The sequence below is a fragment of the Larus michahellis genome, assembly GCF_964199755.1.
Source record: "Larus michahellis chromosome W unlocalized genomic scaffold, bLarMic1.1 SUPER_W_unloc_1, whole genome shotgun sequence".
Taxonomy (NCBI): Eukaryota; Metazoa; Chordata; class Aves; order Charadriiformes; family Laridae; genus Larus; species Larus michahellis.
In genome coordinates, this window is record NW_027435888.1 from 2071256 (window position 1) to 2211391 (window position 140136).

General features: G+C 50.3%; 9 protein-coding genes across 9 annotated transcripts; 5 read left to right on the top strand and 4 right to left on the bottom strand.

The window, feature by feature from the left end:
- The first annotated feature begins 16332 nt into the window (after nucleotides 1-16332).
- On the top strand, nucleotides 16333-85148 carry LOC141736708 (scavenger receptor cysteine-rich type 1 protein M130-like). Its single transcript, XM_074571265.1, has 17 exons — nucleotides 16333-16368; nucleotides 21337-21706; nucleotides 22909-23217; nucleotides 77563-77886; nucleotides 79089-79397; nucleotides 79751-80065; nucleotides 80293-80619; nucleotides 80706-81020; nucleotides 81378-81692; nucleotides 82160-82222; nucleotides 82307-82621; nucleotides 83043-83078; nucleotides 83362-83499; nucleotides 83661-83756; nucleotides 84191-84274; nucleotides 84490-84642; nucleotides 84892-85148. The coding sequence occupies exons 1-17, from the start codon at nucleotides 16333-16335 to the stop codon at nucleotides 85146-85148; spliced, it is 3762 nt and encodes a 1253-aa protein (XP_074427366.1).
- On the top strand, nucleotides 23566-25259 carry LOC141736650 (scavenger receptor cysteine-rich type 1 protein M130-like; the record flags this gene model as incomplete). Its single annotated transcript, XM_074571201.1, has 4 exons — nucleotides 23566-23884; nucleotides 24346-24438; nucleotides 24525-24839; nucleotides 25198-25259. Coding segments are annotated over 4 exons (789 nt in total), but the record flags the coding sequence as incomplete, so codon positions are not given.
- LOC141736660 (microtubule-actin cross-linking factor 1, isoforms 6/7-like) lies at nucleotides 25787-38016 on the bottom strand. The gene is made up of 6 exons (XM_074571212.1): nucleotides 37927-38016; nucleotides 31088-31319; nucleotides 30510-30736; nucleotides 29683-29805; nucleotides 28827-28928; nucleotides 25787-26699 (listed from the first exon to the last, which is right to left on the bottom strand). Exons 1-6 carry the CDS (start codon nucleotides 38014-38016, stop codon nucleotides 26556-26558), a joined length of 918 nt encoding a protein of 305 aa, XP_074427313.1. The 3' UTR covers nucleotides 25787-26555.
- On the top strand, nucleotides 38065-42314 carry LOC141736670 (E3 ubiquitin-protein ligase RBBP6-like). The gene is made up of 3 exons (XM_074571223.1): nucleotides 38065-38230; nucleotides 39564-39663; nucleotides 42212-42314. Exons 1-3 carry the CDS (start codon nucleotides 38065-38067, stop codon nucleotides 42312-42314), a joined length of 369 nt encoding a protein of 122 aa, XP_074427324.1.
- LOC141736663 (olfactory receptor 14A16-like) lies at nucleotides 71229-72167 on the top strand. Its single transcript, XM_074571216.1, has one exon. The coding sequence runs from the start codon at nucleotides 71229-71231 to the stop codon at nucleotides 72165-72167; it is 939 nt and encodes a 312-aa protein (XP_074427317.1).
- Nucleotides 85149-88611: 3463 nt separating the features above from the next.
- On the bottom strand, nucleotides 88612-89589 carry LOC141736709 (olfactory receptor 14J1-like). The gene has a single exon (XM_074571266.1). The coding sequence runs from the start codon at nucleotides 89587-89589 to the stop codon at nucleotides 88612-88614; it is 978 nt and encodes a 325-aa protein (XP_074427367.1).
- Nucleotides 89590-104077: 14488 nt separating this feature from the next.
- On the bottom strand, nucleotides 104078-105040 carry LOC141736710 (olfactory receptor 14A16-like). The gene has a single exon (XM_074571267.1). The coding sequence runs from the start codon at nucleotides 105014-105016 to the stop codon at nucleotides 104078-104080; it is 939 nt and encodes a 312-aa protein (XP_074427368.1). The 5' UTR covers nucleotides 105017-105040.
- Nucleotides 105041-111872: 6832 nt separating this feature from the next.
- LOC141736711 (microtubule-actin cross-linking factor 1, isoforms 6/7-like) lies at nucleotides 111873-114262 on the bottom strand. The gene is made up of 3 exons (XM_074571268.1): nucleotides 114149-114262; nucleotides 113680-113842; nucleotides 111873-112209 (listed from the first exon to the last, which is right to left on the bottom strand). Exons 1-3 carry the CDS (start codon nucleotides 114260-114262, stop codon nucleotides 111992-111994), a joined length of 495 nt encoding a protein of 164 aa, XP_074427369.1. The 3' UTR covers nucleotides 111873-111991.
- Nucleotides 114263-131926: 17664 nt separating this feature from the next.
- On the top strand, nucleotides 131927-137379 carry LOC141736712 (E3 ubiquitin-protein ligase RBBP6-like). The gene is made up of 3 exons (XM_074571269.1): nucleotides 131927-132090; nucleotides 134631-134732; nucleotides 137277-137379. The coding sequence occupies exons 1-3, from the start codon at nucleotides 131927-131929 to the stop codon at nucleotides 137377-137379; spliced, it is 369 nt and encodes a 122-aa protein (XP_074427370.1).
- The last annotated feature ends 2757 nt before the right edge of the window (nucleotides 137380-140136 follow it).

A 140136-nucleotide genomic window follows, 5' to 3' on the forward strand; every position in this document is an offset into this window, starting at 1 on the left:
AGATCAGATTTAATTTACTTATTAATTACTTGCTAAACTTTGTGTCAATTAAGAAGTAGCGCTGTTGTGAAGACAGAGGGGTCTTGTGGCCAGAGAGGAGACTGCTAAACTAGGTTGATAGTCTCTCCTAATCGGTCTTCCTTGTCCTTTTCTCCTTTTCACTGGTTCCTTTGACTCTTCCTGGTGCTACTTCCCTCTTCGTAAAGCAAGGATCATTTGAATTCATATTCTTGCAATGCCAGTACCTCTTTCTGTGATGTTCTTCAATGGAAGGGTTTGAGGCAAGTGACAAATACCACCATGAAAAGTATATATGCAGTGGTGTTATGCACATGTCTGGAATATTGCTGCCATTTCTGTCGTTATAGGTACTAGATATGGGGAGTGTCTGTTGCCAAGATCATATGCATAGTTAGCATCTTATATTTTGCCTGTAATCAATCATCTGTCCTACAAGGGTATTGCATGGACCTTTCCAGTGCGTCTCTAATTGTGGTGTTTAAAGCCTGGGTAGCTCTCTGTTGGAATGGGAGCCATCACTGGCAGAGCAATCACTACCTTTGTTTGATAGTATTTGCACTTGACATTAGGATGAAGGGTGTTTGGCATTTCTCGCCAGCTGGATGTGTTGGAAGTGTGGACAGCTGTAATGTGGTGGTGCAAGCATAAGAAACTGATAAGTCGTTTTGTTTGTTATAGCAACTGCGTGAGCTGATGGCTGAGCACAAGCCTCATATAGGTAAGATGGACAAACCTGGGCCTCAGTTGCTGGAGCTGAGCCCAGGGGAAGGTTTTTCTATCCAAGAAGAATATGTGGCAGCACTACGTATCAAAGGCACCCCATAACCTATGGAGCCAGAATGAGAGGTTGTAATGACTTGCATTTTCTTCCTTTTAAGTTCTAAAACACCTCGTCTCATTCATTGAAGTACGAGTACAAGGAAGCCCACTGAATGTACCAACAATTTTAAAATTTAATATATATATCTCCTAAAATTAGACCTGAATAGTGCCAATTTAATTCCCGTCTTTACCACTTTTGTAAGGTTTTGTTGCTGCAATCAGTTTTCCAGAAGTCCGGAAGGTGGGAAGGCTACTTATCTTCCATAACACATTTTGCTGGCTCGTATGATATTCGCACTTCTAACAAAAACACTGAGTCCATAACGTTGGTCACAGTGTCTGATTTGAAGTGGGTTGTGTGGTGGGAAAAAGTCATTACATTCGCATTGCCTGTATTCCTTTGCATAGAAAGGATGTAGCTATTTGTTCCCATCAGGCAATCTTGTTTTGCTGTGCTCTTTCTGGCACGTTTCCCAAGTGTAGTCAAGAGTGCTTTTTGTAGATCCCGGAGGGATCGTTAAATGCACCCAAGGTTTACTAATTTCTGTAAATGGAAAGGAGCACGGTGGTGAGGTGTTTTTAGGAGTCTCTAGGGATCCAAAAGCATGTAGTAAAGGCTATCTTTGGACCTATACCAAAGGGTGAACCATGTTACAGAGCTGTAATTGAGTTTCTGGACACCTCCCTGGGCTCAGTCAACTGTGGGTCAACATAACACGCGCTGTTGTGTGCTTTTAGTTGCAGAAAGTAACGTTCCTTTACTGCAGTAACAAGCATCACCTGGGCACTAACAGAAGTCTTTTTGAATGACCAGACATATCAAATCTTAACCAGTGGTTATATGCCAATGTATTGGTCCTGATATGAAAAAGTATGTATTTACTACTCAGGTAAACAGCTTGCTAAAATGATGAAATGGCTCATGAAAGAGCCAACGAGTCATGGCTCTCCAAAATAAGGTACAACCTACTGTATGAATGACACAGGAGTAAAGGCAAGTAGATTCTGCTCTATGTATAGTATCTTCAGATGGAACGTCTCAGGACTGAAACCGGATTTCACAGTAAAATTCCTCAATCTGAGAGGAAGAACCATTTTGCAAGGTCATTTTTGTAATGTAGATATTGAAAGAGGGGAAGAACCACGAAGGGCAGTATTGCAAGTAGCACATACCTCTGTTGGCTAGAGATGTTAAATATGTTAATTTTAAAGTACCTTTTTCCAAGAGAATTTCAAATGCCATTTTTCAGTTGGTTTTTTTTCCTAATTTCTCTGCCACTTCTTTCTGTCCTTCACCACCCTACCAGTTTCATGACAAGACAGATTCAACTCTTGAGAGTCTGAAAGGCACAGTTGAACGTCTGAGGCAGCCACCTTCAATCTCAGCAGAGGTTGAGAAGATTAAAGAGCAAATCAGTGAAGATAAGAACGTGTCAGTGGATCTGGAAAGACTTCAGCTAGCGTATGAGACGCTTAAACAGAGAGGGAAGGAAATGATTGCTCGCTCAGAAGGAGCCGATAAGGATATATCTGCTAAAGGTAATAGAGGGAGGAAAGTTTCATGTAGTGGCAATGCAGCAAGCTGCAGCATATAAAAATCTTCATTTCTGATGACCACTGCTCTGGGGATTGTGTTCTCCTGGAGAAGCTGGAGAAGATGTATAAAAGCAAAGTATTTGTTTAAAATAATTCATCGTGGATATGACCTTTGTTTTATTTTTTAAGGTTGTGGTGGTTGTTTCCACTTAAGGTTATGAGTCGTCCTGTCAAGAAACAATTTTACAGTCTAAATTTTAAAAGATACCCATATGTTTCTGCTGTAGAACTGTAGAGAGATTTTTGGCCAAGAATCGTTTGCCAAGGTAGTAATCTAGTTCCTCTGTTGTTTAGCTGTTCAAGATAAACTAGACCAAATGGTCCTCATTTGGGAAGACATCCAGACCTTGACTGAGGAGAGGGAGGCCAAATTGTTTGATGTAATGAAACTAGCCGCAAAGTTGTGGTGTAGTCACGTGGCTCTTGCAGCTACTATTAAAGATACTCAGGAGCTCATTGGAGAACTGGAGGGACCTGGAGTTGACCCATCTCTAGTCAAGCAACAGCAAGAAGATGCTGAGGTCAGTAGAAAGTATTTTGTTGACTTAAAGTATGTTATTTACAGTATGCAGAGAAAAGACAGAATTACTATGAAATACCACAGGAGGCTATTTTTTTAGAGACCAAGAGGGATAATTGTGTAGGAATTTACTATAGTGATATCTCGAGAGTCTGTGGTAAATAACATGTACCAGTTCTGAATTGCAATGAGCATGCAACAGGTGCCTGTCCTTATATTTGCATATCTGCTTATAAACACGTATATAATAAGCACGTCACTGAGACTTTTGAAAGTGATACGTACTTGAGATTCCCTGAGTAATAGGTAACATCTAAATGAAAGGTGTACGCATGTATCGTGCTCTATGTATTATGCTCTAAGCCTGTAATTATTCATGCTGATAGTTAAAGATTTGAGGGTTGACTGACAACCTCTGAAAAAGAAAACGCTCTGATTAAAGAAATCTAATTGAAAACTTCCTGTTTATTTTTTTTTCATCTCATGCAAAGTGACATCATAAGCCATTGTTCTAATTTAGACTGGTGTCAGTTGATTTCACTCTGACCCTGCAAAGGGATGCTTGTGTTTTAAGCGTCAGATTGTAAGTCCAAGGGACTTTAAAGAAACCACAGGCCGAATCCTGCCATGTCCTCTCTTGAAAACAAGCTGTACATAGATTATTAAAGTTAGTGTGAGCGGCATTGAATTTTTTTTCTCTTTGTAGGCTGCTAAAGACGAAATTGATGGACTGCAAGAGGAACTAGCAACAGTTCTGAGCCTTGGCTCTGACCTTGGAGCTGCTTGTGGAGAGCCTGACAAACCTATTGTCCACAAGAGCATAGATGAGGTATGGGAAATGCAGGTGCTTGAATCTGCTACGCCAGGTGCTTGTTCAGCTGAAATTGGTATATCCTCCCTGCCCCCAACAAATTTTGCAAATAAACATTTTGCGGCAAATGTAAGATACCCCTGAAGCTTTTATGATAACGTAAGGTTTGCTTTTCAAGTAAATGGATCTTGGCTCGTATTAGTTTAGAATGTATAAACAATTTTATTGTATTGATTTATGGGTTAAAAGTTCTGTAAAAGACAGAAAGGTTTTTTGTGGAAATAGTCACTGATGAATGCAATAGATGGCTACTTTTTGCAATAGGAATGCTGGAATAAATTTGAAACGTATCTGGTTTATGCCAAGTGCAGCATCTTGACTGAGACAATGCTGCTTGGATGACTACAGAGTACTGACAATTTCTCCAGTGTTCAGCAGTGTGTTTCTTTTTAAGCTCCTTTTTGATAAGGATGCAGTTCCAAATGATTTAATGATACTATTTCCCATATTGACTGTAATCCGTAGGTTAATGAAACTATTCAATAATCAGTATTGAATTTTACAGCCTTTGCCATCCAGAACGTCGAGTGTATTCTGAAGGAAAGTAACTATGCAGTGATAAGGAGAACAAGAGTTTTAACATGGAATTAATGTGAACTATTCATGCTTAGTTTATTGGTGTTATTGATGAGTGAATAATGAGTGAACGCACATTATACAGCAGTAACATTCTTTTGTCCATTGGAGTAAATTTCACCTATTTGCAGCTGAATTCTGCCTGGGATGCCTTAGGCAAAACAAGGAAAGACCGGGCAGATAAGCTTGTTGAAGCTCTGCAGGCAGCTGTTCCATAGCAAGAAGGACTGCAGGTAAGATGGTGTGATACACCTAACCCAATCTTGAGTCAATAGGACTTAATGTGGTTGTAGTAAAAAATGTTACGAGATAGGGAAGGTGACATGTGTCACTGATTCTAGCGACTGTTTTCTTCAGTAGGCAGATATTTTTTCTCGGGGTTGGTTGGGTTGGAGGTTTTTCTTCCATTGAAGACTAAGTCTGTTTGGGTTGTTTTCTGCATGTAGTTGTTCATATACTCCTCTATGTATAGATTCAAAATTGATGTCCCCTTTATTGGTAAGACACAAGTTTATAGTAATCCTGCTCACATTTCCTGGTGGCAGTCAGTACGTAACATAATAGGCGAGTTGAAGGTGTGACACGTTTACATGATCGGAAAGGAACAGAATACAGGTCCGTATACTCACCTGCAGCTGTTTTCTTTGAGTGGAGGACAGTGAAAGAACTTCAATTTTATTCCACCTTTTTTATAAGTGAAATATTTCAGTTTGACTATTTTAAGCCCAAAATATTAACATAATGTTACTGGACCATTCCAGGAATTCTTAGCGTAATTATACTAAGAATATAGACATACTGGACCATCATTCTTAGCGTAATTTATCCAATCACAATACTTTGGAAGATGATTCACTTTTAAAATCAGTAGGTAAACTTTCCAGCAGTTTTTTAAGATATCTTTTCTCTATATGTGCTGTATTTTATTTCATTTCATTGTTTTGCCTATTCTTTGCAAGTTTTGGCTGAGTGGCAGGCCTCATGTCTTTTGTCAGTGAATGGCTGGAAGATGGAAACAGTAGAAGGGTTTTCATGGTCAGATTTTGCAAAGCTGTCTTTTTGCCCAGTGGAATTACTGTCCTTCTTGGTTCATTGGATCTTTAAAAACAGAGTTTCACATGACACTGAGGGCAGTTGCTTGTGTGTTCGGTGCAGACCGAGCAGCAGAACACATCTTAATAATAATGCAACACCTTGTTTTCCATGTTTTTTTCTCCAAGGTCTCTTATTTTCATACTGCCCAGAGGTTGACTTGTAGGGTTACATTAGGAACATTGCCGTTGCTTTAAGAGCTTTGTATTTCCTGGGGCTGCACGTTGTACCTCCTACAAGCTTGGTACTTTGTAAAAGAACTGTATTTAACTGCCGCCTTACGCTCATTTCAATAGACAATATTAAAAGTATTGTGGGCAGATTGTTAGCTACAGGTGCCTCACCCTGTTGAGCGTGTTGGGGGGGTTAGTTCTCCTTTTGCCAAGGAGTTGTGTAGCAGTGGGCAGCTCTGAGAAGCCGTCCTAAGCCCTTCTCCGTAATGAATCACAGATAACAGGCAGGAGGAAAAAGGGCCTGGCAGAGGTATTTTTTCCTCTATGTAATTAATTGCCCAGAGTGCTATAGGTGTTCTTAATCTTTAACTGGAGTGTTCTTGAGGTTGTTCTGCATTATATCAGGAGTAAGGGAAGTACCCACAAAGCCTCAGATCTGGGGAGACTTCATTTGTTTTTTGAAGTTCCAACTGCCTTATCCCGAGGATAAGTCAAGCTCAGGTATTGGCCATCACTGTCTAATCTGTAATGAATGGGTCGTGTTCCATCTTCCTGATACAGATACCGTTATCCTTCAACAGAAGTTCTTGTGTCATCATCATTTAAAGTGTGTTATCATTCAGCTACCACCTTCCATCTTTGCTCCGAAGGAGTGCGGAACAGAGTTTGTCTTGTATTTACCTTTCAGGGTATTCATAAAAATTGCTGATTTTACTCCAGAAGTAGAGTACTTGTCCGCATGAATAGTACTGGCAGGATATTGCTGCTAATAGGGGTTCAGTCTTGCAGCATGTACATTCTCGTAACCATTACGTGGAATACTTTAGTTAATACTGGATCCCTTGTATTGCAAAAACCCCTAGGTTCCGCTGGAGAACGCTATTTGGTTTTGGTTTGCTTTGTTTTGTTTTCAAAGCGCACAGCAATCTTGTTCTCTGCAGTAAAAAATTCTGGTATTTTACTTAATGCGACTTTGAAATCTGACACTATTTCTCTGCTCATGCTTCAATTTCATACTGTGATTGTCAGGCAATGTTTGACTGGGTGGACATTGCTGGCAGCGGGTTGGCATCTATGTCCCCAGTTGGAACAGGTCTGGAGACAGTGAAGCAGCAAACTGAGGAACTTAAGGTATGAACAGTGGTAGTGGTGGGAAGCGATTCCGCTGTCATGGGGAATCTTTGGCCAGATTATCTCCAGGACCTCCATTTTCTCTTTATGGAGTCAGAGCTTGGGCTTTCTCCTCCTCTTGTTATCTTGGACTTTGCTGGGAAACCCTCTCAGTATTGCTGCAGTCTCCACAGAGTGCCCTTCCTGGAGAGCGAACAGCCGAGCCTGAACTGGGGGCCATCTAGAGCCCTAACGCCCACCTGGGAGAAGGAGTTAACATTAAGGGGAACAGGCCATTCACCACGAACCACAATAAGGTCACCTGCCTAGTGGATGAAGGGAAGGTGGTGGATGTAGTTTTGCTGGATTTTAGTAAAGCTTTTGACAGTGTCCCTCAAAGTATCCTTCTGGACAAGTTGCCCAACTTGGAGATGAGCAGGTGGAGGGTGCGGTGGGTGAAGAACTGGCTGAACGGTAGGGCTCGACCCATGCGTAGAGCTGCAGAGTAAGAAATCAAGGGCTGTGTGAGCCTCACAGGAGGGCAGGAGATGCTCTCTTCTGGAAGGGTCATTTGTGCCATTGGCGATAGAGCCACGCAAGGCTGCCTTGGTCAGACACACTCATCCGTTGTTCGTGTCACGTGAAACTGTGCAAACATAGACATCTGCAGTGCAGTGACAGGACACAGGCCTTCTAACCTTCCCATGAACCTCCGACCTGAGCTTTCTCTCTGCACCCCCTTTGGAGGTGAACCTGAGCACAGAGCATGAGCCATTGGACTTTGACCACTCAAGACCGTCTCCACCTTGGAGCTAATATGGGGCACAGCCAAGGTGGAGGCCCAGGGAGGAGGTGTTGCGGAGCAGCCTTTTCTGTTGCTGCAAACTAAGCTTGGTAGCTATCTGCTGCACCCTCTCCAGCAGTTCCCTCTCCTTCTTGATCTGGGAAGGCCAGAACTGGACACAGTGCTCCAGGTGTGGCCTCACCAAGGCAGGGTAGAGGGGGAGGATGACCTCCCTCCACCTGCTGGCCACAGTCTTCTTGATGCACCCCAGGATGCCATTGGCCTTCTTGGCCACAGGGTCCCATTGCTGGCTCATGGTCATCCTGTTGTCCCCCAGGACCCCCAGGTCTCTTTCCACAGAGCTGCTCTCCAGCAGGTCAGCCCCCAACCTGTCCTGGTGCACGGGGTTATTCCTCCCCAGGTGCAGCACCCGACACTTGCCCTGGTTGAATTTCATAAGGTTCCTCTCTGCCCAACTCTCCAGCCTGTCCAGGTCTCTCTGGATGGTGGCACAGCCTTCTGGTGTGTCAGCCACCCCTCCCAGGTTTGTGTCATCAGTGAACTTGCTGAGGGTGCACTTTGTCCCCTCATCGAGGTCGTTGATGAAGATATTGAAGAGGACTGGAGCCAGCACTGACCCCTGGGGAACACCACTGCTCACTGACCTCCAACTAGACTCTGTGCCGCTAATCACGACCCTGAGCTCTGTCTTTCAACCAGTTATCTATCCACCTTGCTGTCCATTCATCAAGCCCGCTCTTCCTAAGCTTCCCTATGAGGATGCTGTGGGAGACGGTGTCGAAAGCCTCGCTGAAGTCAAGGTAGACACCATCCACTGCCCTCCCCTCATCTATCCATCCAGTCACGCCATCATAGAAGGCTATTGGGTTAGTCACACAGGATTTCCCCTTGGCGAATCCATGTTGAGTACTTCTGATAGATTTCTTTTCCTCCACATGCCTTGAGATGATGCCCAGAACAAGCTGTTCCATCATCTTGCCAGGGATGGAGGTGAGGCTGACTGGCCTGTAGTTCCCCGGCTCTTCCCTCTTGCCTTTTTTGAAGACTGGAGGGACATTGGCTTTCCTCCAGGCCTCAGGCACCTCGCCCGTTCTCCAGGACCTTTCAAAGATGGTGGAACGTGGCCCAGCAATGACTTCTGCCAGCTCCCTCAGCACTCTCGGGTGCATCCCATCGGGGCCCATGGACTTGTGAATATCTGATTGATCTAATTGATCCCTCACTCAGTCCTCCTCAACCCAAGGGAAGTCTTCTTCTTTCCCCGTTACTTCCCCCAATGCCTGGGACTCCTGAGGGCTGGGCCGAGCAGTAAAGACCGAAGCAAAGAAGGCATTCAGTAACTCCGCCTTCTCCGCATCCTCTGTCCCCATGGCTCCTGTCTCATTCAACAGTGGACCCACAACTTCTCTGCTCTTCCTTTTGCTTCCAATATACTTGTAGAAGTCCTTCCTGTTGAGCTTGACATCCCTGGCCAGGTTTAATTCCAAGGCGGCCTTGGCTTTCCTTGTTTCATCCCTGCACGCTCTGGCAGCATTCCTGTAATCCTCCCAAGGGGTCAGTCCCTTCTTCCACGTATTGTAGACTTCCTTCTTCCACTTGAGCTTTTTCAGAAGCTCCCTGCTCAACCATGCAGGTCTCCTGTGTCCTTTGGCTGATTTCTTTCTCTTTGGGATGCACCGATCCTGCGCTTGGAGGAAGTGGTCTTTGAATACCAACCAGCTCTCTTGAGCCCCTTTGCCTTCCAGAGCCCCAGCCCACGGGATCTCTCCAAGCAGTTTGGGTAGCCATGATCCTGAACTCTATCATTTCATGATCACTACAACCTAGGGTGCCCCCAACCTTAATGTCCCCCACCAGTCCCTCTGTGTTTGTCAGTACCAGGTCCAGGAGTGCTCCTCTCCTTGTTGGCTCCTGCACCACCTGTGTCAAGAAGTTGTCATCAATGCACTGGAGGAGCCTCCTGGACTGTGCGTGCCTGGCTGCGTGGTCTGCCCAGCAGATATCGGGGTGATCGAAGTCCCCCATGAGAACCAAGGCCTGCGATTGCGAGGCTACCTTCAGCTGTCTCTAGAAAGCCTCATCAGCTTCCCCATCCTGATCAGGTGGCCTGTGATAAACACCCACAACAGTGTCCCTCATGTTGGCCTGCCCCTTAATCCTCACCCATAAGCTCTCGACCCTCTCGTCATCCGCCCCTAGTGAGAGCCCGATGCATTCCAAATGCTCTCTCCCATGGAGTGCAACTCCACCACCACGCCTCGCTGGCCTGTCTTTCCGGGAAAGGACGTAGCCACCCATGACAGCATTCCAGTCACGCGAGCTGTCCCACCACGTGTCAGTGACTGCAATGAGATCGTGGCCCTGCGACCGCGCACAGATCTCCAGCTCTTCCTGATTATTCCCCACGCCGCGTGCACTGGTGTATCAGCATTTCAGAGAGGGAGTCGTGTGTGTAGTTGTGACCCTTGAGATGTGCTGTGCGTTCTGGCTACCAGAAATACTGGCACACTGGCCCACGAGCGCTGAGCAACTGCGCCCTGGCAGCTCCCCAGCAAGCCCAGGACCGTCCCCAACCCCCTCCAAATCCAGTTCAAAGCCTCTCACTGAGCGCTGAGAACTCAGGGAGTTACCAGGGATTCGGGGAGTCATACTGGGAGCACTGGGACCGCACTGGGAGCAATGGGGAGAAGCAGCGAGTCATGCTGGGAGCACTGGGGCCATACTGGGAGCACTGGGGAGAGTCAGGGAGTCACACTGGGAGCACTGGAACTGTACTGGGAGCACGGGGGAGTCACAGAGTCATACGGGGAACAGTGGGACTGCACTGGGAGCACTGGGGGGAGTCAGGGGTTCATACTTGGAGCACTGGGACCGCACTGGGAGCAGTAGGAGGAGTCACGTGGTCATACTGGGAGCACTGGGACCGCACTGGGAGCACTGGGAGGAGTCAGGGAATCATACTGGGAGCACTGGGAGTGCACTTGGAGCACTGGGGGGAGTCAGGGGTTCACACTGGGAGCACTGGGACAGCACTGGGAGAACTGGGGAGAGTCAGGGAGTCATACTGGGAGCATTGGGACTACACTGGGAGCACTGGGGTCAACCACAGAGCCATACTTAGAGAACTCGGACCTCACTGGGAGCACTGGGGGGAATCAGGGAGTCATACTGGGAGCACTGGGAAAGCACTGGGAGCGCTGGGGGGAGTGAGGGGGCCATACTGTGAGCAATGGGACCGCACTGGGAGCACTGGGGTGAGTCAGGGGGTCATACTGGGAGCACTGGGACCGCACTGGGAGCACAGGGGGGAGTCAGGGGGTCATACTGGGAGCACTGGGACCGCACTGGGAGCAGTGGGGGGAGTCAGGGGGTCATACTGGGAGCACTGGGACATCACTGGGAGTACCGGGGGGAGTCAGGGAGTCATAATGGGAGCAATGGGACTGCACTGGGAGCACTGGGGTCAACCAGAGAGTCATACTGGGAGCACTGGGACCTCACTGGGATCACTGGGGGGATTAAGGAAGTCATACTGCGAGCACTGGGAGTGTAGTGAGATCACTGGGGGGAGTCAGGGGGCCATACTGAGAGCACTGGGACCGCACTGGGAGCACTGGGAGGAGTCACGTGGTCATACTGGGGGCACAGGGACCGCACTGGGAGCCCTGGGGGGAGTCAGGGAGTCATAATGGGAGCACTGGGACTGCACTGGGAGCACTGGGGGGAGTCAGGGGGTCATACTGGGAGCACTGGGACTGCACTGGGAGCACTGGGGGGAGTCAGGGAATCATACTGGGAGCACTGGGAGTGCACTGCGAGCACTGGGGGGAGTCACGGAGTCATACTGGGAACAATGGGACAGAACTGGGAGCACCGGGGGGAGTCAGGGAGTCCTACTGGGAGCACTGGGACTGTATTGTCAGCACTGGGGAAGTCAGGAAGTCATACTGGGAGCACAGGGACAGCACTGGGAGCACAGGCGGGAGTCAGGGAGTCACACTGGGAACACTGGTACCGCACTGGGAGCACTGGGGGGAGTCAGGGGCTCATATTGGGAGCACTGGGACTGTACTGGGAGCACTGGGAGGAGTGAGGGGTCATGCTGGGAGCACTGGGACAGCACTGGGAGTACCGTGGGGAGTCAGGGAGTCCTACTGGGAGCAATGGAACCGCACTGGGAGCACTGCGGTCAACCAGAGAGCCATACTGGGAGCACTGGGACCTCACTGGGATCACAGGGGGAAGTCAGGGGGCCATACTGGGAGCACTGGGACCGCACTGGGAGCACTGGGAGGAGTCACGTGGTCATATTGGGAGGACTGGGAAAGCACTGGGAGCACTGGGGGGAGTCAGGGCGTCTTACTGGGAGCACTGGGAGTGCACTTGGAGCACTGGGGCGAGTCAGGGGGTCTTACTGGGAGCACTGGGACCGCACCGGGAGTACTGGGGGGAGTCAGAGAGTTATACTGGGCGCACTGGGACTGCACTGGGAGCACTGGGGGGGAATCAGGGGCTCTTACTGGGAGGTCTGGGACCTCACTGGGAGCACTGGGAGGAGTCAGGGAGTTACACTGGGAGCACTGGGACTGCACTGGGAGCACTGGGGTCAACCAGAGAGTCATACTGGGAGAACTGGGACCTCACTGGGATCACTGGGGAGAGTCAGGGAGTCATATTGGGAGCACTGGGAGTGCACTTGGAGCACTGGGGGGAGTCAGGGGGTCATACTGGGAGCACTGGGACCGCACCGGGAGCAGTGGGGGGAGTCAGGAAGTCATACTGGGAGCACTGGGAGTGCAGTGAGATCACTGAGGGGAGTCAGGGAGTCATACTGGGAGCACTAAGACAACACTGGGAGCACTGGGGAGAAGCAGCAAGTCATGCTGGGAGCACTGGGGCCATACTGGGAGCACTGGGGAGAGTCAGGGAGTCACACTGGGAGCACTGGAACTGTACTGGGAGCACGGGGGAGTCACAGAGTCATACGGGGAACAGTGGGACTGCACTGGGAGCACTGGGGGGAGTCAGGGGTTCATACTTGGAGCACTGGGACCGCACTGGGAGCAGTAGGAGGAGTCACGTGGTCATAATGGGAGCACTGGGACAGCACTGGGAGCACTGGGAGGAGTCAGGGAATCATACTGGGAGCACTGGGAGTGCACTTGGAGCACTGGGGGGAGTCAGGGGTTCACACTGGGAGCACTGGGACAGCACTGGGAGAACTGGGGAGAGTCAGGGAGTCATACTGGGAGCATTGGGACTACACTGGGAGCACTGGGGTCAACCACAGAGCCATACTTAGAGAACTCGGACCTCACTGGGAGCACTGGGGGGAGTCAGGGGCTCATACTGGGAGCACTGGGAAAGCACTGGGAGCGCTGGGAGGAGTGAGGGGGCCATACTGTGAGCAATGGGACCGCACTGGGAGCACTGGGGTGAGTCAGGGGGTCATACTGGGAGCACTGGGACCGCACTGGGAGCACAGGGGGGAGTCAGGGGGTCATACTGGGAGCACTGGGACCGCACTGGGAGCAGTGGGGGGAGTCAGGGGGTCATACTGGGAGCACTGGGACATCACTGGGAGTACCGGGGGGAGTCAGGGAGTCATAATGGGAGCAATGGGACTGCACTGGGAGCACTGGGGTCAACCAGAGAGTCATACTGGGAGCACTGGGACCTCACTGGGATCACTGGGGGGATTAAGGAAGTCATACTGCGAGCACTGGGAGTGTAGTGAGATCACTGGGGGGAGTCAGGGGGCCATACTGAGAGCACTGGGACCGCACTGGGAGCACTGGGAGGAGTCACGTGGTCATACTGGGGGCACAGGGACCGCACTGGGAGCCCTGGGGGGAGTCAGGGAGTCATAATGGGAGCACTGGGACTGCACTGGGAGCACTGGGGGGAGTCAGGGGGTCATACTGGGAGCACTGGGAAAGCACTGGGAGCACTGGGGGGAGTCAGGGAATCATACTGGGAGCACTGGGAGTGCACTGCGAGCACTGGGGGGAGTCACGGAGTCATACTGGGAACAATGGGACAGAACTGGGAGCACCGGGGGGAGTCAGGGAGTCCTACTGGGAGCACTGGGACTGTATTGTCAGCACTGGGGAAGTCAGGAAGTCATACTGGGAGCACAGGGACAGCACTGGGAGCACAGGCGGGAGTCAGGGAGTCACACTGGGAACACTGGTACCGCACTGGGAGCACTGGGGGGAGTCAGGGGCTCATATTGGGAGCACTGGGACTGTACTGGGAGCACTGGGAGGAGTGAGGGGTCATGCTGGGAGCACTGGGACAGCACTGGGAGTACCGTGGGGAGTCAGGGAGTCCTACTGGGAGCAATGGAACCGCACTGGGAGCACTGCGGTCAACCAGAGAGCCATACTGGGAGCACTGGGACCTCACTGGGATCACAGGGGGGAGTCAGGGGGCCATACTGGGAGCACTGGGACCGCACTGGGAGCACTGGGAGGAGTCACGTGGTCATATTGGGAGGACTGGGAAAGCACTGGGAGCACTGGGGGGAGTCAGGGCGTCTTACTGGGAGCACTGGGAGTGCACTTGGAGCACTGGGGCGAGTCAGGGGGTCTTACTGGGAGCACTGGGACCGCACCGGGAGTACTGGGGGGAGTCAGAGAGTTATACTGGGCGCACTGGGACTGCACTGGGAGCACTGGGGGGGAATCAGGGGCTCTTACTGGGAGGTCTGGGACCTCACTGGGAGCACTGGGAGGAGTCAGGGAGTTACACTGGGAGCACTGGGACTGCACTGGGAGCACTGGGGTCAACCAGAGAGTCATACTGGGAGAACTGGGACCTCACTGGGATCACTGGGGAGAGTCAGGGAGTCATATTGGGAGCACTGGGAGTGCACTTGGAGCACTGGGGGGAGTCAGGGGGTCATACTGGGAGCACTGGGACCGCACCGGGAGCAGTGGGGGGAGTCAGGAAGTCATACTGGGAGCACTGGGAGTGCAGTGAGATCACTGAGGGGAGTCAGGGAGTCATACTGGGAGCACTAAGACAACACTGGGAGCACTGGGGAGAAGCAGCAAGTCATGCTGGGAGCACTGGGGCCATACTGGGAGCACTGGGGAGAGTCAGGGAGTCACACTGGGAGCACTGGAACTGTACTGGGAGCACGGGGGAGTCACAGAGTCATACGGGGAACAGTGGGACTGCACTGGGAGCACTGGGGGGAGTCAGGGGTTCATACTTGGAGCACTGGGACCGCACTGGGAGCAGTAGGAGGAGTCACGTGGTCATAATGGGAGCACTGGGACAGCACTGGGAGCACTGGGAGGAGTCAGGGAATCATACTGGGAGCACTGGGAGTGCACTTGGAGCACTGGGGGGAGTCAGGGGTTCACACTGGGAGCACTGGGACAGCACTGGGAGAACTGGGGAGAGTCAGGGAGTCATACTGGGAGCATTGGGACTACACTGGGAGCACTGGGGTCAACCACAGAGCCATACTTAGAGAACTCGGACCTCACTGGGAGCACTGGGGGGAGTCAGGGGCTCATACTGGGAGCACTGGGAAAGCACTGGGAGCGCTGGGAGGAGTGAGGGGGCCATACTGTGAGCAATGGGACCGCACTGGGAGCACTGGGGTGAGTCAGGGGGTCATACTGGGAGCACTGGGACCGCACTGGGAGCACAGGGGGGAGTCAGGGGGTCATACTGGGAGCACTGGGACCGCACTGGGAGTACCGGGGGGAGTCAGGGAGTCATAATGGGAGCAATGGGACTGCACTGGGAGCACTGGGGTCAACCAGAGAGTCATACTGGGAGCACTGGGACCTCACTGGGATCACTGGGGGGATTAAGGAAGTCATACTGCGAGCACTGGGAGTGTAGTGAGATCACTGGGGGGAGTCAGGGGGCCATACTGGCAACACTGGGACTGTACTGGCAGCACTGGGGGGAGTCAGGAAGTCATACTGGGAGCACTAGGACAGCACTGCGAGCACAGAGGGGAGTCAGGGAGTCATACTGGGAACACTGGGACTGCACTGGGAGCATTGGGGGGAGTCACGGAGTCATAATGGGAGCACTGCGACTGTTCTGGGAGCACTGGGGGGAGTCAGGGAGTCCTACTGGGAGTGGTGGGACCGCACTGGGTGTACCGGGGGGAGTCAGGGAGGCATACTGGGAGCACTGGGACTGTACTGGAAGCACTGGGGTCAACCAGACAGTCATACTGGGAGAACTGGGACCTCACTGGGATCACTTGGGGGATTAAGGAAGTCATACTGCGAGCACTGGGAGTGTAGTGAGATCACTGGGGGGAGTCAGGGGGTCATACTGGGATCACTGGGACAGCTCTGGCAGCACTGGGGGGAGTCAGGGGGTCATACTGGGAGCCCTGGAACCTCACTGGGAGCATTGGGGGGAACCAGGGAATCATACTGGTAGCACTGGGACTGTACTGGGAGCACTGGGGGGAGTCAGGGAGTCATACTGGGAGCACTGGGACTGCACTGGGAGCACTGGGGGGAGTCACGGAGTCATACTGGGAACACTGGGACAGAACTGGGAGCCCTGGGGGAAGTCAGGGAGTCATAATGGGAGCACTGGGACCACACTGGGAACAGGCTATGCTCGTCCATACTGGGGTCACTGGCCCGTACTGGGATGGCTGGTGCGCACTGGCCCGTACTCCATCTCCCATCATCCCCTGCGCCAGAAGTGGGTCCGGTTTCCTGCTTGAGTGGTCGTTGCCCCACCGCCCGCTGGCATCATGGCGGAGCTGGGGTTGCCGGGGGAGGAGGCGCAGGTCGGGTGGGACGGGGACACCCTGGGGACACACCTTAAAGCCCTGGTCCTCGTCCTGTCACTGCAGGCCTTGGTACACAGTCTCTCCTCGACTGTCCCATGAGCCTCCTTTTTATGTTGGATCCCTGCAATAAGGTCTCCCTGGAGCCTTCCCTCCTCTGTGCTGAACAACCCCAACTCTCTCAGCTTTTCTCCATGAGAGGGGTGAGAAATGATTTAATCGCAAACAGGATTCCAATTAGAATTTATAATTTATTAAAGGAACAAAGGCAAGCAAACAGCGCTGGGTGTGCCGGGGGTCTCTACCCAACCAAGACACACACCTTACAGACCCCATTTTTGGTTTATATCTCCTATACTAATACATATTCATAACTGCCTCTAAAATGGTTGGCCCTTGCCAAAAATGGGTGTATCCCCCCTCTTACAGGTCACTATACAGATAACAACAGGACCGGTTTAAGTTGGTATTCTAGAATGTTCGCCAGGTGGCTCCTGCAAAACACAGACACGACAGACACACCGTCTCGTCTGCGATAGACCCACCGTCTCGTCTGCGGCCATACAGACAAAACAGTCAAAGGTCACACTTCACCCTGTGGCCCTAACACTGTTCCACACTCACACGAATCAGTTCAGCACATTTCACAAGAGGTGTTCCAGCTTTCACAGCATGTTTGTGGCCCTACTCTACACGCACGCTAACAGATCCGTATCTGTCTTGTGCTTGGCACCCCTGAGCTGGACGCTGTTCTCCAGCTGGGGTCTCACCACAGCAGCGTAGAGGAGGAGAATCCCCTCCCTCCACCTGCTGGCCACGCTTCTTCTCATGCAGCCCAGGATGCGCTTGGCTTTCTGGGCTGCCAGCGCACGTGTCCAGCTCATGTTCAGTTACTCCAGCCCCAGCATCCTCACGCCCTTCTCTGCAGGGCTGCTCTCAATCCCTTCGTCAACACACTCCATGAGTCTCCTGCACTGCTCACAGCTTCATGGGATGCTCTTCCAGCAGCTGCCAGGGTGACTGGAGTCCCCCAGTAGATCTCAGCCTCTGAGTGTGGTGCTTCCTGGAGGTGAAGTAAGAACGCTTCGTCAAAAGGCTCCTCTTGCTCGGGTGGCCTGTAGCAAACCCCAGCCGTGAGGATTCCAGCTGCACAAGGGTGCTCAGCTCCTCCTCTTTGTTCCCCAGGCTGCGTGCGTTGGTACAGAGGCACTTCAGCTGGGCCACTGACCATGGCAACTTCTTTAGAGGAACACAGCCCCTGGGATTGGCTGCCTGCCTCCTTTGGCCCAGAAGTGCTTGGATATAAAACTATAAGATTGGTAGGCAATATATACACCTAGAGGAATATATCTATGAAAGGAAGTGTATAATTCTATTAATAAATTTATTTATTCATTTATAAATAGATACACTACTTATATATATATCTATATATGTATATACATTTTGATCTAGGTCAACATTCATACAGCTATAGAAATTAAATTAATAATTCTGAATTGAAAATTTTGAATGTTTCTAAATTTGAATTGTCGTTTTTAATTGGATAAATCCTTCTTCAATAAGATTTAGTGTAGTGAAGAATTAGAGTTTAAATGTGAACGGAAGCAGAAGGCAAAGGCCGGGTGGGGGTCCCCCACTTTACCAGGCTGCAGAACAAGCCCTGACAGGGTGGGCTGGGGGGAATTCAAGAGGGCGGAGGGGTGCCCGAAAGGTGGTGGGGCACGGACACGCTGGAACATGCCCAGGGGCTACGGCCCCCTTCTAGGAGGGGTGAGCAACTGATGGAGAGGGGGGTCAGTACTGGCTTGGGTCCCCCCAGAAGACGAGCACGCAGCAAATAGGTTGGTATGTGCTTGTGAGGAGCTGCTGCCTGAGTAGCCAACAGGCCAAGAGGAGGCTTCTGGTCTGTGCAGGAGCTTGTGAGGAGTCGTATCTCAGAGGTGAGCAGACAGCAAGCAGGGGGAGATGTGGGGGTCAGGTCTCTGGTGCCTGAGTAGCTGATAGAGCAGGAGCAAGGCCAGGGCTCCTGTAGGGGCTGGTGAGGTCCCTGGTGCTGGTGTAGCTGATAGGAGACACGTGGCTCGGGTTTGTCCTTGTGATGTCACTCTTGGCTGAGCAGCTGATAAGGCAGGCCCAGGTGCACAGCTCGTGTAGGTGCCTGGAGGTCACTGGTGCCTGCGCAGACGAGAGGCCAGGAGCTGTCACCTGGCTTGTGGATGTCTCTGCGATGTCACTGGTGCCTGAGGAGCCCAGGAGAAACATGTCTTGTGTTGGGTGTTTTGAGGTCCCAGGTGCCTGAGAAGCTGGTAGGCCAGGACTAAGCCCCCATCTTGTGTAGGTGTTTGCAAGGTCACCTGTGACCGCTCAGCTGACAGGCCAGGAAGAGACCCATGGGTTGCGTAGGAGCTGGTGAAGTCACTGCTGCCCGCGTACCTGGTAGGGCAGGAGCAGGAACATGGGTGGTGTAGGGTGTTGTGGTGTCACGGGTGCCCGAGTAGATGACAGGCTGGGAGCCAAGCACTAGTTTATGTAGGTGTTTGTGAGGTCATTTGTGTCTGAATACCTGATAGGCCAGGAGAAGGAACGTGGCTTGTGAATGTCGCTCTTGTGATTTCACCGCTGCCTGTGTAGCTTTTGGGCAAGGAGCAGGCATATGGCTTGTGTGGCCGCTTCTGATGCCATTACAATAATACTTGGACCCCACCCCAATATGGCTTTTTGGAAGAACCATTGTCATCAGAAGCCTGTACACAACACACACACACATGTGACAGCAGGACTCCTGAGCACGCAGCAGCAGCAGCAGGAGGGTGCGAGGTCATGGTCACTGTAACCCCTGAGCACACGGTGGTGGCAGCAGGAGGGACGTGAGGTCACTGTCAGTACCACTCATGAGCACACGGCAGCAGAAGTAGGAGAGTGTGAGGTCACCGTCAGTATAACCCACGAACACACAGCTTTGGCAGTAGGAAGGATGTGAGGTCACGCCACCGATGTCACCCCGTGCCCATGGGGCTCGGTGCAGAGCGGCCGTGTGCATGACAGGGGCATGACGGGGGCTGGGAGCTGCCCGTCCCCGTGTCTGCGAGGCCGAAGGAGCAGCCCCTGCGGCCCTGGCTGGAGCAGTCGGGGTGGGGGTGGCTCGGGGGCACCCCAGGGATGTGCCTGGGCACGGCGCCAGGAGGAAACCACAGACTTCCTGCCCGGGCGCTGCGGGGGGAGCGGGGGGAGCGCAGCGAGGCCACGTGGGCTGTGGTTTGTGCACCTGCAGGCTCCAGCTCCTGCTCCGCCCGTGGGGAATAATGGCCCCTGGGTGACACACTGAGAGTCAGGGACACGTCTGAGCCTCTGGGCTTCCCGTCTGCTGCCAGGGCAGGGACATGATCCAGCTGCAGCTCCTGCGAGGGACTCACTGTGGGGGTCTGCAGGGAGGGACGGACAAGCCAACCCTCCTGGGATGGAGCCCTTGCCCTGGATGAAGACCTCTCCCAGCTGCTGCTCCCAGCACAGTGAGGTCCGTAGCAGGGGCAGGGGCTGTCTCCTCCCCATCCTGACACAGACCCTGGTGCAGTCCCCGCTCCATGGTCACCGCAGCTTGGGGGCAGCTGGACACTTGCCTCATGGCTTCTTGGATGAGCCCGGTGCAGGAGATGCTCAGTGCTTCCAGGCCCACAGCAGGGTGCAAGGGGTGACTAACCAAATTCCCCTGCACACCCAGCTTGTCCCATGATGATCCGCCACCACATCGACCATGACACCAGCAGCGGGACATATATGTCCCTCATATATGGTCATGAACGGCGCTGGAGAAGTTCATTGGCGGGCTGGGCTGTGTCGGAGGGGAGATAGCTCCCCATAACGTCTAAAAAGGTGCTGCTGCTTCGATTGGCTCCTTCTGCATCTGGGTCGGCATCTGCAGAGATATATCACCCTCCCATCATCGACGTCCCCCTGAGTCCCCAGGAGCTGTGACAGGGAGTGGGGAAGAGCAGGGCTGTGCCAGCAGGGCAGGAGGCTCAGGATGGGAATGGAGGGACTCCTGTCCCCTCGGGTGCTGTGGCTGCTCCTCTGGGTGCAGCTCTGCAGAGGTAAGTGCCGGCTCCCTTTTCCCACAGCCCAGGGCCATCGGGTACCAGTGGGGTCATCAAGAGCCCTTTGGGAAGAGGGTTTCTTTCCAAGTGCCGCTGAGATGAGGGTCAGGAGGAGCTCAAGTCCATGGACCCTGTGCCTTTGCCGGTGTCCATTTGGCTGGGAGAGGGTGTCTCCACTTCCAGAGCTCCAGTATTTCGGGCAGCCTGTGCCTGGCTGCATTTAAAGACAACCCATCCTGGGGTACCCTTTTGGGATGACTTATTCCCCAGTACTGTGCCCCTGAGGCTGGCTGTGGCTCCAGGGTCCAGGGGAGCCCTGACACCAGGAAGGCAGTTTGTGCCCCACAGAGAGAGCGGGACTGGACTGTCTGCACCCACAGGTGGTAGAGAAGTTCCCTTCTCAGAGGCTCCCACCAAGCACAGGGGCTGGGCTGCCACCAGGGGCCAGGAGGGGACATGAGTTGGGGGGATCCTTGGGATCATGTTGGTGTTCATGAGGACACAGAAAGGCCTGGGGGGGTGTGAGCTTGGGTGGTGCCAGGGCAGGTGGTCAGCAGGGGAAGGTGTGGGGCTGGGGGCATGGGGCTGTTATGGGGTGTTGGGCTGGGGAGGAGCGGGTTCCCTGTGCAGGGCCTGGGGGCACAATGAGTGGGTGGTCATGGGAGGGGGCCACTGGAGTGGGAGGAGGTTCCCAGGGCTGTGTTATGGTGAATAGCCCATCCCAGAAGGGCTGGAGTACTGCACCCCTAGCCTTCACAGGCTGTGGGGAGAGCAGGGACCCCCACACTGGCCAAGGGACAGCTCGGAAAGGTGAGGACTCCCACCCTCCCACCGTGGTGCTTCTGACTCAGCCTGGGCAGGGGGGGCCTTCTAGACCTGCACTCTGGGGCTCGGTGCTCTCCTGAGCGGTCCCATGTCGATGTTCGAAGGGGCTGCAGAGGTGAAGCTGGAGGATGGCGGCGGACGCTGTGCTGGGAGAGTGGAGGTGAAACACCAGGGCCAGTGGGGGACTGTGTGTGGCTACAACTGGGACATGGACGATGCTGCAGCTGTTTGTAAGCAGTTGGGCTGTGGGTCTGCTCTTGAAGCTCCTCAGTACGGACATTTTGGGCCAGGATCTGGCCCCATTTGGATGGCTGATGTTGCGTGTCATGGCACCGAGTCAGCCCTGTCTGATTGCACAGACACAGAAGAGATTCGACAATACTGTGATCACAGTCTGGATGCTGGAGTGACGTGTTCAGGTACGGTGCCAGCCTGTTCCCCACCTTTGTGACCAGGACGGGGGAAGGGACCTGGCTGTGCCCTCAAGGAAACAAGGGGTTACTGGAGAAGGGCCTGGTGTGGCTGGTCACGCTGCTGATCTGGGACTGTCATTGCTGGTTTCCCCGGTCCCTGAGGAAAAGCCAGTGGGAACCCGCCACTGCCTGACCCCTGATGTGTCTCAGCCCACCCTCCGTCAGTGCCTGGGGCTGGGAGATGGTGCCCTCATGCAAGAGGACTTAGAGCAGCTCACATGGCCACCCACAACCCTGGGCCCAAGGAGGTCAGGGACTTTTGGGTTGTGTCCCCTGGCAGACATGAGTCCCCGAAAGCAGAGGGGCTGCTCAGAGGGCAGGGGCCCTGGGCTTGGGCAGAAGAGCTGGGTGGCTCATGGCCACCTCATTCCCCTTCCAGAGCCACCCCATGAGAGCGAGCCCACAGGGAAACACCCCTGTGCAGGCAGCGCTGACCTGCTGCCCAGCCTCTCCTGCCTACCCCAGCCCCTGCCTGCCCTGTGCCAAGGGCACTTGCCAGCACTTTCTGGCTCTCCTTGCCCTGGGAGCTTGTGTCAGCCCAGGGCTGCTCCGCTGCCCCCTCTCCTGCCCTGTACCCAGCTGGGGGCCAGGGATGTGCACCCCTGGCAGTGTTCTCTGGCCCTGGCTGAGGACCCTCCCCAGGCAGGTGCTGGAGCTGGGGGCTGGTGGAGACAGCGACTGGAGGTACAGCTGCACCATATCTGCTCCCTCTGACATGTCCCATCTAATAGCAGTGCCTCAATGGGCTCCATTTCTGGTGGCTCCAAGGGGTTCCTCAGCCTGGCTCTCAGCTTGGTGGGGCAGAGCAGGCTGCAGCAGCCAGCAGAACCTCAGCCCATCTCCTTGGGCTCAAGCGCTGCAGTGTCTGGGGCCAGTGCCAGGTAGCCCAGGGTCTCCAGGAGGGCAGCAGTTTTTCTAAGCGCTTCCTGTGGCTGTGGGTTTGGGAGAAAAGCCAACCCACGAGTGCTGTGATGATGTTGGGGGAGCAGCAGGGGGTCCCTGGTGTGCTTGTGCCATCAACACCCACTGGGAGCTGCTGGGAAGCTCGTGGGTCTCTTTGCCTGTAGCCACCTTGCAGGCCAGGTGGGACATGGGTATGTAACTGCCAGAGGGCTGTGGGAACTCACAGGGTTCTTTGGTTACTCCAGGATTTGTCTGGCTGGTTGGAGGGGACAACCCCTGCTCAGGACGAGTGGAGATCCATGATAGGAATGAGTGGAAAACTGTCTGTGACTCCGACTTTGGTCCCAAAGCTGCCGACGTGGTCTGCAGAGAGTTGCAGTGTGGCACAGCCCGGTCTGTCCCGGGGGCAGCTCACTTTGGAGAAGGGGCTGGTCCCATGTGGGACAGAGAGCTGCAGTGTGTGGGGAATGAATCCCTTCTCAGCCCCTGCCCCACGGGGTCCCCCAGGGACCAACCCTGCACCCACGCGAATGCTGCCGGTGTCACCTGCACACGTAAGGACTCAGGGCAGGGTGTTACCACCGGGGGTGTGCCGATGATGGGGGAGCAGGGACGGGACTGTGTTGTGCTGGGTGTGAGGACAGAAGGGGTGATCACAGAACCATAGAATGGTTTGGGTTGGAAGGGACCTTTCAATGTCATCTAGTCCAACTTGCCTGCAACCAGCAGGGACCTCTTCAACTAGATCAGGTTGCTCAGAGCCCCGTTAAACCTGACCTTGAATGTTTGTCTGCAGCCCTAAAATGGTGCAGAAGGAGGAGAAAGGCAGGGTGTCCATTTGCCCTCTACTCGACCACCAAAGGGAGAAAAGCACAAGTCTGCCCTGTCTCATCCTTCTCTGTCCCGAGTTCACAGGGTTCAGGCTGGTGAACGGCAGCACGGCGTGTGAGGGGAGGGTGGAGGTCCATGTGCAGGGGACCTGGGGCACCCTCTGTGCCTCCCGCTGGGACCTCTTGGACGCCCACGTTCTCTGCCGTCACCTCAACTGCGGGTTTGCTGAGTCCATTCCTAAAGGAGGGCGTTTTGGGAGAGGAAGCGGCCCTGTCTGGAGAGACTCCTTCCACTGTGACGGGACTGAAGCCCACCTGGGAGAGTGCCCAGTGACTGCCCTGGGGGACTCGCCGTGCTCCCATGAGAACGACGCTGCTGTCATATGCTCAGGTGAGTGCAGGAAAACACTCAGTTACTCTGTTTTCCTCTTAAATGCTCCCAAAGCAGGGGACCCTGTGGCAGTGCAAGGCTCTGGCTCAGAAGGTCCCCACAGAGGGCTGGCAGCAGGCAGGCGAGCTCCAGGGCCCTCCTGCAAGGGTGCCAGAGCCTGGAGACGTGCTGCAGGCTGCCGGGCTCCCCGATGCCACCAAGGGCTGGGGCATGGCTGCTCTCCCCAGGCCCAGCTCGCTTCGCATCCCTGCGGCTGGTGGGTGGAGGAAGCCCGTGCGACGGGCGAGTGGAGATCTTCCAGCACGGGACGTGGGGCAGAGTCCTGGATGAGCAGTGGGACGTGCAGGAGGCCAGCGTGGTGTGCCGGCAGCTGCAGTGCGGAGAGGCAGAGGCAGCCTACAACCCCCCGAAGGCTCAGAGAGGGACGGGTCCCGTGGGGCTGCGTGGGGTGCGGTGTGCAGGGCACGAGGCCAACCTGACCCTCTGCAACACCTCCCTGCCTGAGAGTGCGCTGGAAGCAGGGATTGCCGAGGACGTGGGGGTCGTTTGCTGGGGTGAGTGGCGCTGCACGGCCCCCCCAGGTTCTGGGCTGGGTGGGCAGCCGGCCCTTGACGGCAGCCGGGGTTTCCTCCTGCTACAGGGAGCCGTCAGGTGCGGCTGGTGAACGGGCCTGGGCGCTGCGCTGGGAGAGTGGAGATCTACTACAAGGGCAGCTGGGGGAGCGTCTGCGATGACGGCTGGGACCTGTCTGATGCTGCCGTCGTTTGCCGCCAGCTGGGCTGCGGAGGGGCGCTGGAGGCGGTTGGCTCCGCTCGCTTCGGGGAAGGCTCCGCTCAGATCTGGCTGGAGAGCGTGAACTGCTCCGGGGCCGAAGCTGCTCTCTGGGACTGCCCGGCAGGGTCCTGGGGGCAGCACGACTGCGGGCACAAAGAGGACGCAGGAGTCGTCTGCTCAGGTGTGTGCCGGGAGCTGTGGTGGGAGCCCAGTGCCCAGGCAGGCCGGGACGAGGGGAGAGACGGCAACGGCCGAGGCTGTTCCTGGCCAGCTCTGAGCCCCTGACAAAGGGCACCGTGGGGACACCCATGCACAGGTGCCCTCAGTCCCACCGGGGGGTCCCTGGGGAGCTCTACTGTCCCTGACGGTCAGCAGGGAGGGCAGGGGTGTCTGTCCATCAGGGACATTTCTCTGTCCGTGGGTGCAGGGGGGACTTGCTGGACGTGCCTTTGCCTGTCTGAGGGCCTGGCGGGTGCAGGGGTGTCCCTGCTCCCCCAGCCCCAGCCCAGCCTGTTCCCCCTCGCTGCCTTTCCTCCCAGAGTTCATGGCCCTGAGGCTGGAGAACGGCACTCTGCTCTCTCCTGCCACCCCTGCTGCCTGACAGGGCCAGCACAGCACCAGCCCGGGCTGCACAAGGCAGCGGAGAGCAAGAGCGACTCATCTGACTGCCACCTCCCTCACGCACCAAGGCCCCCGCGGGACAGACCCAGGAGCCGGGCAGCTGGGCAGGGACAGCTGCTCTCCAGAAAGTGATTTCTTATTTAACTAATAAAAAGCCCTTTATATTATTTTGTGTTGGTTTTATTTTCCTTTTGTTTTGGGCCATGAACGGCGGTCACAGGGACAGAGGGGGCATCCCCTTGACAAATCACAGCCCCCAGTTCCGCTCTCCCCCCTCAGAGCCCAGTGGGAAATACAGCAGGCAGTGGGCTTGTGGGCTCCTGTCGCCTCTGCACGGGAGTTCTGCTCTGGGCTTCCCTGGGATGGTGACGCAGCTTTCTGCCGTTGGGAGCCACGATGCAGATTTCAAGCACTGTAATGGAACGGCGCTGGCTGCAGTGCTGCGCCTGCCAAGTGAGCGCCTCCGACGCACAGGAACACCAGGAGCGACACAACACACTCCCTTTTACATGGCACAGTGATTTATGATCAAAGCGCAACAAATTGCTGCTCCTGAGCACTGCAGCACAGTTTGTACGTGCAAACCTAGAGGTGCCCAGGCAGCTCATCGTGCTGGCCCTGTTCTTGCTCCAGATGCACCAGGAAGGGACGCCTCAGCCCTAACAAGAGGCAGCAGCCACCAGCTGTGCATTCCCTGTTGGCAACGTTGAGAGAGCCACCCCCACTCTTGTAGAAGCTGACACACGCACCGCTGGCATCTTACAGACGCGCAGTTAGTCCAGAGTGCTTCCAGGGTGTCTGGGGACAGCAGTTCAGTGTTCAGCTCCATCAGAGCACAGCGGGAAGAAAAGCAGAGCCAAGTATCATCTGCTCATTCCCAGGAAGACCTGGGTCGCTACACACTCCTGGGTAAATTCCTGTGCGAGACACTGAAGCTCGTACAGAAGCTCTGCAGTCACAGCCAAAATTGTCACTTTTCTGACTTAGACTGAAAGATCCATTTCTTTCTAGACTATATAGCCAGAAAGCAGGGTAAAGAGGAGGTGAGGTGTTGATTCCGAAGGTGTGCAAAAGCATTTCTTTGTCAGCGATGGAATAAAAGGACACGGACTTCTTTTGTAGCTCCAGCAAAACTCCAACCTTCAACGGTTTATCCTTGCAGAATAATGTTTCTTGATCTCTGTGCCACGCTGACAGCTGCTCTTTGGGACCTAGCCATTCTCCGCACCAGGAATGCTCCGCTCTTCCTAATTTGTCCCTTTTTCCAAGAAGTTCATCAGCAACTCCAACAGCCCACCCATCGCTGGCCTGGGGAATTACTTCCCAGTAGCAGCACCCCGCAGAGAAGCTCTGGGAACACGTCACTTGGCTGATGCAGAATCTCTTGAGCGATGGCTTTAATAACAGTGGATGTGCATCCCTACTCAAAACAGAAAGAAAACCAAGAGCCACATGATAAAATTTCACCAAAGTTCAATCCTGCAAATCAGCAGAAATCCTCAACCCAAAATCACAGTATGAAACTGAAGCATGAGCAGAGAAATAGTGTCAGATTTCAAAGTCGCATTAAGTATTATTCCAGAGAACAAGATTGCTGTGCGCTTTGAAAACAAAGCAAACCAAACCAAAACCAAACAGCTTTCTCCAGCGGAACCTAGGGGTTTTTGCAATACAAGGGATCCAGTATTAACTAAAGTATTCCACGTAATGGTTACGAGAATGTACATGCTGCAAGATTGAACCCTTATTAGCAGCAATATCCTGCCAGTACTATTCATGCAGACTAGTACTCTACTTCTGGAGTAAAATCAGCAATTTTTATGAATACTCTGAAAGGTAAATACAAGACAAACTCTGTTCCGCACTCCTTCAGAGCAAAGATGGAAGGTGGTAGCTGAATGATAACACACTTTAAATGATGATGACACAAGAACTTCTGTTGAAGGATAACGGTATCTGTATCAGGAAGATGGAACACGACCCGTTCAGTACAGATTAGACAGTGATGGCCAATACCTGAGCTTGACTGAATCTCCTCAGGATAAGGCAGCTGGAACTTCAAAAAACAAACGAAGTCTCCCCAGTTCTGAGGCTTTGTGGGTACTTCCCTTACTCCCGATATAATGCAGAACAACCTCAAGAACACTCCAGTTAAAGACTAAGAACACCTATAGCACTCTGGGCAATTAATTACACAGAGGAAAAAATACCTCTGCCAGGCCCTTTTTCCTCCTGCCTGTTATCTGTGATTCATTACGGAGAAGGGCTTAGGACGGCTTCTCAGAGCTGCCCACTGCTACACAACTCCTTGGCAAAAGGAGAACTAACCCCCCCAACACGCTCAACAGGGTGAGGCAGCTGTAGCTAACAATCTGCCCACAATACTTTTAATATTGTCTATTGAAATGAGCGTAAGGCGGCAGTTAAATACAGTTCTTGTACAAAGTACCAAGCTTGTAGGATGCACAACGTGCAGCCCCAGGAAATACAAAGCTCTTAAAGCAACGGCAATGTTCCTAATGTAACCCTACAAGTCAACCTCTGGGCAGTATGAAAATAAGAGACCTTGGAGAAAAAAACATGGAAAACAAGATGTTGCATTATTATTAAGATGTGTTCTGCTGCTTGGTCTGCACCGAACACACACGCAACTGCCCTCAGTGTCAGGTGAAACTCTGTTTTTAAAGATCTAATGAACCAAGACAGACAGTAATTCCACTGGGCAAAAAGACAGCTTTGCAAAATCTGACCATGAAAACCCTTCTACTGTTTCCATCTTCCAGCCATTCACTGACAAAAGACATGAGGCCTGCCACTCAGCCAAAACTTGCAAAGAATAGGCAAAAAAATGAAATAAAATACAGCGCCTATAGAGAAAAGATATCTTAAAAAACCACTGGAAAGTTTACCTACCGATTTTAAAAGTGAATCATCTTCCAAAGTATTGTGATTGGATAAATTACGCTAAGAATGATGGTCCAGTATGTCTATATTCTTAGTATAATTACGCTAAGAATTCCTGGAATGGTCCAGTAACATTATGTTAATATTTTGGGCTTAAAATAGTCAAACTGAAATATTTCACTTATAAAAAAGGTGGAATAAAATTGAAGTTCTTTCACTGTCCTCCACTCAAAGAAAACAGCTGCAGGTGAGTATACGGACCTGTATTCTGTTCCTTTCCGATCATGTAAACGTGTCACACCTTCAGCTCGCCTATTATGTTACGTACTGACTGCCACCAGGAAATGTGAGCAGGATTACTCTAAACTTGTGTCTTACCAATAAAGGGGACATCAATTTCGAATCTATACATAGAGGAGTATGTGAACAACTACATGCAGAAAACAACCCAAACAGACTTAGTCTTCAATGGAAGAAAAACCTCCAACCCAACCAACCCCGAGAAAAAATATCTGCCTACTGAAGAAAACAGTCGCTAGAATCAGTGACACATGTCACCTTCCCAATCACGTAACATTTTTTACTACAACCACGTTAAATCCTATTGACTCAAGATTGGGTTAGGTGTATCACACCATCTTACCTGCAGTCCTTCTTGGTATGGAACAGCTGCCTGCAGAGCTTCAACAAGCTTATCTGCCCGGTCTTTCCTTGTTTTGCTTAAGGCATCCCAGGCAGAATTCAGCTGCAAGTAGGTGAAATTTACTCCAATGGACAAAAGAATGTTACTGCTGCTGTATAATGTGCGTTCACTCATTATTCACTCATCAATAACACCAATAAACTAAGCATGAATAGTTCACATTAATTCCATGTTAAAACTCTTGTTCTCCTTATCACTGCATAGTTACTTTCCTTCAGAATGCACTCGACGTTCTGGATGGCAAAAGCTGTAAAATTCAATACTGATTATTGAATAGTTTTATTAACCTATGGATTACAGTCAATATGGGAAAAAGTATCATTAAATCATTCGGAATTGCATCCTTATCAAAAAGGTAGCTTAAAAGAAACATACACTGCTGAACACTGGAGAAATTGTCAGTACTCTGTAGTCATCCAAGCAGCATTGTCTCAGTCAAGATGCTGCACTTGGCATAAACCAGATACGTTTCAAATTTATTCCAGCATTCCTATTGCAAAAAGTAGCCATCTATTGCATTCATCAGTGACTATTTGCACAAAAAACCTTTCTGTCTTTTACAGAACTTTTAACCCATAAATAAATACAATAAAATCGTCTATACATTCTAAACTAATACGAGCCAAGATCCATTTACTTGAAAAGCAAACCTTACGTTATCATAAAAGCTTCAGGGGTATCTTACATTTGCCGCAAAATGTTTATTTGCAAAATTTGTTGGGGGCAGGGAGGATATACCAATTTCAGCTGAACAAGCACCTGGCGTAGCAGATTCAAGCACCTGCATTTCCCATACCTCATCTATGCTCTTGTGGACAATCGGTTTGTCAGGCTCTCCACAAGCAGCTCCAAGGTCAGAGCCAAGGCTCAGAACTGTTGCTAGTTCCTCTTGCAGTCCATCAATTTCATCTTTAGCAGCCTACAAAGAGAAAAAAAATTCAATGCCGCTCACACTAACTTTAATAATCTATGTACAGCTTGTTTTCAAGAGAGGACATGGCAGGATTCGGCCTGTGGTTTCTTTAAAGTCCCTTGGACTTACAATCTGACGCTTAAAACACAAGCATCCCTTTGCAGGGTCAGAGTGAAATCAACTGACACCAGTCTAAATTAGAACAATGGCTTATGATGTCACTTTGCATGAGATGAAAAAAAATAAACAGGAAGTTTTCAATTAGATTTCTTTAATCAGAGCGTTTTCTTTTTCAGAGGTTGTCAGTCAACCCTCAAATCTTTAACTATCAGCATGAATAATTACAGGCTTAGAGCATAATACATAGAGCACGATACATGCGTACACCTTTCATTTAGATGTTGCCTATTACTCAGGGAATCTCAAGTACGTATCACTTTCAAAAGTCTCAGTGACGTGCTTATTATATACGTGTTTATAAGCAGATATGCAAATATAAGGACAGGCACCTGTTGCATGCTCATTGCAATTCAGAACTGGTACATGTTATTTACCACAGACTCTCGAGATATCACTATAGTAAATTCCTACACAATTATCCCTCTTGGTCTCTAAAAAAATAGCCTCCTGTGGTATTTCATAGTAATTCTGTCTTTTCTCTGCATACTGTAAATAACATACTTTAAGTCAACAAAATACTTTCTACTGACCTCAGCATCTTCTTGCTGTTGCTTGACTAGAGATGGGTCAACTCCAGGTCCCTCCAGTTCTCCAATGAGCTCCTGAGTATCTTTAATAGTAGCTGCAAGAGCCACGTGACTACACCACAACTTTGCGGCTAGTTTCATTACATCCAACAATTTGGCCTCCCTCTCCTCAGTCAAGGTCTGGATGTCTTCCCAAATGAGGACCATTTGGTCTAGTTTATCTTGAACAGCTAAACAACAGAGGAACTAGATTACTACCTTGGCAAACGATTCTTGGCCAAAAATCTCTCTACAGTTCTACAGCAGAAACATATGGGTATCTTTTAAAATTTAGACTGTAAAATTGTTTCTTTACAGGACGACTCATAACCTTAAGTGGAAACAACCACCATAGCCTTAAAAAATAAAACAAAGGTCATATCCACGATGAATTATTTTAAACAAATACTTTGCTTTTATACATCTTCTCCAGCTTCTCCAGGAGAACACAATCCCCAGAGCAGTGGTCATCAGAAATGAACATTTTTATATGCTGCAGCTTGCTGCATTTCCACTACATGAAACTTTCCTCCATCTATTACCTTTAGCAGATATATCCTTATCGGCTCCTTCTGAGCGAGCAATCATTTCCTTCCCTCTCTGTTTAAGCGTCTCATACACCGGCTGAAGTCTTTCCAGATCCACTGACACGTTCTTATTTTCACTGATTTGCTCTTTAATCTTCTCAACCTCTGCTGAGGTTGAAGGTGGCTGCCTCAGACGTTCAACTGTGCCTTTCAGACTCTCAAGAGTCAAATCTATCTTGTCATGAAACTGGTAGGGTGGTAAAGGACAGAAAGAAGTGGCAGAGAAATTAGGAAAAAAAAAACAACTGAAAAATGGCATTTGAAATTCTCTTGGAAAAAGGTACTTTAAAATTAACATATTTAACATCTCTAGCCAACAGACGTATGTGCCACTTGCAATACTGCCCTTCGTGGTTCTTCCCCTCTCTCAATATCTACATTACAAAAATGACCTTGCAAAATGGTACTTCCTCTCAGATTGAAGAATTTTACTGTGAAATCCGGTTTCAGTCCTGAGACGTTCCATCTGAAGATACTATACATAGAGCAGAATCTTCTTGCCTTTACTCCTGTGTCATTCATACAGTAGGTTGTACCTTATTTTGGAGAGCCATGACTCGTTGGCTCTTTCATGAGCCATTCCATCATTTTAGCAAGCTGTTTACCTGAGTAGTAAATACATACTTTTTCATATCAGGACCAATATACTGGCATATAACCACTGGTTAAGATGCGATATGTCTGGTCATTCAAAAAGACGTCTCTTAGTGCCCAGGTGATGCTTGTTACTGCAGTAAAGGAACGTTACTTTCTGCAACTAAAAGCACACAACAGCGCGTGTTATGTTGACCCACAGTTGACTGAGCCCAGGGAGGTGTCCAGAAACTCAATTACAGCTCTGTAACATGGTTCACCCTTTGGTATAGGTCCAAAGATAGCCTTTACTACATGCTTTTGGATCCCTAGAGACTCCTAAAAACACCTCACCACCGTGCTCCTTTCCATTTACAGAAATAAGTAAACCTTGGGTGCATTTAACGATCCCTCCGGGATCTACAAAAAGCACTCTTGACTACACTTGGGAAAGGTGCCAGAAAGAGCACAGCAAAACAAGATTGCCTGATGGGAACAAATAGCTACATCCTTTCTATGCAAAGGAATACAGGCAATGCGAATGTAATGACTTTTTCCCACCACACAACCCACTTCAAATCAGACACTGTGACCAACGTTATGGACTCAGTGTTTTTGTTAGAAGTGCGAATATCATACAAGCCAGCAAAATGTGTTATGGAAGATAAGTAGCCTTCCCACCTTCCGGACTTCTGGAAAACTGATTGCAGCAACAAAACCTTACAAAAGTGGTAAAGATGGAAATTAAATTGGCACTATTCAGGTCTAATTTTAGCAGATATATATATTAAATTTTAAAATTGTTGGTACATTCAGTGGGCTTCCTTGTACTCGTACTTCAATGAATGAGACGAGGTGTTTTAGAACTTAAAAGGAAGAAAATGCAAGTCATTACAACCTCTCATTCTGGCTCCATAGGTTATGGGGTGCCTTTGATACGTAGTGCTGCCACATATTCTTCTTGGATAGAAAAACCTTCCCCTGGGCTCAGCTCCAGCAACTGAGGCCCAGGTTTGTCCATCTTACCTATATGAGGCTTGTGCTCAGCCATCAGCTCACGCAGTTGCTATAACAAACAAAACAACTTATCAGTTTCTTATGCTTGCACCACCACATTACAGCTGTCCACAGTTCTAACACATCCAGCTGGCGAGAAATGCCAGACAAATACCCTTCATCCTAATGTCAAGCACAAATACTATCAAACAAAGGTAGTGATTGCTCTGCCAGTGATGGCTCCCATTCCAACAGAGAGCTACCCAGGCTTTAAACACCACAATTAGAGACGCACTGGAAAGGTCCATGCAATACCCTTGTAGGACAGATGATTGATTACAGGCAAAATATCAGATGCTAACTATGCATATGATCTTGGCAACAGACACTCCCCATATCTAGTACCTATAACGACAGAAATGGCAGCAATATTCCAGGCATGTGCATAACACCACTGCATATATACTTTTCATGGTGGTATTTGTCACTTGCCTCAAACCCTTCCATTGAAGAACATCACAGAAAGAGGTACTGGCATTGCAAGAATATGAATTCAAATGATCCTTGCTTTAAGAAGAGGGAAGTAGCACCAGGAAGAGTCAAAGGAACCAGTGAAAAGGAGAAAAGGACAAGGAAGACCGATTAGGAGAGACTATCAACCTAGTTTAGCAGTCTCCTCTCTGGCCACAAGACCCCTCTGTCTTCACAACAGCGCTACTTCTTAATTGACACAAAGTTTAGCAAGTAATTAATAAGTAAATTAAATCTGATCTCAGCTGTCTACTCCCTCTCATCATCCACCCCCTAAGGAAGTCAAAACTGTGCATAAAACTTGTGGAAGTGAAAGGTCACAAGGTGCCTTCCAACTTGCCGAAGGATTTGGGTTTTGTTGACTTGCACCCGTAGATCTGACAAAAGGGAAAGGTTTCTTGTGGGAGTAGCCCGATCCTTCCCTCCACTTTTATTTATTTTCTCAGCTCATTCCTCCCTTTTCAGGAAAATCCCACTCTCTTGTGAGGCACTGTCCCTCCCGGTGCTGTGAACTCCACGCGTTTCTACCCTATGGACCCTTTGCAGGAACATGAGAGGCACATGCTCTGTTCCGCTCAGCTCAGACTTTGTTTAAGTTAATGAAGGCACAGAAAAGGGCCCGTGTCAGTCTCAGTGTAAATACATCCTCTTGTCTGCAACTAAGCTTCTTCCCTTAAAAAGGCATCCTGATACTGGCTCGCTTACTTGCTCCTCCCCAGAAGAGGAGAGGTTGAGAAGATTGAAAAGACGGTGACCATGACTCTCAGCAGCCCTCTGAGGGCAAAACAGCAATGAAAACACAAATCCCCCTGACTCTAGCTCTTACCCAGAATGTAACTCCTTGTACACCCTGTAGCAAGAAAAATAATGTTGATTAGTGGAGAAGAGGCAAAGGTGAAACTAAGAGCAGCCTGAAATTTTTTAGAAAATAATTTTGTGTGTTTTATTTCTGTGCACAAACAGATGATTTGACACAAGGCCCACAAGAGTGCACATTTCTGGGTCCAAACCTTACGCTAGTGCTCTGCCCACGGCTTAGTTCAAACCAAACTGACTGCGTGCTACTCACACAGAACCGACTCTATGAATTCCATGACTGGGAATAAAGACAGGCATCAGTAAATACATCAGAACAGAAAGGTAAGTGAATACAGAAAACGGTTTTCCATTCACATTCAGAACCTTTTTTTTTTTTTTTGAGTAGAACAATAAATGACTTGATCTTCTCTACGATCTACTATTGGGTAAACAACTCCAGTAAACAAGTATTCCAGATTAGATTACATGTTAAAATTGCCTGACATTAATGTTCTCCTCTACAAACAGATCCCAGCTAATGGCATAGCCCAGGGAAAATGCAAAAATAGAAGCTCATCTGAAGGGCCTCTCATACAGGCAGAATGATTGGGGGGACAATCCTGTAAGTAAAGCAAGCATGATTTGGCTCACAGTGACTAGTCAAGCGAGTTTGTAAAGCTCATGTTATATAGCTAGTCTTAATAGAGCCTGTTTGTTCATTGTGGACATAACAGGAAGACAAATGAGTGAACCCACTGTTTACCAGTACATAATAGTGGCATATTTTCATTAACTGGTCCCAGAGTAAAAAAAAAAAAAAAACAGAGTAAAACTTTGAAGCCAGGGTTCATCCTATCTAACTGGAGTCGCTTAATTGAGGCAGCTAAAAAACGCCCAAACCTAGTTACTCTGTGCTCAGCAGGGAGAGAGAGGTCTGTCCAGTAGCCATATGGGTTTGACCTCACTGCACAGTGCGAGCTGCACACTCAGCCTGGGGCCTCTGTGCAGAAGAGAGAGAGAGAGAAACCAAGAGGCCCAGGGAGCAGGAAAGAAGGGCGACGGGGAAAGTAGAGGGAGAGGAAGGATGACAGAGAGAGAGAGGGACTTGGAGAAAAGAGAAAGGGCAACAGGGAGCCGAGCACAGCAGGAGAGAGGAAGGGAGGTACAGGGAGGCGAAAAACAGGACCCAGAGGGAAAGGGGAAGGGCAGGGAGGAACAGGGAGACAGAAGAGGGCTGACAGGAGCCCGAGGGCCCAGGACTCACCGCAGCTCCCGGCTCTGCAGATCTGTCGTGTCGGCCTGTGCCAGCCACCCCTCAGCCGACACAAGATGGCCGCCGGGAGCCTCCTGCCGGGTCCACAACTCCCAGCGTGCCCCGGGGCGCCCCCTCCTGCCCCCTGACCCCGCGGGAACCATGGCCGCCTCCCCAGGGCTGCCCTGGCCCAGGGCCAGGCCCTGGAGCACGGCTGGGGCCGGGAGGAGGAGGTCAGGGAGGGAGAGAAGGTTGGGAGAGGGCGGCGGGGTGGGGGGAGAGGGGCGGGAAGGGCCAGAGGGCCAGGGAGAGCAGGGGGGAGCTGGTCAGGGAGCTGTGGGAGGAGAAGTGCTGGTGAGGAGCGGGAAGAGATGGAGGGCAAGAGGTGCTGGTTAAGCTGGCAGAGCAGCACGGAGAGCCGCCTGACAGCAAAGGTGCCCGGTGGCCGCAGAGGAGCCCAGGGGAGCTGACTCTTTTGGAGGCCACCAGGGCAGCCTTCCTCCGCCCCTGGTTTTGGTGAGCGATGGAGCAGTGCAGAGCCGTCCCTCAGGCATGCAGGCCTCAGGAGGGCTTCCCAGTGCCCCAGTGAGAGATCCTGCTCCCAGGAAGCGCCTCCCCATGGAGCAAAGGCCATATCCAGCCGCCCGGCACTGGGTACGGCTGCCCCAAGGGGTGTCTCAAGGAGGACGGGGTCGTCCGTCTGATGGCTCTGACACACAAATGGTGAGCCATCAACACACAAATGGGAGACAGGGAGGACCAAAGCTCCCTGAGCTTTGTTGGGCTGAGCTGGCCTTCGGGATAACTCGGCTCCTTCCTTTGCCACTTGCTCGGCTACTTTTTTCCAACCAGTGATGGTTTACTGCCCACTGCTCCTCAACGGCCATCCTCTTGAAAAGGTAATTACGATTTGAGCTTTAGGAGAGATGGTACAGTAGGTAGATACGGGATCAAAGTATAGGCTGGTCTCTACCTTGGGAAGGGTAGGATGAGCTATTACACCTTGATAGGCTGTCCAGATAGGCGCTATGGGTAGAGTTCCTATTTGCTAATTGTTGTTTCTTTAGCATGTGCTGGCGGCTCAGTGCGGAAAGACAAGAAGCTCACCCTGACTGATGCGGTGGGAAGGGAGACAGCAGAGGAGCACAGCAAAGGCAGCTGTTAAAGCAGCGGCTGAAAGCCGGTCCCTCCTGCATCCAAGGTGGGAAAGTGTGGGCTGGAGAACCAGAGGGCTCTGCTGCTAAAGGCAGCCACAGGGAAGCAGCAGGTCCTCTCCAGTGAAGGTGATGCACAGTGCAGTCTTCCAAAAGGGCCTTGGTAACTGCTGTCAGTGAGAGTCCTGTGACAGGGCCAGCAGGGCCATCAGCCTGCAGCTGTGCAGCGGTTGTAACTACAGCTGAAACGGTTGTAGAGGGGGATGCTGTGCTGTGGGTTTGGCTTGGGGTTCTTTTTTTAACTATTTTGTAGGGGTGCAACTATTTCTTTGCACTCAGGTGAGGGGATTGGCGCTGATCTTCTCTTTCTGGAGCACGTCCTGGCATCCTTTGTCACCCAGAGCTTCCCCCTCTGTTCTGTTCCTGACAAGGAGCCATGGCCGCAATGGGGAACGACTCCTGTGAGTAATGACTTCACCAGCGGGCTTGGGCTTTTGTGAATCCCCAAAGGCAAGGGATGTGGCTGGTGCTCCATCCCTGACTGTTGATTTGCTGACAATCTAGAGGCAATTCTGGGCGTTTCCTGCCAGCAGCGGGACTTACCCAGGTGTTTTCAATTAGACACGGGAAAAGGTTTTTATCCCTCCTGTGCCATTATGTACAGGACCTTGAAAGATGTTGTTTCTCATAGAAAGATCTCGCCTCAGTAGGGTTACCTTTGGGGCTAGATCACTTGAGCTGGTAATGCACTGCAAGACTCTAGCGGGCAAGGAAGGTAGGCCGAGGCACAGAAATCCGAGCGTGGGTTTGTTGGACTGCTGGCAAATTGAGCGGGGGAACAGACTGTTTTCCAAACAGTCAATTTCCATGGCAGTCCTGTACAGAACCCGACTTTTAAAATAGGCTTTCGTGCACCACTAGGGTCTCATCACTTCTCAAATGTCAGTTTAACATGATAGGCCTGCTGGTTAAGGACTCGTCTGCTGCGACATGGCTCAGGACCACACCAGGGCCAGCAGCGCTGCTTTCTGCATCCCGTGGGGGCGCTGGGCAGAGGGACGGGTTGGCAGGTCCCGGCACGAGGTACATGTGTGGGACGTCAGGGTGACTCTCGCCTGGTTTTTCCCAGCAAAGCCCCAGCCGGTGCCAGCCCCGAGCTGCGGGGCTGTGCTCTCCGCACCCAGTTCATGGAATAAATTTGTTGTGTTTCATCAGATACTGGTTTTGTCTGCTGCCAGAGAGGGAGGGGAGGCCGAGCCAGGGCCACGGGGGCCGCTCCCCCTCGCCCACCCTCCGCCTGGGCTGCCGGGAGGAGCCGGGCTGGCCCCGCCGCCACAGCCCAGCGCCATTGCTGACAGCCCCAGGCTGGAGACCTTGTGGGGCTGGGAGGCGGGGCCTTCCTGAGGCCTCCCCCAGCCGAGTCTGCCTGAGGCTGCGGGGCCTGGCCATGGCAGAGCGCCACAGCCTCTGAGCACTGCCGGCCCGCTCGCCCTCAGCCTGCGCTGCTGGCCCCGGCCCCTCAGTGGGCCCTGCCCCACGCCGCCGTGGGCCCTGACGCGGTGTGGAGGCCGTGACGCCATCTGCTGTGGTAGATGCCTTTGCGTAGCAGGCACCGCCTGGCCCCGACCATGTCTGCTGTCCATTATAAGTTCTCCTCTAAGCTGAAGTACGATATAGTCACCTTCGACGGCCTCCACATCTCCCTCCGCGACCTCAAGTGCCGGATCATGGGCCGTGAGAAGCTGAAGGCGGCCAACTGTGACCTGCAGATCAGCAACGCCCAGACCGAGGAAGGTGCGTGGGGGCGCGGGGCCTCAGGGCAGTGAGGAAAAAGCATGTGCTTCACTAGGTTCCCTTAAACGTGGGGTTGCCGAAAGGGGCTTTGCCTAAAGGGCCTAAAGGGGCTTTGCCTAAAGGGCCGAAAGGGGCTAACTTTCCTGCTTCAAAGAGCATCAGTCATGTGTGGCAGTGACACGATCCTCCTCTAGGTAGGTTGTGTTGCACTTTGACCTTTGTAAAATGCGTGTAATCTTTTAAACTTGGTACACTGGTGGCACAGATACTTAGTGAAGGTAAGGGTGTTTTCCATGCAAAAACACCAAAATACCCCAGTGGTTTTCAGAGCACAGCTAGAGAATACGTTTTGGTGTAATATGTATGAATGCCAACTTTTTTGGTTTATATGCATAACTGTTACTTCCAGTTGTTATTCGTCAGATGTAGACGCTTAAACTCACCTTCAGAAAAAAAAGGGAAAAAAAAACCAGACCGGGATTTTCTGTCTTTGGCTGTCTTCGTATGTAGTTTTGTTTGAGTCTCTCTGCTCTGCAAGAAGGGAATTGAAAGAGTTCCCGTCCCTTCACGTTTAATTCAAAGGAGATGATTAGCTTCAGAGGGGAGATACCACTTTAGTTTGAGCCAATTCTGCCCTACTTGTGAAAGCAAGCTCAAAAAAGGCCAAAAGTTCTGTGATGCAAATTCTAGCACTGCCAGTTTGGGTTCCATTCAAATGTAAAGCACTGAGAGGCCGAGAAGTGTGGTTGTTGGTGGAAGATGCTCCAAGAAATAGACAGAGATGGCAGGGTCTCTTCTGCGTTCCGTCAGTCTTGAGCACTGGTGGCATTAGGTGAATCGTTTGAGTTAACAGCTAGGGAAGCAATGGCGTTTTCATGCTTTAGCTCGGTGCCTGTTTTGTTGCAGGGCAAGCTAGACAGACTTTAGACTCTGGTTTATGCAGGTGAGACTTTGCTGTGGGTTGTTCTGCTCCGGAGATCTGTTGGCTTTGTAGCCTAACAGAAGCAAAAGCAACTTGAGTTAGATAGGACAGAACCTCATGCATTAGCAGACTCTCTTTTAGTGACCATTGAGACCGTTTTGCTGTTGGCATTCCAACTTTTTTTAAAAAAGGAGACAAATTTTGCTGTATGTGTTTGGTTCTCAAACCTGAAGATTTCTTGCAATGTACTGTTAGTGTGTTGAGACGATAAAAGCGCGATGTGACATACAAAAGTTTGCTTTTCTATCTGTCAAGGGATTCTCTGAAGTGCTGTGTAATTACGTATTAATCCTTAATCCTTAATCCTTATGAATGGACTAGGGTTTTTTCCTGTGTTTCTCTTGTTTTCAGAATACACAGATGACAATGCCCTGATTCCTAAGAACTCATCGGTGATTGTCAGAAGAATCCCTGTTGGAGGAGTGAAAGCTACCAGCAAAACATCTGTTAGGTAAGTATCCACGAACCATTGTATTCTTTCTAAGGGGTTTTGGTGTGATAGCTTTTTAAATTTATATTAGTTTACAGGGGCTTTCAGCTTGTATCTTTCTTGTTAAAGCTGCTGTTAATTTTTGTTGTCATGGGCTAGATTTTAACGTGTCTGCCCCAAAGCAGGCTGACATTTTTAGTGCTGTTGGGACATGGGGTTCACACTCCACCAATTGTAACTTTTCAGATGCCTCTACTGGGTTTGTTCTTGGGGCTGATTGTTCTGAGACCCATGGTCTCTACATGGATCTCCATACGGAGAAATTCCTTATTATATGTGTTTGCTTTTATTGCTTTTATAGTACAGGCAGATACACATTGTAGTGTCATCTTAGGATTTGTTCCCATCTCAGAAGAGCCTGCGTCTCAGTGTTTGACTATTTCTTGCACTTGGGCTGGAGGGTATTCTTACGGCCCAAATCTGGGTTTTTAGCGTACTAGCTATAGAGGAAAGACCCAGGGTTGCCAGCTGGTGAGCAATGCAAACAAGAAGTTTCATTCATAAAGGATTCCTAGTAGTTTCCTAAAGACAATGTCCGTTTAAGGCCAGAGAAAAAGAATAGTGTCCTAAAGCCTTTTGTGTGAGTACGATGAAGGAATAGTTAATCCTTTCCAAACTTGAAACTCAGTAAGCAGTTGAGCAGGTTACCAAATGTTACTAGTTATCTTTCTAAGTCTGTTTTTACCCTAAGCCGATGTCTGTGCTCCAGGTTTTAATTCTGTATTCCTAAGATTTACGGAGGACAGAGAATCGGGTGTATTGATTAAAATTACAGATGCTCAAATGCACTGGCGACTACAGGATTATTGCTGTCATTTCTGCATTCATACAGACCCGTTCTATGTCAGCTACATTAGCGTTGTTTGAATGGTCATATTTTCCGGCCTTCTTAAAGATATGCCTCTCCCCCACAATTAAAAGATGTTATTAAATTGTGGTTTTGCCATGTCTTTCTAGTGTTGGTTCTCAACAGAGTAGAGTGATGAGTTACAGCGTGTCTCGCACCAACAGTACAGCAGCATCCTGGTACTCATGAAGTGTCTGCAAGCAAAACCCCCTGAATTTACATGGCTCTGCATGTCAGCTTTGGGCATGTTACTGCCGTAGTTGTTGCAGTGCTTTCAGGTACTCCCTAGTAATTCTGGAGGCCACAGAGTTGTGCTTCTAAACACTGGGGGTTAATTAAAATGTGTATGCTTAGTGCTGCGTTGCCAGTGCATCCTCCGTTTCTGATTGGACGGCACCCTCTCCTGGTATTGTAATGCTGCCCCACAATGAGAGGATAGATGCTGCTAGCTTCAAAGATCAGGTAAATACCTGTATGTGGGGATAAGGGAAGAATGGCACTGCTGTTCTAGCATTGACAATTCACCAGGCAGATGAGCTTTCTGCTCCTCCAGCTGGAAACATTGCAGAAGCCACTGGCAGAGTGGCTAAAGTTTGGGAATGATGAACGTACGCTGTAAGGGTGGAGAGGCCTTCAAAAATGTGTTACTCACCTTGTAGTATGTTCTTCGAGGTAAGTGGATGAAGAAACCATTGGGTGGTCATTGACAGTGTTTCCTTGTACTTGCTCCCCTTCGGGAGCTGTGTGGCTGTAATTGTGAGCCTGGTGGTGGTCTAGCAGTGGCAGGAAGCACGAGCCTTTCTCTTTGTACGTGAATTCCACAGCAGCCTTTGAATTGCCTCTGCGATACGGATCAATGAGTATGTGGAGTCTCAGCAAGTTTTCAAACGTAATAAATGGTTCCTAAAATATTGTAGCATTTTCAAGATCATCTTAAAACAAATTCTGGCAATCGAGGCCGCTATTTTCTTTTGTCCCGGGACTCCTCAATTGAACAAAATTCTAGAGACTGCTGTCAGGTGACATTTCTAGTACTATTTTGAATCCACATAGCATATGTAACACGTTTAGTGGCTAAATATGGTAGCCGTCTGAGCACAGTGCTTGGGCTTCCACAAAGAAACGCTCTCGTAAAGACTCTGCTGCTGACATTTTTGTTATGTCTTTGTCGGATGACTGATTTCTGGTTCGCTTAAGGAAAGGTGCACTTTGAAGGGTCTAGACCATCACTGTTCTTGCTTAGAAACTAAAGTACTGTGTATGGCCCTATTTGTGATACTAGGGATATACAGACTGGCTAACGTTACCTTCCTGTTTTGATGGTTGATTATTTAAGAACACAAAATATAGGACAGACATCATGGTTTAGATTCTTAGGTAGCAGAGACAAAATACCTGAGGACTTCCTCTTGTGCTGTTGTGTTCTGTATCTGTGAGTCTTGGAGTAATTTGTGACAAAGGTGAAATGTGATTTGGGGTTTTTTTTTCTTTGCACTGAGTGTACAAGAGAGAACAGTTTATGAATACGGATAAATTTCCACATTCAGTAGACTGTCAGAACATAATGTTTTGACAATCCGTTTTTATAATCTGGTTTTGCTGCTTGATGCTGGGCACAAGTGCTTTATTTTAAATTCTGATCACCTTTCTTTCTTCTTCTAGAAGTCGAACTGAGCCAGTGAGTGGAACATCAAAAGCGGTATGTAAAATCACAATCTCAATTTTTTACGTTTGGAAAAGGAGCAGCATTTTTCTTCAGGTTTGAAAACACTGTCATTCGGCTGCTGAAATATAATGAAGTAACACAAGGAAATACTTGACTGGTAATGGTCTAGATCTTGATTTGCCACTTGGGTTGAATGCTGTGCGTAACTACACATTTCAAAATAGTCCCTACAGCATAAAAATCACTATTTGGTGGATTTCATTTTTCATCTTTATTTTAAGTAGTTCACTGCTGTGGTGTGAGGCATTACACTAACCCTGGACCGCTGGATCTGATGCCTTGATAAGCTGTTAGGATCACCTAAATCTAGAAACAGATGAACTCTGGCTCTGTGTTCTGTGAAGAATGCAGGCTCTGATGCTCATGGAATAGTATCCAATCAACTTAAAATTGTAAGCTTGTTGTATGTAGGTCTAAAACCACTACGTCTTAATCTGACACCTGTAATTCTGTCACCGAGTGGTTCGAATTCCTTTTTGGCCATGAATGCATGAATGCCTCGCGTTGTGAGTTTGATTTAGTTTACTGGCCCAGTGACCCAAGTAGTTAATTTTATGCATTTATGTAAACCACGTTTATAGTATTTCATCTAATTCAGATGAGTTTTTATTTCTTGAAAAGGGTTATTTTTCTTGTTGTTTACTAGCATGTGCATAAACACAAATCACATGTTCCAAAAGAAGGTTAACGTTCTTTTCGCCTCGCGTCTTCCCTGGCGTGTCTGTGTCACGTTTCTGAGTAGCATCTCGCCATCCGCTAGCACAGATGTCTCCAAGAAAAGGAAAAATCCTGGAGTGGGAGGGAAGCCTCAGTGTTAGCTAGAACTACTTAAAGTAAATGAAAGACGAAGCAGAAACGTTCCCTTCTAGTTTGCTCTGCCTGGACCTGATTTGGGTTGAGGGTAGCCGTGGGGAGGGTGGAAGCCTTGCATCGCTCTTTACAAATCCTCTCTCTCTCTCTCCCTGTAAAAGCACTGCAGCCTCGGGTGCTTCTGGTGTTGGAGACACAATTAACTTTATTCTTAAAGCTAACTCGCTCTTGGTTCAAAGCGTGGGCTTTTTGTTTCGGTTTGGGTTTTTAAATAGCTGTATTTCTGCATGTATTTCAAAGACGAACCTGGATCTTAGTGTGGGAGGAAGAAATCACCAAAAATCTTGCCAATCACTGTTGAACAGTAAAGCGGCAAAATTAAAATTAGTCATGATTTTTCTGAACAGGAAGCACAAAAGGTTTTACTTTGAGTATTTCTTCCTTGTCTTGCTCTTATATCAGCTGTCATTCTATACGTCCAAATTTGCGCTGCTGTCCTACTGTTACTACAGCCAAAGCAAGAAAGTGCCTCCGTTTTGGTTTAGTATTCCTGTTTCGGTAACTGCGAGGATTTCTAGTTAGGGCTTGTCCTTAAAGGCTGCAGAAACGCAGCGCCGGGCCCATTGTTTTAGCACCGTCAGGCACAACCGTGATCCTTCCTGGCTGAATGTTTAGTTCAGCCAAGCAATCGGATTTTAGGAAACCGCTGTAATTTACACGTAACGTTCCAGCAGTGCGACTAGCCTTTTCCTCCTGTTTTTGGTGCCCTTTCCTACGTGCTTCATGTGAGTTTCTGTCTAGTCTTGTGTTTGAAATGGGAGTTAATAAATTCACTGTCAGTTCTTGGTTTTTGAGGGTTGCGTTGGCTGGTTGGGTTTGGATTTTTTCCCCCCAGTTCTTCTGCAGTATTACCTTAGGGCTGTGTACAAGTTTCATGGAGGTGTTGTTTCTGCTTGATTGATTTGGGGGACTGGCAGGAAATACTTTCTAAATGCAGGAAATATTTTCTGAATGCTCTTTAGCTGGAAATTGACAGCTTCCTTACCCCTTTGACTTTTAAGCAGTCGTGAGCATTTGAGAAGTGTCCCTCTCTGAGATATTCTGGAGCAGTAAGCTGATCTCAAACGGGTTTGGTAATTGTAGTTTCTTCTCATTAACCTCATTAACCACACTCTTAAGTTGTCGTAGGCCTGGGCTTTGCTTTGAACAAATACAAGTTCCAGTGGGTTGGAAATGCCGCTTTCAGTGACAGTCAGAGGCTATAGTGCAGGCTTTGGGACCACAGTAGAGGTTAGCTATTGCCGTGTTTGGATTGTAGAACTCGACTGTGTGTTTCTTTTCTTGTGAACAGATTGGTGACTCTCCTGCATCTATTTCTGTGGCCCAGCTTACTAAGGTATATGAATATTCTTGTCAAATACTTAAAAAATAAAAAAGCATTTTCTTTGTACTTTTAAATCTTATACTGTCATCTGTATCTGGCTAGCACTTGTAATTTGAACAAGACTTTAATAAAATTTCTACTAATTTAAAGTATTTACTTTAACTTTAAAATGTGTGTATATTTTGATACCATCCTGTAAAGAGTAGTTCCCATTTTGGAAGATAAAAGCAGAGTACCTTATCAGCCTCAAGATGATGTTGTAGTATTGGTCTTGTTCAGGACCCAGAGGAGCAGCACTTTAGCTGTCTACCGTTTTTGATAAGTTTTGTTAATTTTGTGTTGGAAACAAACACAATTTTTATGGAAGACTTGATTTGTCTGTAAGCTACGGACATTTGAGGGGGGTTTGAACAGCCAAAATAGAAGCGTTTCTGTAACGTGGACAATTGCATCCCTATTTTTGAATTTCTAGTGATGGTAGTCACAGAACCTTTGTGTTCTGTGACTGTCTTCTTTGAATGCTGCACAATTTCATAAATTGTAGTATATGTGCAGTGGAGAACGCAATCTAATTTGAACACAAACTGTGAATTGTGAAAATGTGCCCAGTTGTTTCTAAGATTATACCAATGTGTCTGTGTGGCATAATAGCAGATGTGTCCCTCTGAAACTGTTGTAATGCCATGTTTGGCTCTGGAATCGCTTGCATTTTTGGCTCAATAACGTGTGACTTTGGCCGGGAGAGCACTAGTGATGGCCCTTGGTGCACAGACGTAGTGCTGTGCAATGAAATTACTCGTCTTGAAAGAGTACAAAGATTAGAGGAGGCAGGGCCTAATGCAGAGGAGACAGTTCTTTCTTCTGAAAATAAAGGCCGGAATTCATTTCCAAGAAGGAGAGATCTCTTCCTGCTGGTAACGTCTTCCCTCTCTCACTGCAGAAATTCAATTGTGTACAATTGAGAAAAAAAAATAGTTTGGAAAGCAGCCAACAAAAGAAATTGGTCTCTGTTAGTGCTGTCCTTAAACGTGTCCTTGGTTCTGTAAACTCCTGTGAAGTTTTGCTCGAAAAAGTGAAAAACCGTCCAAGCGGTGTACACATTTAAGCTTTTGAGAGAATTTAACTATTTCAGAAAAATGCAGGAACATACCATAAAGCAGGTCAAAGCCGTTACTTACTCTAACCTCTTCGGTGCAGGCTGGCTTAGCATGGAGGCACGGTGTTCAGAGTTCTCTGTTTTTTTATTACTGTGCATTAAACGCCATAATTGAATGTTGGTGTATTGCCAGTAATGTTTTGTGGGTTTTGGACGTGTTTTGTAAACCGTTTGGGTTCAAACAAATTAGTCAATGATCTCTAAAGTTTTCTGGAAATGTAAATGGCAGTGATTTCATAGATGTCGATCTGGATTATGTTACCGTTGAGAAAAAGCTGTGTATGTGAAACAAGCATTTAAGAAAATGTTGAAACTAGTTGGCTGCTTTTGTGCATGACTGCCATTAAAACCAAAACCATGAGTGGCTGATCTGACCGATAGGTGCTTGAAGGTCCAGATCACTGAGAGTCACTCCCTTAGACCCTGCTCGTATCTGGACTAGTGTGTAATTTGAACATTTGAACTAATACGTCTCTACTAATCAGATGGCTTCAATAATTTGAAAATCTGATTCTGCATAAGGTCGATATGACAATCTGTGTGAGCTTAACTGTGTTTCTAATGTGCCTGTCAAATAATTCCCTGACGCCATGTGTTGAATATTTGCATGTTTTAATTACACAAGCCTCTGGTTGCGTATTCATGCCATTTAACGTTAGTCACTGAACGTATGTGCGTGAGGCATGAACTTGGCCTTCCTACAGAGATGGTGAATCTAAGTTTCCCCAGTGACTGGCTCAGAGCCCTGAATTGAGATCTCCCTCTGAACTGTGCTTTGGAGGAGGAGCGGATTTGTGTCTCTTCTTGGAGTGGATGGTGAGCTAAGGGATATTTCACCCTTAAGGAACCTGAAGTTAAGGCAAAGGATGTCAGATGAGTTCAAACCACTGCTCAAGCCTTTGGAACATCCTGGCTATCTTCATTTAGGAACATAAGTATTTGAGTCAAGCAACCCTTCTGCTGGGTAAAAGGAGTGGATGAAAGGCTTTTGCCGCTTAACAGAATCACTGACAGATCACTTTCAGTGTGGGTCTTGAGATGAGACGTGCCTGCATTTCTTTTCTTAGCAGGACAAAAGTTTGGAGTCTGTTCCCAGAATTCAAAAGAGCACAGGAATTCCAAGGAGTTTCACGATGGAGGTGAAAGATCCCAATACCAAGGGTGCTATGCTGACAAACACTGGAAAATACGCCATACCAACTATTAATGCGTAAGTATGGAATTAATTGGACTGACCAAAAACCGAAGGAGAGAAACCACGAGTGAATGTCTGAGTGGCAATGCATCTGTAATGTTGGCCGGCATCTGTAATTGCAGGGGAGGAAGCAAAGTCACCGTATCTTAATCTTAAATTCTGCCATACTTTCTAATATGAAAACAGGGTGGTCCTACTGTTTGTGCCCCTGGAAGTTGGTTAAATGTGTGGTAGGCTGAGAATCTATTTCTGCAAAACATTTCCGTAGTGTTTACAGTTGGAGTCGTTCTCTCAGAAAGCTCGTTTTGCATCTGGTTTATGTTTCAAAGGCTTCTTGCAAAATTTATCAAATTGGACTGTTGGGCTGAGATTTCCTTCCCCTCTGCCTTTTATCAAATCTCACGTGTGAAACAGACTGAAGTTTTCCTGTTGCTCCAAACTAAAAATGCTACTGTGTGCTGACAAGAGTGGTTCCCTTAAAAAGGAAGCGGTAGCACTTCTGTTTTTCTGTCACGGATCTCCTTTGGTAGGAGCTGTAACATAGACTTCGTTCACTTATAAAATGCAATTACTCGAAGGCCAACTCTATCCTGAGCCTGCAATTTATATTTACCCTCTGGCAAAGGAGGGCTGGGATTCATTTCCCCTGATTTCTAGCCGTCAAAAAATGATTTTTCTAAGTCTGAGCTAATTTCTTAGTTGATCCAATGAATGGTAGAGTTCTGCAGAAGGAAAATTGTTCCTCCCTCCCTTCTCTGGCAGTTGAAACTAAATGCCTGTGTTTTAGAAGGCTAATGCGGAGTGAGAATAATTCCATCTGTTATCTTCCTTTGATAAAATTAAAAGCTTGGAACAGTTTTCATATCCACATCTTTAACTTTTTTCTTTTTCCTTCCCCACCCCACCCTCCAGGGAAGCTTCTGCTAGAGGAAAGAAGGAAAAGCCGCCCTTTTTACCCTCATCCTCTGATGATCCGATTCCAGATGAGTTGCTGCGTCCCATTTGTAGAGATACGATAACCGATGCAGTTGTTATTCCCTGCTGCGGAAACAGTTTTTGTGGCGAATGTAAGTGTTACTCCCCTGATTGTTGATTCAAAACCTGATCTTCTGAAAGCAGAAATAGGAGAGAACTGAATGATTGTGTTACCACTTCTATTTACTACTTAAGTATCCCCTGAGTAGGAAAAGAATTTTCTCACATAAAGGAAAGAAAATTAAGGCGGAAAGCTTTTTTTGCTTTTTATGCATGTAGTTAAATCCTCTTTACCCGCGGAGGGATGATTATGAGAAGAGCGCGTAATTGTGCAGGTGATTACAGGATTAGATAGTGAATGCCTTTAGTGTCTTTCTCTCACACAAAATTATGTGGCCAACTCTGGTGACTTGCTGTGGTCCGCAACAAGCGGATAGTCAGGCATTTAATCCACATTCTTCTCCACAGGAGAGTTGGTTAAAGCCGGCAGAACTCAACCCTACTATCGTTTTTTTGAGATGAGTTTTTTTCAAGAACCTTGAGGTTGGTGACTTGGCACCGTAGAGCCTGGAAAAAAAGAGGAGTTGAACCATCAAGACGCAGCCTGCCCTACATCTTCAAATGTTCAATAGTGAAGTACCAAAACTGCGTAGCTATTTACTGCATACTAGGAATTTTTTGCACTCTGGAACGTTTATAGCTTGATGCTCTCAGGGCAAGAGCAGATTCACCCATTAAGCATATACGTCTTTTTATGAATGATTAGAACCCTCAACATTTCCTTAGTTTGGCTAAAAACTATTTTGATGATTCTAATGATTCGCAGGTATTAGAACAGCATTACTGGAATCGGAGGAACATACGTGCCCAGCATGTCATCAGGCAGATGTTTCTCCTGATGCTTTAGTTGCCAACAAGTGCCTACGCCAGGTAACGTGATGACTTTGATGTAAACTGTTTGCATGAAAAGTCTATTTGTAAAAAGCTGAAAGGGAAGAAAATAGTACTTTACGTCTCCTTAAGAAAGGCTAAATTGAATGAGGCTAAATTTACTTTTCAAATGCTTCATCTGTTATTACAGAAGCTTACACCTTTAGAGACAGTCTGGCAAATTCGGGTCACACTTTTGTTTAACGTGATTGCCTCCCTTTCCAATTTGATGTTAACACAGAATTACTTTAAGTGCAGATACTCTGAGGTGCCAATCATTACTGACACTGTTTAACGTCCCGTGTTTGTGTATCCGCACATTGATTTATTTCAGGGTTGGTGGCATTTCCAGGAATACACCAGTAATTTTACTCTGTGGAGGTTTTTGTTCACCTATCTACTGACGTTTCGTAGTACATTTTTGTAAATGTTTTTCTGCCTCTAGGCTGTGAACAACTTCAAAAGTGGAACTGGCTACAGAAAGCGGATTCAGCAGCAACAGCAGCGGCAGCTGCCACCGCCACCACCTTCACCACCACTCGTGAGACAAGCAATAACCCGCAACCTGCAGCCTCTGCTCCGGCCAAAAATGTCCAGACAGCAGGCGCCGCTAATGATTTCGTTAGCTTCTCTGGCTTCTCCTTCTGCTTTGGCATCGTTGGCCCCTGGTCCGTCACCTGTGGCAGCCTGGCTGCCAGTAAGTCCCTCTTCTGTCATTGTCCCTGATCTCCCTCCAGCAGTGCCCCTACCTCTCCGTGCTGAAAAGCCAGATAGACCTTCTCGGTAAGTAAAGCTATAGAGCAACATGAATATGAAACGCTGAAGTTAGATTCTTCTTCTTGCACTCCTCTCTAGCGAGTGACATTTAGTGACATTCATTAGTGACATCAGTGACAGTTCCAGCTATATTTTTTTACTTTGAGTGAGGACACTTTGATAAGTTGGAAGTACACCTCATGCAAGAAGCTTCTCAGAAGTATTTGTTGTTTGGTTCCCCTATCAGTCGTTCAGTCCAGGTTTACCCCGAGAGAGGAACCTTTCTTCCCCGGGAGCCCTCTGATTTGAAGTGGCTAGGAATTCCTAAAGTAACCATTCGGTTATGCCAGACCTTCTTGAGTGCATTCATTTCTGTGTAGTACTGAGGATCTCATGTTCTCATGAAAAGTGTAAAACCAGCTGGAGGTAACATTGATCAGGTGTTTTCATGTTACTTTTTCCTACAGTATTTCTGCCATCAATGGTACGATAAGTCAGAGCCATCCTCAGTAGTCACAGGGTAGTCAGCGATGCATGCAGATTGGATAACAAACATTGAAACACTACATTTGAAGTATTTACAAACATGACAGTCTAACTTTGCAACCCAGTGAATTCATATGAAAACACGTGAAAAATCTGAACTCTAGTTTAGGGTTTATCTTCTTTCAGCTCGATGCCTTGAATGCAAACAGCCACTCTGTCCAGAAGGCTGTCAGGCTCCGCCGTACCGTTGAATACAGGGGCTCACAATTCAAAAGAACCTCTCAGGCAGCCTCCGAACTAGAACACAGCCGATTCCTAATAGAATTTCCGTTCTTGCATCATCCAAAACTGAGGTTCAGCATGTGGGTTATACGTACTCTAATCCTCCCGTGTGCAGCCAGCTTAACAAATTCTGTTTCCAGTGAGCTGTCTCTTTGAATGCCGGTATTCCACGTAGACTTCTCTTCAGGGCTTCATGTGGAATCGCCCAACTTCCGATTGGTAGATCTGGTGAAGATTACTTTTTCTTTATTTGTTTCCATTTACAGTAGTCAGCCTTTTCTCACCTTGGACTTTATATTTCCAGTAGCACATCAAAACACTTTTTGAATAACAAAAATTCATGTGTTTTGTAGCGGTGCTGATACTGTTATACCTCCTGGTGCTCTGGTGGCTGCTGCTGAGCTTTCTAGATCTTCCTCTCTGTCAGTCAGCAGTTTGTTGGAAGAGAGGGTAAATTTTATTTCAACATATGCAGTGAGTCCTGTATTTTAGTAGAGCTCATTTTCCAACTGTTTGCGTTTATTCACAAGGGCTGTCGGATTCCTGTCCTAAGACAACCAGCACTACCAAGTCTTCTGGGCCCCCAAGGGCAATCAATGCCCACGACTGGTAAGTAACTAAAACTTTAGAATTTCTTTTCAGAAATTATCATCAGATAAACTGAACGGGATTTTTTTCTGTTTCCTCTCCCCACTCTGAAAGGTCATCCAACGAGAGCCAGTACACCTCGCTCGGCGGGTGGCAGACCAGGCTGGGACCTGTAAGTGTTCTGCAGAAATTCAGTATATTACTGCTCGTATCCTGTTAAATGAGGCCGTAGCACGTAACTTAGATAACAGCTGATTTATAATGAGGTAAGTGTGCCCAGATATCTGTGGAGAATACAAGTGGTAATCAGGAGACCTTATTGTGGCCTTCCAGTACCTGACGGGGGCCTACAGGGAAGCTGGGGAGGGGCTGTTTGCAAGGGCATGTAGCGATGAGGGGCAATGGTTTAAACTAGAGCAGAGCGGGTTTAGATTAGACATGAGGAAGAAGTTCTTTACAGTGAGGGTGGTGAGACACTGGCCCAGGTTGCCCAGAGAGGTGGTGGAGGCCCCATCCCTGGGGGGATTCAAGGCCAGGCTGGATGAGGCTCTGAGCAACGTGATCTAGTTGTGGATGTCCCTGCTGACTGCAGGGGGGTTGCACTAGATGGCCTTTAGAGGTCCCTTCCGACCCAACACATTCTATGATTCTGTGATTCTAATTAGTTTTGAAATGGCTTGATTTTAATTGTCTTTGACAAAGGGCATATGTGATGGCACTAAGATGATTTAAAGTAAAACTCCAGTACACGATTGAAAAGAGGACTCTGAAAAATTAACACTTTTTGAGGAAACCGTAAGTACATCTAAAAATGAAATACAATTAAAGAATCAGGTGGAAAGATGCCCTCTTGATTACTGGCTGAATCGGGCTGAAGAAATTGATTTCCCCATAGAATTCGGCCTCCAGCATTCTTTTTTTAACAACCTAGTTGATACGGATTGAGCAAATTATTGGAAAAGTCAACGTTCTTATATGATGACAATTTTGAATTCCTTCCATTTAGTCATCTCAAATAGCCAAGCTGCTTTCTCTCAGTTGGAGAGAGAGAGAAGAGTCTGTTTGATCTATTACTGCCGCGTCAAGTGAGTCCTCCCTTTTGGTATATATTTGTTCTAGACAGATTGTAAGGGTGCGTTGTGTTTGTAAAATCTTGAGGAAAAATGAAAACAAAAGCCAGGGTCCATGCCACAGATTATCTAAAAATCTCAAATTCAGTAAGCAAGAAAATAACAATTTGGGGGTGAGAACAGGCCAAATACATCATCATGAGTCCGCAACATAGGAAGCGTACGTGGAAGAAGTCCAAAGACATTGGCACGTGGGAGTCTCTCCTAAGCAGGGGCAGCCTCCATCCACAGTCGCAAAGCTGCGTATAGGGAGAGAAGACTGAGGGAACTGCTGGGGGTGAGGATGTGGGAGGCAAGTGTGAGGATCAAGAAATGAGCGTAGTCTCAAATGGAAGCAGGGAGAAAAATGCTGAGGCTGAGAACACGCAGTGCTCGCCACCACGCTCCGGCTTCGTTCGCTTTCCTCTCTGAAATCAGAGCAGAGTGTAACAAACGGTGACACATGTATTTGGGTTTCTGTAGAAGTTCCAGTCAAGGACGCCTGCGTGGTGAACGTACCCAGAGCACCCAAGCCCCAACGCTACCAGCATCAACAGCAGTCTTCGTGCCAGCGCCTCCGCCTTCCTTGTACCCTCCACCACCCCAAGCACTTCCTCTTCTACCGGGGGCACTACAACCACAGTTTCCTCCCCAGTTTCCACCTGGTCAGCCGCCATCTGCCAGCTACACTGACTCCCCTCCAGGATATCCCCCAGCTCCTGCAAACACGTCATCAGCCTGGGTACCAACAGCAGTACCAACGGCGCATTCCGATCCCATCCCAGTGACACAAGCTCCTCCTTTATCTAGGGAGGAGTTTTACAGAGAACACCAGTGAGTGGAAGAGGAGTAAGTACTTGGCTCAAGGAAGTTGTGTTTGTTCTTTTTCATTTTTGTATTTTGAGAGCGTACTGGACTGCAGTTACACTGAAGTGCATCTGACATAAGCAAAAATGACATAGTATTTTTTTCAACAGGCGTTTTTCTTGCAGACGGCAAACGTGCAAAACTAAAAGAAGACAAACGTAATTCTAAAACTGTCCCTTCAACTTACAGGAATTCTAAACTGGTTTTGCTTAAATAGGACATGCACCTTTTGCACTTGCATGCAGTATACGTTTTCTCACGTTGGGCACGGTTTGTTTCTTGGTGTCGTTTTGTCCTAAAGGTCAAACTCTAATTGTAATAAAGGTCAAACAAATGCTTTTGCTAAGGAGTTGATGGAATACAAAAGGTGCAAAAGGAGCGCAGGCGTTCATTTTCCAGGTAAGTGCTCGACATGTCCATAACGGAGAAGCAGATTGTCTAGAAGAATCAGGAGGAGTTCCGCTCCACCCCTCGGTCATTCGATGGACTGGATGGTTCGAGGCGTTAGCAGTGACAGGAGTTTCATATGTAGCTTACTAGCTCAGATACATGGCAGAGGTTGCAGTTGGCTGACAGTTATAATTTGGCAGTTGTTGTTCAGGAACAAGGGTCTCTTTTAGTAGAGTTTAGCTGCAGTGACGTCCCTCACCTCCTGACAACCTGAGAGGGCTCGAGACCGAATAGGAGCAGTTGCTGGATTTTCTGCGTCTCCCTGGTCTGATTGCCACCATTACCTCAAAGCACTTTGGAGGAGATACATGAGGGAAATTGTCTTCGTTTCCTCTTTTGTCTGTCTCATGTGGATACACGGAGAGTTTTTAACCTGGATCGCAAAGTGGTGGCTTTCGCTACTATTTTGTTGACACTGTTAAATTTTCCTTAGGAATTAAAAGATCTGGCTTGTTCATAAGGAAATCTAAAATTTGTGAGGGACTTTGAGAGGAGGAATGATGCTGATGAACATATGCGGGATAATGTCAAACGCTTCTTTAAAAAATAAGAAAAGAAAAGCTTGTGAAGAAAAGCCTCAGGGTAGCTGATGGTTTCTGTCCCAAAAGATGACTTGGGCAGGTGTCTGAATAGCTCTTTAGTAGCAATGCGGTCAGTCTCTTTCCTGGAGGAATGGCATTGAGTCGTACTACTAGAGGCTGAGTTTAGAAGCTTTTAGGTATGATTTTTCTTGAAATGTGGTCACTACCCTTGGTCAGAGCTAGAGGCCTGTGCAAAATTTTGCCAGGACGTCCGTCTCGAGGTCCTGTATGTAAGATTGCAGTACGAGCATTTTGCATCCTTGCCAAATAAGCAGTGAGGTTAAATCGACTAAGCTGGTATTTTAAAATTAAGCTTTCCTGGCATCAGGCTAAATCGTGTTTTCTTGATGTTTGATGCTGCACTGTAGCCATAAAGACTTGCACTTTTTGCATCTTGCTGCAACAAAAGTGATTTGCACTGCACGTGGTTGGTGGATAGTGAAAAGCGTGTGTGCTCACCTACCGGTATAGGCCAGTATACATCACCTTACGTCAGTCAATAGCTACAGTAGCTCACGTGGTAGAAGTGAGCGGAAATAGACTTCCCCTTCCGGTATGTTTTTACACTAACAAGGCAGCAGGTGTTCTGTCTTGTAAGCAGAAACTTCTACGTGTTATCAAGTTCTTCAGTTCACAGTAGCGTTACGTCAGCAGCTGAAAAAAGCTTTGCTGTAAGCATATGGAGAGGGGAAAAAAAAATAAATCAAATTTGGGAGGAAAAAAAACTGGGGAGAGTGACGGTTTTGAATTAACTTCTTTTTTTTTTTTGGTGTTATGTTTTAAGGTCCAAGTCTCCCTGTGGTGCTTCATCCTACTGCAGAAGTTCACATACCTACTCCAAGTCAAGATGGGGTTTTTCCCACTCCTGCTCCTGCTCTCGATCATTTAGACGTTCCCATTCTCATTCCTACTCACGATCACCACCCTGTCCAAGAAGAGGCAAAGGGAAGAGTTGTAACTATCGTTCTAGATCAAGGTCCCGTAGTTATCACTGTTCACAGTCAAGGTCACCCCCATACCCAAGATACTATTCTGATGCAAAACCTGAAAAAAGGAAAAGAAAAGTAGATGAAAAGGTTGATAAAGATCATGAAGCCACCTACATAAAGGCCTCTAAACCAGAAACTGCTGAATCGAAAACATGGCCGAAGGGGAAGACTGAGCCTGATGGTGAAAAAGAGAGCGACCTCCAGAAGGGGATAAATCTGCTTTTCTTAACAACCCCGCAAAAAAGATTGAACTTAACCAAGAAACTTGAGAGAAGATTAGTTATTATTTGTGCAGTACTTTGAAGGTCAGAAGTGTGAAGTATGAAGTGTATCAAGGATTGGTAGAGGAGCGGTGGGCACTTGGCACGTGGGAGTCTCTCCTAAGCACGGGCAGCCTCCATCCACAGTCGCAAAGCTGCGTATAGGGAGAGAAGACTGAGGGAACTGCTGGGGGTGAGGATGTGGGAGGCAAGTGTGAGGAACAAGAAATGAGCGTAGTCTCAAATGGAAGCAGGGAGAAAAATGCTGAGGCTGAGAACACGCAGTGCTCGCCACCATGCTCCGGCTTCGTTCGCTTTCCTCTCTGAAATCAGAGCAGAGTGTAACAAACGGTGACACGTGTATTTGGGTTTCTTTAGAAGTTCCAGTCGAGGACGCCTGCGTGGTGAACGTACCCAGAGCACCCAAGCCCCAACGCTACCAGCATCAACAGCAGTCTTCGTGCCAGCGCCTCCGCCTTCCTTGTACCCTCCACCACCCCAAGCACTTCCTCTTCTACCGGGGGCACTACGACCACAGTTTCCTCCCCAGTTTCCACCTAGTCAGCCTCCATCTGCCAGCTACACTGACTCCCCTCCAGGATATCCCCCAGCTCCTGCAAACACGTCATCAGCCTGGGTACCAACAGCAGTACCAACGGCGCATTCCGATCCCATCCCAGTGACACAAGCTCCTCCTTTATCTAGGGAGGAGTTTTACAGAGAACACCAGCGACTGGAAGAGGAGTAAGTACTTGGCTCAAGGAAGTTGTGTTTGTTCTTTTTCATTTTTGTATTTTGAGAGCGTACTGGACTGCAGTTACACTGAAGTGCATCTGACATAAGCAAAAATGACATAGTATTTTTTTCAACAGGCTTTTTTCTTGCAGATGGCAAACATGCAAAACTAAAAGAAGACAAATGTAATTCTAAAACTGTCCCTTCAACTTACAGGAATTCTAAACTGGTTTTGCTTAAATAGGACATGCACCTTTTGTGCTTGCGTGCAGTATACGTTTTCTCACGTTGGGCACGGTTTGTTTCTTGGTGTCGTTTTGTCCTAAAGGTCAAACTCTAATTGTAATAAAGGTCAAACAAATGCTTTTGCTAAGGAGTTGATGGAATACAAAAGGTGCAAAAGGAGCGCAGGCGTTCATTTTCCAGGTAAGTGCTTGACATGTCCATAATGGAGAAGCAGATTGTCTAGAAGAATCAGGAGGAGTTCCGCTCCACCCCTCGGTCATTCGATGGACTGGATGGTTCGAGGCGTTAGCAGTGACAGGAGTTTCATACGTAGCTTACTAGCTCAGATACATGGCAGAGGTTGCTGAGGAGAAATAACTGGACTCCAGACGATCCAATGTGAATCAACAGAAGCCGTTTATTAAGCACAGATCATCATCTTTTATACCCTGCCTTGTAGCTGTACCCGTGACTCGCTTATTTCTGATTAGCTAGTTACACTGTCCACGAGCTGTGCATGCAGTTCATTCACACATCAGATTGGTTACAAGAATTCACATTGTAAATTGCTTAGTCACTAGCACAACATGTTTTCTACTTTCTCAGTTCCTGTTTTTCCCATGTACTAATTCCATCTTCTACCACCTGTTTTGCCCTTAATCTAATCTCTCACAGTAGGGAGGCTGGCTCACATGGCCATTTTCTCTCAGACACATTCCTACAATACCCGCTTTTTCTTCTTGAGCCAGCCAGACCTTATGCATGGCATTTTCTATCATGTCAGTCACTTTGCAGAGAACACACGAGGCTACCATAATCAATAATAATATAACAAACAATAGCATGAGCCCTTGCTTTAGTAAGTCTGATAACCATCCCGTTATACCCCATGAGCTTAACCAATCATCGAAACCATTTTTAACCACTTTTAATTTGGACATGTTATCCTTCAGCTCCCGTAACTGCTTATGAATGGATGATAAGTGTTCAGAAAGGTTCATACAACACATACCTTCAAAATCTTCACATCCATGACCCTGAGCCAACAGCAGAAATCAATCATCACCCCTGTGGTGTCTCCACAAAAGTTCACTAGGGACGCGTTAAATGTTGGGTAAACTGAATTGAATCCTGCTGTATTAAAAGAAGCCGAAATACCAAGGGTTCTCAATTTTGTGCTCAGCTGCAACTTCCAATCACGAGGATAAGCCCGACACTAATTCTCAGTGGCATCTTCAAATATCAGTACCCTTGCCCTTCTTTCTGCGCTGTAGATGACCAAACCTGTTGCTACAGTGACGTACTACCTGTTCCCACTGGTCCTCCGGAACCGACCAAACCTCTGGCAGCAGCACCGTGTAACGGCACTGTATGTCACACACCCTGGCCAGTCCTTGTGAATGGTAGGCTTCCCTAATCTCCTGCCGTTCAGCCAGCTCATGTTGAGGTGAACCTGACTCCATATGCCCTGTTGCAATAGCTAAACGAATTAAACCCGTCACCTTACTTAAGTCCTTATTAAAACACACAGCACACCGGAATTAAAATACACAGCACACCGGATTAAAAACAGACAGCATACCCTATCACTTTACCTAATTCCTTATAAAAACACACAGCACACTAGAATTAAAACACACAGCCCACCGGATTTAAAACACACAGCACAGTGGGCCGCAGCACGTGGTCTTTCAAACCACCATCGTCCTCGACAATCCTCACAAGGCACAAGGATCCATGGGTCACAGTTCCACACCTAGGGCACTGCACTTCTTCAGCCCTCACCATCGTTGTTGGTGTTGTGGGGTAACTCATTCGAATCCGTCTGCTCAAACCAGGGCTTTATCCACTTGGCTGGTACCCATCTGGTTCCAGCATCTGTAACGACACAGGCATATCCTCGAACCCAGGTTAATAGTCTACACGGTCCTTCCCACTTCCCTGTCACACTGTTTTTAACTGCTACCATGCCATTTTCCTGCCTAAAATCCCCCAGGTCTCTCTGCAGGCCTGCGCCGTGCCGCACGATTGGAGGTACAAGGCAGCGTTGAGGGAGGCGTAGGAAGTTCAGGACGTAAATGGCTTTGTTCAGTCGATCTAAAGGGCTCAGCCCTTGCTCTCCCCCTTTCTGTTTTTGAAGCAAATTTTTTAAAGACTGGTTCATGCATTCCACTATGGCTTGACCCGTCGGAGAATGTGGTGTGCCAGTCACACGTGTAATGCCCCACAGCCGTAGAAATACCTCTGTTGAACGGGCTACGTACCCTGGGCCATTATCAGTCTTTATCACACGCGGTACGCCTAAGGCCACAAACGCGCATCGCAAATGTCTTTGTACATGTTTACCGGATTCACCAGTCTGCGCAGTTGCCCAAATTGCAGTTGACTAACAGTCTACACTCAGGTGTATAAATTTCAGTTTTCCAAATTCTGACACATGGGTTACATCAGTCTGCCAGAACTCCAAAGGTCCATGCCCTCGGGGACTGACGCCTGGGTTGAAGTTAGGTATAAATGGTTGACAATCAGCACAAGTTTGCACTATACCTCGGGCGTCAGAATCCGAGATCCCAAATTGTCTGCACAGCATTCGTGCAGATTGATGGAAGAATGTATGGGAGGCACGTGCTTGCACAAACTTATCTGGAGGTGGTGCGGCCCATGCAGGAGCCACAAGTTTATCAGCTCGTCTATTGCCCTCAGCTAAACCTTCTGGGAGCCCCAAATGGCTGCGAATATGGGTGATGAAATAAGGATCGTGCCGTTCACTGAGTAGGAGCAACAGTTCATGGAGCAGGGTGAACAGCTGCTCATCTCTGACCTCCTTCAGCAAAGCACGCTCCATTCGTTGAACGATTCCAACCACATATAAGGAGTCACATACGATATTAATACCTCCTTTTGTCCACCTGCAAACCCTTCTAGTACAGCACGTAATTCTAGCTTTTGTGTGGACCCTTTACAGTCCGTGATCACAATATCATGCCATTTATTGTCCGTGTACCATGTTATTGCTGCTTTCTGTGTCTTCCCCCCAGCATCTGTAAAGATTGTCGGCCCTTGGACAGGTCGTTGAGACAACGTGGGAATTTCCTCAATGTGTCCTACTTGTAACACACTAAAAAACTTGTGCGGAGGCGAATGTACCTTAACTGTCCCAGCATAGTTCAAAAGCGCAATCTGTAACGCCATAGAGTGTCGTAAGGCCCACTGCAAGTATTCAGCTACTAAAGAAATTACCACATATTCAGGTTCCTGACCGGATATCTCAACGATCCTCTGACGCCCCTTAATCACAAGTTGCGCCATCGCCTCTATCCTCGGGGTAACCGTACGCTTTGGTTGGCCAGATAAGAAAATCCACTCCAGAATTCGTAGCGGGTCCCTTTCCTGTACCCATCGCATTACTAAAGTGAAAGGACGTTCGTCATGATTTATAATTAGTAAACCTATCGAATGATCAGGGTCCCATCGATGCGCGTAGGCGTTGATGACCTTATCACTGACCATCTGCATCGCCTTCTGCGCGTCCAAAGATAACTGTCTAGGGGCATCAACGCCACCGCCTCCTCGCAACAGGCGCATGAGAGGTGCTAAGTCTTCGCTCGTAAGACCACACAATGTACGAACCCAGTTTAGATCTCCTAAGAGTTTTTGAACATCATTCAGCGTCGAAATGTGTGTTCTAATCTCCAACTTCTGTGGCCTAACTGTAGTTTTAGCTATTTCCCATCCTAAATATTTCCAGGGTGGTTCTTTTTGAACTTTTTCTGGTGCAATTTGTAACCCTGCTTTCCCTAGTACCTGCTGCAGCTCCTCAATAGCCTTGTCACACTCTAATTGTTGTCCAGCTGTCAAGATGTCATCCATATAATGATAAATTATCCACTCAGGGTGTTTTTTCCGCACTGGTGCCAAAGTCCATGCTACGTACATCTGGCACAAGGCGGGTGAATTTTTCATTCCCTGTGGCAACACTACCCAATGATACCTGCACATAGGCCCGTTCTTATTTGTTGTTGGCACGGAAAAAGCAAATTTCGGATAGTCATCGGGGTGCAAGGATATTGTGAAAAAGCAGTCCTTCAGATCTATTATCAGAATCTCCCACCCTCTAGGGATCATGGTAGGGGATGGCAAACCTGGCTGTAAAGCACCCATGTCCTCCATAGCCTCATTAATTTTTCGTAAATCGTGCAGTAACCGCCATTTGCCACTCTTTTTTGGGATGGTAAAAATGGGTATATTCCAGGGGCTGGTTGTTAGTTCTATATGTCCCTTCTCCAACTGTTGCTGTACTAATTGCTCAATTGCTCGATTTTTTCTGAATTGAGCGGCCATTGGTCCACCCATACCGGGTCGTTCGTTTTCCACTTCAATTTCAAAATAGGTCGCCCTTCCCCAATGGCCGCCCCAGAAAACCCGTCCCCCCAGTCGTTAAGCAAGCACCCAGTTGACTTAAAGCATCCCGGCCGAGCAGGCACACCGGCGCTACTGGCACATACGGTCGTATTGAACAAGCTCCACCATCAGGCATTTGGCATTGGATCACCTCTTTGCTTATTCTTGTTGTCTGAGTTCCTCCGACCCCCATTATGGGTATAGCTGGGTCTTCTAGGGGCCAAGAGGGTGGCCAACGACCTTGACTGATAATAGTCACATCAGCGCCGGTGTCTACAAGCATATCAAGTACGCACTTTTGACCCCCTGGTGCTCTTAGGGCAACTCGCTGCAAGGGCTTTGTTTTACTGATTTCAGGGCTAAATATATATCGGCATTACCTGTTGAGCCAAAACCTTTATCCCCCCTTATCTGATTTCCGGCCGTTGGAACAGCGGCCTTAAATGGCATGACTTGTCCAATGCGAGTACCCGCTGGGATATGCACAGGTGGAGTGGGTGTCCATACCATTACTTTAATTGGACCTGTATAATCAGCGTCTATTACCCCAGGTAACACAAACAAACCCCGTCTGGTAATGGAAGATCGTCCCAATAATAGTGCACTCAGTCCATACCCCAGTGGCCCTTCCATATCAGTAGGAATGCACTGCACTTGGGAGTCTGTAAGGGTAACCTCCTTTATTGTTGCCACGTCCACTCCGGCACTCCCTGTGGTGGCAGAGGCTGCGCTACCCACGCACCCTGACCCTGAGGCCTGGTTTGTGTCATCGCACTCGGGCCCCCCGCGCTCATCAGCCCGTTTCCCAATGGCGTGCCATCCTTATGGAATTTTGAGCGGCATTCAGATGCTCTATGTCCAAATTTCTAACACCGATTTCATGTGCCCGTAAATCCTCCCGTTCCTCCGCTCCTAGCAGGCGTCATATCTGTCTCTCCCCTCTGCTTTCCTACTCTACACTGTATCTTCAAATGACCGACCTTCCCACACTTAAAGCATTTTGGTCCTGAATTATGATTACTGACCAAGGGCTTGACAGCCGCAGCAAAAGCGGAGGCCAAAAATCCTGCCTGTTCTTCAGGTGTCCCTACCCTACAGCATGCCTCTATCATGTCGGTAATGGTGGCGTGTCGAGGCAAAGTTTGCAAGACACGCTTACAGGCTGGATTTGCGTTCTCTACGGCCAATGATTGAAATACCGCCTCTTTGGCTGCCGCTGGCAGTTCTTCCCGGTCTAACGCATTCCTTAGTCTACCAAGAAACTGCATGAATCCCTCGCTGGGGCCCTGTTTTATCGTCGTATATGGGGGAGTGACCTTGCCATCCTCCGGCAACGTCCTCAGTGCTTCGCGAGCCTACTCTGCGGACTGTTGTAAGATAGTGACATCTAGCCGCGCTTGTCGCTGAGCATCAGCGAAAGGACCTGCTCCTAATAACATCTCCATGGTTGCCAGCCGCAACGGATCCCCCTCCACTCTATTCAAATTCGCTATCACTGCACGTTGTACACCATCCTCCCACCTTGATCTCCACGTTAGTTCTTGCATTGGTGGGTGTGAGGATAATGGACATCAGTGTCCGGCTATCTAAAGGAGTCATAATATTAGTAGTGAATATATTGTTAAGAAACGACTGAGTGTAGGGAGAACTAAGGCCAAAGTCATACACTAATTTTCTCGCTTCTTTTACCATCGGCCAAGGAAGACCCTCCCATCTATTGGGATTCCTTCGACCTCCCGTAGTTCCCCCCAGTATCACCGGAAATGCTGTTGGTAACATTATACCCTCTACCAAGGCATTTTGAATGATTCCTTTCCAATGCACTTGCGGATCTGGCGGCTCCCCTGAGCCCGCGGTCGCACCCCCCAACTCTCCTCCCACGTTCCCGTTACCCAACTTTCCTCCCACGTTCCTGTTACCGCCGCCCCATACCCCCCCGCTTTCACCCCGCTGTCGCCTCTCCATATTTCATATCGCTTGCTCCTCCTCTTCTTTCCATTGTCTCTGTTGTTCTCTCTCTAACTGTTCCAATTTCTGTTGCAGTGTTTTTGCCGCCGCGCATGCGCCTTGCGGCAATTCTTGTTCAGCGGGAGAGGGAGGCGACGGTGGAAGCGGTGGGTACAGTGATGGATCAAAAGGTGGTCTGGGGTGCACATCAACATGTTGCCATGGAGGCTTAGGTGGACCTTCATAAAACCCAGTTCTGGGGTTGTACCACTCTGGTGGAGGTGCCGTTGGTCTTGCTTCCGAGGGTGGCGGTGCTGGCCAGGGAACGTCCTCCTCCATCGGTTCTTCTTTCTCTGGAACTTCCTCAGCTGCAGCAGAGGGGATCAGCAGGGGATCGTCCCAAACCTTCGGACCTGGCCTGTTCGATCCCCCTCCCGTGGGTTGTAATGCTGCAAAAGCCCCGGCCGCTGTGGCTCGCTCCGCCTTCATATCTTGTAAGGTCGATAACACCAACCGCTATGTCGTCGCCAACGGTGATGCCTCTTTGTCTCCTTTACTTATCACTTCCCACAGTTTTTTCCCAACAGCCTCCCATATTTCTGATTTAAAAGCTGTCTGGGGCTCTGGTGCAAATCCGTTCTCTCTGCACCATATTAACAGCCTTCGGAGCATACGCTCATTGTATTTCACCCCTCTCTTAGAGAGGATATGCAGGAGAAGTCTTAATAGAGCCCCTTCTTCTTTTGTTACTTGTTGCCCCATCTCCTGTCCCAGCTGCTCACCTCTCTCCGGGTGTCCGTGGCCACGTTGTCTGTTTATTCCGGATTGCCGCCCAATCCGCCCGGTCTCAGTCCAGCTGAGCCATCCTCCAGCCGGTGGATCTCCTTCTGGGTCTTCCGCCCCTCGCGTTCCATTGCTCAAGCCAAGCGCCGATCGGGATCACGTCGGGGTCACCATCTGAGCAGAAATAACTGGACTCCAGACGATCCAATGTGAATCAACAGAAGCCGTTTATTAAGCACAGATCATCATCTTTTATACCCTGCATTGTAGCTGTACCCGTGACTCGCTTATTTCTGATTAGCTAGTTACACTGTCCACGCGCTGTGCATGCAGTTCATTCACACATCAGATTGGTTACAAGAATTCGCGTCGTAAATTGCTTAGTCACTAGCACAACATGTTTTCTGCCATCTCAGTCCCGTTTTTCCCATGTACTAATTCCATCTTCTACCACCTGTTTTGCCCTTAATCTACTCTCTCACAGCAGGGAGGCTGGCTCACATGGCCATTTTCTCTCAGATACATTCCTACAATCCCGTACCTCCCCAGTGCAGTTCTGCGTCTTCTCCCTGGACCCCAACCTGCACCCAAACCCCAAACCCATCCTGGTCACCATCACGGTGCGGGGCCCTATGGGGCTGGGGCAGCTCTATGGGGCGGCCCTATGGGTCTGAGGGTGGTCTCCTCTGGGGTGGGGTAGGGAAGGTCCTAAAACTAAATGGACACTTACCTTCAACTTGCACTCAAAAAGGTGGATTTTGAGCTCTGGGACACAAACGGGATGAGTAACATGAATGAGTTAATAAAAATGGAAATCAAGGACTTGTGAGGTCCCGCTCAGCTGACAGGCCAGGAAGAGGCCCATGGGTTGTGTAGGAACTGGTGAAGTCACTGCTGGCCGCGTACCTGGTAGGGCAGGAGCAGGAACATGGGTGGTATCACGGGTGCCTGAGTAGATGATGCCACTAAAATAGTATTTGGTCCCCACCCCAATATGGGGTTTTTGGAAGAACCATCGTCAGCAGAAGCCCGGACACAGCACACACACACGTGTGACAGCGGGACTCCTGAGCACGCAGCAGCAGCAGCAGGAGGGCGCAAGGTCACGGTCACCGTAACCCCTGCGCACACAGGGGTGGCAGCAGGAGGGACGGGAGCTCCTTCTTCAGGTTCTTCTGCTCCTCCTTGACGTGCTCCTCCCCCGCCTCCAAGAACTCCAGCTCCTGCTGCAGCTTCTCCTGCCACAGCTGGAGGTCGGGGGGAGGTCCTGCCTGCCCCCACCATCTGCCTGCACCCCCTCCTGCCCGCCGCCCGCCTGCATGGACCCTCTCCTGCCTGCATCCCCCGTGCCCACACCCACCTTATGGCAGGTTTCAAGGTCCTCCAGGTCCTCGGGTTCCGGCACCAGGAAGGACAGAGACGGGGGAGGGCGTGGGGCGGCAGCTCCTCCTGGGGGGGCGTGGGGGGGCTGCACCCAGGGGTGGCGGCACCCGGGGGGAGGGTGGTGGTGGTGAAACCCAGATGAGAGAGGACACCTGGGCAAGGGGAGGCACCTGGACATTGCGGGGGGACAGTACCCATGGGTTGGGGAGGGCATTCAGAGACTGGGGGGGCCCCCATAGGAGAAGTCGCCCAGAGACTGGGGGGGCTGTCACCCATGGGGGGGCACCCAGAAACTGGAGGGAGACACCAGAGATGGCGAGGGGGTACCCAGAGACTCGGGGGGCACACAGAGATGGGGGGAGGCACCCAGATATTCGGGGGGGCGCAGCCAGAAAGTGGGGGGGCACCCTCGGATGGGGGGGAGACCCAGAACCGTGGCGGGACCCGGAAGCGGGTGCGGGATCACGCGGACATGGCGGGGGGGGACCGAGCGATGAGCGCGACCCGGTAGCGGGGGCCGCCCACGGGCGGGTGGGGGCCGGGGGGGTCCCGGGAGAGTCTCAGCGGTGTCCCGTCCCCCCCCCAGGGTGTCCCCAGGGTGTCCCCGGGCCAACAGACCTGCGCGACCTCCCGCGGCGACCCCAGCTCCGCCATGCTGCCGCGCGTCACAGGGCAACGCCCACCGCGGCCGGAAACCGCGCCCACTTCCGGCGCAGGGGATGATGGGAGATGGAGTACGGGCCGGTGCGGACCAGTGATCCCAGTACGGGCCAATAATCCCAGTATGGACCAGCATAGAGCGATCCCAGAGCGGTCCCAGTGCTCCCAGTAGGACCCCCTGACTCCCCGCCGTGCTCCCAGTCCTGCCAGTTTGACGCCCTGACTACTCCAGTGCCCCCAGTGCTGACCCAGTCCTCCCAGTATGACCTACTGACTCCCCCCAGTGCTCCCAGGGTTCCCAGTATGACCCCCTGACTCTCCCCACAGCTCCCAGTGCTGTCCCAGTGCTCCCAGTGCGGTCCAGTTCTCCCAGTATGACTCCCTCACTCCCCCCAGTACTCCCAGTGCGCTCCCAGCACTCCCATTATGAGTTGTTGACTCCCCCCATTGCTCCCAGGGTGCTCCCAGTGCTCCCGGTATGACTCCCTGGCTCCCCCCAGTGCTCCCAGTGCGGTCCCAGTGCTCCCAGTATGACTCCCTGACTCCCCAAAGTGCTCCCAGTTCTGTCCCAGTGCTCCCAGTACAACTCGCTGACTCCGCCCCGTGTTCCCAGTGCTGTCCCTGTGCTCCCAGTATGACCCTCTCACTCCCCCAAGTGCTCCCAGTGCTTTCCCAGTGCTCCCAGTATGAACCCCTGACTCCCCACAGTGCTCCCAGTGCTGTCCCAGTGCTCCCAGTATGACTCCCTGACTCCCCCCAGTGCTCCCAGTGCGGTCCCAGTGCTCCCAATATGACTTCCTGACTCCCCCCAGTTCGCCCAGTGCTGTCCCAGTGCTCCCAGTACAACACCCTGACTACCCGCAGTCCTCCCGGTGTGGTCCCAGTGCTCCCAGTATGACCCCCTGACTCCCCCCAGTGCTCGCAGTGCTGTCCCAGTGCTCCCAGTATGACTTCCTGACTCCCCCCAGTGCTCCCAGTGCTGTCCCAGTGCTTCCAGTATGACTCCCTCACTCCTCACAGTGCTCCCAGTATCACTCTCTGGTTACTCCCAGTGCTCCCAGTATGGTCCCAGTGCTCCCATGGTGTGTTTTAGCCTCAGACGACAACAAAGAACCACGTGCCGCTCGCTCGGGCCTTCCCAATACGGGAAGAATCGGAAGAAAAAAGGCAAGACTCTTGGGTTGAGACAAAGGCAGTTTCACAGAACAGCAAAGGGAACAAGAAAACAACAACAATCACACGGACAGAGGAATGTACAAACACGATTACGGAACCGCCCCTCCCCGCCGCTCCCCGACCGGACCCAGGACACCCCAGCCCGCTCCAAGCAGAGATGTCCTGCCCCCTCCCCCGGCAGCTCAGGGTGGGCATGGCTCACATGGCATGGAATACCTGCGTCGTGGGGAGAAGTAACCCTGTCCCCGCCGCAACCAGGACATTATCCACCCCTTATTCCAGACCATCTATGCCATGCCCACATCTTACAGGTTCCAATGAATTGCCACCACTTTCCCCTGTCATGTATATATATACGTATATATTCATGCAGATATAGTGCCCTTAGTCTATGGGCCATCCCTCCAACGTGTCCGTTGAGTTCATTTCATCCATGGCTCTGGGCTCCATCTGTTAGAACAGTCTGTGTCCTGGAGAGAATTAACCCTATCCCTGCCGGAACCAGGACAGCAGCCCAGAAAGCCAATCATAGCCTGGGCTGCATCTACAGAAGCGTGGCCAGCAGGTGGAGGGAGGGGATTCCCCGTCTCTACTCCAATCTCATATGACTTCATCTGGAATACTGCGTCCAGTTCTAGGGGACCCAGCACAAGAAAACTTGGAACTGCTAGAGTGGGTCAAGGGAAGGATCACCAAAAATCATTCGAAGGCTGGAAGACCTCTCCTAGGAAGAGAAACTGAGAGAGTTGATGTTGTTGAACGTGGAAACAAAAAAGCACCAAGGAGACCTTCTTACGGCCTTTTACTCTATGAGGGAGGCTTATAGAGGAGAGAGAGAGAGATTTTACCAGGGCCAGTAATGACAGGACAAGGGGCAATGGCTTTACACTGAAGGAGGGTGGATTTAGACTGGACATAGGGAGGAAATTTTTCACAATGAGGGTGGTGAGACACTGGAAAAGGTTGCCCAGAGAAGTTCTGGATTCCCCATCATTGGAGGTGTTCAGGGTCAGGTAGGGCAGGGCTTTGAGCATCCTGATCGCAGATGTCCCTAAAAAACAGGGATTGGACTAGATGATCTTTAAACGTCCCTCCAAACCAAAACCATTCTGGGATGCTATGAGGGCAGATGTGGCCACGCCAGTGCTGAGTCAAGGGGGACAATAACTCCCCTTGTCTGGGTGGCCACATCCCTTCTAACACCACCCCATATGCAGCCGGCCTTAATGGTGCTGAGCCTTTACCAGAGGCTCATATGGCATCCCTCAAAATGCCCAGGCCCCTCTCCTCAGACTCACTCCTCACCTCGTCCTCTCCCACTTTGCCCCTTCTCCTTCAAAAACTTGAGGAGGTTTCTGTTGGCCACATCCCCAGGTGTCTCAAGGTCCCTGTGCACTGAAGCTCCAGCACGTCAGCATTTAAACTGCATGTGCAGATGGCTCATGCTGAGTCGTGGTTCCTCTAACAAGACAATTGAGTAGCTGTAGGACAGCAGAGGTAAGAAAAGGGGTTACTAGTGTCATGGACGTCATGAGGAAGGTGGAAAGTGCCACTGTCACCATCTCAGAAACACCAAGGGAAGGGCCAACAAGGAAACGGTGAAAAAGAGTTGGCTCTTTGTATGGGAGGGGATGAGGATGATCCAGAAGAAGAACTTGAGAGTGGAAAAAGAGTGGAAAAGGGCATGAAAGGAAAAGAGGAACATCAGATTGCTTGGTTGGGAGGGAGCTTTCAGATCACCTAGTCCAACCATCAACCTACCTCTGACAAAAGCCATCACTAAACCATAGCTCTAAGCACTATGTCTGCCCGTCTTTTAAATACCTCCAGGGATGGTGCCTCAAAAACTTCCTGGGCAGCCTGTTCCAATGCTTAATAACCCCCTCAGTGTAAAAAGTTTTCCTAATATCCTGCCTAAACCTCCCCTGGCACAACTTGAGGCCGTTTCCTTTGGTCCTATCGCCTCTTACTTGGGAGAAGAGACCGATCCCTACCTCTCTACAAACTCCTTTCTGGGAGTTTTAGAGTAAGAAGGTCTCCCCTCAGCCTCCTTTTCTCCAGGCTAAACAATCCCAGCAGTCTCAACTGCTCCACATAATGTTTATTCTCCAGATCCCTCACCAGCTCCTTTGCCCTTCTCTGGTCCTGCTCCAGCACCTCAATGTCTTTTTTGTGGTGAGGGGTCCAAAACTGGACACAGTACTCCAGGTGGGGCCTCACCCGTGCCAACAGGGGGACAATCACTTCCCTACTCCTGCTCACCACACTGTTCCTGATACAGGCCAGGATGCTGGTGGCCTCCTTGGCCACCTGGGCACGCTGCTGGCTCATATTCAGCCGGCAGTTGACCAACACCCCCAGGTCCTTTCCTGCGGGGCAGCTCTCCAGCCACTCCTCCCCAGGCTTGTAACGCTGCATGGGGTTGGTGTGACCCAAGTGCAGGACCCGGCACTTGGCCTTGTTGAACCTCAAACCATTGGCCTTGGACCATCAATCCAGCCTCTCCAGATCCCTCTGCAATGCCTTTCTACCCTTAAGCAGGTCGACACTCCCACCCAACTTGGTGTCATCTGCAAACTTACTGAGGGTGCACTCGATCCCCTCGTCCAGATCATTGATAAAGATCTTAAAGTGAACTGGCCCCAATTCCGAGCCCTGGGGAACAAGCATCAGGGTGACCATCTGCACACAAACATTAACAGCTGACCAAATGGAGCTTGAGTCCAGGGGCAGCTGGAGAAACGCTGGGATTTGGCCAACAGAAATGTCTTGAAGTCTTTCAAGGAGAAGTGGCCAGTCCTGCATCCCGGGGAAGAATAACCCCAATGCAGCAGGACAGGCTGGGACCTGATGTGCTGAGCAGTGACCCTGCGGAGACGGGGCTGGGCACCCTGAGGGACGCCTCATGAGCCAGTGGTGCACGCTCACTATGAACAAGGCCGGCTGCCTACGGGGCTGCAGGAGGAGGAGCGTGTGCCCCCCAGGCAACTTGAGTCACCTTCCCCTTTGACTCAGCACTGCTGTGGTCCAACGCACACAGCTGTGTCCCAGTGTGTGGCTCCCCATTTTGGAGAAGTGGAGAGGAGCTGGAGAGTGTCCAGAGGAGGTCTGCCACGATGGCCTTTAGGGCCCAGTGCACGTGTGCTTGGTGGAGAGGCTGAGGGACCTGGGCTTCTCTGGCCCAGTGGCAGGGAGGCTCTGGGCACTATTGGAATAGCCTGAACCTGGTTGGAGGGTTGTTTCAGAGACAATGGATCTTTTCTTTGGTGGGAAACAGCAGGAGAAAGAAATAATGCAACAAAGGTCAGCTTGGGAGGTGGAGACTGGACACCAGGAGAAAGAAATGCCACTGCAAGGGCAGCGCTGTGCTGCAACAGATCACCCAGAGGGAGTCGGGATCAGCCCAAGGCGTTGTGTTTCAGGACCAGCCAAGGACGATGGAGAGAGATGAGTAAAGGCAGTGAGATGCTGAGGGGAGAGCAAGACGGGGAAGCAGGGGGGATGTCTGCAGCCTGCAGGGGAAGAGGAGCAGATGTGGGACACCATAGCACAGCCTGTGGTGGAGACGATCAAGGGAGTTGGCAAGGCTGAAAGCCCCCAACAGTGCTTATGCCTTTCTCCTCTTGGCTGTGGCTGTTGTCTGTGCCACCAAGGCTACCAGAAGACACCTTATCCTTACAGCACTAGGGCCTTAGCGCCTCCTCTTCCCCACCCGGGAGCCATCATTCTGTCTTTCTGCCCTTGGCATTGCATGTCCTCCCATCACAATGCCCCAGGAAGAGCCCTGAGCTGTGCTTGTGGGGCAGGATCTCCCTTCCCAGGGGCTGGAGGCCAGGGCTTGGCCCTTTGCCTTCCTCTCACACATTCAGCATTAGCCAGCGTCAGAGACACCTCTCCATTGCCTTTGCCTACCTGCCCTCACTGCCTCCAGTTTTACAACGAATGAGCCCCCAGGAGCCTTTGGCACTAATGGTCCTCCGTAGGACCCATTAACGCTCCAAGAAACTTTCAAAATTACATCTGACGTTGACGTCTGGAGAGGTTTCATCAGCTTCCCCTGTGTCTGAGCTTCATGGGCTCAGCACCAAAACCACCAGAGGTGTCAATAAAACGCCTTGGGCTGGTCCTGCTCAGTACAGAAATGGGGGTTGGCCGGGCGGCAGGAATCTCTGTTCGCTGCTCGGGATGGGCATCGGGGGGTAAGCAATTGTACTGCATCACTCCTGGTTTCCTATATGCTTTTACAATGATTGCTAGTTTCTTTCCCGTTACTGGTCTATCAAACTGTCTGTATCTCAACCCATGAGATTTTTATTCCTTTTTCTCCCTCTTCTCCCTATCCCTCTGCAGGGGATCAGGGGGCAGTGAGTCAAGAGCTGCGTTGTCTTTCCCCCCCAACAAGGCTGAGGAGTGAGCTGGCTCTGCTCATGTCACTGCAGTTTGAGGACAACCAGGAGTTTCCTTGAGGTTTTCCTCCAGGAATATGCTGAGCAGCTCCTCTGCGTTACAAGTGGATTACAGATGAGGTAACTAGTGAATGGCAGAAGCTGTAACACCTTTCCCACATCCCCGCTGCTATGGAGCAGGGATGACTCCTTGGAAGTCCACAAGCAGAGCTCTGCTCCTCACGGCACACTTGGCCAGCAACAATGAGAGCTCCAACAAGGGAAATGCAGAAAGCTCCCGCAAAAAAGGACACAGGCAAAGTGTGTTTCCGGGGCTTGGGTTTGGAAGGGCAGGCAACGGGAAGGGATTTGCTCAGAGCTGTCCTGACTTGTGAGTGTGCTTTCCTCCTTTGGCAGTACCTCGGGAACAAAGGGATCCAATGTCCAACGGCAGCTCCATCACCCACTTCCTCCTCCTGGCATTCGCAGACACGCGGGAGCTGCAGCTCTTGCACTTCTGGCTCTTCCTGGGCATCTACCTGGCTGCCCTCCTGGGCAATGGCCTCATCATCACTGCCGTAGCCTGTGACCACCGCCTCCACACCCCCATGTACTTCTTCCTCCTCAACCTCGCCCTCCTCGACCTGGGCTGCATCTCCACCACTCTGCCCAAAGCCATGGCCAATTCCCTCTGGGACACCAGGGCCAGCTCCTTCTCAGGATGTGTTTCCCAGGTCTTTTTCTTTGCCTTCTTGATGTCAGCAGAGTTTTATCTTCTGACAGTCATGGCCTATGACCGCTACGTTGCCATCTGCAAACCCCTGCACTATGGGTCCCTCCTGGGCAGCAGAGCTTGTGTCCACATGGCAGCAGCTGCCTGGGGCAGTGGCTTTCTCCATGCTCTCCTGCACACTGCCAATACATTTTCAATACCTCTCTGCCAAGGCAATGGCCTAGACCAGTTCTTCTGTGAAATCCCCCAGATCCTCAAGCTCTCCTGCTCAGACTCAGACTACCTCAGGGAAGTTGGGCTTATTGTGTTTGGTGCCTTTTTTTCTTTTGCGTGTTTTGTTTTCATTGTGGTGTCCTACGTGCAGATATTCAGGGCCATGCTGAGTATCCCCTCTGGGGAGGGACGGCACAAAGCGTTTTCCACGTGCCTCCCTCACCTGGCCGTGGTCTCTCTCTTTATCATTTTTGGCATGTTTGCCTACCTGAAGCCCACCTCCATCTCCTCCACAGATCTAGACTTAGTGGTGTCAATTCTGTACTCGGTGGTGCCTCCAGCAGTGAACCCCCTCATCTACAGCATGAGGAAGCAGGAGCTCAGGGATGCCCTGACTAAACTGTTGCAATATACTCTATTTCACCCTCAATGAGGTAACTGTCTTTCTCCTACGACTCCCAGCATATTCATAGAAAATAGCAGGACGACCTTTTGTTCATAACCTTTTTACGTGCTTTCTTTGGTAGTTTCTTTCTTTCTTTTCTTTCTTTCTTTCTTTCTTTCTTTCTTTCTTTCTTTCTTTCTCTTTCTTTCTTTCTTTCTTTCTTTCTTTCTTTCTTTCTTTCTTTCGTTCCTTTTTTTTCCTTCCTATATTACTTGCTTTCTTTTCTCTCTTTCTCTCTTTCACTGTTTCTCTTTTTCTCTCTTCCTCTTATTTTAAGCTTGTGATAATATTATTCCTAAGCTCACATTTTTAGCATCCCAATGATGAGATGTACATGAGAAGCCAGACTCCCTCCATACTTGAAACAAAATAAAGGCAGCAGCAGAAAATCAAGCAGTGAATGAATGCTTTATTTTGCTTTGCTTACACACGCAGCTTTGGCTTTACCTGGGCTGAGCTGGGAAGTGCTCGGGAGAGGAAAACACCAGTGCAGAGCTCAGCTGTGTCAGTGTGAAGGCTGGGTGCACACAGCAGTGTTCTCACACAGCCAGGCCTTCTGGAGAGACAGGAAGGACCAGCAGAGCAGGACCTGCTCTGTGCCACGGTCCCTGGACACCCCGGGGAACCTGCCCCAGGGTAATCGTCACCAACCAGCCCCTCACAGCTGCAGCAGCAGCCACTCACCTCAGCTCAGAGAGCTGGTCTGTCCCTCCATGGAGGGACACAAAATGACTGCATCAGAAGTTTGTTCTTGCATCACAGACTTAGGAATACACATTTCATGTGTGTGATGAGATGAATTTGAGGGAGCACAAGTGCCAGCAGCTACTCCTAGGAGTGTCCTGTTGTGGGAAACTCAGCTTATTGATATCCCTTCATGTTTTGAGTAAAATTCCTTTGGTAACCACCACTGGCATGTGCTTCCTTGGGTGTAGGTCATAGAGACATCGAATCATAGAATCACAAAATGGTTCGGGGCTGCAAGCGCACATTGCCAGCTCATGTTCAGTTACTCCAACCCCAGCATCCTCACGCCCTTCTCTGCAGGGCTGCTCTCAATCCCTTCGTCAACACACTCCATGAGTCTCCTGCACTGCTCACAGCTTCATGGGATGCTCTTCCAGCAGCTGCCAGGGTGACTGGAGTCCCCCAGTAGATCTCAGCCTCTGAGTGTGGTGCTTCCTGGAGGTGAAGTAAGAACGCTTCGTCAAAAGGCTCCTCTTGCTCGGGTGGCCTGTAGCAAACCCCAGCCGCGAGGATTCCAGCTGCACAAGGGTGCTCAGCTCCTCCTCTTTGTTCCCCAGGCTGCGTGCGTTGGTACAGAGGCACTTCAGCTGGGCCACTGACCATGGCAACTTCTTTAGAGGAACACAGCCCCTGGGATTGGCTGCCTGCCTCCTTTGGCCCAGAAGTGCTTGGATATAAAACTATAAGATTGGTAGGCAATATATACACCTAGAGGAATATATCTATGAAAGGAAGTGTATAATTCTATTAATAAATTTATTTATTCATTTATAAGTAGATACACTACTTATAAATATATCTAGATATGTATATACATTTTGATCTAGGTCAACATTAATAAAGGTATAGAAATTAAATTAATAATTTTGAATTGAAAATTTTGAATATTTGTAAATTTGAATTGTCATTTTGAATTGAATAAATCCTTCTTCAATAAGATTTAGTGTAGTGAAGAATTAGAGTTTAAATGTGAACGGAAGCAGAAGGAAAAGGCCGGGTGGGGGTCCCCCACTTTACCAGGCTGCAGAACAAGCCCTGACAGGGTGGGCTGGGGGGAATTCAAGAGGGCGGAGGGGTGCCCGAAAGGTGGTGGGGCACGGACACGCTGGAACATGCCCAGGGGCTACGGCCCCCTTCTAGGAGGGGTGAGCAAGTGACGGAGAGGGGGGTCAGTACTGGCTTGGGTCCCCCCAAAAGATGAGCACGCAGCAAATAGGTTGGTCTGTGCTTGTGAGGAGCTGCTGCCTGAGTAGCCAACAGGCCAAGAGGAGGCTTCTGGTCTGTGTAGGAGCTTGTGAGGAGTCGTATCTCAGAGGTGAGCAGACAGCAAGCAGGGGGAGATGTGAGGGTCAGGTCTCTGGTGCCTGAGTAGCTGATAGAGCAGGAGCAAGGCCAGGGCTCCTGTAGGGGCTGGTGAGGTCACTGGTGCTGGTGTAACTGATAGGAGACACGTGGCTTGGGCTTGTCCTTGGGATGTCACTCTTGGCTGAGTAGCTGATAAGGCAGGCCCAGGTGCACAGCTCGTGTAGGTGCCTGTGAGGTCACTGCAGCCTGAGTCCCTCACCGGCAAGTACGTGGCAAATGGGCAGATACGCACTTGTGAGGTCCCGCTCAGCTGACAGGCCATGAGCTGACCCACGGCTCGTGTACGTTTGGTGAGATCCTTCATGTCTGGACACCTGACAGGCCAGGAGCAGGCCCACGCCCTGCGTCTGTGCTTATGAGGTCGCTCACGCCTGAGTAGCCAGTGGGCCAGGAACAGGCCTAGGGATTGTGTAGGTGCCTGGAGGTCACTGGTGCCTGCGCAGACGACAGGCCAGGAGCCGTCACCTGGCTTGTGGATGTCTCTGCGATGTCACTGGTGCCTGAGGAGCCCAGGAGAAACATGTCTTGTGTTGGGTGTTTTGAGGTCCCAGGTGCCTGAGAAGCTGGTAGGCCAGGACTAAGCCCCCATCTTGTGTAGGTGTTTGCAAGGTCACCTGTGACCGCTGAGCTGACAGGCCAGGAAGAGGCCCATGGGTTGTGTAGGAGCTGGTGAAGTCACTGCTGGCCGCGTACCTGGTAGGGCAGGAGCAGGAACATGGGTGGTGTAGGGTGTTGTGGTGTCACGGGTGCCCGAGTAGATGACAGGTTGGGAGCCAAGCAGTAGTTTATGTAGGTGTTTGTGAGGTCATTGGTATCTGAATACCTGATAGGCCAGGAGCAGGAACGTGGCTTGTGAATGTCGCTCTTGTGATTTCACCGCTGCCTGTGTAGCTTTTGGGCAAGGAGCAGGCATATGGCTTGTGTGGCCGCTTCTGATGCCATTAAGATAATACTTGGACCCCACCCCAATATGGCTTTTTGGAAGAACCATCGTCATCAGAAGCCTGTACACAACACGCACACACGTGTGACAGCGGGACTCCTGAGCACGCAGCAGCAGCAGCAGCAGGAGGGTGTGAGGTCATGGTCACTGTAACCCCTGAGCACACGGTGGTGGCAGCAGGAGGGACGTGAGGTCACTGTCAGTACCACTCATGAGCACACGGCAGCAGAAGTAGGAGAGTGTGAGGTCACCGTCAGTATAACCCACGAACACACAGCTTTGGCAGTAGGAAGGATGTGAGGTCACATCACCGATGTCACCCCGTGCCCGTGGGGCTCGGTGCAGAGCGGCCATGTGCATGACAGGGGCATGACAGGGGACGGGAGCTGCCCGTCCCCGTGTCTGCGAGGCCGAAGGAGCAGCCCCTGCGGCCCTGGCTGGAGCAGTCGGGGTGGGGGTGGCTCGGGGGCACCCCAGGGATGTGCCTGGGCATGGCGCCAGGAGGAAACCACAGACTTCCTGCCCGGGCGCTGCAGGGGGAGTGGGGAGAGCGCGGCGAGGCCACGTGGGCTGTGGTTTGTGCACCTGCAGGCTCCAGCTCCCGCTCCGCCCGCGGGGAATAACGGCCCCTGGGTGACACACTGAGTCAGGGACACGTCTGAGCCTCTGGGCTTCCCGTCTGCTGCCAGGGCAGGGACATGATCCAGCTGCAGCTCCTGCGAGGGACTCACTGTGGGGGTCTGCAGGGAGGGACGGACAAGCCAACACTCCTTGGATGGAGCCCTTGCCCTGGATGAAGACCTCTCCCAGATGCTGCTCCCAGCACAGTGAGGTCCGTGTCAGGGGCAGGGGCTGTTTCCTCCCCATCCTGACACAGACCCTGGTGCAGTCCCCGTTCCATGGTCACCGCAGCTTGGGGGCAGCTGGACACTTGCCTCATGGCTTCTTGGATGAGCCCGGTGCAGGAGATGCTCAGTGCTTCCAGGCCCACAGCAGGGTGCAAGGGGTGACTAACCAAATTCCCCTGCACACCCAGCTTGTCCCATGATGATCCGCCACCACAGCGACCATGACACCGGCAGCGGGACATATATGTCCCTCATATATGGTCATGAACGGCGCTGGAGAAGTTCATTGGCGGGCTGGGCTGTGTCGGAGGGGAGATAGCTCCCGATAACGTCTAAAAAGGTGCTGCTGCTTCGATTGGCTCCTTCCGCAGCTGGGTCGGCATCTGCAGAGATATATTACCCTCCCATCATCGACGTCCCCCTGAGTCCCCAGGAGCTGTGACAGGGAGTGGGGAAGAGCAGGGCTGTGCCAGCAGGGCAGGAGGCTCAGGATGGGAATGGAGGGACTCCTGTCCCCTCGGGTGCTGTGGCTGCTCCTCTGGGTGCAGCTCTGCAGAGGTAAGTGCCGGCTCCCTTTTCCCACAGCCCAGGGCCATCGGGTACCAGTGGGGTCATCAAGAGCCCTTTGGGAAGAGAGTTTCTTTCCAAGTGCCGCTGAGATGAGGGTCAGGAGGAGCTCAAGTCCATGGACCCTGTGCCTTTGCCTGTGTCCATTTGGCTGGGAGAGGGTGTCTCCACTTCCAGAGCTCCAGTATTTCGGGCAGCCTGTGCCTGGCTGCATTTAAAGACAACCCATCCTGGGGTACCCTTTTGGGATGACTTGTTCCCCAGTACTGTGCCCCTGAGGCTGGCTGTGGCTCCAGGGTCCAGGGGAGCCCTGACACCAGGAAGGCAGTTTGTGCCCCACAGAGAGAGGGGGACTGGACTGTCTGCACCCACAGGTGGTAGAGAAGTTCCCTTCTCAGGGGCTCCCACCAAGCACAGGGGCTGGGCTGCCACCAGGGGCCAGGAGGGGACATGAGTTGGGGGGATCCTTGGGATCATGTTGGTGTTCATGAGGACACAGAAAGGCCTGTGGGTGTGTGAGCTTGGGTGGTGCCAGGGCAGGTGGTCAGCAGGGCAAGGTGTGGGGCTGGGGCATGGGGCTGTTATGGGGTGTTGGGCTGGGGAGGAGCGGGTTCCCTGTGCAGGGCCTGGGGGCACAATGAGTGGGTGGTCATGGGAGGGGGCCATGGGAGTGGCAGGAGGTTCCCAGGGCTGTGTTATGGTGAATAGCCCATCCCAGAAGGGCCGGAGTACTGCACCCCTAGCCTTCACAGGCTGTGGGGAGAGCAGGGACCCCCACACTGGCCAAGGGACAGCCTAGAGGGGTGAGGACTCCCACCCTCCCACCGTGGTGCTTCTGACTCAGCCTGGGCAGGGGGGGCCTTCTAGACCTGCACTCTGGGGCTCGGTGCTCTCCTGAGCGGTCCCATGTCGATGTTCGAAGGGGCTGCAGAGGTGAAGCTGGAGGATGGCGGCGGACACTGTGCTGGGAGAGTGGAGGTGAAACACCAGGGCCAGTGGGGGACTGTGTGTGGCTACAACTGGGACATGGACGATGCTGCAGTGGTTTGTAAGCAGCTGCGCTGTGGGTCTGCTCTTGAAGCTCCTCAGTACGGACATTTTGGGCCAGGATCTGGCCCCATTTGGATGGCTGATGTTGCGTGTCATGGCACCGAGTCAGCCCTGTCTGATTGCACAGACACAGAAGAGATTCGACAATACTGTGATCACAGTCTGGATGCTGGAGTGACGTGTTCAGGTACGGTGCCAGCCTGTTCCCCACCTTTGTGACCAGGACGGGGGAAGGGACCTGGCTGTGCCCTCAAGGAAACAAGGGATTACTGGAGAAGGGCCTGGTGTGGCTGGTCACGCTGCTGAGCTGGGACTGTCATTGCTGGTTTCCCCGGTCCCTGAGGAAAAGCCAGTGGGAACCCGCCACTGCCTGACCCCTGATGTGTCTCAGCCCACCCTCCATCGGCGCCTGGGGCTGGGAGATGGTGCCCTCGTGCAAGAAGACTTAGAGCAACTCACATGGCCACCCACAACCCTGGGCCCAAGGAGGTCAGGGACTTTTGGGTTGTGTCCCCTGGCAGACATGAGTCCCCCAAAGCAGAGGGGCTGCTCAGAGGGCAGGGGCCCTGGGCTTGGGCAGAAGAGCTGGGTGGCTCATGGCCACCTCATTCCCCTTCCAGAGCCACCCCATGAGAGCGAGCCCACAGGGAAACACCCCTGTGCAGGCAGCGCTGACCTGCTGCCCAGCCTCTCCTGCCTACCCCAGCCCCTGCCTGCCCTGTGCCAAGGGCACTTGCCAGCACTTTCTGACTCTCCTTGCCCTGGGAGCTTGTGTCAGCCCAGGGCTGCTCCTCTGCCCCCTCTCCTGCCCTGTACCCAGCTGGGGGCCAGGGATGTGCACCCCTGGCAGTGTTCTCTGGCCCTGGCTGAGGACCCTCCCCAGGCAGGTGCTGGAGCTGGGGGCTGGTGGAGACAGCGACTGGAGGTACAGCTGCACCACATCTGCTCCCTCTGACATGTCCCATCTAATAGCAGTGCCTCAATGGGCTCCATTTCTGGTGGCTCCAAGGGGTTCCTCAGCCTGGCTCTCAGCTTGGTGGGGCAGAGCAGGCTGCAGCAGCCAGCAGAACCTCAGCCCATCTCCTTGGGCTCAAGCGCTGCAGTGCCTGGGGCCAGTGCCAGGTAGCCCAGGGTCTCCAGGAGGGCAGCAGTTTTTCTAAGCGCTTCCTGTGGCTGTGGGTTTGGGAGAAAAGCCAGCCCACGAGTGCTGTGATGATGTTGGGGGAGCAGCAGGGGGTCCCTGGTGTGTTTGTGACATCAACACCCACTAGGAGCTGCTGGGAAGCTCGTGGGTCTCTTTGCCTGTGGCCACCTTGCAGGCCAGGTAGGACATGGGTATGTAACTGCCAGAGGGCTGTGGGAACTCACAGGGTTCTTTGGTTACTCCAGGATTTGTCCGGCTGGTTGGAGGGGACAACCCCTGCTCAGGACGAGTGGAGATCCATGATAGGAACGAGTGGAAAACTGTCTGTGACTCCGACTTTGGTCCCAAAGCTGCCGACGTGGTCTGCAGAGAGTTGCAGTGTGGCACAGCCCGGTCTGTCCCGGGGGCAGCTCACTTTGGAGAAGGGGCTGGTCCCATGTGGGACAGAGAGCTGCAGTGTGTGGGGAATGAATCCCTTCTCAGCTCCTGCCCCACGGGGTCCCCCAGGGACCAACCCTGCACCCACGCGAATGCTGCCGGTGTCACCTGCACACGTAAGGACTCAGGGCAGGGTGTTACCACCGGGGGTGTGCCGATGATGGGGGAGCAGGGACGGGACTGTGCTGTGCTGGGTGTGAGGGCAGAAGGGGTGATCACAGAACCATAGGATGGTTTGGGTTGGAAGGGACCTTTCAATGTCATCTAGTCCAACTGGCCTGCAACCAGCAGGGACCTCTTCAACTAGATCAGGTTGCTCAGAGCCCCGTTAAACCTGACCTTGAATGTTTGTCTGCAGCCCTAAAATGGTGCAGAAGGAGGAGAAAGGCAGGGTGTCCATTTGGCCTCTACTCCACCACCCAAGGCAGCAAAAGCACAAGTCTGCCCTGTCTCATCCTTCTCTGTCCCGAGTTCACAGGGTTCAGGCTGGTGAACGGCAGCACGGCGTGTGAGGGGAGGGTGGAGGTCCATGTGCAGGGGGCCTGGGGCACCCTCTGTGCCTCCCGCTGGGACCTCTTGGACGCCCACGTTCTCTGCCGTCACCTCAACTGCGGGTTTGCTGAGTCCATTCCTAAAGGAGGGCGTTTTGGGAGAGGAAGCGGCCCTGTCTGGAGAGACTCCTTCCACTGTGACGGGACTGAAGCCCACCTGGGAGAGTGCCCAGTGACTGCCCTGGGGGACTCGCCGTGCTCCCATGAGAACGACGCTGCTGTCATATGCTCAGGTGAGTGCAGGAAAACACTCGGTTACTCTGTTTTCCTCTTAAATGCTCCCAAAGCAGGGGACCCTGTGGCAGTGCAAGGCTCTGGCTCAGAAGGTCCCCACAGAGGGCCGGCGGCAGGCAGGCGAGCTCCAAGGCCCTCCTGCAAGGGTGCCAGAGCCTGGAGACATGCTGCAGGCTGCCGGGCTCCCCGATGCCACCAAGGGCTGGGGCACGGCTGCTCTCCCCAGGCCCAGCTCGCTTCGCATCCCTGCGGCTGGTGGGTGGAGGAAGCCCGTGCGACGGGCGAGTGGAGATCTTCCAGCACGGGACGTGGGGCAGAGTCCTGGATGAGCAGTGGGACGTGCAGGAGGCCAGCGTGGTGTGCCGGCAGCTGCAGTGCGGAGAGGCAGAGGCAGCCTACAACCCCCCGAAGGCTCAGAGAGGGACGGGTCCCGTGGGGCTGCGCGGGGTGCGGTGTGCAGGGCACGAGGCCAACCTGACCCTCTGCAACACCTCCCTGCCTGAGAGTGCGCTGGAAGCAGGGATTGCCGAGGACGTGGGGGTCGTTTGCTGGGGTGAGTGGCGCTGCATGGCTCCCCCAGGCTCTGGGCTGGGTGGGCAGCTGGCCCTTGACGGCAGCCGGGGTTTCCTCCTGCTACAGGGAGCCGTCAGGCGCGGCTGGTGAACGGGCCTGGGCGCTGCGCGGGGAGAGTGGAGATCTACTACCAGGGCAGCTGGGGGAGTGTCTGCGATGACGGCTGGGACCTGTCTGATGCTGCCGTCGTTTGCCGCCAGCTGGGCTGCGGAGGGGCGCTGGAGGCGGTTGGCTCCGCTCGCTTCGGGGAAGGCTCCGCTCAGATCTGGCTGGAGAGCGTGAACTGCTCCGGGGCCGAAGCTGCTCTTTGGGACTGTCCGGCAGGGTCCTGGGGGCAGCACGACTGCGGGCACAAAGAGGACGCAGGAGTCGTCTGCTCAGGTGTGTGCCGGGAGCTGTGGTGGGAGCCCAGTGCCCAGGCAGGCCGGGACGAGGGGAGAGCCGGACACGGCCGAGGCTGTTCCTGGCCAGCTCTGAGCCCCTGACAAAGGCCACCGTGGGGACACCCATGCACAGGTGCCCTCAGTCCCACCGGGGGTCCCTGGGGAGCTCCGCTGTCCCTGACGGTCCGCAGGGAGGGCAGGGGTGTCTGTCCATCAGGGACATTTCTCTGTCCGTGGGTGCAAGGGGGACTTGCTGGACGTGCCTTTGCCTGTCTGAGGGCCTGGCGGGTGCAGGGGTGTCCCTGCTCCCCCAGCCCCAGCCCAGCCTGTTCCCCCTCGCTGCCTTTCCTCCCAGAGTTCATGGCCCTGAGGCTGGAGAACGGCACCAACTGCTCCGGGCGCCTGCAGGTTTTCTACAATGGGACGTGGGGGAGCGTTTGCTCCAACTCCATGACTCCTGAAACTGTGTCGCTGGCATGCAAGGAGCTGGGCTGCGGGGACAGAGGGTCCCTGGAAACACAACGGCCCTACGGCAGGCTGTCTGGCACGGCCTGGCTGGATCGTGTGGAGTGTGGGGAGAGAAACAGCTCCTTCTGGCAGTGTCCCTCCGCTCCCTGGCACCCGCAGTCATGCGACGACCTGCGAGATGAGACCCACATCACCTGCAAGGGTAATTCTGAGCTAGCCGGGCACCAGCATCCCCTGCGTTCCTGCTCCTGGCTGGGCATGGTCAAATTCCTGGGCCTGCAGGGGCCTTTCGTTTCCAAGGCAGACGCTGCTGCTGCTGGTACCAAAAATGGGACTTCCTCTCCTGGAGCCCCACACATTCACCAGCGGTTGCCAGCTGGGCTCCCAGCTTCGCCTGGTTGGGGCAGAGGTTTCTCGAGGCAAGGTCCCAGAAGGGAACAGCCAGGGCTCTGAGGAGTGTCCCTTCCATGGACACCCTCCTGCTGCTCTGTGACCCAGGGTCCCTTTGGGGCTGAGCAGTCAGGGTCCCCCACGTTGCCGAGTGTGTGTCCCCCGAAGGACCGGGGTTCAGCTGCTGCCATGGGTGGGTGGCACGAGCTGAGCTGAGCCCCGCTCTCTGCTGCACGCCCCCCTGCAGCAGCCCCTTCACCACAGCGTTTCCCTCTGCAGGGAGTCAGCCAGAAACGCCCCCGGCCCCAATGGCTGCGTGCCCCAGCACCCCGAGCTGCACAGGTAGCTGCTCCTCTGCATGCCCCTCTCGCCTGGCAGGGCTCTGCCTGCTGTCCCGCGGCCCTGGGAGCTCTCTGCCTTCTCCAGACAGGGAGAAGATTCGTGCCGTGGGAGGGGAGAAGGGGTGCTCCGGCCGAGTGGAGGTGTGGCACCGCGGCTCCTGGGGGACGGTGTGTGACGACTCTTGGGACATGCGGGATGCCGAGGTGGCATGCAGGCAGCTGGGCTGTGGCCCTGCGGTGTCTGCCCTGGCCGAGGCTGCATCTGGGGAGGGGAGCGGCCCCATCTGGCTGGAGCAGGTGGAGTGCCGGGGGACAGAGCCATCTCTGCAGGACTGCTGGGCCCGGCCTGGGGACAGCGGTGCCTGCCGCCATAAGGAGGACGCGGCCGTGATCTGCTCAGGTGAGCGGCAGGGCTGCGACACCTCGAAGGGCAGGGACACCTCACAATTTCCTCCATTGCCTGCCATCATGGCTCCAGAGCTCCTGAGAGCAAGGCCATCCCTGCAGAGCAGGAGAGCCTTTTGCCGAGTGGGTAGCAGCTTCTGTGGGGCTGGGTGTCCTCCAGCTTCTGCCCGCAGGGCCCTGCAGCCCCCAGGGGCACCTCCCGGGCTGCCGGCTCTGTCCCTGCTCTGGGCCCTGCGCTCCTTCCTGGCCATGCTCACCAGTCGTGCAGGAGGGGCGATTTGGGTGGGATGTGGCAGGGATGTCTGCACATGCACACGTGCACGCACACACACACACACACGGTGTGTCAGAGAGGAGGCTCCCTGGTACCTGCACCCCCACCCTCTCAGCCCAGCTCTCCTTCTCCTCCTCTGCAGATGCACCCAGGACGGCAGCACCAACCCCTCCAGCAGGTAACCCGTCCTCCCCACCAGTGCTGGGTCTTCTTGGGGCCAGGCTGTGACCCACAGCCGGGGGGAAGGGGCTCCTTGCTGGGCTGTGAAACTCCCAGGAGGAGGCAGCGGGGTAGCGGTGGGGCGGGAGGCTGGGGAGGGCTGTCATTCACCCACTCAGGTGGGAGCTTCCCCATCCCTCGTCCCCTGAAACCCGGTACGTAATGGGGGTCAGGACTGGGGTGTGCCGGCCCCTCACCTCTCCCAGGCCTGGTGCTGCCCTTTCTGTGTTCCTGCCATGCAGATCCCACGCGGGGCCGTCTGACTGGCAGCGGGAGAGTCTCCTTGCCCGTCATCATGTGCATCATCCTGGGAGCCCTTGTCTGCCTGCTCCTGGCCCTCCTGGCCGGGCAAGTGCGAAGCGCCAGGGCTGGGCGCAGAGGTGGGTCCCTTCCCAGGGGAAGATGCCTGCTGGCAAGGCCGGCGTGCCGTGGGGTGTCAGTGAGTGGGAGAGGCAGAGCTGGGGGGACAAGAGAGTGTGCTCTCTGCGGGATCCCATCCCCTCTCTGACCATCCCTGGGCCAGCCCTGCCTCTGTCCACAGGCTCTGAGAGAGCTCAGGAGCCCTTCCCTGAGGCCGTGTACGAGGAGATCGGTTCCAGCCCAGCATGGCAGAAGCAGGCAAGGTTCAGCGGCTCAGGTTGGTGTGCGTCCCTCATTGAGGACACATCTACAGTGCTCTTTCCCCTGGCTGCCACCCAGGGTTGACCCCTGCAGCCCCCTAACCCATGGTTCGTGCGGTTGTGGGGCTGTTGGATCTGTGTGGGGAGCACCCATGTCCTGGGCCCAGGAGAGAAGCTTTCTCCCCACCTGCTCTGCACGTCCCATTTGGGGACAGCCCCTCTCTGACTGCCCCTGCACCCTGGGGGTCACCTGAGGGGTGAGGGAAGGGGCTGTCCCAGGGCAGCTCTGGCAGGCCCTTGGAGATGGGCTTTGTCCCAGGGCAGCAGGGTGAGTCCTGAGCCCTCGTCCCCGTGCAGCCGTGGCTCTGTGGGTCCCACGTCCCCAGCAGCACTGAGCACAAGCTGGGTCAGCAGAACGCACTCCCCTCACACCCACTGGGCCTCTCTCCAGGCTCCTATTCAGAGGGGTCCCTGAGCAAGCTGCAGCCCTACCCCGGGGACAGCGAGGAGGAGGATGGTCCATGGCCAGCACCAGGTAATGGGGGGCAGGAAGGGGTGTATCTCTCCTCCCTGTAGACATGTGATGGACAGCAGTGTCACTGAGTGTCACCCTCGGAGCTGGGAGATTGGGTGGGATCTCCTGTGGGGCTGCAAACACCGATGTCGGAGCCCCACGTCCCTGCGCATCCTCCCATCCTCTGCTCTGCAGAACGCATCTTCTCACTGTCACCAGCTCTCCTCTCCTTTCAGACGTCCCTGTCCTGCCTGGAGGTGACCCAGCTGATGGCTATGATGATGCCAGGGAGGTTTCTGACCCTGGGGAGGATCCTTCCCCTGGGCAGGAAGACTGGGAAATGCCCACGGTGGCAGAGGAGGGATCTGGACCCACGGATACCCCTGGAGGTGAGAGGGAAAGAAAGTGCTGCTGGTTCCTGGGGTGGCATCCCTGGTGCTGGATGAATCACTGTCACACTGAGAGCCCAACATGCTGGGATGGGGGAACCTGCCCCAGGAGTTTCTTCTGGGGTACCGTGGGTGGGAGAGGGAGCTGAACGTCTCAGGACTGGTGAGGAGAAGGGAGGAAGGTGATGTACAGCCCAGGAGAGGCACCCCATGGGGTGAACATGCAATGGCCTGCCTTGCTGCTTGCAGGGCCAAACCTGCTCTCCCAGAGAGGTGCTGGTGCCCCTGGAGCTGAGGGGGATGGCTGGTCCCTGTCCCCAGAGAGCACGGGCTATGACGATGCTGAAGAGGTGTCTGTGGCACATCCCCCTGAGGACACAGAGGCTGTGACACCGGAGCTCAGTGCACAACGGTCCCTGAGCCCCGGGCCAGGAGAGCCCGTCCCTGCAGTGCAGCTGGGGGCAGCCAGGAGGGAGGAGAGGTCTGTGCAGCTGGGAGAGCCGTGAGCACCAGGGAACCCTCTCCCTTTTCCCACGGGCAGCAGAATCTGCCAGGGGTTTCCTCAATTTTGATTCCCCTGTTTTTATGCAGGAGCCCCCATATTGGTTCTTATTAAAAGCCTTTGAGCCAGAGCTGTGCTTGCCTGGCCAGGTGCTTTAGTGTCTCCCCGAGGGTGGCTGGAGGAAACCGGAGCCCAAAGACATGGCAGTGGGGAAGGGGCATGTCTCGGGTGGGTGTGTGGTGCAGGGCAGTGAGCCGAGCTCAGGTCCAGCACAGCTGCCCGCCTCTCTCCTGAGAGGGGGCTCCAAAGAGGCAGCGCACACAGCCCTCCTCACCCCACAGCCAGACCCTGGCTGGGCAGGGCAGGCCCACAGTGCCTGCAGAGGACCAGAGGCTCCAGCTCCAGCCTTTCCCTGAGGCTGGGCATTCAGGGAAGAACCCCCTTGGAGATGCTGGGGATGGAAGCCAGGATCTCCCACATGCAAAGTGGGCGCTCTGCCACTGAGCTACACCCTCTGGAGCCTTCCCAGCAGGAGACACTCTCCTCCCATGAGGGGTCTGTGACAGGCACAGCCCCGTTGTCCCCTGGGTGCCCAGGGACCCTCTGCAGCAAACAGCACTTGAGCCCTCCTGAGATGGGGGAAGTCCGCACTGCCTCTCCCCTGGGACCTGATCCTGGCACAGGGCTGCACTGCAGAGCACTGCCCCTCCAGCGTCTCTGAAGAGCGATGGGGCAGAAGGAGGCTCTGGCTGCAGGTGCTGCTCCCACGCTCTGGCCCCCTCCAGGGCCAACGGAGAGGAGAAAACTCCTGAGCCTCCTCTGCCCCCCAGGGCAAGGGCAACCCCCCTGTGTGCCACATCTGTGCACAGCGGCACAGGAGGAGAAGTACAACAGGGTGAGGGACATGCCCTCCCTGGGGTGAGGTGCCCCCAGGCTCTGATGTCACCCCAGGGTGTGCGATGGGGCAACATGGGGGCAGAAAGCTCACACGCCCTCATCCATGTAACGGGCCTCCTCCTGCACCCCTCTGCCCCGCGGCATCCCTGGAGGTGGGTGAAGGGCAGGTGTCCATCTCCATGGGGCTGATGCCCAGAGAGGAGCATATTGGTGTGTTAGCAGTCATTGGAGCAGGGGGGCAAAGGGGGCCAAGAAATTCTGCTCAGGACAGCGTGTGACTAAACAATACCGATGGCCATGCACTCCGGTGGGTGATCCTCAGCGTGGCTTTGTCAGCTGTCCTGGGCACATCAGAGGTCTCACTGCAACACCCCCCCGGGGGAAGGATGCTGCCATTCAGGCCGCAGCTCCAGGGAGTGCCTCTCCCCGGGACTATGGGTCCAGTGGCCTCTGCTCTGGGAACTGAAGACAAGGTGCAGGAGGCGCCTGAGGAGGGGAACAGACTCTGCACCCTTGAGCACGACAAAGAGGAGAGGAACTGGGTCGTGCAGAGACCCCGCAGAGGACACATCCCGATCCTGTGGAGCAGGGAAGGGGGCACAGCTGGAGCCCACCCCAAAGCAGCCCTGAGTGGAGAGTCCTGCCCAGGGGCAGGCTGGGGACTTGTGGGGCTGGAGGAAGGCTCCTTCTAAGCCGCAGATGTGCAGGTCCAGGGCAGGGACAGTGCTCTGGCAAGAGGTGAAGGAGCAAGCAGGGCTGGGGCAGGCTGGAAGGCGGCAGACGGGCTCTGCAAAAAGCAGAGGGAGAAAAATCACTGCTGAAGCCCAGGGCTGAACCTTTAGATCTTCAGTCTAACACTGTCCCAGCTGAGCTCCTTCAGCCCTGCCCCAGCAGCCCTTGTCCCTGGGCCACCCCTGCCGGGCCCCAGGCTGACACAGATGAGGAGTGCTCCTCAGGGAGGTTCCCAGGGAAAAGCTGTGCCCAGCCCCGGACAGAGGGGACCGGGCCCCTCCCTGCCTCCAAGCCCAGGTGGGCTCCAGCTTTGGTGGAGGCCACGTTACGCTGGGCGTGCCAAGATGTGTGTGGGCCTCGTACAAAGGGGACAGGAGTGAAGGTAAGTGGGCAGGCCAGGCATGTGCAGCTGCAAAGGCTGAGGGCCAAAGAAGCATAGGACCGATGGAAGACCTTATCACCTGGAAAGCCTCCTCCCACACCTTTTTTCCCTTGCTGAACTTTGCTGCTTCCTTCCCAGCTCCTCTCCCTCCTTCCCCCTGAGCAGTGCAGGGCGATGGGGAATGGGGGTCCTGGTCAGTCCATACCAATTCCTCTCTGCTGCTCCTTCCTTCTAACACTTTTCCCATGGGGTCCCTCTTACAGGCTACAGTCTTTCGAGATAAACCTGCTACAGCATGGGCTCTCCTCAAGCTGAAATTCTTTCAGGAAATATCCAGCCTCTCCAGTGTTGGGTCCTCCACCAAGTGCTGGGATTACCTCCTCCGCTGTGCTCCTCTCCTTAGGCTGCAGGGAAATACCTGCTCTACTGTGGTATTCTCCACAGGCTGCAGGAGACCATCTGCTCTGGCACCTGGAGCACCTCCTCTCCCTCCTTCTTCACTCACCCTGGTGTTTTCAGGGCTGTTTCTCACACTGGTTTTTCCCTAACTCCTCTCCCACTCGAGCCCTTGTGTCCTTTCTTAAATACACTCTCACAGAGGTTCCACCATCCTCGTTGACGGGCTCAGTTTTGGCCAGCGGTGGGTTTCTTTTGGAGCTGGCTGGAACCAGCTCTGTCTGGCACGGAAGCGGCCCTTGGTCTCTTCTCACAGAGGCCCATCCCTTCAGCCCCACCACTACCAAACCCTGGAGACGGACACCAATTCCACAAGCCCTGGCTCTGCACCACAAACACTCTGGTGTGAGTCCTCACCCCGCATGGGCACACGGTACAAGCTGCACTCCGAGGATTTTTCCTCCTGGGCACTTCAGCCCAGCCCAGCTCCCTCCAAGCTCTGCCACCTCCCCTGCCCTCTCTCCATCCCAGCCCAGTCTGCTCTGGCCCAACAGCAGAGCCTGCCCCAGGGTGCTGCAGAGCTCTGGGCACTCACTCCACAGCCACAGCCCCTCTGAAGGGCACCGCAGCTGCTGGGGGGCAGAGGAGGTTCAGCCCCAGAGATGGGGGGCATTTGGGCACAAGGAAAAGGCAGTCAGTGGGCCCCTGTGTCCTCCTCCCCAGGATGTTCTGAGGGGTCTGCAGCCCCTCTGTGCCATCCCCTCTCCCCAGCCCAGTACAAGAGCCCTGGCCCTGGGGACCCTCAGGCAGCTCCTGCCACCCCAGTGACAGAGTGGCACTGGGACAGCCTGCCCCAGGCTGCTGCAGCCAGAAAGGTCTTCTCATCTCCCGTTTATTCAGCCCTGCTGCTGATGGGTCTCAGAAAAGGAAGTGTTAGCTGGTTCATGTATTTTATTTAAACACACAGAGAGACTGACTCTTCATTTACACAACTTTTTTCTGTCACACAAGACAGGTGGATACTTAATGAGGAGGGGATGAATAAGGAAAGCTTGACTTGTCATACCAGGTGCTGGGAATCCTTTGCAGAGGAAGGTACACAGTCCATGGCTGCCGAAAAATGTCCAATCAGTTTCCTCAGGGCATCCTTGAGCTCCTGGTTCCTCATGCTGTAGATGAGGGGGTTCACTGCTGGAGGCACCACCGAGTACAGAAATGACACCACTAGATTCAGGAATGAAGAGGAGACGGATGGGGGCTTCAGGTAGGAAAACACCCCAGTGGTGATAAAGAGGGAAACCACGGCCAGGTGACGGAGGCACGTGGAAAAGGCTTTCTGTCTTCCCTGCTGTGAGGGGACCCTCATCACAGCCCTGAAGATCAACACATAGGACACCACAATGAAAACAAAACACACAAAGGCAAAGAAGGTACTAAAAGAAAGAAGCCCAACTTCCCTGAGGTAGTCTGAGTCTGAGCAGGAGAGCTTGAGGATCTGGGGGACTTCACAGAAGAACTGGTCTAGGCCATTGCCTTGGCAGAGAGGTATTGAAAATGTATTGGCCGTGTGCAGCAGAGCATAGAGAAAGCCACTGCCCCAGGCAGCTGCTGCCATGTGGACACAAGCTCTGCTGCCCAGGAGGGACCCATAGTGCAGGGGTTTGCAGATGGCAATGTAGCGGTCGTAAGCCATGATGGTGAGAAGATAAAACTCTGCTGAGATGAAGGTGAGAAATAGAAAGACCTGTGCAACACATGCCGAGAAGGAGATGGCCCTGGTGTCCCAGAGGGAGTTGGCCATGGCTTTGGGCAGAGTGGTGGAGATGGCACCCAGGTCGAGGAGGGCGAGGTTGAGGAGGAAGAAGTACATGGGGGTGTGGAGGCGGTGGTCACAGGCTACGGCAGTGATGATGAGGCCATTGCCCAGGAGGGCAGCCAGGTAGATGCCCAGGAAGAGCCAGAAGTGCAAGAGCTGCAGCTCCCGCCTGTCTGCGAACGCCAGGAGGAGGAAGTGGGTGATGGAGCTGCCGTTGGACATCAGATCCCTCTGCACATGGGGGCCTGTCCAAGAAGGAAACAGCAGTGAAGAGTGAGGACAAACACCTCTGAGCACAACCTGTTGCATTTGTCACACTAACGTCCAAGCTGATGGGAACCAGGAGTGATCACAGGTTAAATCTCACTATGATATAAAAGAGCTTTTGACCACTGTCACTCCCAGGTCCCCTGGCTGCAGAACAGAGCTGGGGGGTTGTTTTGTTTATTTTGATCCTGTTGCCCCTGGCCCACTTGAGGAGTCATGTTTGAAGGTAGAAATCCCTGGCATTTCTGCTACCCTACGACTGCTATTGTGAGAGTCCTGGGAGGCAATAGGACAGACCCTTAGTGCAGAAGGAGGAGAGCTGGTCTCTCCATTCATCCTGCTCTCAGCTGCTTTTTGCCAGCACCGCTTTGGTCTGGAGGATGATCCCATGGAGAGCAGAGGAGTCCAGTTCCAAAGTGCAGATCTCCAAACTCCCCTCCCCAGGGAAGAGCTGTCAGCTTTTGGATGCCCAGAAGATGGGGTGCCCTTTGTGGAGAGTTAATGTTATCCCCACCCCATGGACTGCATTGCCTAGAGACCCAGAGGTTAGAAGAGGCCTTGGGCCCCAGGGACACATCTGCATGGCAGGACCTGCAGGGTCAGTGGCTGAGCTGCTGATGAAGCCCCCACCCCAGAGAGACTGAAAACAAGAGCAACAGCAGGGACGGGTGAAGAAGCAAGGAGAAATGCCCCGATGCTTCTGCCAAGGGAAACAAGGCCAGGGAGGGACAGAGGGTGCTCAGGAGAGTCCCTTCTGCTGCAGCTACGGCCACAGATGAGGCAGCTGCTGCCCCGGATCCCACGTCCTTCAGGGCAGAAGCTCACTGGGCAGGGTTAGAGTTGGCACTGGCAGGAGGCAGAGTTCCTCTGAAGCACCGGGACCCTGCTCTGAAGGACACCTGCCTTCATGCCCCTGCAACCATCCCCAGGAGAAGGCAGCCACCGTGTCCTGTCCCTCTGACGGTGCTGCAGGGAAGTCCTGCTCTGCAGCACACCCTTCTCCTCCTCTACACCAGAGAAAGATCCCACAGGCTGTGGGCTACGACAGCTTTATGAGAACCCTTCAGGATCGGCAGCGGCATTGCCCTGCAGCCTCACACTTACCGTGCAGAGGGCTGGGAAGCTTTCTCCCACAGTGAGCTCTCAGCTCTCCTCCCCATCACGACTGCCTTCACGCTCTCTCTGCATTGATGGTCTCATCCTCAGTGCCTGCAGGCAGCGCCCTCAGCCCTGCTGCCTGCTTCACATCAGCTTCCTTTGTCCCAAGAGCCCGGCCCAGCTCAGCACCAGAGGAGCAGCCCAAGGCATTTTAATGACCCCTCGGGTGGGTTTGGGGTGGAGTCCCTGAACCTCAGACACTGAGAGGAAGTTGGAGAAACCTCTCAAGAAGAGAAACCCAGATGTAAACTCCAAGGTTTCTTGGAGTGTTAATGGGTCCCACTGAGGACCATTACCAACAAAGCCTCCCCAGGGGCTCGTTAGGGCACAAAACTGGAGGCAATAATGACAGGTGGGTAAAGGGAAATTAAAGGTGGCTCTGATGCTGAGCAAACCTGAAGGTGTTACTCCTTTGGTGTCCCATACCTGCACCTCTTTCTTTGAAGGCGTCCAATTGTCTTTTTGATTTCACCCAAATATCTCACTGCCCTTACTGATATCTCTCCATCCTCCCTGGCTGTTCTGGGAAAGACAAAGCCATGGGCTGGTCCACATGGGTGTCCTCTTGTACCACAGCACTGCCCTTGGAGTGACAGTTTCTTCTGGTCATTTCTGGTCTCAACCTCCCAATTCAAACTTTGTGGCATCCTTCCTTTCTCCTGCTTTTTTTTCCACCATGAAGAAAAGCTCCAGCATCTCTGAAACCACCTTCAAGCAGTTACAGGTTATGACTGTGATGCTCTGAGCCCCCACTTCACCAGGCTGAAGGAGACCAGGACCTTCAGCCTCCCCTCACGGGGCGTGTGCTTGAGGCCATGAATCCCATATTGGCAGAGCTTCTCTGGACACTCTCCATTCCTCCCCACTTGTCTAGAACAGGAAGCCCCAGTGAGGGGCACACGAGCCCCGAGGTGGCCACTCCAGGTTTCAGTGGAGTGAGATGACAGCTCCCCTGGTGTGGGTGACCCACGCTCCTCCTAATGCAGTGTCCTCCCTACAATATGAACCACCTGCCCCCTACAATACCACCTACAATATAGAAACACCTGCCTTTGAGGTTTCAAAGATCATTTGGTACCAATAATGCGCTACTTTTTGCAAAAAGAGATACATCTCAATTGTATTGGTTAGCCTTTATGTCTGTTTAGAATCACAGAATCATAGAATGTGTTGGGTTGGAAGGGACCTCTAAAGGCCACCTAGTCCCATCCCCCTGCAGTCAGCAGGGACATCTTCAACTAGATCAGGTTGCTCTGAGCCTCATCCAGCCTGGCCTTGAACACCTCCAGGGATGGGGCCTCCACCCCCTCTCTGGGCAACCTGGGCCAGTGTCTCACCACCCTCATGGTAAAGAACTTCTTCCCAATGTCTAATCTCAACCCACCCTGCTCTAGTTTAAAACCATTGCCCCTTGTCCTATGGCTACATGCCCTTGCAAACAGACCCTCCCCCACTTTCTTGTAGGCCCCCTTCAGGTACTGGAAGGCCGCTATCAGGTCTTCTCATAGCCTTCTCTTCTCCAGGCTGAACAAGACTAACTGTATCAGACTGTCTTCGTAGGAGAGGTGCTCCAGCCCTCAGATCATCTTTGTGGCCTCCTCTGGACCTGCTCCAACAGGTCCATGTCCTTCTTGTGCTGAGGGCTCCAGAGCTGGACACACTACTCCAGGTGGGGTCTCACAAGAGCAGAGGAGAGGGGCAGAATCACCTCTCTGGATCTGCTGGCCACAGTTCTGTTGTTGCAGCCCTGGATGCGATTGGCCTTCTGGGCTGCAGGCTCACGTTGTTGGCTCATGTCCAGCTTTTCACCTACCAGTACCCCCCAGGCTTTTTTCCGCAAGGCTACTCTCTATCACATCATCCCCCAGCCTGTATTGATAACCAGGATTGTCCCAACCCAAATGTAGGATGTTGCACTTGGTCTTCTTGAACTTCATAAGGTTTGCTCAGGCGCACCTCTCCAGGTCATCCAGGTCCCTCTGGATGCCATCCCGTCCCTCTGGCCTGTCAACTGCACCACTCAGCTTGGTGTCATCGGCAAACTTGCTGAGGCTTCACTTGATCCCACTGTCTATGTCATTGATGAAGATATTAAACAGCAATGGTCCCAAGACAGATCCCTGAGGGACACCACTTTTCACCCCTCTGCATCTGGGCATCGAGTCATTGACCACTACTCTCTGGATGCGACCCTCCAGCCAGTTCCTTATCCACCGAACAGTCCTCCCATCAAATCCGTAGTCTCCAACTCAGAGAGAAGGATGTTGTGGGGGACCGTATCAAAGGCCTTGCAGAAGTTCAGACAGAGGATATCCATTGCTCTTCCCTTGTCCACTGATGCAGTCACTCCATTGGAGAAAGGCGCCAGTTTGGTCAGGGACTTGCCCCTGGTGAAGACGTGCTGGCTGTCTCGAATCACCTCCCCGTCCTCCCTGTGCCTTACCATAGCTTCTAGGAGGATTTGTTCCGTGATCTGGCCAGGCACAGAGGTGAGGCTGACAGGGCGGTAGTTCCGGGGTCCTCCTTTCTACCCTTCTTAAAAATGGGTGTAATGTTTCCCTTCTGCCAGTCACCGGGGACTTTACCTGACTGCCATGACTTTTCCAATATCATGGAGAGTGTCTTGGCAACTTCATCAGCCAATTCCCTCAGGACTCTGGGGTGCATCAGGCCCCATGGACTTGTGTATGTTCAGGTTCCTCAGGTGGTCACAAACTTTGTCTTCACTTACAGTGGGAGGGACTTTGTCCCCCAGGTCCCCGTCTTGAAGTCCTTCAGCTTGGGAGGTGTGAGGAGGGAGGCTGGCAGTGAAGACTAAGGCAAAAAAATTGTTGACAACCTCAGCCTTCTCCTCATCTGTTGTTACCAGTTTGCCATTCTCAGTCATCAGGGAGGGCACGCTTTCTTTAACCTTCCTTTTCTGGTTGACTTACCTGTAGAAGACCTTCTCGTTATTCTTAGCATCCCTTGCCAAGTTCAGCTCCAGCTATGCCTTGGCCTTCCTGACCTCAACCCTACGTAACTGGGGAGCATCCCTATTCTCTTCCCAGGACACCTGATCCTGCTTGAACTGCCTCTGCACTTCCTTCTTGCCTTTTAATTTGACCAGCAGGTCCCAACTCAGCCATGCTGGTCTCTTCCCTTTCTTGCTTGATTTCTTACACCTGGGCATCGAGAGCCCTTGTGCTCTATGGAAAGCGTCCTTGAAGATCTGCCAGCTCTCTTCTGCCCCCTTATCCCTGAGGACCATTTCCCAGGGGGTCCTATTGACTAACTCCACGATGATCCGGAGGTTTGCTTTCCTAAAGTTCAAGGTCCTGACTACGCCCTTGTCTGACACGTATCCCTTAGGACTGTGAACTCCACCAGTGCGTGGTCACTGCACACCAGGCTGCCTCCAATCTTGACATCCCCAATGAGCTCACTCGCATCGGTGACTGTCAGGTCCAGTATGGCATCCCCTCGGGCAGGGCTGTCTATTTCCTGTCTTAGGAAGTTATCGTCGAGGCACTCCAGGAACCTCCTGGATTGTCTACAGCTCACCCTGTTACTTTTCCAGCAGGTGCCAGGGTGGTTGAAATCCCCCAGCAGGACGAGAGCCTTCAAGCGCGATGCCCCCTGTAGCTGCAGGAAGAAGGCTTCATCAGCAGGTTCCCCTTGATCAGGCGGCCTGTAGTAGACACCAACCACCAGGTTCCCCTTGTCGCCTCGGTCTCTGATGCCTACCCATAAGCTTTTGACTTCCTCTTGGCTGTTCTTTAGGGACATCTCTTCACACTCTATCCCTTGCTTAACAGAGAGGGCAACACCTCTGCCCCTCCTTCCTCAACAGCTTGTAGCCATTGATAGCCACACTCCAGCCATAGGATTCGTCCCACCAGGTTTCAGTAATGGCCACTAAGGTCATAGCTTTCCAGCAGCATGGTAGTTTCCAGTTCCTCCTGTTTGTTACCCATGTTGCGTGCATTTGTGTAGAGGCACTTCAGCTGGGCTGTTGCCTGTGTTACCTTCTTAGAGGAGATCACCTTGAGGTGTTTCACAGGTGTTTCCCTGTTGACTCCAACTACCTCAGAAGCCCCTGGCTCGTCTCTGTTAGACTTTGACTATGATGCAGTGTTCCCAGCATGCCTCCGTGCAACAGGTGAAGGCCCTCACTAGTGCCCTGTCCCCCTAACCCTGACATGTTATCCTACAGCTGGTCACAGACAAGCCTGATATTATCATCCCCCTCCCCCTTCACATCTAGTTTAAAGCCCTGTCGATCAGCCCCACAATCTCTTGAGCAAAGACCCTCTTCCCCCTTTGAGAAAGGTGTCTCCCAGGTGATGCCAGCAAGCCCGGTGCCGTGTAGGCCATCCCATTGTCAACAAGAATGAAATTGTGGCAGTGACACCAGTCACGGAGCCATGTATTAATAGACTGGATCCGTCTGTTTCTTCCAATGTCACTGCCTGCAACTGGAAGGAGTGAGGAAAAAATAACCCGTGTCCCAGATTCCCTCACCAACCTTCCCAAGGCCCTGAAGTCCCCCTTGATTGCTCTTGGTCTATGAGTCACAGCTTCCTCTCCACCTACAAGGAAGATCAGTAATGGGTAATAGGCTGAGGACTGTATCAAGCGAGGAAGTTTCCTGGTGATGTCCTTCACCCGGGCTCCAGGAAGACAGCAGACTTCTCTATGAGGAGGGTCTACCCGGCATATTGGACCCTCTGTTCTCCTCAGGAAGGAGTCACCAACGACCATAACCCTTCTTTTCTTCCTTGTGGTTGTGGTTGTGATACGGGCAGTACACCATTCTGACTGTGGAGACATCTCTGGTGTGGATTGCCCATCATCCACATCCTCATTTGACTGACCTTCCTCAACCAGAGCCTCATATCAGTTCTTCAGAGGTACCGGGGTGGGGGACAAGGCGGGCAAGAGGGGAGTTCACCTGCTGCCCCGACCATGAATTTCCCTCCATTCAGTCTTTCCATTTAGGCTTCTGCCTTCTGCCTGACAGGGCAGGATACAGGGGTCCCTGGATCCCGGTGACTTTCTGATAGGTGCTCCTGCTTCTGTTTCAAGGAGGGCAGAGCCTGGCTCCACCAGTCTGTGTCTTGTTCAGCCTCCCTAATGCTCCTTAACCTTTCGACTTCCTCTCACAGCTCTGCCACCAGGCTGAGCAGATGGTTCACCTGTTCACAAGGCACACAGCAGCTGTTACAGCTGCCCCGTGTTACCAGTGAAAGGCTCTGGAACCCCCTGCAGCCTGTGACCTGGACAGCTGTATGTTCCTGTGGGAGCTCTCTCTGGGTTCCCACATCCATCCTGGCTAAGGTTGAGAGCACGACCTTCTGCCGGGTGGAGACCAGAGCTAAACTCCATCCGAGAGGGTGATGACCACCTTGTTGTGGTGCTCCCCGGTGACGCCCTGGGTGATGCCCATGCGCTGCGTGCTTACTCAGTGCGCAGTGACCAGGTCGCTGTGCTCCCAAAAGGCTTCTTTTATGAGGGGGGAAGTGGTCCCAGTGAGTACGCCTCCTTTAGATCTGCCGCCCGTGGTGCTGGCTCTGCCCACACCTCCTCAGCAGACCACCCACGAGCAGCCGGTTTCCAGCACAGGCTGGCTGCTTCTCCTCACTTCAAAAAGCCCCCAAAGGAGCCCCTCGCTGGCCCTTTTTGCCATGATTCCCTTCCCCAGTGCGGACTTACCTGCACAGAGATGGTCACCTCAGCGACTTTCTGTGTGTGCAACTCGATTTAGGAAACTACTGTAAGTCTTGTGGTTGCGAGTGTCTGATTTAATTCAGGAAACTATCGTACGTATCCGGTGAACCTTTCCTTTTTTCAAACTTTAAATATGTCACTGTGTTGGTTATATCAAATTTCGATAAATCACTTTGAGAACTGGCAAATGATGAAGTATTGTTAGAATCATACGACTTAACCCCGTGTTACTAAATCTGAAATTAATGCCCCCTCAAAGTTGGGCAGGATCCCAAATCAACATTCACAACGAGACTGGACATGAGGAGAAAGAAATGTCCCATGAAGGACAGTGCTGTGACTCCTGAGGTCACCCAGAGGGAGCCTGGATCAGCGCAACGCTGGGTGTTCCAAGGAACAGGCAGGGAGGAAGAACAGCTCTCAGGAAAGGCGAGGAGATGCCCCGGTGGGAGCAAGGGGAGGAAAGAGGTTGGGTGTCCACAGCCTGCAGGTCTTTGTCCCCTTGGCTGTGGCTGTTGTCTTTGCTACCAAGGCCTGAAAGGAGACACCTTAATCTCATGGAACCGGGGCCTCACTTTGTCCTTCCTCGCACCCCCCAGGGAGGCCGGGAGGTGTGGTGCAGTTCTCCTTCACTCGGCATTGCACACCCCACACCTCACTGCCCCGGGAGGAGACCTGAGCCAGTGTGAGGGACAGGATCCCCCTTCCCAGGGCTGGCCGCTTGGCGGGATAAAATACATCAAGGCTTTACTCAGCATCAGCTCTACCTGCACAGTGCCTTTGCCTCCCTGTAATCACAGCCTCCAGTTGCCTGCTCGAACAAATCCATGAGGAGGCTTGGTCTGTCATGGCCCTCAGTGGGGACAATTAATGCTCCAAGACACTTTGGCGTTTGCTTTGGACTTGAATTCCTGCACAGGCTGTTCAAGCTCCTCTCAGTATCTGGCATTCCTGGGCTCAGCAGCAAATGCCCCATGGGGCTCGTTAAAGTGCAGAAAGCCCTAAGGAGCCACAGCTCTTCCATGATTTTCTTCAGGGCTTCTAGCCTGGTACAGCTCAGTGGAGAGGTCTCAGGAGTCTACTTAAAGTGGAAGGTTTCAAGAAGCACTTAATAAAAAGGTAATTTTTCATTTGGAAAGGGCTTTTCATTAGTCTTTTTCTTTTTCCAGAGGAAATGCTTGCAGCTTTCTCCAACTGATACTGAACCAGAGGGTCTCCTAAGGAGGACCGGAGAGGTAGCAACTGCCATCTCCTCGAGGTCCCCCACTGTACAGACAACTTGCCCCCCCACCTCCTCCTCCCCACCGTTTCTCTTGGGGCTGCCTGGGACTTGCATTCTTTTCCTACATCAGACTTGTGCGCTGAGTCTGCAGCTGAATGTTCACAGCTCCTTTGCACCAATTCCTGCCCGATTCCCCCGGAGACTTGGCTGTAAATAGACAAGGGATTCTTATTAAATTTGTACAACCAGAAGGAAAAAATGATACCAATTAATTAAAGAAACCCAATGCATTCCTCCACTATATGCCAAGTCCAAGCCTCCAATAAGCTCCACCTTCCTCAAACTATCAACATAAAAGAAATACGTTGGAGAGCTTGATAGGAAATACTCAATATACGCACAGTTAGTGAGTTGGCTAAAGAGAGAGTGTGGCAGATTAAGTAACCTTTGCCTTATTCTTGGCCAAATTTCCATCCCAGAGCCTTGTCACCAACTCATGTCTCTAGTCATGTCCCTGCCCATGTGACATTATGTGCTTGTTAAACAAAACTTTTCTTCTCCAGCAAACTCAGGCAAAACTCTTCCTTGGAGACAGTCTCTCCTCAAAGTCCCCTTGCAACCATACGGTGAATTGAGATGCAAGAATAAACTCATTACAGTTCCTTCACGTTAACAAGCTCCCAGGGGAAAGTCACGCAGTGTGGAGGGCCCTAGCAGGAATAAAGAGCCTTGGAGGTTCAGCAGGGTCTGCTGAGGGCTGTGGGTGACGAAGCTGCTTCAGGAAATGGAAGCGTGCCTCCCTGGGGGCTCATAAGAACAGAGAAACAGAGGCAGTGATTTCAGGGTGACAAAGAAAGGAGGCAGAGACATCCTGTGTGCTGTAGCCCCCTGGCTGTGCCCTGTCAAGCCAAGGGGCCCAGTGCTAATCCCCAGCTCATTGCAATGGGGATGCTTTTGGTCATCACCACATGAGCTTTCCCTCTGCTCACCACCAGGGCCCATACAAGCTGAGTGCCTTCCACACTCTTGCCCCTCAGACTCGGCACGACGCAGCTCCCCCTAAGCCTTTGCCTGGACCCTAACCCTAATCCCTCACCTGCAGCTCTCATCTGTAGCCCTTCCCTGAACACCAACGCCAAAGCTGAAACCCTCACCACATGCCTCACGCCTAAACCCAAACCCAGCTCCCTCGTCCTGTCACCAACTGAGAGATACTTATTGGAGAGGCCAAGACTGGTGGCAGCCTGGGCTGCAGCGTTCAGCCCCTGGTGGAATTCATGATCTGAAGGGGTATATGCCAGCTGAAAACTATAGTCAAGACCCTAAACCTTGGGAAAGGAACTCTCAGCTGTTTTGGTCACTGGTAAATGGGACACATGTGACCCTCTGGAAGTGCAACAAGGCCACGTGCAAGGTCCTGCACCTGGGTCGGGGCAATCCCCAGTATCAATAGAGATGGACTGCTGAATGGATTGAGAGCAACCCTGTAGAGAAGGACTTGGGGATGCTGGTGTGTGAAACATTGGACAAGAGCCGGCAATGTGCACTTGCAGCCCAGAAAGCCAGTCATAGCCTGGGCTGCATCTACAGAAGCGTGGCCAGCAGGTGGAGGGAGGGGATTCCCCCTCTCTACTCCAGTCTCATAGAACTTCGTCTGGAACACTGTGTCCAGTTCTGTGGGCCCCAGCACAAGAAAGACATGGACCTGTTAGAGAGGGTCAAGGGAGGGATCGCCAGAAATCATTGGAGAGCTGGAAGACCTCTCCTAGGAAGAAAAGCTGAGAGAGGTAAATTTATTGAGCCTGGAAACAAAAAAGCTCCAAGGAGACCTTCTTGTGGCTTTAGGATGTCCTAATGGCCTAATGGATGTCATGATGAAGGTGGAAAGTGCCACTGTCACCATCTCAGAAACACCAAGGGAAGGACCAACAAGGAAACGATGAAAAAGAATTGGCTCTTTGTATGGGAGGGGATGAGGATGATCCAAGAGAAGAACTTGAGAGTGGAAAAAGAGTGGAAAAGCGCATGAAAGTTGAATAGAAACATAGAATTGGCTTGTTTGGGAGGGACCTTTCAGATCACCTACTCCAACCATCAACCTAGCTCTGACAAAAACCATCACTAAACCATAGCTCTAAGCACTATGTCTGTCCATCTTCTAAATACCTCCCGGGATGGTGCCTCAACCACTTCCCTGGGCAGCCTGTTCCAATGCTTCGTAACCCCCTCAGTGTAAAATGTTTTCCTAATATCCTGCCTAAACCTCCCCTGGTGCTATTTGAGGCTGTTTCATTTTGTCCTATCGCCTCTTACTTGGGAGAAGAGACCGATCCCTACCTCTCTACAACCTCCTTTCTGGGACTTGTAGAGAGTCAGAAGTCTCCCCTCAGCCTCCTTTTCTCCAGGCTAAACAATTCCATGTCCCTCAGCTGCTCCACATAAAATGATTGTCCAGATCCCTCACCAGCTCCCTTGCCCTTCTCTGGACCTGCTCCAGCACCTCAATGTCTTTTTTGTGGTGAGGGGCCCAAAACTGGACACAGTACTCCAGGTGGGGCCTCACCAGTGCCGAGTACAGGGGGACGATCACTTCCCAACTCCTGCTCACCACACTGTTCCTGATACAGGCCAGGATGCTGTTGGCCTTCTTGGCCACCTGGGCACACTCCTGGCTCATATTCAGCCGGCAGTTGACCAACACCCCCAGGTCCTTTCCTGCAGGGCAGCTCTCCAGCCACTCCTCCCCACGCTTGTAACGCTGCATGGGGTTGGTGTGACCCAAGTACAGGACCCGGCACTTGGCCTTGTTGCACCTCAAACAATTGGCTTTGGCCCATCGATCCAGCCTCTCCAGATCCCTCTGAAACACCTGTCTACCCTCAAGCAGGTCGACATTCCCACCCAACTTGGTGTCGTCTGCAAAATTACTGAGGGTGCACTTGATCCCCTCGTCCAGATCATTGAAAAAGATCTTAAAGTGAACTGGCCCCAATACCGAGCCCTGGGGAGCAAGCATCAGGGTGACCATCTGCACACAAACAGCTGACCAAATGGAGCTTGAGTCCAGGCGCTGCTGGAGAAACGCTGGGATTTGGCCAACAGAAATTTCTTGAAGTCTTTCAAGGAGAAGTGGCCAGTCCTGCATCCCGGGGAAGAATAACCCCAATGCAGCAGGACAGGCTGGGACCTGATGTGCTGAGCAGTGACTCTGTGGAGACGGGGCTGGGCACCCTGAGGGACGCCTCATGAGCCAGTGGTGCACGCTCACTATGAACAAGGCCGGCTGCCTACGGGGCTGCAGGAGGAGGAGCGTGTGCCCCACAGGCAACTTGAGTCACCTTCCCCTTTGACTCAGCACTGCTGTGGCCCAACGCACACAGCTGTGTCCCAGTGTGCGGCTCCCCATTTTGGAGAAGTGGAGAGGACCTGCAGAGTGTCCAGAGGAGGTCTGCCAAGATGGGCTTTAGGGCCCAGTGCACGTGTGCTTGGTGGAGAGGCTGAGGGACCTGGGCTTCTCTGGCCCAGTGGCAGGGAGGCTCTGGGCACTATTGGAATAGCCTGAACCTGGTTGAAGGGTTGTTTCAGAGACAATGGATCTTTTCTTTGGTGGGAAACAGCAGGAGACAGAAACAGACTGGACACCAGGAGAAAGAAATGCCACCGCAAGGGCAGTGCTGTGCTGCAACAGATCACCCAGAGGGAGTCGGGATCAGCCCAAGGTGTTGTGTTTCAGGAACAGCCAAGGACGATGGAGAGAGATGAGTAAAGGCAGTGAGATGCTGAGGGGAGAGCAAGACGGGGAAGCAGGGGGAATGTCTGCAGCCTGCAGGGGAAGAGGAGCAGATGTGGGACACCATAGCACAGACAGGGGTGGAGACGATCAAGGGAGTTGACAAGGCTGAAAGCCCCCAACAGTGCTTATGTCTTTCTCCTCTTGGCTGTGGCTGTCGTCTGTGCCACCAAGGCTACCAGAAGACACCTTATCCTTACAGCACTAGGGCCTTAGCGCCTCCTCTTCCCCACCCGGGAGCCGTCATTCTGTCTTTCTGCCCTTGGCATTGCACGTCCTCCCATCACAATGCCCCAGCAAGAGCCCTGAGCTGTGCTTGTGGGGCAGGATCTCCCTTCCCAGGGGCTGGAGGCCAGGGCTTGGCCCTTTGCCTTCCTCTCACACATTCAGCATCAGCCAGCATCAGAGACACCTCTTCATTGCCTTTGCCTACCTGCCCTCACTGCCTCCAGTTTTCCCTCGAATGAGCCCCCAGGAGCCTTTGGCAGTAATGGCCCTCAGTGGGACCCATTAATGCTCCAAGAAACTTTGGAGTTTGCATCTGACGTTGACTTCTGGAGAGGTTTCATCAGCCTCCCCTGTATCTGAGCTTCATGGACTCAACACCAAAACCACCAGAGAGGGCATTAAAATGCCTTGAGCTGGACCTCTCCCACTAAACTGGTCCAGGCACCTGGGATGGAGGAAACTCATGGCAAAGGGCTCCTCTGCAAAGCGGGAGAGGAGACGAGCAAGCAGAGAGAGGTAAAAGGCAGCTGGGAGTGGGAAGAGACTGAGAGCTCACAGAGAGAGAAATCTTCACAGCCCTCGACACGGTAAGTCTCTGGGTGCAGGGCAATGCGCTGCAGTTCCTGCAGGGATCTCCTAAAGCTCTCATAGCCCAAAACCTATGGGATCTCTCTCCTGTGTAGAGCAGGAGGACCTGCCCAAGATCAGAGATTCTCTGCTGCACCATCAGAGGGAGTGGACGTTTCACCAGGACTTTTCCAGAAGCACCTGAAGACAAGCGCTACCTGGGAGTTGTAACTTAAGCCAAAAGTTAAAGATGGCAGCAAAGAACCACTTGCCGCTCGCTTGGGCCTTCCCAATACGGGAAGAATCAGAAGAAAAAGGCAAAACTATTGGGTTGAGACAAAGGCAGTTTAACAGAAGAGCAAAGGGAAGAAGAAAACAACAACAGTAACACGGACAGAGGAATGTACAAACACAATTACAGAACCGCCGCTCACCAACCGGACCCCGGACGCCCCAGCCTGCTCCCCAGCAGTGACTTCCTGGCCCCTCCTCTGGCAGCTCCACCTGGCCATGGCTCACATGGGATGGAATACCTGTGTCCCTGATGGAGCCCGGGCAGAATTAACCCTGTCCCTGCTGGAACCAGGACAATGACTTGCTTCCTTCTCCAGGAGACCTGGCTCTGCCCCACATGCCCACTGGAGCACATCCTCATATGGTCACACAGTGCCGCTAACATTGGGGTTTTCCTCTCCTGGGCACTTCCCACACCACTCCAGACCCACCCTGGCTCTCTCCCACCTTCCCCGCCATCTGCCCAGCCCAGCCCAAAAGAGCCCCCTGGTCTGGGCTGGCCCCACAGCAGTGCTCCCCACAGGGAACTGCAGAGCTCTGGGCACTCACCCCACAGCCCCAGCCCCTCTGAAGGGCACCGCAGCTGCTGAGGGCAGAGAGGGCTCTCAGCCTCCCCATCACCCCAGGGCTGGAGCTAGCCCCAAGGGCCAGCAGAGGCCACTCACTCTCTGGCTCTCCTGCCTTCAGCTGCAGCTGATCCCCAGCCCAAACTGCCTTTGCCCCGCTCTGCCTCCCCGCCTGCCCTGCTCCCCAGGACAGCAGGAGACTCCTGGCCCTGGGGCTCCTCAGGCAGCTCCCGCATCTCTCCGGTCTCCCTTCCCTCTGCCTGCTGCATCTTCACTGCCTCCCACGGCCCTGCAGAGTCCTGGCTTGTGGGTACCTGGATTTAGTGATTTGTCCTGGGGGGACCTATCTCTGCGACTTAAACTCTTCTGTGTCTCCATTCACTTCCAAACCCAGAGAACATGGAGTGTCCCCGTCCTCTCCTGACCACTCCAGATTCCTTTCCACATGGATTGAAATCTGCCATCAGCCCCATCATACCTGTGACAGCCTGAGGAATGTTACTGGGAGGTCACGTACCATCTCCACTGCCCCTCTACACCAAGAAGAGAGCCTTCAACTAAGTCTCGGTGTCTAAAATATGCCAGTGCTACTGTGACATTGTTTCCCAAAACAAAGTGGAAAGACACTTGGAAAGTCCAGTTCCTTAGGCTTGTTTGTAGCCAAAACCGTATCAAGCAGATCCAGCCATCAGGCACCACACTCAGGAGATCATCTTTTATTGTAGAGATGTTCTTAGGGAGGAAAGAGGTGACACATGGTTCTTCAAGGATGAGACACAACACGAAAGAGCCTCAAGAGAAGTGCTACGATCCCAAGCAATTACCTCTAAGTATGATTATCAGGAAAAAAAAAAAGCAGAAATTTATCTGAAACGTGATTTGAACACTATGAAAGAAAGGGGAAGAAAATTACTGTTGATGGTGCAGGATCCATTGGGTCTGTCTCCTCAGGGCACCCTTGAGCTCCTGGTTCCTCAAGCTGTAGATGAGGGGGTTCACTGCTGGAGGCAACACCGAGTACAGCAGTGACACCACTAGGTCTAGAAATGGAGAGGAGATGGAAGGGGGCTTCAGGTGGGAAAATATGCCAGTGCTGACAAATAAGGAGACCAAGGTCAGGTGAGGGAGGCACGTGGAAAAGGCTTTGTGCCGTCCCTGCTGCGAGGGCATCCTCAGCAAAGCCCTGAAGATCTGCACATAGGACAGCACAATGAAAACAAAACATGCAAAGACTAAACAGGCACTGAGTAGAATAATCCAAACTTCCTTGAGGTAGTCTGAGTTGGAGCAGGAGATCTTGAGGATCTGGGGGATTTCACAAAAGAATTGGTTTAGGCCATTGCCTTGGCAGAGAGGTATTGAAAATGTATTGGCAGTGTGGAGCAGAGCATAGAGAAAGCCACTGCCCCAGGCAGTTGCTGCCATGTGGACACAAGCTCTGCGGCCCAGGAGGGACCCATAGTGCAGGGGTTTGCAGATGGCAACATAGCGGTCATAGGCCATGATGGTGAGAAGATAGAACTCTGCTGAGATGAAGGTGACAAACACAAAGACTTGTGTAACACATCCCGAGTAGGAGATGGCCCTGGTGTCCCAGAGGGAGTTGGCCATGGCTTTGGGCAGAGTGGTGGACATGGCACTCAGGTCAAGGAGGGCGACGTTGAGGAGGAAGAAGTACATGGGGGTGTGGAGGCGGTGGTCACAGGCTACGGCAGTGATGATGAGGCCATTGCCCAGGAGGGCAGCCAGGTAGATGCCCAGGAAGAGGCAGAAGTGCAAGAGCTGCAGCTCCCACGTGTCTGCGAATGCCAGGAGGAGGAAGTGGGTGATGGAGCTGCCGTTGGACATCGGATCCCTTTGTTCCCGAGGTACTGCCAAAGGAGGAAAGCACACTCACAAGTCAGGACAGCTCTGAGCAAATCTCTTCCCTTTGCCTGCCTTCCAAACCCAAACACGGATTCCTGCCGCCCGGCCAACCCCCATTTCTATACTGAGCATGACGTCTGTGGTATGGAATATTCCTATGCCCAGCTTGTCCTGCCTCTGCTCCCTCTCACTTTCTACGGGAAACTGAAAAAGTCCTTGACTTAACATACACCCTACTTAGCAATAACTCAACCAAAATAGCTTATCATCATTAGTCTCATACTAAATCCAAAACACAACAGCTTCTAGGAGGAAAATGAACTCTCTCCCAGCTGAAACCAGGACAAGTCCCAGGTAGCACTTGCCTTGAGGTGCTTCTGGAAAAGTCCCTGTTAAATGTCCACTCCGTTCGATGGTGCAGGAGAGAATCTCTGATCTTGGGCAGGTCCTCCTGCTCTACACAGGAGAGAGATCCCATAGGTTTTGGGCTATGAGAGCTTTAGGAGATCCCTGCAGGAACTGCAGCGCCATTGCCCTGCACCCAGAGACTTACCGTGTCGAGGGCTGTGAAGATTTCTCTCTCTGTGAGCTCTCAGTCTCTTCCCACTCCCAGCTGCCTTTAACCTCTCTCTGCTTGCTCGTCTCCTCTCCCGCTTTGCAGAGGAGCCCTTTGCCATGAGTTTCCTCCATCCCAGGTGCCTGGACCAGTTTAGTGGGAGAGGTCCAGCTCAAGGCATTTTAATGCCCTCTCTGGTGGTTTTGGTGCTGAGCCCATGAAGCTCAGATACAGGGGAGGCTGATGAAACCTCTCCAGAAGTCAATGTCAGGTGCAAACTCCAAAGTTTCTTGGAGCGTTAATGGGTCCCACTGAGGGCCATTACTGCCAAAGGCTCCTGGGGACTCGTTCGAGGGAAAACTGGAGGCGGTGAGGGCAGGCAGGCAAAGGCAATGGAGAGGTGTCTCTGATGCTGGCTAATGCTGAATGTGTGAGAGGAAGGCAAAGGGCCAAGCCCTGGCCTCCAGCCCCTGGGAAGGGAGATCCTGCCCCACAAGCACAACTCAGGGCTCTTGCTGGGGCATTGTGATGGGAGGACGTGCAATGCCAAGGGCAGAAAGACAGAATGACGGCTCCCGGGTGGGGAAGAGGAGGCGCTAAGGCCCTAGTGCTGTAAGGATAAGGTGTCTTCTGGTAGCCTTGGTGGCACAGACGACAGCCACAGCCAAGAGGAGAAAGACATAAGCACTGTTGGGGGCTTTCAGCCTTGTCAGCTCCCTTGATCGTCTCCACCCCTGGCTGTGCTATGGTGTCCCACATCTGCTCCTCTTCCCCTGCAGGCTGCAGACATCCCCCCTGCTTCCCCGTCTTGCTCTCCCCTCAGCATCTCACTGCCTTTACTCATCTCTCTCCATCGTCCTTGGCTGTTCCTGAAACACAACGCCTTGGGCTGATCCCGACTCCCTCTGGGTGATCTGTTGCAGCACAGCACTGCCCTTGCAGTGGCATTTCTTTCTCCTGGTGTCCAGTCTCCACCTCCCAAGCTGCCCTTTGTTGCATTATTTCTTTCTCCTGCTGTTTCCCAACAAAGAAAAAACCCATCGTCTGTGAAACAATCTTTCAACCAGGTTCAGGCTATTCCAATAGTGCCCAGAGCCTCCCTGCCACTGGGCCAGAGAAGCCCAGGTCCCTCAGCCTCTCCACCAAGCACACGTGCACTGAGCCCTAAAGGCCATCTTGGCAGACCTCCTCTGGACACTCTGCAGGTCCTCTCCACTTCTCCAAAATGGGGAGCCGCACACTGGGACACAGCTGTGTGCGTTGGGCCACAGCAGTGCTGAGTCAAAGGGGAAGGTGACTCAAGTTGCCTGGGGGGCACACGCTCCTCCTCCTGCAGCCCCGTAGGCAGCCGGCCTTGTTCATAGTGAGCGCGCACCACTGGCTCATGAGGCGTCCCTCAGGATGCCCAGCCCCGTCTCCGCAGGGTCACTGCTCAGCACATCAGGTCCCAGCCTGTCCTGCTGCATTGGGGTTATTCTTCCCCGGGATGCAGGACTGGCCACTTCTCCTTGAAAGACTTCAAGAAATTTCTGTTGGCCAAATCCCAGCATTTCTCCAGCTGCCCCTGGACTCAAGCTCCATTTGGTCAGCTGTTTGTGTGCAGATGGTCACCCTGATGCTTGCTCCCCAGGGCTCGGTATTGGGGCCAGTTCACTTTAAGATCTTTATCAATGATCTGGATGAGGGGATCGAGTGCACCTTCAGTAAGTTTGCAGATGACACCAAGTTGGGTGGGAGTGTCGACCTGCTTGATGGTAGGAACACACTGCAGAGGGATCTGGAGAGGCTGGATTGATAGTCGAAGGCTAATGGCGTGAGGTTCAAGAAGGCCAAGTGCCGGGTCCTGCACTTGGGTCACACCAACCCCATGCAGCGTTACAAGCGTGGGGAGGAGTGGCTGGAGAGCTGCCCTGCAGGAAAGAACTTGGGGGTGTTGGTCGACTGCCGGCTGAATATGAGCCATGAGTGTGCCCAGGTGGCCAAGAAGGCCAACAGCATCCTGGCCTGTATCAGGAACAGTGTGGTGAGCAGGAGTTGGGAAGTGATCGTCCCCCTGTACTCGGCACTGGTGAGGCCCCACCTGGAGTACTGTGTCCAGTTTTGGGCCCCTCACCACAAAAAAGACATTGAGGTGCTGGAGCAGGTCCAGAGAAGGGCAAGGGAGCTGGTGAGGGATCTGGACAATCATTTTATGTGGAGCAGCTGAGGGAGTTGGAATTGTTTAGCCTGGAGAAAAAGAGGCTGAGGGGAGACGACTGATTCTCTACGACTCCCAGAAAGGAGGTTGTAGAGAGGTAGGGATCGGTCTCTTCTCCCAAGGAAGAGGGAATTGGACAAGAGGAAAGGGCCTCACGTTGCGTGAGGGGACATTTAGGCAGGATATTAGGAACAATTTTTACACTGAGGGGGTTATTAAGCATTGGAACAGGCTGCCCAGGGAAGTGGTTGAGGCACCATCCCGGGAAGTATTTAAAAGACAGTCAGACATAGTGCTTAGAGCTATGGTTTAGTGATGGTTTTTGTCAGAGGTAGGTTGATGGTTGGAGTAGGTGATCTGAAAGGTCCCTTCCAACCAAGACAATTCTATGTTTCTATTCAACTTTCATGCACTTTTCCACTCTTTTTCCACTCTCAAGTTCTTCTCTTGGATCATCCTCATCCCCTCCCATACAAAGAGACAACTCTTTTTCACTGTTTCTTTGTTGGCCCTTCCCTTGGTGTTTCTGAGATGGTGACAGTGGCACTTTCCACCTTCCTCATGACATCCATGACACTAGTAACCCCTTTTCTTAGCTCTGCTGTCCTACAGCTACTCAAGTTGTCTTGTTAGAGGAACCACGACTCAGCATGAGCCATCTGCACATGCAATTTAAATGCTGACGTGCTGGAGCTTCAGTGCACAGGGACCTCGAGACAAGTGGTGATGTTGCCAACAGAAACCTCCTCAAGTTTTTCTAGGAGAAGGGCCAAGTGGGACAGGACCAGGTGAGGAGTGAGTCTGAGGAGCCGGGCCTGGGGACTTTGAGGGATGCCATATGAGCCTCTGGTAAAGCACCATTAAGGCCAGCTGCATATGGGGTGGTGTTAGAAGGACCATGGCCACCCAGACAAGGGGAGTTATTGTCCCCCTTGACTCAGCACTGGTGTGGCCACATCTGCCCTCATAGTGTCCCAGAATAATTTGGGTTTGAAGGGACCTTGAAAGATCATCTTGTCTAATCCCTGTTTTTTAGGGACATCTGCAACTCAATCAGGATGCTCAAAGCCCTGCCCTACCTGACCCTGAACACCGCCAACGATGGGGAATCCACAACTTCTCTGGGCAACCTTTTCCAGTGTCCCACCACCCTCATTGTGAAAAATTTCTTCCCTATGTCCAATCTAAATCCACCCTCTTTCAGTGTAAAGCCATTGCCCCTTGTCCTGTCGTTACTGGCCCTGATAAAATCTCTCTCTCTCTCTTACAAGCCTCCCTCGTAGATTAAAAGGCCGCAAGAAGGTCTCCTTGGAGCTTTTTGTTTCCAGACTCAACAACTTAAACTCTCTCTGCTTTTCTCCTTAGGAGAGGTCTTCCAGCCCTCCAATGATTGTTGATGATCATTCTCTTGATCTGCTCTAACAGGTCAATGTCTTTCTTGTGCTGGGGCCCACAGAACTGGACACAGTGTTCCAGACGAAGTTCTATGAGACTGGAGTAGAGAGGGGGAATCCCCTCCCTCCATCTGCTGGCCATGCTTCTGTAGATGCAGCCCAGGCTATGACTGGCTTTCTGGGCTGCAAGTGCACATTGCCGGCTCTTGTCCAATGTTTCACACACCAGCATCCCCAAGTCCTTCTCTACAGGGTTGCTCTCAATCCATTCATCAGTCCGTCTGTATTGATACTGGGGATTGCCCCGACCCAGGTGCAGGACCTTGCACGTGGCCTTGTTGCACTTCCAGAGGGTCACACGTGTCCCGTTTACCAGTGACCAAAACAGCTGAGAGTTCCTTTCCCAAGGTTTAGGGTCTTGACTATAGTTTTCAGCTGGCATATACCCCTTCAGATCATGAATTCCACCAGGGGCTGAACGCTGCAGCCCAGGCTGCCACCAGTCTTGGCCTCTCCAATAAGTATCTCTCAGTTGGTGACAGGACGAGGGAGCTGGGTTTGGGTTTAGGCGTGAGGCACGTGGTGAGGGCTTCAGCTTTGGCGTTAGTGTTCAGGGAAGGGCTATAGAGGAGAGCTACAGGTGAGGGATTAGGGTTAGGGTCCAGGCAAAAGCTTAGGGGGAGCTGCATCGCGCCGAGTCTGAGGGGCAAGAGTATGGAAGGCACTCAGCATGTATGGGCCCTGGTGGTGAGCAGAGGGAAAGCTCATGTGGTGATGACCAGAAGCATCCCCATTGCAATGAGCTGGGGATTAGCACTGGGCCCCTTGGCTTGGCAGGGCACATCCAGGGGGCTACAGCACACAGGATGTCTCTGCCTCCTTTCTTTGTCACCCTGAAATCACTGCCTCTGTTTCTCTGTTCTTATGAGCCCCCAGGGAGGCACGCTTCCATTTCCTGAAGCAGCTTCGTCACCCACAGCCCCCAGCAGACCCTGCTGAACCTCCAAGGCTCTTTATTCCTGCCAGGGCCTTCCACACTGCGTGACTTTCCCCTGGGAGCTTGTTAACATGAAGGAACTGTAATGAGTTTATTCTTGCATCTCAATTCACCGTATGGTTGCAGGGGGACTTTGAGGAGAGACTGTCTCCAAGGAAGAGTTTTGCCTGAGTTTGCTGGAGAAGAAAAGTTTTGTTTAACAAGCACATAATGTAGCATGGGCAGGGACATGACTAGAGACATGAGTTGGTGACAAGGCTCTGGGATGGAAATTTGGCCAAGAATAAGGCAAAGTTTACTTAATCTGCCACACTCTCTCTTTAGCCAACTCACTAACTGTGCGTATATTTAGAATTTCCTATCAATCTCTCCAACGTATTTCTTTTATGTTGATGGTTTGAGGAAGGTGGAGCTTATTGGAGGCTTGGACTTGGCATATAGTGGAGGAATGCATTGGGTTTCTTTAATTAATTGGTATCATTTTTTCCTTCTGGCTGTACAAATTTAATAAGAATCCCTTGTCTATTTACAGCCAAGTCTGCGGGGGAATTGGGCAGGAATTGGTGCAAAGGAGCTGTGAACATTCAGCTGCAGACTCAGCGCACAAGTCTGATGTAGGAAAAGAATGCAAGTCCCAGGCAGCCCCAAGAGAAACGGTGGGGAGGAGGAGGTGGGGAGGCAAGTTGTCCATACAGTGGGGGACCTCGAGGAGATGGCAGTTGCTACCTCTCCGGTCCTCCTTAGGAGACCCTCTGGTTCAGTATCAGTTGGAGAAAGCTGCAAGCATTTCCTCTGGAAAAAGAAAAAGACTAATGAAAAGCCCTTTCCAAATGAAAAATTACCTTTTTATTAAGTGCTTCTTGAAACCTTCCACTTTAAGTAGACTCCTGAGACCTCTCCACTGAGCTGTACCAGGCTAGAAGCCCTGAAGAAAATCATGGCAGAGCTGTGGCTCCTTAGGGCTTTCTGCACTTTAACGAGCCCCATGGGGCATTTGCCGCTGAGCCCAGGAATGCCAGATACTGAGAGGAGCTTGGACAACCTGTGCAGGAATTCAAGTCCGAAGCAAACGCCAAAGTGTCTTGGAGCATTAATTGTCCCCACTGAGGGCCATGACAGACCAAGCCTCCCCATGGATTTGTTCGAGCAGGCAACTGGAGGCTGTGATTACAGGGAGGCAAAGGCACTGTGCAGGTGGAGCTGATGCTGAGTAAAGCCGTGATGTATTTTATCCCGCCAAGCGGCCAGCCCTGGGAAGGGGGATCCTGTCCCTCACACTGGCTCAGGGATCCTCCCGGGGCAGTGAGGTGTGGGGTGTGCAATGCCGAGTGAAGGAGAACTGCACCACACCTCCCAGCCTCCCTGGGGGGTGCGAGGAAGCAGTGAGGCCCCGGTTCCATGAGATTAAGGTGTCTCCTTTCAGGCCTTGGTAGCAAAGACAACAGCCACAGCCAAGGGGACAAAGACCTGCAGGCTGTGGACACCCAATCTCTTTCCTCCCCTTGCTCCCACTGGGGCATCTCCTCGCCTTTCCTGAGAGCTGTTCTTCCTCCCTGCCTGTTCCTTGGAACACCCAGCGTTGCGCTGATCCAGGCTCCCTCTGGGTGACCTCAGCAGTCACAGCACTGTCCTTCATGGGACATTTCTTTCTCCTCATGTCCAGTCTTGTTGTGAATGTTGATTTGGGATCCTGCTAAACTTTGAGGTGGCAGCAATTTAAGATTTAGTAACACGGGGTTAAGTCGTATGATTCTAACAATACTTCATCATTTGCCAGTTCTCAAAATGATGTATCAAAATTTGCTAAATCAGGTTAATTATTAAAGAACGTGATCCGAGTTGAGCCGAGTGCAATCTCAGAAAGCAGAGAATGTACTTCATCTTCAATTTTGGCAGCATCTGTGAGAGGCTCGTATGCATCCGCGTGTGGATGAAGAGCTGCTACAAATCTGTAATAGTCAATATAGCCATCACCATCTCCATCAAAAATGTCTGCAAGAGCACTCATTTCAAGTCGGCTTGTTGGGAATTCTGTAAGACAAAGACAACAAAAGCAAAGTTTTTCAGCATTTTAATGCCATTAAAATGAATGTTTTATCACAAATATTTAAGGGTTTTCAGGCACTAGGCGACAGACAGCGCTCATCAAAAAACCCCAAGGACATTCAAAAGAGTGAAGGAATCTTTCTGACAAAACAATCTGGATCTCCAAAGTTACTATATATTGGATTAAAACGAATATCGTCATGTGGCTTGAAGAGATGCACAAAAGTGAGGGCGCGAATTAAACTGTAAGATGTAATTTTTTTAACATTTTGACCTTCAAAGTGCATAAAATACCACAGATTAACAAGCTAAATTGTTAATGAGGAAAGGTCAAGCAAGAATTTCCCTCCTAATTCAATCTGGAACGCAAGGCCTTCCCACTGCAGAAAGATACATGATGGCTTGTGAAATCCTCCTTCAGATGAAGTTCGCGGCAGCAGAATATTAATGCACACAGAGATTCTCTATGAGACGGTCCAAGAAAATTTCCAGATGGTGAACAGGGATTAAACCATGACTATTTGGCAGGTATAACAAGTTGATCCCAGCTGAGTTGAGTGAGTGCGCTGTTTAACCTCTTGGCATTTTTAACCAACTTCTGTTGATATGTGCAAAGCAGCGATGCACACATATAGTGATTCTATTACTGCATTTCCTGAAGCAGGGGGAAAATACATACACTCCAATATTCTCCTACTGAGTAACTTTAACATGAGATGCTAAAAGCAGCCCAGTTCTGACCCATCACTGCTCAAAGCCAAAGTCTCTATAATCTGAAGATAAAGGGCTATTGGAAGTAGTCGGCCCTTATCTGTTATCAGTCAGTGGCTAAAGGGAAATGTGATGGCACACAGCCATGATGTGGAAGGCTTACCTTATCACCAGCTGTGCGTACCTAAGGAATACCAACCCATCAGGAAAGCTAGGAACAGTCCCTTCCTAGTCCGATTGCTTGACATTCGGATGCGCATTGTACAGGTACAGGAACATGGTCATGGTTCACGGTTTCAGAAATTACATGGTTTCCTTCTGGAATTAAAACTATTCCAGGTAAGTTCTTTGATCACATGATCATATGAACCGATTCTGAAAATTATCTATAGGTTTCATAAGGTACGTTTTACTATTCTGACTAATCAATGGAATGTAACTGTTGAAGTGGCTAGTGTACCGCAGAAATGACAGTCTGAGTCCAGCGAACTCTTAATGAGCCAATAATATAAATGTAACATGGGAAATTTGACTCACAATGCAAAAGAACCAGAAAGAGTTTCCAGAAACTAGAAATATTTTCCAGTCAAATAATTACAGTTTAACATCATCCTAATTCTTGACTTCAGAAGGGAAATCTGTGACCTTCTACCACAACAAACTGAACAGGGTACACTATATAGACAATAAGACTTCGTAAGATGTTTGCTCCAAGTTCGACATTCAATTAATTTAAAAACTTACTTGAAGAAAGAATTCCATCAATAAATTCCTGCCTTGTTATCTTTCCATCCTGATCTTTATCAATCCTCCTAAAGAAGTCCATCACACGAGACTTCTTACGGTTCATCCATCGCATGTATTTCTTCCTCCAAACGTCAACATCAAAGTTGGCAAATTCTCTCGGCTTAACAAAAAAGAGAAAGAACCTTTTCAGTTGAAATCCATCCATCTAGACAATCAATGACAGAGATACCACCTGTGTTCTTTTGAATAATTGCTTCTTTGAGAGCCTCCATAAACATTTTAAACATCTTAAGGCTCCTCATATTTAAAACGAGAACGACAGCTTTTAAAGCCTGTGTATCGCAATGTTTTCAGTTAGCTGCATCATACAATAGAATGCAACAAATGTGGAAGTCATTGACAGTATTTACCATTTAACCCAGGGTAAACAAAATTATGCATAAAGTAAATATACTCCTTTTCTGACCTCTTCAAGTCTGCCCAAAGCATCGTTCAGTTTTCTTCTTCTTTCCAAGGCCAGAAGCCAGACTTGCTGCCATTTGCTGACTAGAAGGTTTGCCCATGGATTCTGGGTTTCCATTTGCGCCTGGGCTGCTGACAGATACGTGCCTGGTGCTGGGGAACGCTTTCCTGTTAAAACATGACAAAATGGGTTAAGTCTCACTCCGTTCAAACAAAACAAACGTTCACACGAAGGGTACTTGACCTTCCTCAAACTACTCCTTCCTGTCCCAGATAACGAGCCCATACCCTGATCGGATTGCATCGGGTGGGATTTTTTGTTTGTATTATTTTACCATCGCTGGGAAAGGAAGGACCACGTGGTGCTTGAAGTATTTTTTGTGTAGTGGCTGCACTAGTGAAGCCACACAGGTTAAATCGAATCTTTGCAGACCTCCCAGAGAGCTGAAAGGTAAACAACCTGATTTTGGAAGCAGGTTCCGTGGACGGGTAAGTATAAAGTACAACGGGTAAGCATATCTAAAAACGCAAAAAGCAATTTTCTCACTTGGTGATTCACTTTCCATTCGACTTCACTGAACACACTTCCTAATTGGATCCACGTAAATGGATAAATGCGCGTCTCATTTGATTTAGTTCTTCTAAGCTAAGCACTGGAAGCTATTCGTTATTTTATTTTCCTAACAGGGCGAAAAAGAGGGATATTCACAGAAGCATATGCATCTTTTCCCGTCCTTCCTGATGAGGCTCACTAGGAACAAGGTCTATTCTTGCCAAAGTTATTCCAGAGATGGATGTTTTTCCATCTGTGGGAACTTCCTAACCTATAAACTCCGTTTTACAAAAAGGAGGCAGATTCACTCATGTGTTTGCTGAACTCCTTCAGCACTGAAGGCAGATGAAGCCACAAACGACGTCTGGATGCTTCTTCAGAATAAACCACTTCCGTTAGATAAGAATATAAAAGGTTCATGGAGGGGACGCTGGATTTGTGACTTTATTTTTTTTGAGGGCCTGTTTCTAACAGTAGTTGCACAGGGCACGTAGGTATTTTCTCTGCTCAAGTTCCAACCGACCACACAAAAGGCTTCAGCAGCTGCATTACCACAAACAAGGAAAATGCCTTAATTATCCGTGTCCCGTCAATTTCAATCAATTCTCTCTACACCCAAAAGGGACTCTGAATACTTCTCACATCATCTGCAGGCCAAAAATTAAATGGCAGATTGAAAGGAAAGGAGGGGATTTAGGAGGTTAGTTTGAAATCTTCAGGCCTAGAAACAACACATCATCATGGACAGCACACCAAGTCACACAAGGAGGCAGAGAAGATCTCTTGCTCCTGGGAGGCACTCTTCAAAATAAAAGGCACAACAGAAGCATTCTTCCATGGGCTCCACAGGCACAATAATCAGTAAAAATACTAAAAAAAAAATATTTAAAAAACCCCCTAAATTGTATGTAACAAGAGAAGAAGATGGGGGCATGGACACCTTCCTAAAGATGGCTGAGATTTTCAGAGAAGCATTCCATTCTTCTTGTTAGTTGGATCCAATTGGGATGAAATTCTGCAGAATTCAAAACAGCAAATGGCTATTTTCTGAGAAGGAAGAAACAAGAACGAAAGATGCGTAATGGCCGCATACATTTTGTGAGACCTGGCTTAAACAGAACTAATCAAGGAGGTTACTGCTTCAGGGACAGCAGCAGGTTCAATAACTTTGAAGTTCCCTGGGTCAAATTAAGGTGAATAAAAGTGGAGACTAAGGGTGAGTTGCTCTGTTTAGCTAAAACCTATGTCACTTGCATGGCACACGCAAAGAAGGAAAGAATATGGAGGAGTAAGAGGAAAAATATTAGTTATTCCAAGCCTGCGTTTCAGCTATACTCTGCATCTTGAAAATCTCTAGAGAATTATTTACGGAGTGCTAAGTTTTACTACAAGACTCATCACTCAGATAAACATCAAAGGAACATTTCAGTTAACGCTCATCATAATTACACACATGATGTTTGGCAAGTTCAATTTCAATAGCCCTGGGGTCTCCACCCAGAGGTTTCTGTTCATTCAGCAAGTCTTCTGTATGCGTCAGCCACGTCAGCAACTCATCCAGGGTGCGCTGGAACTGCCCCAAGGCGAACAAGGCACCTTCCAGCTTGCGCTAGAGTAAAAATAAAATTAACAAGGAAATGGTTTCACAATGCTATTGAATTGGCTTATGTTAGCATTAGTCACCACAATCCAGAGCAGCGTCCGTGCATCTGATATCATAAACCCAGGGAGAAACAGTCATCCAAGACAAGCAACAGCTTCGTACTCAGAGCCGAGGTTGCCATTCCCCTGTAAAGCCTCACACGCCAGGCTTAAATCCCGAACCTTCAGAGACCCCATGTAGCCAGAGCAGAGTTAAGCTGGAAGGTTTTTTTTTTTTAAAGTGCTCAGTTCAGCAGCTAATATTACTTTTGCACATATAAACATGTTTTCAACCGCTACTTAAGATATCATCAACTAATCAAAATGAAATAATAATGATTCAAGATGGCACTGCTGACAGAGGAAGTGACAAAAAATACTGCTAAGGGTTTAAAAACCACAAAAGCAACTCAATAAATTGTAAAATTCAAAATATATTATATATAGAATCATAGAATCATAGAATCGCTGAGGTTGGAAGGGACCTTTAAGATCATCAAGTCCAACCATTAACCTACCCTGACAAAAACCACTTCTAATCCATGTCCCTAAATACCACATCTACCCTTTTTTTAAACACCTCCAGGGATGGTGAATCCACCACCGCCCTGGGCAGCCTGTTCCAATGTTTAATAACCCTTTCAGTGAAAAAATGTTTCCTAATATCCAATCTAAACCTCCCCTGACATAACTTGAACCCGTTTCCTCTCGTCCTATCACTTGTCACCAGGGAGAAGAGGTCAGCCCCCATCTCTCTACAACCTCCTTTCAGGGAGTTGTAGAGGGTGATAAGGTCTCCCCTCAGCCTCCTCTTCTCCAGGCTAAACAACCCCAGCTCCCTCAGTCGTTCCTCATAAGGTTTGTCCTCCAGACCCCTCACCAGCTTTGTAGCCCTTCTCTGGACACGCTCCAACACCTCAATGTCCTTCTTGTAGCGAGGGGCCCAAAACTGAACGCAGTACTCGAGGTGGGGCCTCACCAGTGCCGAGTACAGAGGCACCATCACTTCCCTAGTCCAGCTCACCACACTATTCCTGATACAGGCCAGGATGCTGTTGGCCTTCTTGGCCACCTGGGCACACTGCTGGCCCATATTCAGCCGGCTGTCCACCAACACCCCCAGGTCCTTTTCTGCCGGGCAACTTTCGAGCCACTCCGCCCCAATCCTGTAGCACTGCATGGGGTTGGTGTGACCCGAGTGCAGGACCTGGCACTTGGCCTTGTTGAACCTCATACCATTGGCCTACGCCCATCGGTCCAGCCTGTCCAGATCCCTCTGCAGAGCCAACCTACCCTCAAGCAGATCAACACGCCCGCCCGGCTTAGTGTCACCTGCGAACTTACTGAGGGTGCATTCGATCCCCTCATCCAGATCATTGATAAAGATATTAAAGAGAACCGGCCCCAGCACCGAGCCCTGGGGGACACCACTTGTGACCGGACACCAACTGCATTTAACTCCATTTACCACCACTCTCTGGGCACGGCCGTCCACCCAGACTTTTAGCCGGCGAAGAGTACACCTGTCCGGGCCATGAGCAGCCAGTTTCTCCAGGAGAATGCTGTGGGAAACAGTGTCAAAAGCTTTGCAAAAATCCAGGTAGACAACATCCACAGCCTTTCCCTCATCCACTAAGTGGGTCACCTTATCATAGAAGGAGATCAGGTTTGACAGGCATGACCTGCCTTTCACAAACCCATGCTGACTGGGCCTGATCACCCTCTTCTCCTGCATGTGCCGTGCAATAGCACCGAGGATGATCTGTTCCATGACCTTCCCAGGCACCGCGGTCAGGCTGACTGGCCTGTAGTTCCCTGGATTCTCCTTCCGGCCCTTCTTGTGGATGGGTGTCACATTTGCCAACCTCCAGTCAGCTGGGACCTCCCCGGTTGTCCAGGACTGCTCATAAATGATGCAAAGTGGCCTGGCGAGCACTTCCAACAGCTCCTTCAGTACCCTTGGGTGGATCCCATCCGGCCCCATAGATTTGTGCACCTCCAGGTGCTGAAGCAGGTCCCCCAACGTTTCCCTTTGGATTATAGTTCTGTAATTTCCAAACCAAAAGGAATAAATGTGTAAATTGATGCAAACATGATACACACTAAGAAGCTTTTCTCAAAAATCTAAGTCATGAAGAAAGCCCCCACCTTCAAGTTTATTTACCTGTCTATTGATGACTTTTTCTTCTAGGCTGTCCCACATTAGTTTGAGCTCTGAGAGAAGATCTTGAGCTGCGTGCTTGTCACTCTCCTCTGTTACCTTCTGCAGCAACAGCTCTGCCTGACGGCTCAGTCCTTCCATTTCCATCTGCTGCTGACAAGCTTCTGTCTGAAATTGCTACGGTAAATAGAAAAAGAGTACACGTAAACTTATCACAAGTAGTGACCTTCTGGAATACAGCACAGTACAGCAGTATTTACAATACCAATGCATCCCTCTCAGCTTTCGTACGTTTGGGGCATTGTCATCCAGGGTAAAAATGCTTGTAAGACACCGATCACCCCGACGGTCGCAGCAAACTGAGAATCTGCAGCAGTGTCTTAATGTTCTAGCAGGTATTGCTAACTGTGACCACAGAATGGCAAAGATGGCTAATAGGAAAGTATTCTCCAACGATCTCTCTGGTCTGTACAAAAGGCAGAATGCATCTGGAGTCACTTCTATCTCTGGGGGTTGTGATAACACCATCCTTGAAACTTCAGATAGAATTGTTTTTCAGAAGACCTGAAAGAAAATTTTCTTCAGTAGAACACCCTCTCTGGTACATGCAACTGGGACAGCACTCTGAACAACTCGCCTAGGTGTGTTCTTCTGAAGTACGTAAGATTATGGGTCATTTGAAGTTACATCATAAAATAGATAGACTAAACAACCTGCCCACAGCCAAAAAAAGTACAAGCGAGCCATGAAACCAAGGACATTACCTGATCGTTACACATCCCTGGTTTTTATATATCGCATAACAGCCTACCGACGTCAGGAGCATACTCAAGTCACAGATCCACAAAGACAGGCTTCTGAAGGTCTAAGTTAGCCTGAAATTTTGATTTCCAGCTTACTAATGTACTGGGAATGTTGTGATCTGTGTGAGCATTTAGGAAAAGCCTGTAATTGCAGAAGTGAAGCTGTGGAGGCATTCTTTCAGAGCCTCAAGGAAGCTGTTCACAGTAGAAACCAGAACACGTAAAAGTCACAGCAAAAGAACCCTGCACATAATAGCCTTACAGCCTGTGAAAGACAAGGAATGCCACTACAAGTATTTCTCAGCTGTCGGAACATAGTCACAAAATAAAATGTACTTTCACCAAAATCTGGAATAGATTTTAAAATTAAACACATTTTAAAATGACAAGTGTGCAATGAAATGTTATCTGAAATTTTCATACACAATTTTTTCTACTAGAAGTTGAAAATTTCTTTTGACTCTTGAAAAATACAGAAAAATACTAAACACCACAGGAAAATGCAGACCGATGAAAATAGAAATGAAATAAATTGCTCGTTCATACCTTAAGTTCCTCAGTTTGCTGCTTCACTGTCTCCAGACCCGTTCCAACTGGGGACATAGATGCCAACCCCCTGCCAGCAATGTCCACCCAGTCAAACATTGCCTGAAAATCACAGTATGAAATTGAAGCATGAGTAGAGAAATAGTGTCAGATTTCAAAGTTGCATTAAGTAAAATACCAGAATTTTTTACTCCAGAGAACAATATTGCTGTGCGCTTTGAAAACAAAACAAAGCAAAACAAAACCAAACAGCTTTCTCCAGCGGAACCTAGGGGTTTTTGCAATACAAGGGATCCAGTATTAACTAAAGTATTCCACGTAATGGTTACGAGAATGTACATGCTGCAAGACTGAACCCCTATTAGCAGCAATATCCTGCCAGTACTATTCATGCGGACTAGTACTCTACTTCTGGAGTAAAATCAGCAATTTTTATGAATACCCCGAAAGGTAAATACAAATACAAAGACAAACTCTGTTCTGCACTCCTTCGGAGCAAAGATGGAAGGTGGTAGCTGAATGATAACACACTTTAAACGATGATGACAAAAGAACTTCTGTTGAAGGATAACGGTATCTGTATCAGGAAGATGGAACGCGACCCATTCAGTACAGATTAGACAGTGATGGCCAATACCTGAGCTTGACTGAATCTCCTCAGGATAAGGCAGCTGGAACTTCAAAAAACAAATGAAGTCTCCCCAGATCTGAGGCTTTGTGGGTACTTCCCTTACTCCCAATATAATGCAGAACAACCTCAAGAACACTCCAGTTAAAGATTAAGAACACCTATAGCACTCTGGGCAATTAATTACATAGAGGAAAAAATACCTCTGCCAGGCCCTTTTTCCTCCTGCCTGTTATCTGTGATTCATTACGGAGAAGGGCTTAGGACGGCTTCTCAGAGCTGCCCACTGCTACACAACTCCTTGGCAAAAGGAGAACTAACCCCCCCAACACGCTCAACAGGGTGAGGCAGCTGTAGCTAACAATCTGCCCACAATAATTTTAATATTGTCTATTGAAATGAGCGTAAGGCGGCAGTTAAATACAGTTCTTTTACAAAGTACCAAGCTTGTAGGATGCACAACGTGCAGCCCCAGGAAATACAAAGCTCTTAAAGCAACGGCAATGTTCCTAATGTAACCCTACAAGCCAACCTCTGGGCAGTATGAAAATAAGAGACCTTGGAGAAAAAAACATAGCAAGGGTGCACCGGAAAACAAGATGTTGCATTGTTATTAAGATGTGTTCTGCTGCTCGATCTGCACCGAACACACAAGCAACTGCCCTCAGTGTCATGTGAAACTCTGTTTTTAAAGATCCAATGAACCAAGACAGACAGTAATTCCACTGGGCAAAAAGACAGCTTTGCAAAATCTGACCATGAAAACCCTTCTACTGTTTCCATCTTCCAGCCATTCACTGACAAAAGACATGAGGCCTGCCACTCAGCCAAAACTTGCAAAGAATAGGCAAAAAAATGAAATAAAATACAGCGCATATAGAGAAAAGATATCTTAAAAAACCACTGGAAAGTTTACCTACTGATTTTAAAAGTGAATCATCTTCCAAAGTATTGTGATTGGATAAATTACGCTAAGAATTAGTATGATGGTCCAGTATGTCTATATTCTTAGTATAATTATGCTAAGAATTCGTGTAATGGTCCAGTAACATTATGTTAATATTTTGGGCTTAAAATAGTCAAACTGAAATATTTCACTTATAAAAAAGGCGGAATAAAATTGAAGTTCTTTCACTGTCCTCCACTCAAAGAAAACAGCTGCAGGTGAGTATACGGACCTGTATTCTGTTCCTTTCCGATCATGTAAACATGTCACACCTTCAACTCGCCTATTATGTTACGTACTGACTGCCACCAGGAAATGTGAGCAGGATTACTATAAACTTGTGTCTTACCAATAAAGGGGACATCAATTTCGAATCTATACATAGAGGAGTATATGAACAACTACATGCAGAAAACAACCCAAACAGACTTAGTCTTCAATGGAAGAAAAACCTCCAACCCAACCAACCCCGAGAAAAAATATCTGCCTACTGAAGAAAACAGTCGCTAGAATCAGTGACACATGTCACCTTCCCAATCACGTAACATTTTTGACTACAACCACATTAAGTCCTATTGACTCAAGATTGGGTTAGGTGTATCACACCATCTTACCTGCAGTCCATCCCAGTATTGAACAGCTGCCTGCAGAGCTTCAACAAGCTTATCTGCCCGGTCTTTCCATGTTTTTCTTAAGGCATCCCAGGCAGAATTCGGCTGCAAGTAGGTGAAATTCACTCCAATGGACAAACGTATGTTACTGCTGCTGTATAATGTGCGTTCACGCATTATTCACTCATCAATAACACCAATAAACTAAGCATGAATAGTTCACATTAATTCCATGTTAAAACTCTTGTTCCCCTTATCACTGCATAGTTACTTTCCTTCAGAATGCACTTGACGTTCTGGATGGCAAAAGCTGTAAAATTCAATACTGATTATTGAATAGTTTCATTAACCTACGGATTACAGTCAATATGGGAAATACTATTATTAAATCATTTGGAATTGCATCCTTATCAAAAAGGTAGCTTAAAAGAAACACACTGCTGAACACTGGAGAAATTGTCAGTACTCTGTAGTCATCCAAGCAGCATTGTCTCAGTCAAGATGTCGCACTTGGCATAAACCAGATACGTTTCAAATTTATTCCAGCATTCCTATTGCAAAAAGTAGCCATCTATTGCATTCATCAGTGACTATTTCCACAAAAAACCTTTGTCTTTTACAGAACTTTTAACCCATAAATCAATACAATAAAATTGTCTATACATTCTAAACTAATACGAGCCAAGATCCATTTACTTGAAAAGCAAACCTTACGTTATCATAAAAGCTTCAGGGGTATCTTACATTTGCCGCAAAATGTTTATTTGCAAAATGTGTTGGGGGCAGGGAGGATATACCAATTTCAGCTGAACAAGCACCTGGCGTAGCAGATCCAAGCACCTGCATTTCCCGTACCTCATCTATGCTCTTGTGGACAATAGGTTTGTCAGGCTCTCCACAAGCAGCTCCAAGGTCAGAGCCAAGGCTCAGAACTGTTGCTAGTTCCTCTTGCAGTCCATCAATTTCTTCTTTAGCAGCCTACAAAGAGAAAAAAAATCAATGCCGCTCACACTAACTTTAATAATCTATGTACAGCTTGTTTTCAAGAGAGGACATGGCAGGATTCGGCCTGTGGTTTCTTTAAAGTCCCTTGGACTTACAATCTGACGCTTAAAACACAAGCATCCCTTTGCAGGGTCAGAGTGAAATCATCTGACACCAGTCTAAATTAGAACAATGGCTTATGATGTCACTTTGCATGAGATGAAAAAAAATAAACCGGAAGTTTTCAATTAGATTTCTTTAATCAGAGTGTTTTCTTTTTCAGAGGTTGTCAGTCAACCCTCAAATCTTTAACTATCAGCATGAATAATTACAGGCTTAGAGCATAATACATAGAGCACGATACATGCGCACACCTTTCATTTAGATGTTCCCTATTACTCAGGGAATCTCAAGTACGTATCACTTTCAAAAGTCTCAGTGACGTGCTTATTATATACGTGTTTATAAGCAGATATGCAAATATAAGGACAGGCACATGTTGCATGCTCATTGCAATTCAGAACTGGTACATGTTATTTACCACAGACTCTCGAGATATCACTATAGTAAATTCCTACACAATTATCCCTCTTGGTCTCTAAAAAAATAGCCTCCTGTGGTACTTCATAGTAATTCTGTCTTTTCTCCGCATACCGTAAATAAAATACTTTAAGTCAACAAAATACTTTCTACTGACCTCAGCGTATTCTTGCTGTTGCTTGACTAGAGATGGGTCAACTCCAGGTCCCTCCAGTTCTCCAATGAGCTCCTGAGTATCTTTAATAGCAGCTGCAAGAGCCACGTGACTACACCACAACTTTGCGGCTAGTTTCATTACATCCAACAATTTGGCCTCCCTCTCCTCAGTCAAGGTCTGGATGTCTTCCCAAACGAGGACCATTTGGTCTAGTTTATCTTGAACAGCTAAACAACAGAGGAACTAGATTACTACCTTGGCAAACGATTCTTGGCCATAAATCTCTCTACAGTTCTACAGCAGAAACATATGGGTATCTTTTAAAATTTAGACTGTAAAATTGTTTCTTTACAGGACGACTCATAACCTTAAGTGGAAACAACCACCATAACCTTAAAAAATAAAACAAAGGTCATATCCATGATGAATTATTTTAAACAAATACTTTGCTTTTATACATCTTCTCCAGCTTCTCCAGGAGAACACAATCCCCAGAGCAGTGGTCATCAGAAATGAACATTTTTATATGCTGCAGCTTGCTGCATTTCCACTACATGAAACTTTCCTCCATCTATTACCTTTAGCAGATATATCCTTATCGGCTCCTTCTGAGCGAGCAATCATTTCCTTCCCTCTCTGTTTAAGCGTCTCATACACCGGCTGAAGTCTTTCCAGATCCACTGACACGTTCTTATTTTCACTGATTTGCTCTTTAATCTTCTCAACCTCTGCTGAGGTTGAAGGTGGCTGCCTCAGACGTTCAACTGTGCCTTTCAGACTCTCAAGAGTCAAATCTATCTTGTCATGAAACTGGTAGGGTGGTAAAGGACAGAAAGAAGTGGCAGAGAAATTAGGAAAAAAAAACAACTGAAAAATGGCATTTGAAATTCTCTTGGAAAAAGGTACTTTAAAATTAACATATTTAACATCTCTAGCCAACAGAGGTATGTGCCACTTGCAATACTGCCCTTCGTGGTTCTTCCCCTCTCTCAATATCTACATTACAAAAATGACCTTGCAAAATGGTACTTCCTCTCAGATTGAAGAATTTTACTGTGAAATCCGGTTTCAGTCCTGAGACGTTCCATCTGAAGATACTATACATAGAGCAGAATCTACTTGCCTTTACTCCTGTGTCATTCATACAGTAGGTTGTACCTTATTTTGGAGAGCCATGACTCGTTGGCTCTTTCATGAGCCATTTCATCATTTTAGCAAGCTGTTTACCTGAGTAGTAAATACATACTTTTTCATATCAGGACCAATACACTGGCATATAACCACTGGTTAAGATTCGATATGTCTGGTCATTCAAAAAGACGTCTCTTAGTGCCCAGGTGATGCTTGTTACTGCAGTAAAGGAACGTTACTTTCTGCAACTAAAAGCACACAACAGCGCGTGTTATGTTGACCCACAGTTGACTGAGCCCAGGGGAGGTGTCCAGAAACTCAATTACAGCTCTGTAACATGGTTCACCCTTTGGTATAGGTCCAAAGACAGCCTTTACTACATGCTTTTGGATCCCTAGAGACTCCTAAAAACACCTCACCACCGTGCTCCTTTCAATTTACAGAAATTAGTAAACCTTGGGTGCATTTAACGATCCCTCCGGGATCTACAAAAAGCACTCTTGACTACACTTGGGAAAGGTGCCAGAAAGAGCACAGCAAAACAAGATTGCCTGATGGAAACAAATAGCTACATCCTTTCTATTCAAAGGAATACAGGCAATGCGAATATAATGACTTTTTCCCACCACACAACCCACTTCAAATCAGACACTGTGACCAACGTTATGGACCCAGTGTTTTTGTTAGAAGTGCGAATATCATACGAGCCAGCAAAATGTGTTCTGGAAGATAAGTAGCCTTCCCACCTTCCGGACTTCTGGAAAACTGATTGCAGCAACAAAACCTTACAAAAGTGGTAAAGATGGGAATTAAATTGGCACTATCAAGGTCCAATTTTAGGAGATATATATATTAAATTTTAGAATTGTTGGTACATTCAGTGGGCTTCCTTGTACTTGTACTTCAATGAATGAGACGAGGTGTTTTAGAACTTCAAAGGAAGAAAATGCAAGTCATTACAACCTCTCATTCTGGCTCCATAGGTTATGGGGTGCCTTTGATACGTAGTGCTGCCACATATTCCTCTTGGATAGAAAAACCTTCTCCTGGGCTCAGCTCCAGCAACTGAGGCCCAGGTTTGTCCATCTTACCTATACGAGGCTTGTGCTCAGCCATCAGCCCACACAGTTCCTATAACAAAACGACTTAACAATTTCTTATGCTTGCACCACCACATTACAGCTGTCCACACTTCCAACACATCCAGCTGGCGAGAAATGCCAAACACCCTTCATCCTAATGTCAAGCGCAAATACTATCAAACAAAGGTAGTGATTGCTCTGCCAGTGATGGCTCCCATTCCAACAGAGAGCTACCCAGGCTTTAAACACCACAATTAGAGACGCACTGGAAAGGTCCATGCAATACTCTCGTAGGACGGATGATTGATTACAGGCAAAATATCAGATGCTAACTATGCATATGATCTTGGCAACAGACACTCCCCATATCTAGTACCTATAACGACAGAAATGGCAGCAATATTCCAGGCATGTGCATAACACCACTGCATATATACTTTTCATGGTGGTATTTGTCACTTGCCTCAAACCCTTCCATTGAAGAACATCACAGAAAGAGGTACTGGCATTGCAAGAATATGAATTCAAATTATCCTTGCTTTAAGAAGAGGGAAGTGGCACCAGGAAGAGTCAAAGAAACCAGTGAAAAGGACAAAAGGACAAGGAAGGCCGATTAGGAGAGACTATCAACCTAGTTTAGCAGTCTCCTCTCTGGCCACAAGACCCCTCTGTCTTCACAACAGCGCTACTTCTTAATTGACACAAAGTTTAGCAAGTAATTAATAAGTAAATTAAATCTGATCTCAGCTGTCTACTCCCTCTCATCATCCACCCCCTAAGGAAGTCAAAACTGTGCATAAAACTTGTGGAAGTGAAAGGTCACAAGGTGCCTTCCAACTTGTTGAAGGATTTGGGTTTTGTTTACTTGCACCCGTAGATCTGACAAAAGGGAAAGATTTCTTGTGGGAGTAGCCCCATCCTTCCCTCCACTTTTATTTATTTTCTCAGCTCATTCCTCCCTTCTCAGGAAAATCCCACTCTCTTGTCAGGCACTGTCCCTCCCGGTGCTGTGAACTCCACGCGTTTCTACCCTATAGCCCCTGTGCAGGAACATGAGAGGCACATGCTCTGTTCCGCTCAGCTCAGACTTTGTTTGAGTTAATGAAGGCACAGAAAAGGGCCTGTGTCAGTCTCAGTGTAAATACATCCTCTCGTCTGCAACTAAGCTTCTTCCCTTAAAAAGACATCCTGATACTGGCTCGCTTACTTGCTCCTCCCCAGAAGAGGAGAGGTTGAGAAGATTGACAAGACAGTGACCATGACTCTCAGCAGCCCTCTGAGGGCAAAACAGCAATGAAAACACAAACCCCCCTGACTCTAGCTCTTACCCAGAATGTAACTCCTTGTACACCTTGTAGCAAGAAAAATAATGTTGACTAGCGGAGAAGAGGCAAAGGTGAAACTAAGAGCAGCCTGAAGTTTTTTAGAAAATAATTTTGTGTGGTTTATTTCTGTGCACAAATAGATGATTTGACACAAGGCCCACAAGAGTGCACATTTCTGGGTCCAAACCTTACGCTAGTGCTCTGCCCACGGCTTAGTTCAAACCAAAATGACTGCGTGCTACTCACGCAGAACCGACTCTATGAATTCCATGACTGGGAATAAAGACAGGCATCAGTAAATACATCAGAACAGAAAGGTAAGTGAATACAGGAAACGGTTTTCCATTCACATTCAGAACCTTTTTTTTTTGAATACAACAATAAAATCATTTGATCTTGTTCACAATCTACTACTGGGTAAACAATTCCAGTAAACAAGTATTCCAGATCAGATTACGTGTTAAAATTGCCTGACATTAATCTTCTACTTAACAAACAGATCCCAGCTAATGGCATAGCCCCGGGAAAATGCAAAAATAGAAGCTCATCTGAAGGGCCTCTCATGCAGGCAGAATGATTTGGGGGACAATCCTGTAAGTAAAGCAAGCATGATTTGGCTCACAGTGACTGATCAAGCTACTTTGTAAAGCTCATGTTATATAGCTAGTTTTAATAGAGCCTGTTTGTTCATTGTGGACATAACAGGAAGACAAATGAGTGGACCCACTGTTTACCAGTACATAATAGTGGCATATCTTCATTAACTGGTCCTAGAGTAAACAAAAAAAAAAAAAACAGAGTAAAACTTTGAAGCCAGGGTTCATCCTATCTAACTGGAGTCGCTTAAATGAGGCAGCTAAAAAAACCCCAAACCTAGTTACTCTGTGCTCAGCAGGGAGAGAGGTCTGTCCAGTAGCCACATGGGTTTGACCTCACTGCACAGTGCGAGCTGCACACTCAGCCTGGGGCCTCTGTGCAGAAGAGAGAGAGAGAAACCAAGAGGCCCAGGGAGCAGGAAAGAAGGGCGACGGGGAAAGTAGAGGGAGAGGAAGGATGACAGAGAGAGAGAGGGACTTGGAGAGAAGAGAAAGGGCGACAGGGAGCAGAGCACAGCAGGAGAGAGGAAGGGAGGTACAGGGAGGCGAAAAACAGGACCCAGAGGGAAAGGGGAAGGGCAGGGAGGAACAGGGAGGCAGAAGAGGGCTGACAGGAGCCCAAGGGCCCAGGACTCACCGCAGCTCCCGGCTCTGCAGATCTGTCCTGTCGGCCTGTGCCAGCCTCCCCTCAGCCGACACAAGATGGCCGCCGGGAGCCCTGTGCCGGGTCCACAACTCCCAGCGTGCCCCGGGGCGCCCCCTCCTGCCCTCTGACCCCGCGGGAACCATGGCCGCCTCCCCGAGGCTGCCCTGGCCCAGAGCCAGGCCCTGGGGCACCGCTGGGGCCGGGAGGAGGAGGTCAGGGAGGGAGAGAAGGTTGGGAGAGGGCGGCGGGGTGGGGGGAGAGGGGCGGGAAGGGCCAGAGGGCTGGGGAGAGCAGGGGGGAGCTGGTCAGGGAGGGGAGGGAGGAGAAGTGCTGGTGAGGAGCGGGAAGAGATGGAGGGCAAGAGGTGCTGGTTAAGCTGGCAGAGCAGCGCGGAGAGCCGCCTGACAGCAAAGGTGCCCGGTGGCCGCAGAGGAGCCCAGGGGAGCTGTTTCTTTTGGAGGCCACCAGGGCAGCCTTCCTCCGCCCCTGGTTTTGGTGAGCGATGGAGCAGTGCAGAGCCGTCCCTCAGGCATGCAGGCCTCAGGAGGGCTTCCCAGTGCCCCAGTGAGAGATCCTGCTCCCAGGAAGCGCCTCCCCATGGAGCAAAGGCCATATCCAGCCACCCGGCGCTGGGTACGGCTGCCCCAAGGGGTGTCTCAAGGAGGACGGGGCCGTCCGTCTGATGGCTCTGACACACAAATGGTGAGCTGAAGCCCCGTGGCCATGGCCGGCTGGGTCAAAGTCTCTGAGTTTAGTGACATTTGGTGAACTCCTGCACTAAGTATCGCATGACTTGAAACATCCCTGAAAAAATGGTGGAGGTTTGTCTGCGTGTTCTGCATGCTTCTGGATGCTAGAATGTGGCTAGGAGGGAATGTGCTTAGTTATCTCTCAAAGGGAGACAAAAGAAGTGCCTACGTAAGGGTCAGCGTAACTCTTCAGAGCTTTGGCTGTTTAAATGTTGACCTGAACTTCTAAAGAAATGGTAAAACGCTTGCACTTTTCTTCTCTTCTAGTTCCTGCGTGGGTACAGGGAAGAAGGCAGCAGACGTACACATTAGCTAAACCCCCTTCTTATTGCCAGCCGTAAAGGCGCCTCTCGGCTGGGAGCCCGAGAAGGACCCCGTGTTACAATTCTTGCTCCCTTATGTGCCACCCTAAGGCGATTCACATATGCATTGTCACAGTCTAGGAAATCTATTGGCTTTGGCCATGAGGTCGCCTGTGACCATTCACTTTGGAGGAGTTGTTGACGTGACCCGCTTTGCAAGCACGCTTAATTCATATTTAGTAGCTGAGTTTGCACTCTTTCATTGCACCTTGGTGGCTTTCAGCTCGTTTCCATCTGGTTTCTTATAAAAATAGACCCACTTGCATAGGTGAGCTCACTGCTGGTCAAGTTCTCTTGCGCCTGTCTCGGAAGCCATCTTTACCGAGCAGCTTCTTCTTTGTAGCCCAATGTGCTGGTCAGCTTTTTCAGCAGGGCTAGTTCAGAGCCTATGCGGCAGGACACAGCTGCTGCCTGAAAAGTTTGCCTTCTATCCCACAGGAGCTTGATGGTGAAAGCGCCATTTCTAGCTTTGCGAGGGAGACAGGGAGGGCCAAAGCTCCCTGAGCTTTGTTGGGCTGAGCTGGCCTTCGGGATAACTCGGCTCCTTCCTTTGCCACTTGCTTGGCTACTTTTTTCCAGCCAGTGATGGTTTACTGCCCACTGCTCCTCAACGGCCATCCTCTTGCAAAGGTAATTACGATTTGAGCTTTAGGACAGATGGTACAGTAGGTAGATACGGGATCAAAGTATAGGCTGGTCTCTACCTTGGGAAGGGTAGGATGAGCTATTACACCTTGATAGGCTGTCCAGATAGGCGCTATGGGTAGAGTTCCTATTTGCTAATTGTTGTTTCTTTAGCATGTGCTGGGGGCTCAGTCTGGAATGACAAGAAGCCCACCCTGACTGATGCGGTGGGAAGGGAGACAGCAGAGGAGCACAGCAAAGGCAGCTGTTAAAGCAGCGGCTGAAAGCCGGTCCCTCCTGCATCCAAGGTGGGAAAGTGTGGGCTGGAGAACCGGAGGGCTCTGCTGCTAAAGGCAGCCACAGGGAAGCAGCAGGTCCTCTCCAGTGAAGGTGACGCACAGTGCAGTCTTCCAAAAGGGCCTTGGTAACTGCTGTCAGTGAGAGTCCTGTGACAGGGCCAGCAGGGCCATCAGCCTGCAGCTGTGCAGCGGTTGTAACTACCGCTGAAACGGTTGTAGAGGGGGATGCTGTGCTGTGGGTTTGGCTTGGGGTTCTTTTTTTAACTATTTTGTAGGGGTGCAACTATTTCTTTGCACTCAGGTGAGGGGATTGGCGCTGATCTTCTCTTTCTGGAGCGCGTCCTGGCATCCTTTGTCACCCAGAGCTTTCCCCTCTGTTCTGTTCCTGACGAGGAGCCATGGCCGCAATGGGGAACGACTCCTGTGAGTAACGACTTCACCAGCAGGCTTGGGCTTTTGTGAATCCCCAAAGGCAAGGGATGTGGCTGGTGCTCCATCCCTGACTGTTGATTTGCTGACAATCTAGAGGCAATTCTGGGCGTTTCCTGCCAGCAGCCGGACTTACCCAGGTGTTTTCAATTAGACACGGGAAAAGGTTTTTATCCCTCCTGTGCCATTATGTACAAGACCTTGAAAGATGTTGTTTCTCATAGAAAGATCTCGCCTCAGCAGGGTTACCTTTGGGGCTAGATCACTTGAGCTGGTAATGCACTGCAAGACTCTAGCGGGCAAGGAAGGTAGGCCGAGGCACAGAAATCCGAGCGTGGGTTTGTTGGACTGCTGGCAAATTGAGCGGGGGAACAGGCTGTTTTCCAAACAGTCAATTTCCATGGCAGTCCTGTACAGAACCCGACTTTTAAAATAGGCTTTCGTGCACCACTAGGGTCTCATCACTTCTCAAATGTCAGTTTAACATGATAGGCCTGCTGGTTAAGGACTCGTCTGCTGCGACATGGCTCAGGACCACACCAGGGCCAGCAGCGCTGCTTTCTGCATCCCGTGGGGGCGCTGGGCAGAGGGACGGGTTGGCAGGTCCCGGCACGAGGTACGTGTGTGGGACGTCAGGGTGACTCTCGCCTGGTTTTTCCCAGCAAAGCCCCAGCCGGTGCCAGCCCCGAGCTGCGGGGCTGTGCTCTCCGCACCCAGTTCATGGAATAAATTCGTTGTGTTTCATCAGATACTGGTTTTGTCTGCTGCCAGAGAGGGAGGGGAGGCCGAGCCAGGGCCACGGGGGCCGCTCCCCCTCGCCCACCCTCCGCCTGGGCTGCCGGGAGGAGCCGGGCTGGCCCCGCCCCCACAGCCCAGCGCCATTGCTGACAGCCACAGGCTGGAGACCTTGTGGGGCTGGGAGGCGGGGCCTTCCTGAGGCCTCCCCCAGCCGAGTCTTCTCCCCCGACCATGTCTGCTGTGCATTATAAGTTCTTCTCCAAGCTGAACTACGATATAGTCACCTTCAACGGCCTCCACATCTCCCTCCGCGACCTCAAGTGCCGGATCATGGGCCGTGAGAAGCTGAAGGTGGCCAACTGTGACCTGCAGATCAGCAACGCCCAGACCGAAGAAGGTGCGTGGGGGCGCGGGGCCTCAGGGCAGTGAGGAAAAAGCATGTGCTTCACTAGGTTCCCTTAAACGTGGGGTTGCCGAAAGGGGCTTTGCCTAAAGGGCCTAAAGGGGCTAACTTTCCTGCTTCAAAGAGTATCAACGTGTGTGGCAGTGACACGATCCTCCTCTAGGTAGGTTGTGTTGCACTTTGACCTTTGTAAAATGAGTGTAATCTTTTAAACTTGGTACACTGGTGGCACAGATACTTAGTGAAGGTAAGGGTGTTTTCCATGCGAAAACACCAAAATACCCCAGTGGTTTTCAGAGCACAGCTAGAGAATACGTTTTGGTGTAATATGGATGAATGCCAACTTTTTTGGTTGATATGCATAACCGTTACTTCCAGTTGTTATTCGTCGGATGTAGATGCTTAAACTCACCTTAAGGAAAAAAAGGGGAAAAAAACCCAGGGATTTTCTGCCTCAGTGGGATGTTTGGAATTCCTATATGCGGACATACAGTATTGCATTTTATACCTTTGTCTGTGCAGCAGTCCTGACAAAATGTTGAAATGATCTTGGAAAGAACAAAGTGAAGCTTGAGTGAAGATGGCCTCCTTGTTCAGATTTTTCTGAGTACTCCAAGCTTTTACAGTTCAGTAACTGCTACTTTTCACAATGGAAATCTAGTAATAGAAGCAAAGCTAGTATGAGGTAAAAGTAAAGAGGATTTTAAAGCTCAGTGGAAAAATATGAGATGATGCTTTTAGAGATGCCGGGAAGGCAAAGGGATGGTTGGGACCTATTTTACAGAGGGGGTGGGGGGATGTCCTCTTCCACGCTTACTCTAGAGGCGTGTTCTGTAAGGGCAGAATTCCCTTCAAAAAGCCCATACTCAGGAATAGCGCATTTAAACTTGCCTCCTTTTAATTTGATCTGAATTTCTTATCATAGATGTTCTCACAATACCGTGGTAGAACAGTAAACTCCAGAACTCAGGTTTCTTGAGTCCTCTTTCCTGCCCTGTAACATTCTGTCTCAAACCCCTTGGAGAATGTGCTATTCTGCTTATCAGGCAAAAGACAAAAAAGTATAAAACCAAAAATGGGACTCTGAACGCTCTTGGGTGATTAGTTTTAAGGAAGAAGAGCGCTCTTCTAAGACTGTCTCTGCAGCTCGGAACTTGCTCGAGTTCAGTGTTACAGCACGCACTTGACGGTTTTAGTAATGCTGTGATGCGATGTCTTCAAAACAAACTCCCGCTAACTCCAAAGGAAGTCATGCCCATAGGAAGAATATACTGAAAAACGATGCATAAATTGTGAACTATTCCTATTTTGGGTCTGATCCCTGAGCAAAATCTCCCTGACAGAGCTTGGCTTGCTATCCAGTATCTTTGGTTTTCAGGTCATCGTTCTGCAAAGGTAAGGGCTTTTAGCATTTGAAACTGTAGGCAGATTACGGGGAATGGCTGCTGGTAGTGCTTTAAAACAGTTAGTCATATCCAGCTGGTGTAAGTACAGTAGACAACCATTCTCATGGGAAGGTCTTTGCATTTTAAGCTTGCTCAGTCCAAGTGTCTCAGGTAGTAAGGGCAGGGTTTTTTGGGTCGTATGTAAAAGGTCAGAAGGCTTTCCTCCGTTTCAAAAGACTGACAGGGTGTAAGCCAAGGCAAGGCATGGGTAGCGTCAGGCACACACTGTTTTCTAAAGGCTTTTAGAGGCTGTCTTCGTATGTAGTTTTGTTTGAGTCTCTCTGCTCTGCAAGAAGGGAATTGAAAGAGTTCCCGTCCCTTCACGTTTAATTCAAAGGAGATGATTAGCTTCAGAGGGGAGATACCACTTTAGTTTGAGCCAATTCTGACCTACTTGTGAAAGCAAGCTCAAAAAAGGCCAAAAGTTCTGTGATGCAAATTCTAGCACTGCCAGTTTGGGTTCCATTCAAATGTAAAGCACTGAGAGGCCGAGAAGTGTGGTTGTTGGTGGAAGATGCTCCAAGAAATAGACAGAGATGGCAGGGTCTCTTCTGCGTTCCGTCAGTCTTGAGCACTGGTGGCATTAGGTGAATCGTTTGAGTTAACAGCTATGGAAGCAATGGCGTTTTCATGCTTTAGCTCGGTGCCTGTTTTGTTGCAGGGCAAGCTAGACAGACTTTAGACTCTGGTTTATGCAGGTGAGACTTTGCTGTGGGTTGTTCTGCTCCGAAGATCTGTTGGCTTTGTAGCCTAACAGAAGCAAAAGCAACTTGAGCTAGATCAGGACAGAACCTCATGCATTAGCAGACTCTCTTTTAGTGACCATTGAGACCGTTTTGCTGTTGGCATTCCAACCTTTTTTAAAAAAGGAGACAAATTTTGCTGTATGTGTTTGGTTCTCAAACCTGAAGATTTCTTGCAATGTACTGTTAGTGTGTTGAGACGATAAAAGCGCGATGTGACATACAAAAGTTTGCTTTTCTATCTGTCAAGGGATTCTCTGAAGTGCTGTGTAATTACGTATTAATACTTAATCCTTAATCCTTATGAATGGACTAGGGTTTTTTCCTGTGTTTCTCTTGTTTTCGGAATACACAGATGACAATGCCCTGATTCCTAAGAACTCATCGGTGATTGTCAGAAGAATCCCTGTTGGAGGAGTTAAAGCTACCAGCAAAACATCTGTTAGGTAAGTATCCACGAACCATTGTATTCTTTCTAAGGGGTTTTGGTGTGATAGCTTTTTAAATTTATATTAGTTTACAGGGGCTTTCAGCTTGTATCTTGTTAAAGCTGCTGTTAATTTTTGTTGTCATAGGCTAGATTTTAATGTATCTGCCCCAAAGCAGGCTGGCATTTTTAGTGCTGTTGGGACATGGGGTTCACACTCCACCAATTGTAACTTTTCAGATGCCTCTACTGGGTTTGTTCTTGGGGCTGATTGTTCTGATACCCATGGTCTCTACATGGATCTCCATATGGAGAAATTCCTTATTATATGTGTTTGCTTTTATTGCTTTTATAGTACAGGCAGATACACATTGTAGTGTCATCTTAGGCTTTGTTCCCATCTCAGAAGAGCCTGCGTCTCAGTGTTTGACTATTTCTTGCATTTGGGCTGGAGGGTATTCTTATGGCCCAAATCTGTTTTTTTTGCGTACTAGCTATAGAGGAAAGACCCAGGGTTGCCAGCTGGCGAGCAATGCAAACAAGAAGTTTCATTCATAAAGGATTCCTAGTAGTTTCCTAAAGACAATGTCCGTTTAAGGCCAGAGAAAAAGAACAGTGTCCTAAAGCCTTTTGTGTGAGTACGATGAAGGAATAGTTAATCCTTTCCAAACTTGAAACTCAGTAAGCAGTTGAGCAGGTTACCAAATGTTACTAGTTATCTTTCTAAGTCTGTTTTTACCCTAAGCCGATGTCTGTGCTCCAGGTTTTAATTCTGTATTCCTAAGATTTACGGAGGACAGAGAATCGGGTGTATTGATTAAAATTACAGATACTCAAATGCACTCCCGACTACAGGATTATTGCTGTCATTTCTGCATTCATACAGACCCGTTCTATGTCAGCTACATTAGCGTTGTTTGAATGGTCATATTTTCCGGCCTTCTTAAAGATATCCCTCTCCCCCACAATTAAAAGATGTTATTAAATTGTGGTTTTGCCATGTCTTTCTAGTGTTGGTTCTCAACAGAGTAGAGTGATGAGTTACAGCGTGTCTCGCACCAACAGTACAGCAGCATCCTGGTACTCATGAAGTGTCTGCAAGCAAAACCCCCTGAATTTACGTGGCTCTGCATGTCAGCTTTGGGCATGTTACTGCCGTAGTTGTTGCAGTGCTTTCAGGTACTCCCTAGTAATTCTGGAGGCCACAGAGTTGTGCTTCTAAACACTGGGGGTTAATTAAAACGTGTATGCTTAGTGCTGCGTTGTCAGTGCATCCTCCGTTTCTGATTGGGCGGCACCCTCTCCTGGTATTGTAATGCTGCCCCACAATGAGAGGATAGATGCTGCTAGCTTCAAAGATCAGGTAAATACCTGTATGTGGGGATAAGGGAAGAACGGCACTGCTGTTCTAGCATTGACAATTCACCAGGCAGATGAGCTTTCTGCTCCTCCAGCTGGAAACATTGCAGAAGCCACTGGCAGAGTGGCTAAAGTTTGGGAATGATGAACGTACGCTGTAAGGGTGGAGAGGCCTTCAAAAATGTGTTACTCACCTCGTAGTATGTTCTTCGAGGTAAGTGGATGAAGAAACCATTGGGTGGTCATTGACAGTGTTTCCTTGTACTTGCTCCCCTTCGGGAGCTGTGTGGCTGTAATTGTGAGCCTGGTGGTGGTCTAGCAGTGGCAGGAAGCACGAGCCTTTCTCTTTGTACGTGAATTCCACAGCAGCCTTTGAATTGCCTCTGCGATACGGATCAATGAGTATGTGGAATCTCAGCAAGTTTTCAAACGTAATAAATGGTTCCTAAAATATTGTAGCATTTTCAAGATCATCTTAAAACAAATTCTGGCAATCGAGGCCGCTATTTTCTTTTGTCACGGGACTCCTCAATTGAACAAAATTCTAGAAACTGCTGTCACGTGACGTTTCTAGTACTATTTTGAATCCACATAGCATATGTAACACATTTAGTGGCTAAATATGGTAGCCGTCTGAGCACAGTGCTTGGGCTTCCACAAAGAAACGCTCTCGTAAAGACTCTGCTGCTGACATTTTTGTTATGTCTTTGTCGGATGACTGATTTCTGGTTCGCTTCAGGAAAGGTGCACTTTGAAGGGTCTAGACCATCACTGTTCTTGCTTAGAAACTAAAGTACTGTGTATGGCCCTATTTGTGATACTAGGGATATACAGACTGGCTAACGTTACCTTCCTGTTTTGATGGTTGATTATTTAAGAACACAAAATATAGGACAGACATCATGGTTTAGATTCTTAGGTAGCAGAGACAAAATACCTGAGGACTTCCTCTTGTGCTGTTGTGTTCTGTATCTGTGAGTCTTGGAGTAATTTGTGACAAAGGTGAAATGTGATTTGGGTTTTTTTTTTCTTTGCACTGAGTGTACAAGAGAGAACAGTTTATGTATACGGATAAATTTCCACATTCGGTAGACTATCAGAACATAATGTTTTGACAATCCGTTTTTATAATCTGGTTTTGCTGCTTGATGCTGGGCACAAGTGCTTTATTTTAAATTCTGATCACCTTTCTTTCTTCTTCTAGAAGTCGAACTGAGCCAGTGAGTGGAACATCAAAAGCGGTATGTAAAATCACAATCTCACTTTTTTACGTTTGGAAAAGGAGCAGCATTTTTCTTCAGGTTTGAAAACACTGTCATTCGGCTGCTGAAATATAATTAAGTAACACAAGGAAATACTTGACTGGTAATGGTCTAGATCTTGATTTGCCACTTGGGTTGAATGCTATGTTTAACTACACATTTCAAAATAGTCCCTACAGTATAAAAATCACTATTTGGTGGATTTCATTTTTCATCTTTATTTTAAGTACTTCACTGCTGTGGTGTGAGGCATTACACTAACCCTGGACCGCTGGATCTGATGCCTTGATAAGCTGTTAGGATCACCTAAATCTAGAAACAGATGAACTCTGGCTCTGTGTTCTGCGAAGAATGCAGCCTCTGATGCTCATGGAATAGTATCCAATCAACTTAAAATTGTAAGCTTGTTGTATGTAGGTCTAAAACCACTACGTCTTAATCTGACACCTGTAATTCTGTCACCGAGTGGTTCGAATTCCTTTTTGGCCATGAATGCGTGAATGGCTCTCATTGTGAGTTCGAGTTAGTTTACTGGCCCAGTGACCCAAGTAGTTAATTTTATGCATTTATGTAAACCACATTTATAGTATTTCATCTAATTCAGATGAGTTTTTATTTCTTGAAAAGGGTTATTTTTCTTGTTGTTTACTAGCATGTGCATAAACACAAATCACATGTTCCAAAAGAAGGTTAACGTTCTCTTCGCCTCGCGTCTTCCCTGGTGTGTCTGTGTCACGTTTCTGAGTAGCATCTCGCCATCCGCTAGCACAGATGTCTCCAAGAAAAGGAAAAATCCTGGAGTGGGAGGGAAGCCTCAGCGTTAGCTAGAACTACTTAAAGTAAATGAAAGACGAAGCAGAAACGTTCCCTTCTAGTTTGCTCTGCCTGGACCTGATTTGGGTTGTGGGTAGCCGTGGGGAGGGTGGAAGCCTTGCATCGCTCTTTACAAATCCTCTCTCTCTCTCTCCCTGTAAAAGCACTGCAGCCTCGGGTGCTTCTGGTGTTGGAGACACAATTAACTTTATTCTTAAAGCTAACTCACTCTTGGTTCAAAGCGTGGGCTTTTTGTTTCAGTTTGGTTTTTTAAATACCTGTATTTCTGCATGTATTTCCAAGACGAACCTGGATCTTAGCATGGGAGGAAGAAATCACCAAAAAGCTTGCCAATCACTGTTGAACAGTAAGGCAGCAAAATTAAAATTAGTCATGATTTTTCTGAACAGGAAGCACAAAAGGTTTTACTTTGAGTATTTCTTCCTTGTCTTGCTCTTATATCAGCTGTCATTCTATACGTCCAAATTTGCGCTGCTGTCCTACTGTTACTACAGCCAAAGCAAGAAAGTGCCTCCGTTTTGGTTTAGTATTCCTGTTTCGGTAACTGCGAGGATTTCTAGTTAGGGCTTGTCCTTAAAGGCTGCAGAAATGCAGCGCCAGGCCCATTGTTGTAGCACTGTCAGGCACAACTGTGATCCTTCCTGGCTGAATGTTTAGTTCAGCCAAGCAATCGGATTTTAGGAAACCGCTGTAATTTACACGTAACGTTCCAGCAGCGCGACTAGCCTTTTCCTCCTGTTTTTGGTGCCCTTTCCCACGTGCTTCATGTGAGTTTCTGTCTAGTCTTGTGTTTGAAATGGGAGTTAATAAATTCACTGTCAGTTCTTGGTTTTTGAGGGTTGCGTTGGCTGGTTGCGTTTGGATTTCTTCCCCCCAGTTCTTCTGCAGTATTACCTTAGGGCTGTGTACAAGTTTCATGGAGGTGTTGTTTCTGCTTGATTGATTTGGGGGACTGGCAGGAAATACTTTCTAAATGCAGGAAATATTTTCTTAATGCTCTTTAGCTGGAAATTGACAGCTTCCTTACCCCTTTGACTTTTAAGCAGTCGTGAGCATTTGAGAAGGGTCCCTCTCTGAGATATTCTGGAGCAGTAAGCTGATCTCAAACGGGTTTGGTAATTGTAGTTTCTTCTCATTAACCTCATTAACCACACTCTTAAGCTGTCGTAGGCCTGGGCTTTGCTTTGAACAAATACAAGTTCCAGTGGGTTGGAAATGCCGCTTTCAGTGACAGTCAGAGGCTATAGTGCAGGCTTTGGGACTACAGTAGAGGTTAGCTATTGCCGTGTTTGGATTGTAGAACTCGACTGTGTGTTTCTTTTCTTGTGAACAGCTTGGTGACTCTCCTGCATCTATTTCTGTGGCCCAGCTTACTAAGGTATATGAATATTCTCGTCAAATACTTAAAAAATAAAAAAGCATTTTCTTTGTACTTTTAAATCTTATACTGTCATCTGTATCTGGCTAGCACTTGTAATTTGAACAAGACTTTAATAAAATTTCTACTAATTTAAAGTATTTACTTTAACTTTAAAATGTGTGTATATTTTGATACCATCCTGTAAAGAGTAGTTCCCATTTTGGAAGATAAAAGCAGAGTACCTTATCAGCCTGAAGATGATGTTGTAGTATTGGTCTTCTTCAGGACGCAGAGGAGCAGCACTTTAGCTGTCTACCATTTTTGATAAGTTTTGTTAATTTTGCGTTGGAAACAAACACAATTTTTATGGAAGACTTGATTTGTCTGTAAGCTGTGGACATTTAAGGGGGGTTTTGAACAGTCAAAATAGAAGCGTTTCTGTAACGTGGACAATTGCATCCCTATTTTTGAATTTCTAGGGATGGTAGTCACGGAACCATTCTTTGAATGCTGCACAATTTCATAAATTGTGGTATATGTACAGTGGAGAACGCAATCTAATTTGAACGCAAACTGTGAATTGTGAAAATGTGCCCAGTTGTTTCTAA

Excerpts from the sequence above, each read along its gene's own strand:
- LOC141736670 (XM_074571223.1), top strand. The coding sequence starts at position 38,065 with ATGTCTGCTGTCCATTATAAGTTCTCCTCTAAGCTGAAGTACGATATA. Across the intron at positions 38,231-39,563 it reads CAACGCCCAGACCGAGGAAG|AATACACAGATGACAATGCC; the intron begins GTGCGTGGGGGC and ends TCTTGTTTTCAG. Across the intron at positions 39,664-42,211 it reads ACCAGCAAAACATCTGTTAG|AAGTCGAACTGAGCCAGTGA; the intron begins GTAAGTATCCAC and ends TTCTTCTTCTAG.
- LOC141736663 (XM_074571216.1), top strand. The coding sequence starts at position 71,229 with ATGTCCAACGGCAGCTCCATCACCCACTTCCTCCTCCTGGCATTCGCA.
- LOC141736709 (XM_074571266.1), bottom strand. The coding sequence starts at position 89,589 with ATGTCCAACGGCAGCTCCATCACCCACTTCCTCCTCCTGGCGTTCGCA.
- LOC141736710 (XM_074571267.1), bottom strand. The coding sequence starts at position 105,016 with ATGTCCAACGGCAGCTCCATCACCCACTTCCTCCTCCTGGCATTCGCA.
- LOC141736660 (XM_074571212.1), bottom strand. The coding sequence starts at position 38,016 with ATGGCGTCACGGCCTCCACACCGCGTCAGGGCCCACGGCGGCGTGGGG. Across the intron at positions 30,737-31,087 it reads TAAGGATATATCTGCTAAAG|CTGTTCAAGATAAACTAGAC; the intron begins GTAATAGATGGA and ends TCTGTTGTTTAG. Across the intron at positions 29,806-30,509 it reads AACAGCAAGAAGATGCTGAG|GCTGCTAAAGATGAAATTGA; the intron begins GTCAGTAGAAAG and ends TTCTCTTTGTAG.
- LOC141736708 (XM_074571265.1), top strand. The coding sequence starts at position 16,333 with ATGGCGGAGCTGGGGTTGCCGGGGGAGGAGGCGCAG. Across the intron at positions 77,887-79,088 it reads TGCTGGAGTGACGTGTTCAG|GATTTGTCCGGCTGGTTGGA; the intron begins GTACGGTGCCAG and ends TGGTTACTCCAG. Across the intron at positions 83,079-83,361 it reads AGCACCAACCCCTCCAGCAG|ATCCCACGCGGGGCCGTCTG; the intron begins GTAACCCGTCCT and ends CCTGCCATGCAG.
- LOC141736712 (XM_074571269.1), top strand. The coding sequence starts at position 131,927 with ATGTCTGCTGTGCATTATAAGTTCTTCTCCAAGCTGAACTACGATATA. Across the intron at positions 132,091-134,630 it reads AGCAACGCCCAGACCGAAGA|GGAATACACAGATGACAATG; the intron begins AGGTGCGTGGGG and ends TCTCTTGTTTTC. Across the intron at positions 134,733-137,276 it reads ACCAGCAAAACATCTGTTAG|AAGTCGAACTGAGCCAGTGA; the intron begins GTAAGTATCCAC and ends TTCTTCTTCTAG.
- LOC141736711 (XM_074571268.1), bottom strand. The coding sequence starts at position 114,262 with ATGGAAACCCAGAATCCATGGGCAAACCTTCTAGTCAGCAAATGGCAG. Across the intron at positions 113,843-114,148 it reads CTTTGGGCAGACTTGAAGAG|CCGAGAGAATTTGCCAACTT; the intron begins GTCAGAAAAGGA and ends TTTTTTGTTAAG. Across the intron at positions 112,210-113,679 it reads TGATGGAATTCTTTCTTCAA|AATTCCCAACAAGCCGACTT; the intron begins GTAAGTTTTTAA and ends TTTGTCTTACAG.